The sequence below is a fragment of the Carcharodon carcharias genome, chromosome 12, assembly GCF_017639515.1.
Source record: "Carcharodon carcharias isolate sCarCar2 chromosome 12, sCarCar2.pri, whole genome shotgun sequence".
In the NCBI taxonomy this organism is placed as follows: domain Eukaryota; kingdom Metazoa; phylum Chordata; class Chondrichthyes; order Lamniformes; family Lamnidae; genus Carcharodon; species Carcharodon carcharias.
In genome coordinates, this window is record NC_054478.1 from 23,520,892 (window position 1) to 23,665,070 (window position 144,179).

The window sequence follows — 144,179 nt, forward strand, 5'->3', positions numbered from 1 at the left end:
CAGGACTTACTTTAGGGCAAGTACATCCTTCCTTATACCAAAACTGCACAAAATACTCCAGGTGTGGCCTCACCTGTATAATTGTTGTGAGATTCCTTTGCTCTTGTAACTCTTTTGAGTACAAACATGTTTCCATCTGTTCCTATTCAAATGAAGTTACATTGTTTCATAGTTTGCCGTTGTGAGATTTGAACTCTTGATCTTGGGGTTACAAGCCCAGTACCATAACCACTTGGCTATTTAGGCCAAGCTCCTTTGCTCTTCTACTCCAATCCCTCTGTAACAAAAGCTAACAAACCATTTGCCTTCCTGATTGCTTGCTGTATTTCCATGTAGGACTCTAATTGTCAGCAAGCTATTTGACAGGGAGGCAACACTAATCAATCATTATGAGTGTCAGTCATTTCCCCAGGGACGGAGAGAAGGTGGTCTCCTGTTCTCCCCTTGTAACTTCAGCATCTGGCACAGAATTTCCATCAACCTCTCAGTGGATTAACAGTGGAGACCCCTCCATCCACCAGACGACATTCTACCTAGTGATGTTTACATTGATATAATTGTCAGCAGCCAGATAATAATCTGAAGTGGGAACCTTAACCAATTTTCCTTTGCCCACTTCCCCCTTCCTGTTGTGATGTACATGTACCTTCAAGGGAGCATACCTTAAACTGCTGCCCATCATTATCCACCACAATACAGGACGTGATGTATAATCCCATGTCCACTGTAGACAGAACAGTGTAGCGGTTCTAGAGATTAGATGTGTCTACATAGCCTCCCAGTTACCTCTGTCTGTATATAACCCTACTGTCAAACAAAGAATCAGCCTTATTGTTTTAATCAATCTTTATTGTATAATTGTTAATTTGTGCTAAACAGAAGAACACAACAATTCTCTATTCTTGTCTCTGCTGAAGTCAATCTACACTAATGAGTGAGTCAAACACAAGAGGTCATCAATTATTGCAAAAATATCTAGAGGGGAGATGAGGAGAAATTTTTTGGTTACTGAGCAGTTGGGATCAAGAATGCTCTACCTGAAAAGATGTCGGGAGCTGGTTCCATGAATAATTTTAAAAGGAAGTTGGACAGGAACTTGAGGATGCAGCACTTATATGGTTATGGAGAAAAAGCAGGGGTGAAGGTCTAAGGATAGAGCCATAGAGCATTACGGCACAGAAGGAGGCCATTCAGCCCATGCTATCCCTCAGCAGAGCAATTCCCCCACTCAATCCCCATAACCCTGCAAGTTTATTTCTCTCAAGTGCCCATCCAATTTCATTTTGAAATCATCGATCGTCTCCACTTCCACCGCCCTCATAGGCAGCGAGCTGTAGGTCATTACCACTGGCCGCGTAAAACAGTTTCTCCTCACATTCCCTCCCACCCCTGAATCTCTTGCCCAAGATCTTAAATCTGTGAGCCCCTTGTCTTTGTACCATCAGCTAATGGGAACAGCTTTTCTTAGTCTTAACATCGGACTTAACATAGAGTTCAACAACTTCAGACCATGAGGTCTCTCTTCCATCCTCACACCTTTTTTTTAATCTCCTTTTTTCGATATTCATTTTTATTCTTTAAGTTATTTTTTACCCCCTTATTTTTATTTATTTTCATTTTTATTAATTGTTTTATCCCCACCTTTTATCCTATTTTTGATCTTTTTTTCCCATCATTTTGCCTCACCCCCCCCGCCCCCCACCCTCCTAGTGGGCCACCTGTCACTTGTTCATGTAGTTATTTTCAGAGTGCTTACCCTTGTCCTGCTATTATCACATTATGATTTCTTACTTTAATGCCACCATCAGCACCTCCTTTAGCCCTTACCACAACCATTAACACCTCTTTGTCCTTTTGTCCATGACATCTTTCTCCTTCGTCTCCACCTGTTGTTGACCTTCTACCCAGCTTCACCTGCTCCACCCCCCCTTAAACAATATAAATTTCATCACATTCTTACTCCTCTTTAGCTCTGAAGAAGAGTCATACGGACTCGAAACGTTAACCCTGCTTTTCTCTCCACAGGTGCTGTTTTTCCAGCATTTTCTGTTTTTGTTTTCTTAGTCTACCTTATCTAAACGCGATTGTTCTGGGAAAGATCCAGCACAAGCACGATGGGATGAATGGCCTCTGCCTGTGCAGTATGTTTCCATGGATTCTGTGCCACTCAACAGAGTTTGGAATGGAACTGCGGCCATTCTGGTTTAGATACGTCTGGCGCGAGATAGTGAACGCAGTACCCACCAAATGGAGGGACAATTGTTAGCTATTAATCCCTTATTGGAAGAGACGCTGTGAGCGTCCCTGTCAATAGTTCCCCAAAGGGTTAAACCCGCAAGTGCCCATCCAATTTCATTTTGAAAGTCGGCCTTGCCAGGGTGGCCCACCAGTGGAATAAATTCTTTGAATACCACCGCCCCCCACGCCACCCGCCACCACCCCCCCCCCACCCCCCCAACCCCCAAACTCCCCCACATTCTTGGTCACATTCAAAATAAGAAAAATAATTTACGCATCACTCTGAATCCACTCCTGATTAAAGACCCCAGGGAAAATCTATGTTGACGACGGGATACTTTCAATAACTAATACTGGAAGCAGGAATTTAAAGAAGCTAATCAGCAGGGGAACGATGCGCTACATCTTTGTCTGCTTGTTGACTGTGTTGAGGATGATATCTGTGTAGGGTGGAGGGATGTCCTCTTCTTTGTCCAAATCTTTTTTGACCAGTTCCTCTGAATCCACGTATTTGTAGAAGTAAGCCATGATGGAGAAAATGATGCAGACAGCAAACAGAAGGCAGGCAAACAGCACAAACTCGGCCCACTGTGAGGGTGAAACAGGAGACTTATTATAATTAGCATCATTGAAACAATGGGCACAGAATGTGGCCACTCGGCCCATTGTGCCTCTTCCGAATACTTCATCAACTGTCCAACTTACTGATGGTGTTTGGGGGGATGTTGGGTGGTATAGTGGTAATGTCCGGATTTAGTAATCCAGAGGCCCTGGTTTCAAATGGCAGCTGGTGTAATTTAAATTCAATTAATATACCTGGTATGTAAAACTAGTCTCAGCAATGGTGGCCATGATATTTGTCATAAAAACGCATCTGGTTCATTAATGTCCTTTACAGAAGGAAATCGGATGTCCTTACCTGCTCTGACTCCAGATCCACAGCAATGTGGTTGACTGTTAGCTGCCCTCTGCATTGGCACAGCAAGTCATTCAGTTCAAGAAGGTGGCTCACCATCACTTTCTCTAGGGTAGTTCGGGGTGGGCAGCAAATGGGCCTTACCAGTGAAAGGATAAAAATAAATCCTGCTCTTTCCACAGAGCCCTGCAAACTTTTCCTTATCAAATATTTACCCAATTCCTTTTTGAAAATCACGATGAAATCTGCTTCCACCTCCCTTTCAAGTAGCACATTGCTAAAACACAGACACGCCCAACAGACAGACTGTGCACAATCTCTGAATGAACGCACACACCCAACACGTAGACACACCATAAGACCATAAGACATAGGAGCAGAAATTAGGCCATTCGGCTCATCGAGTCTGCTCCACCATTCAATCATGGCTGATAAGTTTCTTAACCCCATTCTCCTGCCTTCTCCCCGTAACCTCTGATCCCCTTACCAATCAAGAACCTATCTATCTCGGTCTTAAATACACTCAATGACCTGGCCTCCACAGCCTTCTGTGGCAATGAATTCCATAGATTCACCACTCTCTGGCTAAAGAAGTTTCTCCTCATCTCTGTTCTGAAAGGTCTTCCCTTTACTCTGAGGCTGTGCCCTCGGGTCCTAGTCTCTCCTACCAATGGAAATATCTTCCCCACGTCCACTCTATCTAGGCCTTTCCGTATTCTGTAAGTTTCAATCAGATCCCCCCCCTCATCCTTCTAAACTCCATCGAGTATAGACCCAGAGTCCTCAAACGTTCCTCATATGTTAAGCCTTTCATTCCTGGGATCGTTCTCGTGAACCTCCTCTGGACCCTCTCCAGGGCCAGCACATCCTTTCTGAGATACGGGGCCCAAAATTGCTCACAATATTCTAAATGTGGTCTGACCAGAGCCTTATAAAGCCTCAGCAGCACATTCCTGCTTTTATATTCCAGTCCTCTCGAAATAAATGCCAACATTGCATTTGCCTTCCTAACTACTGACTCAACCTGCAAGTTAACCTTAAGAGAATCCTGGACTAGGACTCCCAAGTCCCTTTGCACTCCAGACTTCTGAATTCTCTCCCCATTTACAAAATAGTCTATGCCTCTATTCTTCCTACCAAAGTGTATGACCTCACACTTCCCCATGCTGTATTCCATCTACCACTTCTTTGGCCATTCTCCTAAGCTGTCCAAATCCTCCCCGCCTCCTCAATACTACCTGTCCCTCCACCTATCTTTGTACCATCTGCAAACTTAGCCAGAATGCCCTCAGTTCTTTCATTTAAATCATTAATGTATAAAGTGAAAAGTTGTGGTCCCAACACTGACCCCTGCGGAACTCCACTAGTCACCGGACGCCATGCTGAGAAGGACCCCCTTATCCCCCCTCTCTGCCTCCTGCCAGACAGCCAATCTTCTATCCATGCTAGTAACTTGCCTCTAACACCATGGGCTCTTATCTTACTGAGCAGCCTCCTGTGCGGCATCTTGTCAAAGGCCTTCTGGAAATCCAAGTAGATAACATCTATTGGCTCTCCTTTGTCTAACCTACTCGTTACCTCCTCAAAGAATTCTAGCAGATTTGTCAGGCATGACCTCCCCTTGATGAAACCATGCTGACTTTGACCGATTTTACCATGAACTTCCAAGTATTCTGAAATCTCATCCTTAATAATGGACTCTAAAATCTTATCAAAGACCGAGTTCAGGCTAATCGGCCTGTAATTTCCAGTCTTTTGCCTCACTCCCTTCTTAAACAGGGGGGTTACATTAGCGAGATTCTAGCCCTCTGGGACCCTCCCTGACTCTAGTGATTCCTGAAAGATAGCCACTAATGCCTCCACTATCTCTTCAGCTATCTCCTTCAGAACTCTGGGGTGCAAGTTTTGCTGTGTCTCCCAAATTACTCCCAGAAACTCCTGCCATTGCTGTTCCACTGTCTTTCCTGCTAGGCTCATCTCCCAGTCAATTCTGGCTAGCTCATCCCTCATGCCTCTGTAGTTTCCTTTATTCAACTGTAATACCGTTACATCTGATTCCAGCTTTTTCCTCTCAAATTGCAGGGTAAATTCTATCATATTATGGTCACATCCTCCTAAGGGTTCCTTCACCTTAAGCTCCCTTATCAAATCGGCCTCATTACACATCACTAAATCTAGAATTGCCTGTTCCCTAGTGGGCTCCACCACAAGCTGCTCCAAAAAGCCATCTCGTAGACATTCCACAAATTCCTTTTCTTGGGATCCACTACCAACCTGATTTTCTCAGTCTACCTGCATATTGAAATCCCCCATGATCACTGTACCCTTGCCTTTCTTACACACCTTTTCTATCTCCTGGTGTATCTTGTGCCCCACATCCTGACTACTGTTCAGAGGCCTGTACATAACTCCCATTATGGTTTTTTTACCTTTGCAGTTCCTCAACTCTACCCACACAGATTCTACATCATCTGACCCTACGTCGTTTCTTGCTATTGATTTAATTTCATTTCTTACTAACAAAGCAACCCCACCTCCTCTGCCAACCTGGCTATCTTTTCAATAGGATGTATATCCTTGGATATTTAGCTCCCAGTCCTGATCCCCTTGCAGCCATGTCTCCGTAATGCCCACCACATCATACCTGCTAATTTCAATCTGCACCACAAGCTCATTTACCTTATTTCGTATACTGCGTGCATTCAGATACAACACCTTCAGTCCTGTATTTCCCGTCCCCTTTCTCATTGTCATCCCTTTATCTGATGTGCTTGCAGTTAGATTCCTAGCCCTTTCCAAACACTCTGTCCTATTTTGTGTTCTGGAGACTTTAATAGCCTCTCCTGGGCTCTCCTTTCTTTTCACTTTTTTCATAATTTTCCATGAAGTTGAATCCACCACCACCACCCCCCCCCCCCCCACCCCCACACATACACGCTAACCTGCTGCTTTGTTTCCCATTAATCATATTTCTTGGAGTTTTACCCTTTCCTCCCCAACAACCCCCCCCCCACTCCCACTTTCTAGTTTAAAGTCCTGTTGACCACCCTATTTACCCTTTTCGCTAGAACATTGGTCCCAGATCGGTTCAGGTGGAGACCGTCCCAACGGTACAGATCCCTCCTGTTCCAATACTGATGCCAGTGCCCCACGAAATGGAACCCCTCTTTCCCACACCACTCCTTTAGCCACGTGTTTACTTCCCTTATTCTCGTGTTACTATGCCAATTTGCACGTGGCTCGGGTAGTAATCCGGAGATTATAACCCTTGAGGACCTGTTCTTTAATTTAGTTCCTAGTTCCTGATAATCCCCAAACAGATCCTCTTTCCTAGTCTTACCTATGTTATTTGTCCCGACGTGGACCACAACAACTGGATCGTCCCCCTCCCTCTCCAATATCCTTTCAAGCCGGTCAGAGATGTCCCTCACCCTGGCACCGGGCAGGCAACATACCATGCAGGACTCTCGATCCTGCTTACAAAGGAAGCTATCAATTCCCCTAATTATAGAATCCCCTACAACTACCACCTGTCTTTTTGCTTCCCCCTCTTGAATGGCCTCCTGTGCCACGGTGCCGTGGTCAGCTGGCTCATCCTCCCTACAGCCCTGTTCCTCATCCACACAGGGAGCAAGTACCTCGTACCTGTTGGACAAGGTCAAGAGCTGAGACTCCTCTGTTCCTGAACACAGGATCCCTCTACCTGCCTCACTTGCAGTCACACCCTGCTGACCCTAACCACTGACCGGACCTGAGGTACTTAGTCTACCGGGTGTGACCACCTCCTGATACAAAGCATCCAGGTAACACTCCTCCTCCCGGATGTGCCGCAGCATCCGGAGCTCAGACTCCAGCTCATCAATTCTGAGCCGGAGTTCCTCCAACAAGCAACACTTGATGCAGATGTGATCACTGTGACTCGCAATGGGATCTGCCAGCTCCCACATCATTCAGCTATAGCACATCACCTGCCGAGCCATCTCTACTTAGATAATTAATTTATTAATTAGCTTTGCAGCGTTTCTTTTTCAAATTTGGTGATTTCCTACCAACCAATCAGGTCACAGCATTCCTGTGACGTAATTTTTTCAGTTTTGGCTTCAGTTACTCTGTGCCCCAAGGTCACCGCTCCGGTGCTCCTCCCTCTGAGTTTGCTCCCTAGAGACAAGGCTACGAATTCCCAAGGTAAGCTATGTTTATACTCAACGTTCTGGTGCTCCTCCCTCTGAGTCTGCTCCCAGAATTTACTCACCAATCAGCAGCTTTTTCTTTAAAATCCAATTTCAGAAAAGTGTCCCTCGCAGGTCTGGTGCACACCTGAAGGCACTGCCTGTTCTGTTCTCTCTTTTTTTTTAGGTTTGAGGAGGAGGGAGGGATGGAAGCACTACAGCAATGTAATGTTTGGGGCTATTCCGTGCTTTGACACTGGGTCCTCCTTGATTCCCTCCTGAGTTGCGGTGTCTGCGATGACTGCTCCCAGAATGCTTTAGTCACTTCTCACCAGCGCCCTCTGTTGGATGCCCTTCCTCCTGTTGAGTGCAAGATTCCTTCTCCTCGATTCCCTCCTGAGTCGCGGTGGCTGCGATGACTTCTCCCAGAATGCTTCAGTCACTTCTCACCTGCACCCTCTGTTGGATGCCCTTCCTCCTGTTTAGTGCAAGAGTCCTTCTCCTCGATTCCCTCCTGAGTTGCGGTGGCTGCGATGACTTCTCCCAGAATGCTTCAGTCACTTCTCACCAGCGCCCTCCGTTGGATGCCCTTCCTCCTGTTGAGTGCAAGATTCCTTCTCCTCGATTCCCTCCTGAGTCGTGGTGGCTGTGGTGACTTCTCGCATAATGCTTCAGTCACTTCTCACCAGAGACCTCTGTTGGATGCCCTTCCTCCTGTTGAGTGCAAGATTCCTTCTCCTCGATTCCCTCCTGAGTCGCGGTGACTGCGATGACTTCTCCCAGAATGCTTCAGTCACTTCTCACCTGCGCCCTCTGTTGGATGCCCTTCCTCCTGTTGAGTGTAAGGAAGGAATCGAGGAAAAGGACTCTGAGTCGTGGTGGCTGTGATGACTGCTCCCAGAATGCTTCAGTCACTTCTCACCAGCGCCCTCTGTTGGATGCCCTTCCTCCTGTTGAGCGCAAGAGTCCTTCTCCTCGATTCCCTCCTGAGTCACGGTGGCTGCGATGACTTCTCCCAGAATGCTTCAGTCACTTCTCACCAGCGGCCTCTGTTGGATGCCCTTCCTCCTGTTGAACGCAAGCGTCCTCCTCCTCGATTCCCTCCTGAGTTGCGGTGTCTGCGATGACCTCTCCCAGAATGCTTCAGTCACTTCTCACCTGCGCCCTCTGTCGGATGCCCTTCCTCCTGTTTAGTGCAAGAGTCCTTCTCCTCGATTCCCTCCTGAGTCGTGGTGTCTGCGATGACTGCTCCCAGAATGCTTCAGTCACTTCTCACCAGCGCCCTCTGTTGGATGCCCTTCCTCCTGTTGAGTGCAAGAGTCCTTCTCCTCGATTCCCTCCTGAGTCGTGGTGTCTGCGATGACTGCTCCCAGAATGCTTCAGTCACTTCTCACCAGCGCCCTCTGTTGGATGCCCTTCCTCCTGTTGAGTGCAAGAGCCCTTCTCCTCGATTCCCTCCTGAGTTGCGGTGGCTGCGATGACTTCTCCCAGAATGCTTCAGTCACTTCTCACCTGCGCCCTCTGTTGGATGCCCTTCCTCCTGTTTAGCGCAAGAGTCCTTCTCCTCGATTCCCTCCTGAGTTGCGGTGGCTGCAATGACTTCTCCCAGAATGCTTCAGTCACTTCTCACCTGCGCCTTCTGTTGGATGCCTTTCCTCCTGTTGAGTGCAAGAGTCCTTCTCTTCGATTCCCTCCTGAGTCATGATGACTGCGATGACTTGTCCTAGAATGCTTCTGTTACTTCTCACTATCACCCTCTGTTAGTTGCCCTTCTTCCTGTTGAGTTTAGGAGTTCTTCTCCTCGATACCCTCCTGAGTCGTGGTGACTGCGATGACTTCTCCCAGAATGCTTCAGTCACTTCTCACCAGCGCCCTCTCACACCCAACACATAGACACACCCCTCATGTAGACACACCCAAAACACAGACATACCAACATGCAGACTCACCTAACACACAGACACATCCAACACGCAAACATACTGAACATGCAGACACACCCAACACACAGACACACCCAACACACAGACCTTCCCAACCTGCAAACACACCCCACACACACACACACTCAACACGCAGACACACCCTTCATGCAGACACACGTGAGACACAGATGTGCACAATGCAGGCACACATACACATGCACACACTTACACACATACAAAGGCACACAGGTGCATACACAGATACAAGAACAAAGACATGCATACATGAATGAAGACATGCATACACACGCTCACACACAGGCAGATACATGCACGCGCACACACTCACAAGCCACAGATTCACCTGTGTGTGATATTCCCTGTCATTGAAACCGTGCAATGAATGAGCTGCCGATTTGCTGTCAGCCCACTTTGGTGCTAGCGCCTCTGACAATTTGTATCCCATTCTGTCCAGGCCACAGACTCTACAGTTACAGTCAGAGGGTCACCACACGTAATGGCAGAATGAAAAGCTCTGTAAGAAGCTCATACCTGTTCCACGTAAGCAGCCTTGGCCACAATAAGTACCAGGACATTTCCAAAGGCAACTGTTAGGAGCCAGCCAGACTGAAGAACGGCCTTCATGTTCAAAGGAGCCTGAAATGACAAAGGCATTACAAAAACCTTTTTCTCAAATAAATTAAGAATTTTGAAAACTGCTTGAAGAATCATAGAGAACAGAAGGAGGCCATTCTGCCCATCATGCTTGTGCTGGCTTTTTGAAAGTGGTACCAGCTTCATCGCACTTCCCCTGCTCTCTCCCAGAGTGTACGTCTCTCAATTTCTTTTCAATGTTACTATTGAATCTGCATCCATCACCCTGTCTGGCAGTGCATAACAACTCACTGCGAAAAGGAAAGGAAATATCCTCCCGACCTCCTTCTTTGGTTATCTTGGCAATTTGATTCTCAGTTGCAACTAACCAGGCACAATAATCATTTTCCAGGAACTCAGGATTGCAGGGGGACATTTGTGACTGGGAGACAGGATGTAGAAGTGGATTCTATTTTGAGATACAGTTAATGAGTGAATTAAGACATGGCATGAGGCAGCTATGGGAGGAAAAAGATGAATTTGGACCTATGGTTTCCCAAAGCTCTCCAGCATTGGCGTTTCCCTCGCCTCATCCTGTTAATAGCTTGACTATCATTACGCACCCCCCCCACCCCCTGGCATGGTAAACCTATCCCCTCGAATATATTGCTAGCTTAGAATCTCAACAGAAAGTGATTTCTAAGTATTAAAGGATCATAGTCTTACACTGGGCCCTCAAATGAGAAGTCCTCTCTTCCAGGAGTCTACAAGTTAACAAAGGCCAGGATTTTGCAGCCTTGCTATGGTGCTCCTCTTCCCCCTGCCCAACCCCTGCAGATGTGCTGGACCGTAATGTCCCGCTGGGCTGTAAAATCCTGGCCGTAGTTCTGTTTGGATGGGGCATATGTTGCGGCATGTCTTAGTAGACTAAACCTCTTTGAAAGTTTACCAATACCAGCCCTTAGGAGTCCAACTCAGACCCCTAGGGTTGTGTGGATACGTGGGTCCTCGAGATAATAATTACTTGAGACTACAACCCCTACTATGCTTCATTAATACAGGCTTGTCATTGAAGACAATCATAGATTACAGCTTGTTATAGATAGTAACTAAAACTAATCATACCATCAATAATGTAAAAATACAATTTTTCCAATGCACTGTAGTCAGCAATTGTTACTGGGTAGCCAAACAAATAATAATTAAAGATAACTATACTCACAAATCCAATATGGTTATATTAGATTTTAACATGCCTCTGTCTCAAAACCCAGGGAGGGGGAATTCAACAAAGGAACTCGACCCCTTTGTGTCCAAAAATGTCTGACTGACTTGTCTCAGCTGATAGTGTGTATTTTAAAGCCAGTTTAGCTGAGATAAAAGAGAATGGCTGACTGGCTTCTTCTAACTATGCACCTATTTGAGAAAGTTCCGCAGAGTTAAAAACTGGCTGTGATTGGCTATTGTTTCGGTGAGAAACATCATCTTATCTGAGAGCGACCCGAATTGATAATGTTTCAATTCATTAAGTTTCAGACTCTGGACAGGTAGCTGGCTAATCGAACTGCCTCCCAACTTTCACAGTCTGAAGGGCATCTTGTTTACTCTGTACACATTGGAAACAATTTAAATTAGCAGCCATTTTTATGCCAATCTTTTTACGTCAAGCTTCTGAAGTTACAATGCTAATTTTGAATTAATACCTTAAAATTTTAAGTCCCCCCATCAGGTGTGTGAGTTCTTTAAGAGTCACTGGGTTTATTGCAGACTCATTGACAGAATATAACCCCATAGGAAATAACAGTAGGAGAAAGCTGAACTGCCCTTAGAGTCCGCTCCATTATTCAATCAGATCAATGCTGATCTTCTACATCATCAACTCCACCTTCCTACATGATCCCCGTGTGCCTTAGTGTCCAAAAATCCTCGTGACCTCTGTCTTGAATGTACTCCACGACTGAGCTCTCTGAGGTAGAAAATTCCAAAGATTCACAACCACCTAAATGAAGAAAACGCCTCCTGAACTCTGTTCAGACCCCTTAAACCTGAGACTCTGCCCCTAGTGGGGAAAACAGAAACGCAGAGCGTTTTTTGGATGGCGAGAGATCGGGGAAGAGCTGATGTCCAAAGGGACCTGGGTGTCCTCGTTCATAAGTCACTGAAAGCTAACATGCAGATGCAGCAAGCAATGAGGAAGGTAAGTGGTATGTTAACCTTTATTACAAGTTCAGGAGTTAAGATATCTTGTTGCAATTGTGTAGAGCCTTGGTGAGACTGCAGCTGGAGTATTGTGTACAGTTTTTGTCTCCTTACCTCAGGAAGGATATACTTGCCATAGATGGAGTGCAGCGAAGGTTCACCAGGCTGATTCCTGGGATAATGGGGTTGTCCAATGAGGACATATTGAGGAGACTGGGCCTGTGTTCTCTAGAGTTTAGAAGAGTGAGAGGTGATCTCATTGAAGCATACAAAATTCTTACAGGGCTCAACAGGGTAGGTGCAGGAAGGATGTTTCCCCTGGTTTGGGGGGTCTAGAACCAGGGGACACAGTCTCAGAGTAAGGGGCAGGCCATTTAGGACAGAGATGAGGAGAAGTTTCTTCACTCAGCGGGTGGTGAATCTTTGGAATCCTCTATCCCAGAGGGTATGGAGGCTCAGTCATTGAAAATGGGTTCAAGACAGAGATGGATAGGTTTCTAGATATTAAAGATATCATAGGGTATAGGGATAGTACAGCAGAATGACGTTGAGGTAGACGATCAGCCATGATATAGTTCAACGGCGGAGCAGACTCAAGGGGCCAAATGGCCTTCTCTTGCTCCTGTTTCCAATGTTCCTATGTCCTAGACTCTCCAGCGCGAGGAAACAGCTCTCACCATCTATGGTGTTGAGCCCTCTAAACATTTTGTATGTTTCGATGGGATCATGTCTCATTCTTCTAAACTCCAGAGAGTATAGATTACTCAATCCCTCTCCATAGGACAACCCTCTCATGCTAGGAATCAGTCAAGTGAACCTTCTTTGTATCCCGTCGCAGGCAAGTATATTTTGCTGAGAAAGCCACAGCTGTACACAGTATTCCAGGGGTGGTCTCACCAATGCCCTGTGTTAATGGTTTGTTGATTATGTTGTTAAAGATGGGCACGGTTTGATTAAGGACTGGAATCGCATATAAAAAGAGTTAGCCAGGACACTGGGTAGTAGCTAGGAGGCAGAGATCTGCAAGGCTGCATCCTGTGAATAAACCTAGTACCAAGAACAAGAGTTGTGCCTTGCTTTGTACTTCAGCATCTGGCTTGGATCTATTTAACACCCCGTGTAATGGTAGCAAGACTTATTGACTCTTATACTCCAATCCCTCTGCGATAAAGGCCAGCACACCATTTGCCTTCCTCATTGCTTGCTGTACCTACCTGCATGCTAACTTTCTGTGTTCTTTGTTTGAGGGCACCCAAGTCTCTCTGAACACCAAAATTTAAAAGTTTCTGACCATTTAAAAATATTCTGATTTTCTATTTTTACTATCAAAGTGAATAACCTCCCATTTCCCCACATTATATTCCATCTGCTGCCTTCTTGCCTAACCACTTAACCTGCCGATACCTCCTTGCGGCCTCTTTATGTCCTGCTCATCGCTTAAAACCCCACCTAGCTTTGTATCGTCAGCAAGCTTGCATACAATTGGCTCAGTCCCTCATCTAAGCCATCACTGTAAATTGTAAATAGCTGTGGTACAAGAAGTGACCCCTTGCAGAACTCCAAACGCTACAGCCAGCCATCTTGAAAATGTTCCATTTATCCCTGCTCTCTTCTTTCTGTCCGTTAACCAATCTTCTATCCATGCCAATATATCACCCCCAAATCTGTGCACCTTTGTAACAAACTCTTGTGTGGCATCTCATCAATTTAAAAAAAAATTCTTTCATGGAATGTGGGCGTTGCTGGTAAGGCCAGCATTTGCTGTTCATCCTGAATTTCCCTTGAACTGAGTGGCTTGCTAGACTCAGGGGGCAGTTAAGGGTCAACCACATCGCTGTGAGTCTGGAGTCACATGTAGGCCAGACCAGGTAAGGACAGCAGATTTCCTTCCCCAAAGGGCATTAGTGAACCCGATGGGTTTCTATCGACAATCGACAATGGTTGTCATGGTCACAATCACTGACAACAGCTTTATATTCCGGAATTCATTTTATTAATTGAATTTATGCATCTAGAGCACTAGCTGGGCTGCGGGATTACTAATTAGCCCAGTCACATTATCACTATGCCACCATCTTCCCATAAGGCTTTTTGAAAATCCAACTATACGCTGCCTTCACTGGTTTCCTTTTATCTACCTTTCTAGCTAAAAATTTATAAAAAAAACTAAGTTTCTCTTTCATAAATTCATGTTGACTCTGCTTAACCGTCTTGTGATTTTCTAAGTGCCCTGTTACCACATCCCCGATAATACAGTGAAGTCCAATCCGTCACTATCCTGCGGAATCTCGCAAAGGGCAAAATCGTGAACAGGGGACATGCTTTACAACGGGAGCCAATTCGACAGGTTCCAGCAATGCCCAGGGCAGTATGGGGTTTGTGCAGTTACTTTCCGTTGGCCACTCCCATTCTCATTTTTACTGCACTAGCCATTGGCCCATGATGTTTTTGGTGAAGTACCTGTCGGCTGGTGCACAGCAACGATCTACCCATGGACTCAGCACAGATTGGCTAGAATCACCTTTGCAAGTGCGGCACCTCACTCTCACCTGTGGGTAGGAGGGCGCAAATCCTTTGAACCTGCAGAGATTGGCCACTTTTGTAGCGTCTTGTCTTCACTAAGGAAGGGCAAAACTTAAAAAAAATCTCTGACCTTAGGAACAGCAGCGGTCTGTTGTCAGGCTAGCTCGCTAAGCGTTTAGAGTGTGCCTTTAATCCAAGCCGAATCAAAAATGGAGCAATGCTGACCCATTTAATAATGTGACATGTTGATTATAACTGAGCCCTACAGGTAAAGAATTTAGAGCAAGCAAGGGCAGTCTTCTTAGCTCCAGTGTAAATCAGGTCTTGCTTTTTTTTCAGCATTTTCTAAAGTTGACTCCTATTTTGTTCATGATTAAAACTGCGGATAAGTGAACAATTGGGCCCGCAATTTGGGCTATCTGTCACACAAAGGCTTTAGTGCGGGTCGCAAAAGGTGGGACTTTACTGTAGATTCCAGCATTTTTCATTACTACTGAGTAACTGGCCTAAGTCCCCTCTTTTCTCTCTCCCGCCTTTACCGTTGTAGCACGAGGCTATCGGGAAGTTAGAAGATGAACAAAAGATCTTAAATCTTTTCTCATCTCGTGATGCCTATCATTCCATGGATTTCTTTGCCTTGATATTTGGGCTCCATCCGATGGTGATCGGGGGAACTGCGACTCTTTACGGCAGCACTGTGGTAGGGGAAAGGCTGGGGAGGATATTCATGGGAGTTTTCCCACTCCACAGCCTGGACAGAAATCTGGCAGAATTCCTCTCCCCGCTCCCCCATCCCCCCTACACACACACACACACACACACACACACACAGGCTAGTTCAGCACAGAGTGAACTCAATGCCTTCCTGTGATTTGATTGGAGAGGAATGGATGTAGAAGAGATTTTTGAGAATGGTTCCAGGGATAACGATTTCAGATTGGAGAAGCTGGGGTCGTTCTCTCTATGGAGGAGAAGATCAAGTGGAGATTGGATTGAGGTGTTCAAAATCATGAGGGATCCGGACAGATTCACATCTTGAATACTGTGTGCAGTTTTAGTCTCCTCATTTAAGGCAGGGTGTAAATGCATTGGAGGCAATTCAGAGGAGGTTTATTGGATTGAAACCTGGAATGAGTGGGTTGTCTTATGAGGAAAGGTTAGACAGACTGGGCTTGTTTCCAATGGGGTTTAGAAGAGTGAGGGGTGACTTGATTGAAGTTTACAAGATCCTGAATGGCCTTGACCAGGTGGATGTGAAAAGGATGTTTCCTCTTGTGGGTGAGTCCAGAACTAGGGAGCACTGTTTTAAGATTAGCCTGTCCTCTGAACCACCTCCGATGCATTTACACCCTGCCTTAAATAAGGAGACCAAAACTGCACACAGTGTTCGACATGCAAATCTGTCCAGATCCCTCATGATTTTGAACACCTCAATCCAATCTCCACTTGATCTTCTCTTCCATAGACAGAACGACCCCAGCTTCTCCAATCTGAAATCGTTATCCCTGGAACCATTCTCAAAAATCTTTTCTGCACCCATTCCTCTCCAATCAAATCACAGGAAGGCATTGAGTTCACTCTGTGCTGAACTAGCCTGTGTGTGTGTGTGTGTGTGTGTGTGTGTGAGAGAGTGTGTGTGTGTATGTGTGCATGTGCGTGTGTGTGTGTGTGTGTGAGTGTGTGTGTGTGTGTGTATAGGGAGGGTGGGGGAGCTGGGAGAGGAATTCTGTCAGATTTCCATTTAGGAACAGAGATGAGGAGAATTTTTTTTCTTCTAGAGGGCTGTGCGACTTTGGAATTCTCTGCCTCAGATGGTGGTGGAGACAGGGTCATTGACTATTTTTAAGGCAGAGGTAGATAGATTCTTGTTTGACAAGGGATCAAAGGTTATTGGGGTTAGATGGAAATGTGGAAATCGAAATAGAAGATCAGCCATGATCTTATTGACTGGCGGAGCAGGCTTGAGGGGCCGAATGGCCTACTCCTGTTCCTATTTCTTATGATCTTAGTAGATAGGGAGAAACTATTCCCATTGATGGAAGGATCGAGAAACAGAGGACACAGATTCAAGGTGATTGGCTAAAGAGCCAAAGGCAACCTGAGAATACATTTTTTTAAGCAGCGAGTGAGAAGTTTGACACATTGGATTTATTCTTCCCTAAATAGAACTTTGCTGACCTTTCCCCATAGTTTAAGTTGCTGCTGAAAGAAATGTGTTCTGGAATGCACCGCCCAAAAGGGTGGTGGAGGCAGATTCAATCGTGGCTTCCAGAAGAGAATTGGATAAGTGCCCGAAGAGAAATAACTTTCCGGGTTACGGGGAAAAGGCAGGCAAGTAGGACGAGCTGAGTTGCTCTCGCAGAGAACTGGCATGGACTTGACAGGCCAAATGGCCTCTTCCTGTGCTGGAACCATTCTCTGATTCTATGATAATTACATGTGGCTCTCCAGATTCAGTGGGACCAACATCCTTCCCAATGGTTTCTGGAGAGATGCTAGTCTTCAGTGGCTGCAGGGAGGAAAAATCTTGGACTTTCCAAATTGGATAGTACCTGAGCCCTGTGGCAAAAAGTAGGCCTGAGTCAAGCTTTGCTAGAGAACTAAGGTGGGAAGGGGACATGAATTTTCACACGTATGCCAGTTGGGCCTCCGAATGCCGGGACGTTCCAAGGAGGTGGCAATGGAACTAGCACGAAGAACCCCTCCGCACCCACCCTCCCCTCATATTGGAGGATCTGGGGGAGGGGACCTTGGAGCAAATTGAAGAGAGCAACAGCAGCACATAGGGCAATGTTTACCCTTTTCCAATAGGACTTTCTGATCTTTGGATCTTTCTGAATACTCTACTCTCTAGAGACAGAGGTCTGGAGTAAGGGAAGCAATGTTGGCTCTAATATGTCGACAAGTCCTTTGTATTGGATAAAAAATAGGTTTGTTGGACTTAATGGCCTTTCCTGCTTTGTGATATAACCTGGGACTAATTTGAGACATGACGTGCTAAGTGTTATTCTGATTATCTGATGGTACAGGGATAGGGAAGACAGGTTTGAGATTATGGCAAGAGATCCAGGGGTGTGTGAGGAAGAACTTTTTACACAGAGAGGGGTAATGACCTGGAACTCACTGCCCACGAGGGTAATGGAAGTGGAGACGATCAACGATTTCATGAGCAAATTGGATAGGCGCTTGAGGGAAATAAACTTACAGGACTACAGGGATAGAGTGGGGGAGTGGGACTGACAGGACTGCTCTACGGCAATCCGGCATGGACTCGATGGGCGGAATGGCCTCCTGTGTCTCCATAACTCTATCGCTGCTTTGCAGGAACAGGTGTCATTAGACCTCTGATTCACAAAGCATTCCACCATTGGAGCTACCTCCCCTCACACAACGTCTGGGCTTTCTGCAGACTAATCGATAGAGATGGACCGCGATGGTTAGCCAACAACTCCATTATTGTCGTGTCAAGGACTACCATGACGTAGGAGGGCAAACTAGAGGCACCTTGGGTTTTTTTTAAATCATCTAGTAATTCGGATGTAAACATTTTAATGCTCTTATTGCAGATTAGATTTCCATCAGTGAAGACACAGCAATTATCAGACAGGCTCAGGAACAATGCAATACCTGTGTGTAAGAGAACTCCACTCCTGTTATAGAGAACATAACCTCTCCAGCAGACATCAAGACGTACTGTGGAATTTGCCACGCGACGTGCATGACATTTGCTTTGATGTCTTCGGTCTTCCAACTCTTAAAGCTGGCATTTCCGGGCTAAAGGGGAGCAAATCACAACAGAGCAAAGTCAATGCTTCCCAGCACATGAGCTATCAAGAGAAAGTGCAGGGCGACCCACTGGTGTTCAGATCAACAACAACTTATTTTTTACATAGCGTCTTTAATGTGAGGCAATAGGGCCATTAGAAAACAAAGCAACCAAGTCACATTAGGAGATATTAGGTCAGATGACCAAAAGCTCGGTCAAAGAGGTAGGTTTTAAGGAGGGTCGTGAAGGAGGAGTGAGAGGTCGAGGGGTGGAGAGGTGTAGCGAGGGTGTTCCAGAGCATGGGGCCCAGGCAACTGAAGGTATGGACACCAATAGTGGAGTGATTATAATTGGGAATAATTGAGTACAACTCCAGCAACTTCACCAACAGGAATTTGGAGGGAAGATCTGTAAAGAATCTTCTAGAAAGCAGTCACTAAAGTCTTCACCGAACTTTTTCTCAAAGTGTATTTTATCTTATCGAAGTTGAACTACCTACACTTTAATTAAAGGATCTGCAGATGCAATCAACTAATAAATAATAATAATTAAACAACTCACTGGAGGAGGAGGCTCCACAAATACTCCCAAAGACTCCCCATCCTCAATGATGGATGACCCCAGCACATCAGTACAAAAGATAAGGCTGAAGCATTGGCTACAATCTTCAGCCAGAAGTGCTGAGTGGATAATCTATTTTGGCCTCCTCTGGAGGTCCCCAGCATCACAGATGTCAGTCTTCAGCCAGTTCGATTCACTCCACGTGGTATCAAGAAACAGCTGAAGGCACTGAGTACTGCAAAGGCTATGGGCCCTGACAATATTCTGGCAATAGTGCTGAAGATTCGTCCTACAGAACTTGCTGTGTCCTTAGCCAAGCTGTTCCAGGACAGACAACATGGTATCTACCCAGCAATTTGGAAAATTGCCCAGGTATGTCCTAACCATGAAAAGCAGGACAAATCCAACCTGGCCAATTACCGACCCGTCAATCTACTCTCCATCATCAGCAAAATGATGTAAGGGGTCATCAACAATGCTATCAAGTGGCACCTACTCAGCAATAACCTGCTCACTGATACCCAGTTTGGGTTCCCCCAGGGCCACTCAGCTCCTGACCTCATTACAGCCTTGGTTCAAACATGGACAAAAGAGCTGAACTCAATAGGTGACTGCTCTTGACATCAAGGCAGCATTTGACTAAGTGTGGCATCAAGGAGCCGTATTTTAGGAACTAGAGAGAGATTTGAGTAAGTTATATGTGTATTTGTAAGTGTTAGGAATAAGCTATAGGTTAAGTTTAAGTTTAATTTATTTTTTATTTGTGTGTTAGAAAGGTAAAGCCTGGATTTTGGTTTCACTTTTGAGTGGGGCCAGCATGTCTGGAGATTTGTTGTATACTTGCATTTTAATGAGGTTTTAAGACCCTTGAAATGGCTTGGGGAGGTTAAAACAAAGTAGGAAAAACTGTGCTTTTGCCTAGCAAAGGGGGGCCCACAGAGACACAAGGAAAAACAGAAAGCAGTTTTAGCGTGGTTGGAAGTGGGTACCAGGAGAAGCTGGACACAGGAGAGGGAACTGCAGGAGGCAGGTTCCAAAGAGCGAAGAAGAAAGTCCCAAAACCAGGGAGTGGTACAGGAAAAGGTCCCAAGACGACAGTTAAGTCAAAGGACAAGAACAGGAATCTGGAACAGTTCCCTGTTCAGTGAAGTTGAAATAAAGAGCAGAGGGAAGGGCTCCAAATTAAAAAGACAAAGCTGCGGGGAGCAGAATTAAGGCAAATTGGCTTGCAAGAAGCCAAAAGATCTGAGAAGCCAGCCAAACGCGGGTGACCCTTTACTATGGGTCTGTGAAGCAGTAGCGTACTAGGGGCATGGCTGAGTATCTGAGAGAGTGTGCAGAAAGCGGAGCTTGACTACACATGGCGATCCAAGAGAGAGGAACATCTGAACGAGAAATCAAAGCCCCCGAAGTGGATCCTTGTTGAAGATATTCAAGTGAAAGACAGAGTTTCAATGAGACCAGTTGGTGCTGAGCATCTGGGAGCGGAGTTGATGAGAGATACATAGCACCCACTTTGGGTGGCATCTGTCACTTGGTTTCAGAGTGTGGTGTGTCTGACAGGTCACCTATTGGTTTACATGGACTGTATACTTACTGTGAACATTAGAGTATAAGATAGATTTTTTGTAACTTGTGTTATCCTTATGAATCTGTATATATCTGTAAAGGTTTAGTTGGGGTAAAGGAGTATTGTAATATAATTCATCTCTTGTTGTTTAATAAATGCTTTATTCTTTTGTTAAAAGTTCATCAGCAGATTCCTGCGACTCTGTTCAGTAGCTGCCCTCCATGTTTGTAAACAAAAAATAAAAGTTAGGATCTATCAAGCCAGTTTCCACCCCGGGATCTGAATTGTCCTGTAGTAACATCTGGTGCGATCATAACATCTCGCAAAAATGGGAATCAGGGGGAAAACTCTCCATTGGTTGGAGTCATACCTAGTGTAAAGGGAGATGGTTGTGGTTGTTGGACGTCAGTCATCTCAGCTCCAGGACATCACTGCAGGAGTTCCTCAGGGTAGTGTCCTTGGCCCAACCATCTTCAGCTGCTTCATCAATGACCTTCCTTTCATCATAAGGTCAAAAGTGGGGATGTTCGCTGATGATTGCACAATGTTCAGCACTATTCACGACTCCTCAGATACTGAAGCAGTCCATGTCCAAATATAGCAAGACCCGGTCAATATCTAGGCTTGGGCTGACAAGTGGCAAGTAACATTCGTGCCACACAAGTGTCAGGCAATGACCATCTCCAACAAAAGAGAATCCAACCATCGCCCTTTGACATTCAATGGCATTGCCTCCGCAGAATCCCCCACGATCAACATCCTGGGGGGGGTTACCATTAACCAGAAACTGAACCGGACCAGCCATATAAATACTGTGACTACAAGAGCAGGTCAGAGGCTAGGAATCCTGTGGTGAGTAACTCACCTCCTGACTCCCCAAAGCCTGTCCACTATCTATAAGGCTCAAGTCAGGAGTGTGATGGAATACTCTCCGCTTGTCTGGATGAGTGCAGCTCCAACAACATTCAAGAAGCTTGACACCATCCAGGACAAAGCAGCCCGCTTGTTTGGCACCCCATCCACAAACATTCACTCCCTCCACCACTGCTGAACAGTGGAAGCAGTGTGTACCATCTACAAGATGCACTGCAGGAATTCACCAAACCTACTTCGACAGCACCTTCCAAACCCATGACCTCTACCATCTAGAAGGACAAGGGCAGCAGACACATGGGAACCCCACCACCTGGAAGTTCCCCTCCAAGCCACTTACTATCCTGACTTGGAAATATATCGGCGTTCCTTCATTGTCACTGGGTCAAAATCCTGGGACTCCCTCCATAACAGCACTGTGGGTGTACCTACACCACATGGACAGCAGCGGTTCAAGAAGGCAGCTCACCATCACCTTCTCAACGGCAACAAGGGATGGGCAATAAAAATGTTGGCCTAGCCACCAATGATCATGTCCTATGTAAGAATTTTAAGAATTACTAAATCCGAAAACATATTAAATTGCAGCTCTTGCCTAAACAGACAACATTAAAATTTTTTCTAAAACTTGCATTAACGCAGTAAACAATCTTTTGGAAAATGCTTGCTTGAGTGTAGAATTTCATAGCACAGGAAGAGGCTATTCGGCCCATCATGCCTGTGCTGGCTTTTTGAAAGAACTATCCAATTAATCTCACCGCCTTGCGAAGTTTCAGGTCTTTATCCAATAAAATTGATCATATTGGCCATTTTTTTCACCTACCATTTTAGTCAGAATGATGGTGTACGCTGCTCCAAAGTCTATCAGTCCCACATCCAGGGCATATGTCTTTGTACCAGCTTTGACTATTGCTTTGTATCTGCATGAAAGACAGAAATAATCAGGAAAAAGAAGGCCAGATTTTTCATTCCTGTTCGCTCTCTGAAAACGGTCTCAGATGGGGCACGGGGAAGTCAACTCTGAGTCGTATCTGTCTAGTCCCCGCCGCATTCAAGGTCCTGACAGGGGCCAAGGCAGCCACTGGAAGCTCCTGCCCAATCAAAGCCAAGGGTGCATTCCAGATTAGGACCTTTAACAAAGGTCACAGACCACCTTGGTTAACAATTCAAAAGGGGGAACAGGGGATTGTGTGATGATTCAGTAGTCAAGGCCATGAACACCTTCGACTGTGAACTGCTGCACGGCACTTGGAAGGGGGGGTGGTGGTGTTGGTTGGGGGGGGGGGGGGGGCGGTCGCACAGGGCTTGGTGAGGTGTTCACCTTTAAAGTTTTTGCACCCTCCAGCTTCGGCGCAAAGCGGCGCCACATTTGGGGGAATTGGAAGACCAATCACACATCCTGAGTAGATTGCACGGTGGAGAATGCCAAGGTGTGGATCAAAATAACAGTAATCTGAACTTGAAAGGCAAGATCCTGCCTTTATATTGTGCCTATTGCAACCTCATGATATCCCAAAGCAGCGTACAGCCAATGGGAGAACTTTCTTGAAGTGTAAACATTGTTATAATAGAGCGAGACATGTCAGCCAATTTGTGCACAGCAAGCTCCCAGAAACACAATTGAGATACATGGCCAGAGAGCCTAATTTAATGATGTCAGTTGAGGCGTAAACATTGGGTGGGACACCGGTGAGAACACAGAGGTGACACCTCTGACACTGCAGCACTCTCTCGGTGCTGGACTGGGAATGCCAATTTGAATGACGTGCTCAAATCCCGGGAGTTGGGAATTTAAACCCCCAACCTCATGACTCAGGGACAATAGGGCTACCAACTGAGCCAAGGCCAATGTATAATTGTTGATGTCTGGGTGTTTGTTCATATGCCACATTTATTGCTTGTCAGTTGTTCTGAGAAGAGAGCATTGGGCAAACTTTTACAACCGAGTGGTTTGCTAGGACACCACAAGAGGGCAGTAAGGAGTTACATCGGGCTGGATTTTCAAAGTAGAGTTGGGAGCCGACTGCCTGGATAAATCTCTGGTCCTGCGCTAGCGCCTCAGCTATATCACTCACACAGCGCTAGTTTGAAATCAGTGCCATCGAACATCTCCAGGAGGTGGGAACTGAGCTGCCTGCATGGTGCCAGTGGCAATGACAGACGGCAGCCATGATGAAACCTGCTGCTGCCTTGTTGAAGAGAGCAGGCAGAACGTTGGCGGCTCAGCAGCAAAAAAGCTTGAGACGGTATCCAAACAGCCAAATGAGAGGTAATGCACATGACCTGGTGCAGGATCCCCCAGGGCCCGATACCTTTCAATGTGTTAAAAACTTTCCCTTCACCTCAGTCATGAGCCTAACAGCAGTGCATTAACTTCCATCGGACTGCTTGGGTTGGCTGAATTCTCTTCTGCAAATTGAAGTTCCGACTTCTCCCAGCCCCTTAATGAGTTTCTCTCGGAGCTTCTTGGGGCCGTTAATTTGGGGCTGAGAGAGTTTCCCCATTCCCTCCCCCTCTGTCCACACTTTGAAAATTGGAGACGGTCCCCCAGGCAAGGGGATCCAGCCATGCCCCTGGAACCAAGTATTTAACCCGGTTGTAGCCCCGTGGCATTTGCAAACCTGTCCCATCGAGTGCACAGGAGAGAATCAGGTCCAATGGTCTATGCTGGGCTTTACATGGTCCACCTCCCACCCTATCTCATCTCACCCAATCAATAAGCCCTTCTATTCCTTTCTAGTCATATACTGATCCAGCTTCCCCTTAAATGCTATGCTATTGCCACAACATCAGGAGAGAAGGTGGCACAGGAGTTATGTCACTAGACAAGTAATCCAGAGTCCCAGACTAATCCTCTGGGAATGCTGGTTCAAATCCCAACATAGCAGTTGGTGAAATTTAAATTCAGTTATTAAATCTAAAATTGAAAGCTAGTCTCAAGTAATAGTAAGCATGAAAACAAGCAACTCACCAAGGCTCCTTCAACAACATCTTCCAAACCCATGACCTCTCCCACCTAGAAGGACAGGGGCAGCAGATACATGGGAACCCCACCACCTGGAAGTTCCCCTCTAAGCCACTCACCACCCTGAATTGGAAATATTGCTGTTCCTTCACTGTTACTGGGTCAAAATCCTGGAACTCCCTCCCTAACAGCACTGTGGGTGTACCTACACTACATGGACTGCAGTGGTTCAAGAAGACACCACCTTCTCAAGGACAATTAGAGATGGGCAATAAATGCTGTCTTGGTCAGCAATGCTCACCTCATGTGAAAGAATAAAAATAATCAATTATTGTTTTAAAAACCCATCTGGTTCACTAATGTCCTTTAGGGAAGGAAATCTGTTGTCCTTACCTGGTCTGGCTTACATGTGACTCCAGACCCACAGCAATGTGGTTGATTCTTAACTGCCCTCTGAAATGGCCGAGCCAGCCACTGAGTTCAAGGGCAATTTGGGATGAGCAGTAAGTGCTGGGCTTGCCAGTGATGCCCACATCCCATGAGCAAATAACAAATTACTCCCTGTGGTAGTAAGTTCTACATTCTAACTGCTCTCTGGGCAAAGAAGTTTTCTGTTTCCTGAGTTTCCTATCGGATTTATTAGTGACTATATTACTTTTGGCTTTTAGTTTCAGGCTCCTACATAAGTGGAACATTTTCTCTATGTCTACCCAATCAAGCCCTTTCATTAACTTATCAGGTGACCCCTCAGTATTCTCTTTTCTAGAGGAATGTGCATCTTGTAGATGGTACACACACTGCCGACACTGTGAGTCAGTGGGGGAGGGAGTGAATGTTTGTGGATGGGGTGCCAATCAAGTGGGCTGCTTTGTCCTGGATGGTGTTGAGTTTCTTGAGTGTTGTGGGAGCTGCACTCATCCAGGCAAGTGGGAAGTATTCCATCACACTCCTGACCTGTGCCTTGTAGATGGTAAAAATCAGGGACACGTAAGAGACCAGAATTGAAGCAATGCGGAGTTCCCGGAGGGTTATAGGGCTGGAGGAGGATTTATTCATTTCAGTTTTCCGGCTCGCCACGAGTGGGACTCAAACATTATCACTGGGTTGCTCGCTTGCTACCACAACCAAAACACTAACATAACCACAGTATTTATGGAGGAGGGGCTCAGTGCTGTAATGATCTAATTTCAACATTCAGTGGAGATATATAAGCTCAGGTACACATCATGGCAAAGTATATCCGAGACAAACCTCCACTTACTGTCCTCTATCCATGATTGCGTACTGGGAGCTGCTCAAGCTCTTGTTGACTCTCCCAAAGTTCACGTCTCCAAGGGTAACGTTTATATCTTCAGTGAAAGCGTTTATGATTCTGTAGATAGAAGTCAGGCCATGAGCAGCAAACAGAAGAAACAATTTGCCGATGAGGAGGAAATTGAGGATTAAACAGGGCAATGTCCTACCTCACCGTGGCTCTTCCCTTCTGTGGTTTCAACGTTTCATCTTCCAGCTGAATGGAAAGATATCACAAATAGTGGGGAGTTTAGGAAGAAAGGAAGAAAGACTTGCATTTTTATGGCGCCGTTTGCGTGCCCAGCAACTCTTGAAGCACTTTTACATCCAGTGACATGCTTGTTGAAGTGTAGCGACTGTTGTGATGTAGGAAACATGACAGCAAATGTGCACACAGCATGATCCCACAAACAGCAGTGTGACCATGACCAGGTAATCTGTTTGCGTGGCATTAGGTTAAGGGATAACTATTGGCCGGGACACTGGGAGGATTCCCCTGCCCTTCTTTGGAACTTTAAAAAATTATTCATTCATGGGATGTGGGCTTTGCTGGCCGGGCCAGCATTTATTGCTCATCCCTAGTTGCCTTTAAGAAGGTGGTGGTGAGTCGCCTTCTTGAACCTCTGCAGTTCATGTGGTGCAGATACACCCATAGTGCTGTTAGGGAGGGAGTTCCACGATCTTGACCCAGTGACAGTGAAGGAACACGATGTATTTCCAAGTCAGGGTGGTGTGTGGCTTGGAGGGGAACTTCCAGGTAGTGGTGTTCTCATCTATCTGCTGCCCTTGTCCTTCTAGATGGTAGCGGTCGAGGGTTTGGAAGTTGCGGCCTAAGGAGCCATGGTGAATTCCTGCAGTGCATCTTGTAGATGGTACACACTGCTGCTACTATGTATCGGTGGTGGAGGGAGTGAATGTTTGTGGATATGATGCCAATCAAGCGGGCTGCTTTGTCCTGGACCATGTCTAGCTTTTTCAGTGTTGTAAGGGCTGCACTCATCCAGGCAAGTGGGGCATATTCCATCAGATACCTGACTTGTGCCTTGTAGATGGTAGACAGGCTTTGGGGAGTCAGGAGGTGGGTTACTTGTCACAGGATTCCTAGCCTCTGACCTGCTCTTGTAGCTACAGTATTTATATGGCTAGTCAAGCTCAGTTTCTGTTCAATGGTAACCCCCAGGATGTTGATAGTGGGGCATTCAGTGATGGTAATGCCATTGAATATCGAGGGGCCATGGTTGGATTCTTTCTTGTTGGAGATGGTCATTGCCTGACACTTGTGTGGCACGAATGTTGCTTGCCACTTGTCAGCTCAAGGCTGGATATTGTCCAGGTCTTGCTGCATTTGGACATGGCCTGCTTCAGTATCTGAGGAGTTGTGAATGGTGTTAAACATTGTGCAATCATCAGCGAACATCCCCCACTTCTGACCTTATGATGGAAGGAAGGTAATTGATGAAGCAGCTGAAGATGGTTGGGCCTAGAACACTACCCTAAGGAACACCTGCAGTGATGTCCTGGAGCTGAGATGACTGACCTCCAACAACTATCTTCCTTTGTGCTAGGTATGACTCCAACCAGCAGAGAGTTTCCCCCTGATTTTTGCTTGTTTTGCTTGGGCTCCTTGATGCCACACTCGGTCAAATACTGTCTTGATATCAAGGGCAGTCACTCTCACCTCACCTCGGGAGTTCAGCTCTTTTGTCCATGTTTGAACCAAGGCTGTAATGAGGTCAGGAGCTGAGTGGCCCTGGCAGAACCCAAACTGGGCATCAGTGAGCAAGTTATTGCTAAGCAAGTGCCGCTTGATAGTACTGTTGATGACCCCTTCCCTTACTTTACTGATGATGAAGACTAAACTGATGGGGCAGTAATTGGCTGGGTTGGATTTGTCCTGCTTTTTGTGTACACGACATACCTGGGCAATTTTCCACATAGCCGGGTAGATGCCAGTGTTGTAGCTGTACTGGAACAGCTTGGCTAGGGGTGTGGCAAGTTCTGGAGCACAAGTCTTCAGTCCTATTGCCAGATTGTTGTCAGGGACCATAGCCTTTGCAGTATCAATGCCTTCAGCCGTTCCTTGATATCATGTGGAGTGAATCGAATTGGCTGAAGATTGGCGTCTGTGATGCTGGGGACCTCCGGAGGAGGCCGAGATGGATCATACACTTGGCACTCCAGACTGATGATCGTTGCGAATGCTTCAGCCTTATTTTTTTACTGCTGTGCTGAGCTCCTCCATCATTGAGGATGGGGATATTTGTGGAGTCACCACCTCCAGTGAATTGTTTAATTGTCCACCACCATTCACAACTGGATGTGGCAGGACTGCAGAGCTTAGATTTGATCCATTGTTTGTGGGATTGCTTGGCCCTGTCTATCACTTGCTGCTTATGCTGTTTGGCACACAAGTAGTCCTGTGTTATAGCTTCACCAGGTTGACACCTTACTTTTAGGTATGCCTGGTGCTGCTCCTGGCATGCCTTCCTGCCATTATTCATTGAACCAGGGTTAATCCCCTGGCTTGGCTTGATGGTAATAGTAGAGTGTGGTGGGGTTGGGGGGGGATATGCCGGGCCTTTAGGTTACAGATTGCGTTTGAGTACAGTTCTGCTGCTGCTGACCCACAGCGCCTCATGGGTGCCCAGTCTTGAGTTGTTAGATCTGTTTGAAGTCTATCCCATTTAGCATGGTGGTAGTGCTACACCATATGATGGAGGGTATCCTCAATGTGAAGGCGGGACTTCATCTCCACAATGACTGTGCGGTGGTCACTCCCACTGATACTGTCATGTACAGATGCACTTGCAGCAGGCAGGTTGGTGAGGATGAGGTCAATCATGTTGTTCCCTCACCACCTGCCGCAGACCCAGTCTAGCAGCTATGTCATTTAGGACTCGGCCAGCTCGGTCAGTAGTGGTGCTACCGAGCCACTCTCAGTGATGGACATTGAAGTCCCCCACCTCGAGTACATTCTGTGCCCTTGCCACCCCCAGTGCTTGCTCCAAGTGATGTTCGACATGGAGGGCGACTGATTCATCAGCTGAGGGAGGGTGGTATGTGGTAATCAGCAGGAGGTTTCCTTGCCTGTGTTTGACCTGATGCCATGAGACTTCATGGGGTCCAGAGTTGATATTGAGGACTCCCAGGGCAACTCCCTCCTGACTGTATGCCACTGTGCTACCACCTCTGCTGGGTCTGTCCTGCTGGCAGGACAGGTCATACCCAGGGATGGTGATGGTGGAGCCTGGGTCATTATCTGTAAGGTATGATCCCATGAGGATGACCATATCAGGCTGTTGCTTGACTAGTCTGTGAGACAGTGCTCCCAATTTTGGCACTAACTCCCAGATGTTAATTAGGTGGACAAGGTCAACAGGGCTGAGATTGATGTTGTCAATGCTGGTGGTCTGTCCAATTTAATTCCTTCTTTGTGTCTTTGAAGTGGTTTGATGCAACTGAGTGGCTTGTTGGCCATTTCAGAGTCAACATGTAGGCCAGACCAGGTAAGGACAACAGATTTCCTTCTCTAAAGGGCACTGGTGAATCAGTTGGGTTTTTACAACAATCGACAATGGTTTCATGGTCATCATTGGACTTTTAATTGTAGATTTTTATTGAATTCAAATTCCACCATCTGCCTTGGTGGGATTCGAACCCAGGTCCCCAGGCACTAATCCAGTGACAATACCTCTACGCCATTGCCTCCCTCAAAATAGTGCCGGGGGATGGTTTACAGCCACCTGAGAGGGCATATTCTGAGGTTTGATGTTCCCCTTTCGAAAGACGGCACCTCTGACTCCCTCAGCACTGCACTGGAGTGTCAGCCTGGAGCGGGACTTGAACCTGCGAGCTGCTGACACAGAAATGCTGTGACATTATTGATTCGTAACACTATTTGCCCTTCTTGGGGGGGGGTCTGTAGATTCTTTTGGGGTGAGTTGTGCTGTGTGACATTATCATCCAAAATTCCTGTATTCCCTCCAGCCACTATTTCAGTGCAGTGGGGAGTAGTGCACAACACAATTCAGGAAAAACATCAAGGCCTTAGAGACGGTGAAGAGATTTACTGGATTAGTGCCAGAGATAAGGGGTTAATTATGTGGAGAGGTTGGGGTTTTTCTCCTTAGAGCACAGGGGAGATTTCATGGAGGTGTTCAAAACCACGATAGAACAAGTAAGGGGAAGCGAGGGGTACAGGGCATGGATGAGACCACACCTAATGTACTGGGTACAGTTTTGGTCTCCTTACTTAAGGATGGATATAAGAGCGTTAGCAGCAGTTCAGAGAAGGTTCACTCAGCTGATTCCTGGAAGGAAGGGCTTGCCTTACGACGAAAGGTTGTGCAGGTTGGGCCTATATTCATCAGAGTTTAGAAGAATGAGAGGCCTTATGGAAACATATAAGGTCATGAGGGGACTTGAAGGATAGAAGCTAACAGGGTGTGGAGGAACCTAGAACTAAGGGGCACAGTTTAAAATTAAGGGGGCTCCCATTTAAGAACAAGATGAAGAGGAATTTCTTCTCTCAGAGGGTCACTAGTCTTTGGAATTCTCTCCCCCAGACAGCATTGGAGGCTGGGTCATTGAACATGTTCAAGGTTTGAGTTAGACAAGGGAGTCAAGGGTTATGGGGGTGGGACCAGGCAGGAAAGTGGAGTTGAGGCCGCAATTAGAGCAGGCGCGATCTTGTTGAATGACAGAACAAGCTTGAGGGGCCTAGTCCTGCTCCTAATTCTTATGATCTAATGAAACAGGTTTCATTGGCAGGGAGATCAATAATGGGAGGGCACAGATTTAAGCCAAAAAACCAGGAAGCAGATGAAGAGAATTTTTTTTTTGCGCAATGAATTATTGTGATCTGGAATGCACGGCCTGAGAGGGCGGTGGAGCAGTAACTTTCAAACGTGGATTGAAGGGTTAAGAACTTTCCGGGCTAAAGGGGAGTAGGACTATTTGAATAGCTCCCCCAGTGGTGGGGCGGGTAATTGCCTTATTCCCAGTGTGACCCTCAGTCACAGAGACCAGAGGCCAGGCTTACATTGCCAGGATTGGTTCAGAATGGGGGCGGGTGACAAAGAACATGGCACCGATGTCAGGTGTAACAATCTCTGTTCCCAACCCTGCCTGTATACGGGTGCAGAGCAGGAGAAAGGCAGGAAGGTGAAGTCGCCTGCATCGTTAATTGGGCGCATTTAGGCAGTTCACTAAGAGCCCGCCTTCTAAGGTTTGGGAATTTTTGTGGGGACAGCGAGCTGTGTAAAGCTAACCATCTCCAGCCTGTTGGGAGCAGATTGGCAGCGCGAGAAACATTTTATTTGATTGACAGAAAATCTACTACCCCGCGGTGAAATTTTAATTACATACGAACATACAAGTTCGGGGCAGGGGTAGGCCACTCGGCCCCTCGAGCCTGCTCCGCCATTCAATAAGATCTGATCTGATGCTAATCTCGACCCCACACTCCTGCCCACCCACAATAACCTTTCACCCCTTGCTTGTCAAGAATCTATTTACCTCTGCCTTATAAATATCCAAAGACTCTGCTTCCACTGCCTTTTGAGGAAGAGAGTTCCAAAGACTCATGACCCTCTGAGAGTAATAAGTTTTGCAAATCTCTGTCTTAAATGGACAACGCCTTATTTTTAAACAGTGATTCCTAGTTCTAGATTCTCCCGCAAGGGGAAACATCCTCTCTACATTCGTCTTGTCAAGACCCCTCACGATCTTATCTGTTTCAAATAACATTAACATTTCTCTACCCTGCCCCACGTTCCAGCTCTCCACCGTTCTACCTGGCCAATTTAAAAATGCAGAGGCTTGCATTTATTAAATAATGTACAAGCGGCAACCACAGCAACGGCTGCCAAATTGGGCCCACTCCCCTGGTGCCCCGCTTCCATTCTCCTCACCCTCCCTCACCCCAGCCACATCTGGTGGTCAAAGACATAGACTTATTGAATGTCTTAAAGGAGGTAGAGAGGCAGAGATGTTTAGCGACAGGATTCCTGAGCTCAGAGCCCAGTCAGCTGAAGGCACGGCCTCCAATGGGTGGAGTGATGGAAATCAGAGGTGGGGGGGGGTGGTGGCTGTGTAAGGAAGCTGAATTGGAGCAGCACGGTGATCTCGGTGGGCTGCAGGGCTGGGGGAGGTCACAGAGATGGGGAGAGGGTGAGGCCGGGGTGGATTTTGTTAGCAAGGATGTGAATGTTAACATCGTTGCATAGCTGGACGGGGTGCTAATGTATGTCGGGGAGCAAAGGGGTTGATGAGCGAATGGGATTTGATACAAGTTAGGATATGGGCAGCAGAGATTGGATGAGCTGAAGGTTATGGGGGGTGGAAGGTGGACATCCGATCTTCTTAATAAACAGAAGAGTGACGACAAAATAAGTCGTCAACAACAAGGGAAACTTGTTCCGTTAAATACAAATAATACAGTAAACCAAGGTGTCCGAGATCAGATATCGTCCAATATAGGTGCATAAGGAAATACAGAGGGGAGATGAAGCAGGGGTTGTGAGGTGGGTTGCCTCACATCCTTTAAAAAGTACCTGGATGAGCACTCGGCACGTCATAACGTTCAAGGCTATGGACCAAGTGCTGGTAAATGGGATTAGGTAGGTAGCTCAGGTGTTTCTCACGTGTCGGTGCAGACTTGATGGGCCGAAGGGCCTCTTCTGCACTGTGTGATTCTGTGCAAGTTTACTTTGAGTCTATCTATCCTCAACAGATGTGCAATTTGCTGCATCATTAAATCATGCTTCAGACAATTTCATCATTATTCATTAACACCATGCCTCAACCAAAATTGGAAGCTTCCTCTGCTTTTTGTCGGGGGCGAGTTTGCGAACTGGAATCAAACCTGCCCCCGAATCCCGCCTCCTGAACCCCACCCCCACCCGAATCTCACTTCCAGGGTCCTGCCTCCAGGAACCTGCCTGCTCTGGCAAAAGCCAGACCCCAGAAAATGGTCATTGAGGTTGGAAAAGAGAGAAAGTGTGAAATCAGACAGCCAATAATTGAGGTGGTACGGTGCAGTTTCTACAGCATTCACCCTAGAGTTAATCTAACTCACTTATCTAAGTGTTAGAAGGCCTTGGTAATGATTTTTACTGACCAGCTTGCAATGCAGTGTTTTGCCCTCTTTGTACAGCAAAATGCTATACGCTTGCCTCTCACTGATGTTTAGCAGGCACGACGTGTTCACATTTTCATACTTAAGATCAAAACTGAATATTTGACTTGGAGAATTGAGCTGTAACTTGCTGTAATTGTCTGGATCCTATGAAAGGAAAGAGAAAATTTGGTTTACTTTTCCTTTGAAGTGCCATGTTATAACAACAACCTGTACTCATATAGTGCCCCTAACATCGTAAAGCATCCCAAAGTAATTCACAGGGGCGTAATCAAACAAGAATTTGACACCGAGGTAAAGAAAGAGACATTCGGTGGTCAGAGGTGTAGACTTATTGAATGCCTTAAAGGAGGTAGAGATGTGGAGAGGTTTAGTGAGGGGATTCCAGAGAAGGCATGGCCACCAATGGTAGAGTGATGGAATTTGGGGGGGGGTGGGGAGGAGGAGGGAGGGGCTGCGTAAGGAAGCTGAATTGGAACAGCACAGAGATCTCAGAGGACTGCAGGGCTGGGGGAGGTCACAGAGATGGGGAGATGGTGAGGCCGGGGTGGATTTTGTAAACAAGGATGTGAATATTAAAATCGTGGCATAGCTGGACGGGGTGCTAATGTATGTCGGGGAGCAGAGGGGTTGATGAGCGAATGGGATTTGATATGGATATGGGCAGCAGAGATTAGATGCACTGAAGGTGGAAGGTGGATGTCTGGTCATCTTAATAAACAGAAGAGTGATGCCAAAATAAGTCGTCAACAACAAGGGAAACATGTTCCATTAGATACGATAAGACTGTAAACCAAGATGTCCGAGGCTAGATACAGTCCAAGATAAGAACATAAGGAAATACAGAGGGGAGACAAAGCAGCCCTCTGTAAATGTACAATTTGCTTCATCATTAAATCGTGCTTCACCCAATTGATCAATCAACCCTAGGTAGTCCCTTCAAGGTAAATCCTTGAAGATTTTATCCACAGTTTAACAATCTAGGATGTATAGGATCAAAGTCCTTCCAGCTCCCAAGTAGCTCTTAAACCTCCAATGGGGAACTGGTCCCTTATTACAAAGCTTCAAAATTTGGTGCTGCCCAGTTTGATCCTTTGTGGAGGTAGTTGATGGTGGCCAGTAAAGATGTTATGATTAACCTTAGCATCTGTGGGTTATGGAGGTGAGAATTGTTTAAGGAACTTGTTTCCAATTTCTATCAAGTGGCTACTGTTGGAAAGTGTTTGTGTCTACCTGCCATTGTCTATGATGCTCTCGATGTGTTGAATAGCATTGCAGCGACTCACTGTCATCTTAATAAACTGAACAACAATGAAACATGTTCCGTTAGATACGATAAAACAGTAAACCAAGATGTCCGAGACTAGATACACTCCAAGGTAAGAACATAAGAAAATACAGAGGGAAAATAAAGCAATCCTCAATAAACATGCAATTTATTAACATGGATTAGGCATTGAAGAGTTCCTGGCATTCAGGATCGACCTGGATGTAGGACAGGCTCAATTGACTGGATGGCCTACTCATGTTCCTACCTTCCTATGAAACTGTATCTGAAAATATATCGCATTACACAACCTTTGACCATCCCAAAGAACTCTACAGCCAATAAAATACTTTTGAAGTATAGTCACTGCTGTAATATAGGAAACTTGGCAACCAATCTGTGCACAGCAAGCTCCCACAAGCAGCAATGTGATAATGACCAGATTTTTAAAAAAACTATGCTGGTTGTGGGGTAAATATTGGCCGGGATACCAGGGAAAACCCCTCTGCTTTTCTTCAAAATAGTATCATGGCGTCTTATATGTCCATCTGAGGGGGCAGACAGGGCATTATGGTTTGAGATCTAGTTTGAGATCTTATCTGAAAGACAACAGTGCAGCACTCACACAGTGTTGCACCGGGCATGTCAGCCTGGATTTTGTGCTCCATTCTCTGGATTGACCATGAGACCATAAGACATAGGAGCAGAAATTAGGCCATTCAGCCCATCGAGTCTGCTCCGCCATTCAATCATGGCTGGTAAGTTTCTCAACCCCATTCTCCACCTTCTCCCCGTAACCTTCGATCCCCTTACCAATCAAGAACCTATCTATCTCGGTCTTAAATACACTCAATGACCTGGCCTCCACAGCCTTCTGTGGCAATGAATTCTATAGATTCACCACTCTCTGGCTAAAGAAGTTTCTCTTCATCTCTGTTCTAAAAGGTCTTCCTTTACTCTGAGGCTGTGCCCTCGGGTCCTAGTCTCTCCTACTAATGGAAACACCTTCCCCATGTCCACTCTATCCAGGCCTTTCAGTATTCTGTAAGTTTCAATCAGATCACCCCTCATCCTTCTAAACTCCATCAAGTATAGACACAGAGTCCTCAAACGTTCCTCATATGTTAAGCATTTCATTCCTGGGATCATTCTCGTGAACCTCCTCTGGACCGTCTCCAGGGCCAGCACATCCTTCCTGAGATACGGGGCTCAAAATTGCTCACAATATTCTAAATGTGGTCTGACCGGAGCCTTATAAAGCTTCAGCAGCACATCTCTGTTTTTATAATCTAATCCTCTCGAAATAAATGCCAACATTGCATTTGCCTTCCTAACTACTGACTCAACCTGCAAGTTAACCTTAAGAGAATCTTGAACTAGGACTCCCAAGTCCCTTTGACTCCAGATTTCTGAATTCTCTCCCCATTTACAAAATAGTCGATGCCTCTATTCTTCCTACCAAAGTGCATGACCTCACACTTCCCCACGTTGTATTCCATCTGCCACTTCTTTGCCCATTCTCCTAACCTGTCCAAATCCTTCTGCAGCCGCCCCGCCTCCTCAATACTACCTGTCCCTCCACCTATCTTTGTATCATCTGCAAACTTAGCCAGGATGCCCTCAGTTCCTTCATCTAGATCATTAATGTATAAAGTGAAAAGTTGTGGTCCCAACACCCACCCCTGCGAAACTCCACCAGTCACCGGCCGCCATCCTGAGAAGGACCCCCTTACCCCCATTCTCTGCCTCCTTCCAGACAGCCAATCTTCTATCCATGCTAGCACCTTGCCTCTAACACCATGGCCTCTTATCTTACTGAGCAGCCTCCTGTGCGGCATCTTGTCAAAGGCCTTCTGGAAGTCCAAGTAGATAACATCCATTGGTTCTCCTTTACCTAACCTACTCATTACCTCCTCAAAGAATTCTAACAGAATTGTCAGGCATGACCTCCCCTTGATGAAACCATGCTGACTTTGCCCGATTTTACCATGCACTTCCAAGTATTCTGAAATCTCATCCTTAATGATGGACTCTAAAATCTTACCAACGACTGAGGTCAGGCTAATCGGCCTGTAATTTCCAGTCTTTTGCCTCACACCCTTCTTAAACAGGGGGGTTACATTAGCGATTTTCCAGTCCTCTGGGACCCTCCCTGACTCCAGTGATTCCTAAAAGATCACCACTAACGCCTCCACTATCTCTTCAGCTATCTCCTTCAGAACTCTGGGGTGTAATCCATCCGGTCCAGGTGATTTATCCACCTTCAGACCTTTCAGTTTTCCTAGCACCTTCTCCTTGGTAATGGCCACCATACTCACCTCTGCTCCCCGACTCTCTTGAACTTTGGGGATGTTACTCGTGAATTCCACTGTGAAGACTGATGCAAAGTACCTATTCAGTTCCTCCGCCATTTCTTTGTTCCCCACTACTACTTCTCCGGCGTCATTTTCCAGCATCCCAATGTCCACTTTTGCCTCTCTTTTATCCTTTATATATCTAAAAAAACTCTTGCAATCTTCTTTTATATTACTTGCTAGTTTAGCCTCATATTTAATCTTCTCCCTCATTTCTTTTTTAGTTGTCCTCTGTTGGTCTTTGTAGGCTTCCCAATACCCTGGCTTCCCACTGTTCTTTGCCGCATTGTATGCTTTCTCTTTAGCTTTTATGCTGTCCCTGACTTTCCTTGTTAGCCATGGTTGCCTCGTCCTCCCTTTAGTATGCTTCTTCTTCCTAGGGATGAATTTTTGCTGGGTCTCCCAAATTACTCCCAGAAACTCCTGCCATTGCTGTTCCACTGTCTTTCCTGCTAGGCTCATCTCCCAGTCAATTCCGGCCAGCTTCTCCCTCATGCCTCTGTAGTTACCTTTATTCAACTGTAATACCATTACATATGATTCCAGCTTTTTCCTCTCAAATTGCAGGGTAAATTCTATCATATTATGGTCACTTCCTCCTAAGGGTTCCTTCACCTTAAGCTCCCTTATCAAACCTGCCTCATTACACATCACTAAATCTAGAATTGCCTGTTCCCTAGTGGGCTCCACCACAAGCTGCACCAAAAAGCCATCTCGTAGACATTCCACAAATTCCTTTTCTTGGGATCTCCTACCAACCTGATTTTCCCAGTCTACCTGCATATTGAAATCCCCCATGATCACTGTAACCTTGCCTTTCTTACACACCTTTTCTATCTCCTTGTGTATCTTGTGCCCCACATCCTGACTACTGTTCGGAGGCCTGTACATAACTCCCATTATGGTTTTTTTTTACCTTTGTAGTTCCTCAACTCTACCCACACAGATTCTACATCATCTGACCCTACGTCATTTCTTGCTATCAATTTAATTTCATTTCTAACTAACCAACCTGCCTATCTTTTCAATAGGATGTATATCCTTGGATATTTAGTTCCCATTTCTGATCCCCTTGCAGCCATGTCTCCGTGATTCCCACCACATCATACCTGCCAATTTCAATCTGCACCACAAGCTCATTTACCTTATTTCGTATACTGCGTGCATTCAGATACAACACCTTCAGTCCTGTATTTCCCGTCCCCTTTCTCATTGTCGTCCCTTTATCTGATGTGCTTGAAGTTAGATTCCTAGCCCTTTCCAAACACTCTGTCCTATTACCCTTCCCTCCCCCCCCACTTTGTAGTTTAAAGTTCTGTTGACCACCCTATTTACCCTTTTCGCTAGAACATTGGACCCAGATCGGTTCAGGTGGAGACCGTCCCAACGGTACAGATCCCTCCTGTTCCAATACTGATGCCAGTGCCCCACTAAATGGAACCCCTCTTTCCCGCACCACTCCTTTAGCCACGTGTTTACTTCCCTTATTCTCATGTCCCTATGCCAATTTGCACGTGGCTCGGGTAGTAATCCGGAGATTATAATCCTTGAGGACCTGTTCTTTAATTTAGTTCCTAGTTCCTGATAATTCCCAAACAGGTCCTCTTTCCTAGTCTTACCTATGTTATTTGTCCTGACGTGGACTACAACAACTGGATCCTCCCCCTCCTTCTCCAATATCCTTTCAAGCCGGTCAGAGATGTCCCTCACCCTGGCACCGGGCAGGCAACATACCATGTGGGACTCTCGATCCTGCTTACAAAGGAAGCTATCAATTCCCCTAATTATAGATTGACACTCAAATACACGATGTTCTGTCTCAAGAAGTGAAAGCTGAGCCATGGCTAACCCTTGTTATGATCCCAGTTGAGGTTACCCCTGGACAAGCCTGACCCCAGGATGGAACCCAGCTTGATAGATCCTAACTTTTATTTGTTTGTTTAGATACATGGAGACTGGCTACTGAACAGAGTCACTGGAGTCAGCTAATGAGCTTTTAACAAAAGCATAAAACATTTATTAAACAAGAAAAGATGAATTATATTACAATGCTCCTTCACCCAAAACAATATCTTTACAGGTAAATACAGATTTGTAAGGATAACACAAGTTACAAAAGCTATCTTACTCTAATGTTCACAGTAAGGACACAGTCCATGTAAACCAATTGGCAACCTGTGGTCAGACACACCACACTCTGAAACCAAGTGCTATGGATCTCTCCTCAACTCCCTCCCCAGACGCTTGTCACACCGTGAACCAACTGGTCTTACTGAATTCTGTCTTTCATATGAGGATTTCCAATCTCCACTCTCCAAGGACTTGCTTTGGAATCTTCTCCCAAATTGACACTTTCTCTCAGATGCCTTCTGCAAGGGTTCACCTCCAGGGTTTCGAGTTCTCCTTCCGATGTTTCTCTTCCCTGCATCACATGCATTCAAGCTGTCTTCCACGCACTGACTCAGCCACCAACAGTATACCACTGATCCACATGCCCATAGCAACGAGTTACAAACTGTCAGCCATCTCTTTGGACCTTTTTGCCTCTTGCAAGCTGTTCTTGCTTTAAATCTGCTTTCTGCAACTTTTGTGTCTTTAAATCTGAAGCCTGGAGCCATTCTCTCTGCCCCTCACTCTTAACTTCACTTAACAGGACCTTTTCCAGGTTCCTGTCCTTCCTTTGACTAGACGGTCTGCTTGGGATTTTCTCCTGTTCCACTCCACTGGGTTTCTTTAGCCTGGGACTTGCTATCTGTCTTTTTTACTCCAGTCTCTCTCTGGCAGCTCCTTTCAACCAATTGTAGCTTGGGATTAGCTATCTGTCCTTTCGAGGTGCCTTATGTTTGGCACCTGTCTTCAAACTGAACTCAAAACTGCTGTTTCTTTAGTTTTTCTGCATGTAACTGTGGGAGGGACCTGCCTCTCTGGGCCCCTGTTGCTAAGCAACAGCCCAGTTTCTTTACTCTTGTTTGTTTAACTTAGCTGCCACAATCGTAAAACTCTCAATAGAAATGCAGATACCTTTTAAAGCGAAACTAAAACTCAATTTAACCTCTCTTAACACACAGATACAGAAATATAAATCAAATATAAACATTAAAGCTAAAACCCATTCCTAACACCCACAAATACAAATATAACATCCTGAAACTGTCTCTATCTCCTAACACCCTCCCAGCATTAGCCAGGTCTTGGAGGCAGGAAGGTGCAAGCTTTTTAGAAACAGGGCTGTTTCTAACACCCCCCACCGGTGGGATTTTCCAGTCCCGCCAAAGCGATTGGGAGTTTGAATGACCTGCCTCATTCCCTGTGGAGGGACCTGTCGCGCCGGGGGCAGAAAATCCCGGCCTGGATATCGGTTTCCTCTTTTCATCAGGGTTTTGCAGGAAGCTGGGAGAGTGTGAGTGTATGGTAGTGTCAACATTTACCTGAAAGGGGGCCATGGTGATTGGAAAGCCATCTTGTCCTTGGAGAGTAACGTTTATGTTTTTATCTGCTAGGTTCAGGAACTGAATGTAACTTTCATTAGTTACAGGCTCAGGCATCACTGTTCTCTGAAGAGTAAAAGGATGTCAACATGGTGTAAAACATTCAACACGGCAAAATATATCCAGTTCCTCTGGCCTGATGGACTTGCAAATCTGACTGGTTTAATTTTAATCTAAAATATGGGTACAGTGGTGTGACATAGTGAAGCTTGGACCTGTGTTCAACTCCCACCATGGCGCTTAGGAATTTGAACTCAATTACAAAATCTAGATTCTCGGACTATCATTAATAATCCAGCTGGTTCTTTTTTTTAATATTTGTTCAACAGATGCAGACATCGCTGGCTAGGCCAGCATTTATTGCCCATCCCTCTGGAATCACATAGAGGCCAGACCAGATGAGGATGGCACATTTCCTTTCCTAAAGGGAATGAAGTGAACCAGATAGGTTTTTACGACGATCGTTTTGTGTCTTTATCAGACTTTCAATGCCAGATTTTTATTGAATTCAAATTTCACCATCTGCCACAGTGGGATTCGACCCTGGGTCTACTGGAATACTAGCCCAGTGACATTACCACTATGCCACCCCCTCCCCATATTCACTCATCACCTTCAGGGAAGGGTACCCGGTCTGGCCTAAATATGTGACTCATGTCCCATCCAATGTGGTTGACCTGGTAAGTCTTATTAAAGCATTACTCAGAGGATCTATGGACGGCCACCTGCTGGCTTTGCCAGTGAGGTCCGCTTCCCAAGAATTAATGACAATTAAAAGAAAAACCTTAATGTTTGTTTTGTGCCATGTACTGCTCGGGGTTGTCACCTGAGGCCAGAGTAATGCTTGGCTGAAAACAAAATTACGATTGCATGTCCACCGCTACATCCCTCTCTCCTCATAACACATCTTGCCAATTGGGAAAGCTTTGAGAATTTAGGACCGGGCGTCATAGTCTCAGGATAAGGGGTTGGCCATTCAGCATTGAGATGAGGAGAAATTTCTTCACTCAAAGGGTTGTGAGTCTTTGGAATTCTCTACTTCAGTCATCGGGTATATTCACGACTGATTTCAATAGATTTTTTTGGGCATTAATGGAATCTAGGAAGAGGGTAAAAGGCCGAGAGAATGGCAGAGGAAGCAATGACCAAAGGGCTTGGTCAAAGGGATAGGTTTTAAGGAGCATCTCAAAAGGAGGAGAGCAAGGTAGAGAGCAGAGAAATTTAGGGAGGAAATTCTAGAGCTTCAGGCCCAGGCAACTGAAAGCATGGCTACCAATGGTGGAGCAATTAAAATCGGGGACGTACAGGCGGCCAGTATTAGACGGGCGCAGATATCTTGAAGGTTTGTGGGGTTGGAGGAAATTATGGGGATAGGAAGAAGCGAGGCCATGGAGGGAGTTGAAAACAAGGATGAGAATCTTAAAATCAAGATGTGGCTTGACCAGGAGCCATTGTGGAACAGAGAGCGGAGAGAGTGACAGGAGAATGGGAATGGTGCAGCAGAGTTTTGGATGACCTCAAGTTTACTGAAGGTGGACCAGCCAGAAGCACAATGTAATAGTCAAGCCTGGAAGGAACAGGGGTACGAATGAGGGTTTCAGCAGCAGATGAGCTGATACAGTGGTGAAGCTGGGCAATGCTACAGGGGTAAAAAAAAAGGCAGTATCAATCATTGCTGTAAGCTCATAGTGGGGTCAAATATAACACCATGGTTACAAACAGACTGCTTTAGTCCCAGTCTGTTGCCAGGTAATGAAGGCCAATTAGTTCGAGAAATTAGATTCAGACTTTAGAATCACACAGCCCAGAAGAAGGGAATTCAGCCCATCATGCCTGAATGAGGTATCCAATCAGTCCCTGTTCCCTGGCTCTTTCTCCATAGCCCTGTAGAGCTTTTCTTTTCAAGTATTCATCCAGTTCTCTTGGGACAGTTACTATTGAATCTGCTTCTACTGTCTTCCCTGGCAGCGCATTGCAGATTATAACGACTCGCTGCATAACTAAAGAGCCTCATCTCCCTGTCAATTCTCTTCAATTTGTGTTCTCTGGCTCGCGGCCCTCCTGCCTCCCTCTGCTGCTACTCTTCCTCCCCTGCCCAGTTTTACCAGCTCGAGGTGCGGCTTACAAAACGAGCCCCTAGTCGCACGTTTCCTCTAAGGTTCTCTGATCACCCGCACAGAGTGGGCACCACTCTATCCGCCGCTTGTACCTGGACTTCGACCTCCACAATGGCCGCTGCTACAAACGCCATTGACGCAAGGACCATTCCGACTGTCATCCGTCTGAGGGGCCTAGGGAGCAGTGAGGAAGCAAAAGAGGGTTTGCGGCTCAAAGGGGCTTAACATAAGAAATAGGAACAGGGGTAGACTACATGGGTCACTGAGCCTACCCCGCCATTCAATATGATCACAGCCGACGTTCTACCTTATCTCCACTTTCCCACCCGCTCCCTTTGATTCCTTGAGAGACCAAAGAATCTGCTTACCGTGGCTGAAAAAATATATTCAATGGTGGAGCATCCACAACCCTCTAGGGCAGAGAATTCCAAAGCTTCATACCCCACTTTGAGTCAAGAAATTTCTCCTCATCCCGGTCCTAAACGGTCAGTCCCTTATCCTGAGACTGTGTGCCCCCGTGTTTAGAATTCCCAGCCTCTTGTGGGGGGGTGAGCTCAACAGTCGGCTGTGGAATCAGTCATACCTCTGCATCGCCTCTTTTCAAGGAGGCTTGCTTGCATTAGGCACTTAACAGGCCAGCAGCGGGCCTTTCCCCGCGATCAAGGACCCCGGAGGGGCAGAAATCCTGCCTGCCAAGGGCTGCCAGCCAATCAAAGACCGGCAGCTCATCTGTACTGAGCAATGCCACTGGGGGGGGTGGGAGGGGGGGCACAATTGGCAATGGGGCCATCCACAGGCCTTTCCACCATGGACGTAACCGGGGTGAAGGTGCGTAAGTGTCTGGGTCCCTACCCACCACCCTCCTACCTGATTAATGCCCCCCTGCCATTGAACTTGCCAAGGGGAGTGCAGAAGATTCTGCCCTCGGTGTCTACCCTGTTAAGCTCCTTCCGAATCTTGCATAACTTAACGGCGTCGTAAAGCCCAGCAGTTTCTTTCGATGTAGGAGTGAGAAAATTCTCATGGACTGGTTGGAGCAAGGTGATGGGGGGGAGTCCTGTGGCATCTTGGGTCTCAGGCAGTAACCAGTCACACTTTGAACGGCTAAGCATGGAAAATTGAGAAAGAAATATGGATCTTGCATTTATTTTGCTCCTTTCACCACCTCAGGTTCTCCCCAGATCCCTTGACAGCCAATGGAGTTGAAGGTTGAGAGTTACAAATTTGAGGTGCTGGTGAACTGGGAGCGAGTGTAGTTCGACAAGCACGAGGGTCAGAGATGAAGGAGACTTGGTGTGGGTTAGGAGATCGGCAGCAGAGCGTTGAATAAGTTCAAGTTTACAGAATATGGAAGATCCACCAAGAACAGAAGATAGATTGCATGATTGGAAAAAAGTAATCTAATTGAGGAATTCAGATGGTTCACATATAGAATAATAGATACTTGGGAGTGAGTTACAGGCTGGAATCTAATTGAAGAATTCAGATGGTTCACACCTAGAGTAATGGATACTCGGGAGTAAGTTACAGGCTGGAATCTAATTGAAGAATTCAGATGGTTCACATACAGAGTAATGGATACTCGGGAGTGAGTTACAGGCTGGAATCTAATTGAAGAATTCAGATGGTTCACATATAGAATATGGATACTCGGGAGTGAGTTACAGGCTGGAATCTAATTGAGGAATTCAGATCGTTTATACATAGAATAATAAGTACCCGGGAGTGAGTTACAGGCTGCATTGTAGCTGAGGGATTTATGACCAACCCCTGAACGCATGAATTATATATTGCAGCGTTGAAGTTACTCTGCTGCCTATTACTTACTATATATAACAGCACACTTTTTACACAAGGTTTTCACTGGGATGCTTTTCAGCTTTGGTATTGTTTGTTCACATTCTTGCAGTGTGACACAATTTACTGGAAAAGCTTACAGTTGGGACTTCCAAACTACAGGTCTATGGGGAAGCAATATACAGTCTGCAAGCAGGAAACCTACTATCCCATCCAATTTCAAGTGGGCCCGTTGATTAACTGCGTTTCGTCAGAACATACAAAACAAAAGCAGGAGCAGGCTACATGGCCCTTTGAGCCTTTACTTGACCTTTGAGTATCCTCTCAATGTTCAATAGAAAATAAATAAATCACCAACATTTCTTGTTAAAAAGACTTACAGGTTTGGTGCCTGTTCCTAGTACAGGGAGTAACTGAGAATAATAAAATGTTCCTTTAATATAGCCATAGAGTTTCTGTGGAATTTATTTTTTGAACTCACTAATGTAAGGTGACCATGCAACACGTTAGTGTCAGGTAGCCATTTGAGTGTTTGGCGAGAGACGTGTATTGCAACCCAAATTCAATCAGTTGTCCCAAGATGGAAGGAAGAGGCCATATGGCCCACCTCCTAGTATGCTCCTTATTTATCCCCTTACATGGCTCAGTGTCAAATTTTGCTCGATAATGATCCCATGAGGTGCCTCGAGATGTTTCACTACATTAATGACACTATATTGACGCAAGTTGTTGTTGAAGCATGATGTTGATTACGCTTCAAAAGTACTCCATTGACAATGAGGTAAAGCACTCTGGGATGTCCAGAGGTTGAGAAAGGCGCTATATAAATACACATCTTTATCTTGAATATTGCTGAAAAGAGAGACATGTTGCCAAAGCTTTTTAATCTTGTACTCATCAGGACAAATGCAAGAATACCAAATTTCAAATGCTCATAACAATTTATACTACAGGAGAAAAGGGTGCTGATTGGATGGCAAGTTGACTTTGATTGACCGAGGTGTTGCCATGGAGAAAGCAATGGGGAACTATAGGCTCCCCAAGTTCCCGGATGTTTCAAAAAAGATGCAATGCTTGAACCTATTCCTTTTGTTTGCAGAGAACTGGTCCCTGTGTATGAATGCATGTTACTTTTAGCAAGCCTAAATGAGCCAAGCTACAAGCTCAACTGATTATCTTAAATTGGTTGTGAGTGTCACTATTAGCACACTCAATATTGTTCAGTAAGTGCTGCCCAATCGCGGAATCACATCTAACAGTAGATGTTTTGTTTTGGGTTTTGCAAGCTTGGGCTCACTGAGTCATTATCAAAATTCATCACTTTCTGGCAAAATCATCACACTGCAACGAGGAATGAGAACCTAGAGCCAGGGATGCTCAAGGCCAATTGTAATTCCTGCAGCAGCTGCCCAGGTGAGATCAGCTAACTCGACAGTGACAATGGATGGAAACTGGATCTTCTTCACCAGCGCTATGCAGTTTAAAGAAAACATTCTTAGGAATGTAGGAACAGGAGTATTCCATTCAGAACCCATGAACTTGTTCTGCCATTCAATTAGATCATGGTTGATTTAAAGTTCAATTCTATCTACCCACCTCAGTTCCATAACCCTTGATACCCTGACCAAAATCCATCAATCTCAGTTTTGAAATTTTCAATTGACTCCCAGCATCCAGGGCTTTTTGGGGTAGCGAGTTCCAGGATATTTTGGATGTGGGCACCGCTGGCAGGGCCAGCATTTGCTGTCCATCCCAAATTGTCCTTCTGAAGGTGGTGCTGAGCCACTTTCTTGAACTGCTGCAGTCCAGGTAGCGTTGGTACACCCACAGTGCTGTTAGGGTGCCAGCTCTAGGTTTTTGACCTGGCGACGATGAAGGAAAGTTGATATAGTTCCAAGTCAGGACGGTGTGTGGTTTCAAGGGAAGTTGGAGCTGGTTGTGCTCCCACGCACCTGCTGCCCTTGTTCACCCAGGTGGTGGGTTTAGGCAGTGGCAGCTTTGTGGGCTGTTCTGCTTAATTCAGTCTCAGAGTTACATGGCTTACTCCAGCAATTTACAGATGCATGCTAACACAATGTTATGCCACAGCTAGAGTACTGCGTCCAGTTCTGGGCACTGCATTACAGGAAGGGTATGGTTGCACTGGAGAGGGTACAGATTGAGGTTCACAAAGCTGATGACAGGCATGTGAAATTTTAACTACGAGGAAAGCTTGGGCTCTCTGGGGCTATTTGCTTTGGAACAGAGGAGGCTGATGGGAGATTTAATTGTGGGTTATAAAGTTATGAGGGGTGCATATAGAGTGGATAGCAAGGACCAATTTCCCTTTGCAGAGAAGTCAATAACCAGGGGCCTAGATTTAAAGTAACTGGCAGGAGGATTGGATGGAGCTGAGGAGAAAATCTTTCCCCAGAGGGTGGTGGGGGTCTGGAACTCGCAGACTGAAAATCTGGCAGAGGCAGAAACCCCCACGACGCTTAAAGTACACTTGGATATATACTTGAGGTGCTGTAACACACAGGGCTAGGGGCCAAGAAATGGAAAGTGGGATTAGACTGAATAGCTCTTTTTCAGCCAGCATGGACATGATGGGTAAATAGTTTCCTTCTGTGCTGTAAGTTCTCTATGTTCCCTCCTTCACCTTTTCCTCATTTAGTAACAGCAATTTATCGAGAAATGCAAGAGCAATTAAAAGCTTATTAACACTTACGTCAAGTTGATTTTACACTTCCCAATCAGAGGATAGATGCCCATATCAAACAGTGGAATAAAAGTAACAATCAAAAAGGCATTAAGAGTCTGTGGAAGAAAACAAAAGCCACAAGTAAAAGCGATTAGTAGGATTGATTAGTATAGAGACCAGTATTTATAGAGTCTCACCAAGCTCTCAGAAACCCTTCATGATAACATCGAGTTCAGTGGCTAAGACAAATGCCAATCACCATTTATCCAATACTTGAAGGAGAACAAACTGCAGGGCTAAGGGAAATGGTAGGGGGGGAGTGGGGCTCTCTGGATAGCTCTTTCAAAGAACCATCGAAGGGACAATGGGCCAAATGGCCTTCTTCTGTGCTGGCGCCCATACCTTTGACTGTCAGCAATTGGTCAAGGTAGATGCTATGATGTAGACAGTAAGTTAAGCAGTGATCTGATTGAAATTTTCAAGATAATAAGGGGAGCAGATATGGCAGGTAGAGAACAACTATCACTGCTGGTTGGGTGGTCTAGAGTAAGGAATGTAGCCTAAAAATTAGAGCTAAACCTCTCAAAAGGGAAATTAGGAAACACTTCTACCTAAACAGTATGGTAGAAGTTTGGAACTCTTTTCCATCGCAGTTGACGCTGGATCAATTGTTCATTTTAAATCTGAGATTGATAGATTTTTGTTATTAGGGACTATGGGGGCAAAGCTGGGTACATGGAGTCTAACCTGGCAGCCAAATGTGTGCACAGCAAGATTCCACAAACAGCAATGAAGTAAATGACTAGCTCACCTGTTTTGACGTGCTGGATGAAGGGTAAACACTGACCAGGATTGCAAGTGAGCTCACTTGTAACAGTGCCATGATAGTCACTGGTTTAATGCAAGAAATGCAGCAGCCAATTTGCACACAGCAAGCTACCATGAATAGCAATGTGATAATGACGAGATAATTGGTTTCAATGATGTTGATTGAGGGGTAAGTATTGGCCTGGGCACCAGGGATAACTCCCTTGCTCTCCTACAAAACAGTGCTCTGGGGGCCTTTTTCATCCACCTGAGAGAGTGGATAGTAGCCTCTGTTTAACTTCTCATTTGAAAGACGCAACCTCTGACAGTGCAGCACTCTATCAGTACTGCGTTCGGCTTATTAGCTTAATGTGCTCTTAAGTCTCTGAGTGGCTCTTGAACTCACAAGCTTCTGATTTGGAGGCACGAGTGCTGCCCACTCAATACCTATTGACAGGGGGGAGATGGTGGCATAGTGGTAATGTCACTCGACTAGTAATCCAGAGGCCCAGGCTAATGGGTTCAAATCCCACCGTGGCAGCTGGTGGAATTTAAATCACTTAATAAAATCTGGAATTGAAAGCTAGTCTCAGTAATGGTGACCATGAAGCTATCATCAATTGCTATAAAAACCCATCTGGTTCACTAATGCCCTTTAGGGAAGGAAATCTGCTATCCTTAACCTGGTCTGGCCTAAATGTGACTCCAAACCCACAGCAATGTGGTTGACTCTTAACTGGCCTCTGATATTAGCCACTCACTCCAAGGGCAATTAGGAATGGGCAACAAATGCTGGCCTTGCCAGTGATGCCCACATCCCAAAATAGAATAAATAAAAACACTCACTGCCTGGGTTTCACACATGGCAAGCAGCCTATAACAAGGTGAGCTATGGAAAGCAGCAAGGACCTTGAGGTCATGCTCCATTTTAAGTTAAAGACTTAGGCTGGGAGAAATTTGGAGAGAGGAAAACCAGCATAATTTTCAAAAAAAAATTACTTATTTAATATTTGTTTCATTGATATCCCTAGTCACTCCACCAAGCATCAGCAACGGAAACATTTCACTTTGCTTTCCACAAACAAACTTTAATTGTCAAGAGGTGAGAACATATTCCACTGTACCTGCATCTGGTCGGGTTGTATGATAAAACCGCCCTGAAACATGAGCATTGAAAAAGTGTTAATGACAGTGTCTAATGAGGAAGTTTTCATAAAGTCTATTCTAATTAGAATACTAGTGCCGGAAGAGACACAAGCTTGCATTTACTTACAAAGTTGGAATTCATCCTGGTCGCCTGCAGAGTCCATCGAGATCCCTGGGTACAAATTAAGATAACGTTATTGGTTGGCTCTGTAGGTTAAACTTTCATTCATGTAGTGGTTTTCATAAGCTCGGGGGCACCCGCACAGCCCTTTACCGCCAACGGAAATCAGAAAATGATCAATCGGTGATTGACGCAATGTGTTGGCAACATGGCGGGTTGCGCACATCAATCAGTAACCAGCTAAATGGTTTAAGAATATGCCTTTTTAGTTATGTTGGTTGAGGGATAAATATTGCCTGGGACACCAGGGAGAAATCCCCTGCCTTTTTCCACACAGCACCATGAGATCTTTTATGATCCCCTTGGAGGGCTGACAGCGGCTCACTTTAGCACTGCATCTGAAAAACAGCACCTCTGACAATGCAGCACTCCCTCAGTACAGCACTGGGAGCATCAGGCCAGAACTTGCATTCAAGTTACTGGAATGATGGACACAATCCGGAACAGAGCAGTTCACTTGGTCGGCACTCCACCTGCCATCATAAGCATTCACTCCCTCCCCCACTGCCGCACAGCAGCAGCAGTGTGTACGATCTGCACTGTGTGCACTGTAACGACTCATCGAGGCTCCTTCGATAGCAATCGCCAAACCTGCGACCTCTAACACTTAGAAGAACAAAGTCAGGAGATACATGACAGGAGAACATCACTACCTGCAAGTTCTTCTCCAAGCCACACACCGTCCTGACTTGCAACCGTATTGGCATTGCTTCAATCCTGGAACTCCCTTCCTAACAGCACTGTGGATCTACCTCCACCACATGGACTGCAGCCATTTGAGGAGCTGGCTCACCACCACTTTCTCAAGGGTAGTTAGGGGTGGGCAATAAATTCTGGCCTAGCCAGTGACACCTATATACCATGAGTAGATAAAAAAAAAACACTGTTCTGGTTGACCTGGGATAGACTTTCCTTGTGATCTCCTGCAAATCTCCCTCACCCTCCACCACAACATGTCTGGTCGTGGCAACCAGGCCCCCGGTAATATTTGGAAAATTCCGCTGGTCATCACTGCCCTCCCATTACTCAGAATCCCTGACCCTTTAGGCTGTGTAGACATGCGGCTGGGAGCAACCTGGAATGTACCACGCAGAGAACAAGCTGACTAATCGCCAGTCCGTTCCCATTAAGATACAGGCAAGCACAGCAATCTTTAAACTGCACAGTGCAACAAACAACCTGTGCACGGCAAAGAGAAATTACAGGGAATATAGCTTCTGACTTTGTCTATCCTCAATTATTGCTGGAAAGAGTTTTCTGTGGCTCGAGAGCTGAGTTGCTGTTTTCTGAATTTTACCAAGATGACTATGAGAACAATTGTACATTTATATAAATGACTTGGACGAAGTGATCTAAGGAATAGTGGCTAAATTTGCCATGAAGATAGGTAGGAAAGTAAATTGTGAAGAGGATGTAAGGAGGCTACAAAGTGACATAGAAAGGTTAAGTGAGTGGGCAAAGATCTGGCAAATGGAGTATAATGTGAACAAATGTGAAATTGTCCATTTTGGCAGGAAGAATGAAAAAGACGTTTATTATCTAAATGGTGAGAGATTGCAGAGCTCTGAGATTCAGAGGGATCTGGGTGTCCTAGTGCATGACTCACAACAGGTTAGTATGCAGGTCCAGCAGGTAATTAGGAAAGCTAATAGAATGTTATCATTTATTGTGAGGGGAATTGACTACAAAAGTAGGGAGGTTATGCTTCAGTTGTATAGGGCACTGGTGAGACCACATCTGGAGTATTATGTACAGTAATGGTCTCCTTATTTAAAGAAAGATGTAACTGTGTTAGATGCAGCCCCGAGAAGGTTCACTAAACTAATAGCAGGAATGGGTGGGTTGTCTTATGAGGAAAGGTTGGACAGGTTAGGCTTGTATCTGCTGGAGTTTAGAAGGGTAAGAGGTGACTTAATTGAAACCTTTAAGATCCTTAGGGTTCTTGACAGGGTGGATGTGGAGAGGATGTTTCCTCCTGTGGGAGAATCTAGAACCAGGGGTCACTGTTTAGAAATAAGGGGTCGCTCATTTAAGACAGAGATGGGGAGAAATTTTTTCTCTCGGAGGGTTGTGAGTCTTTGGAACTCTCTTCCTCAAAAGGCAGTGGAAGCAGGGTTTTTGAATATTTTTAAGGCAGATGTGGATGGATTCTTGATTAACAATCAAGATTAACAATCAAATGAACAGCGAGAGGTTATCGGGGAGAGGCAGGGATTGTGGGGTTGAGGTTACAATCAGATCAGCCATGATCTCATTGAATGGCGGAGCAGGCTCGAGGGGCTGAGTGGTCTGCTCCTGCCCCTAATTCGTATGTTCATATGTTCGTATGTCTCAAATTTTACATATTGGCAGAGACTAGCCAGAGCATGAATCAAGACCATATTATACCATTCTTTACACACAGCTAGAGCAGAATTTAATGCTTGCACCATTGGGCACATCCACTGGCTGGCAAGTGGGTGGCAGATCCAATGTGGGCATTTCTGGGGGCCCCGTCAGGATTAAATCCTAATCAGGCAGTCTGTTGGCTGCTGTTGGCATTCCTGGCTCCAGCAAAGGGTATTTCCCACCTCAGAGAGCTACCGGTAAATCAAAGATACTGCAGTTAGCCCAAGGCTGAGGATTGCCTATAGAGCCTTGGAACACCGGTAAGTTGAATCCTACCGGTGGCAAGATAAGACTTAAGTGGCTGCTCTCAGCCCTTCCCACGCCAGATTTAATGGGGGGAATCAGGAAGGCGATGGGATTTGCAGGTTATTCTCCTGCACAGGCTTGTGGTGTGCGTGTGTGTGTGTATGTATGTGTGTGTGTATGCATGTTTGTGTATGTATGTATGTGTGTGTGAATGCATGTTTGTATGTTTATGTATGTGTGAGTGTATGCATGTTTGTGTGTGTATATGTGTGTGTATGTATGCATGTTTGCGTGTGTATGTACGTGTGTGTGTATGCATGTTTGTGTGTGTGTGTATGTGTGTGTGTGCTTGTGTATGTATGTTTGTGCACGTGTGTATGCGAATGTGTGTGTATGTTTGCGTATGATTGTGTATGTGTGTGTTTTGTATGTGTGTGTGTGTGCTTATGTATGTTAGTGTTTGTGCATATGATTATGCATGATTGTGTATGTGTGTGGGTGCTGATTTATGTATGTGTGTGTGTGTGTGTCCATGCGTATGCGTTGGCAGTCCCTCCAAGTGAGAAGGATGCTTGCCGTGGGGTACAGCCTGTGACAAGAACATGTGCATTGAGTCTTTTGATGTGGAGAGGCTACTGCCCTGTAGCTATCACATGGTTCTGGCTGATCAAGAGACTCTTACTGCCTGCCATAGGCATATTGGAAGGATTTGCAGATTGATAATCAATCTGTTTGGCCACATATTGAATACACCTTTCATAGCCATAGAGTCCTGGAGAGGGACACAAACCTGGAGCTTCCAGCTCAGAGATAGGGACACTGGAGAGTGCATTTCATCTCAACAGAGCTAAATTCTTGTGAGGAAAATAAATAAGCAATGTAGAAGAAACATAAATATTGGCTATGAGTGTTATGGGAGGTAAAGGGTATTATTGCTGAAAAAAGAGACAGGTCGAAGCTTTTTGTCATGCACTCATCAGGACACTTTGCATGAATACCAATATAAGGGGAAAACAACAATTTATACTGCATGAGAAGAGAGCGCTGATTGGTTGGCAAGTGGACTCTAATTGGTAGAGGCGTGTGTGCATATGTATGTATGTGTGTGTGTGTGTGTCTATGTGTATGTACGTTTGTGTATGTGACTGACATTTAACTGCCAAGCATTTTGAAATTTAAGCCAGGCAGCTTGACCCTGATTGGTCAGCATTGCCCTGAGGAATGAGTCAACAAATGGCTGTCACTTATTTTGTTTAGCTGAAACAGGTGTAATGTGTGTAAATGTTCTTTCTGGCAGCTAGATATAATAAAACACAGGGTCCTGATCTCTGCAGACATGGCAATCAGGGTCAAGCTGCCTGGTTTAAATTTCAAGCACTGCTTGGCAGTTAACTGTCAGTCACCATCACTGGTGCATTCTCCATGGCAATGCCTCCACCAATCAGAGTCCATTTGCCAACCAGTCAGCACTCTCTTCTCAATAATTGTTATTTTCCCCTTATACTGGTATTCTTGCAAAGTGTCCTGATGAGTGCAAAATCAAAAACTTTGACATGTCTCTTTTTACAGCAATACTCAAGTCCTGCACTACCAAATGACTATTTGTATACCTGAGATAACAAAGACCAAATTTGGGATATCAACAACATAGTTCGACTGACAGGTAAGAGCAGGTAAGCTATCTATCGCATTTCTCCAAGTGTGTATTAAACCCAAGGTTGTGCCAGTTTTCATTTCTAAATGTATTGATAATGCTAAAGTGAGTCCCACAATCGAGCAAGCGTGAATGCGAGATGAGGTTGAACAGATTGGTAATAGGGTTACTAATTTACACTGTGTCCTACACTACACTTAGTTGGAGGTGCACGCATTTCTTTCATTATTTGATTTGATCCATTTATGCCACTATGTTGCTTCAACAGTTGACCGCCCCATAAACTGTATCTGTTTGAAACACGTCTATACCATAAATTCACTTAAGCAGAAGTGGTTTGGCAATGCAATTAACGACACCACTAAACATGTAACAAATCTCTCTGACCACATACTCTCAGAAAACGAGGAGTTTGTTCTTGCGCATGGTTTCAATTTTGGTGTGCCTTCATCCCAAATCAAACGGGAAGAGGTATTTGTTGAGTTTGAACTCCTCTACTCTCAACTATCCTGCCACAAACCAGCGTCCACTGAAGGCACAGAATACTTGAAAGTGTGCCTCGCTGATCTAGTACACGCATATTGCAGGACTCCGAATGACCTGGCTGACTTTCACATACAACGTGAATGTCTTACAGCGTGCGAGGCCTTAAGGCTAACCCGGACAGTAAACCTGACAAAGGGACGAGAATAGCCATCCTTAACAAGCGTGACTATATTACCAAAATGTATGCCATTCTTAATATGTCCATATTCATATCCATTGGACCTGCTGCTCAACATGACCAGACAGCCTTGCTTGAAAGTAAACTAAAAAACACGCTTGCTGCACTTGTGTAAGAGCGGTGAGCTACCACGTGATATATATGACAGGTTCGGGCTCTCACAGGGTTTGCTATGTCCACATATGTATGGGCTGTCCAAGACCCATGAAAGTGATGTCCCTTTATGCCCTATTTTATCTATGGCCGGTTCTGCATAACATGAATTGGCCAAATGGTTGGGCGAATTGTTACAACCAGTTCTGAGCAAGTTTTCCACATACATGGTGAAGGACTCCTTCACATTTGCGAAGACCATACAGGACTTGCATATCAATAGCGATGCTGTGTCTGTGTGCTCTTTTGACACTGCTAGCCTATTTACTAAGGTTCCACTTAAGGAAGCCATTGATATTTGCGCTGCAGCACTATATCATGGTGATCTAGACCTGCTGCCATTGCGTGAATCAGTATTCATTGAACTTATAAATTTGGCAACTTGCACAGCTGAGTTCAGTTTTAATGACACCATATATGTCCAAATGATAGTGTTGCCATGGGATCCCCTCCAGGCCCAGCTCTCACAAACACCTTTGTTGGGTTCTATGAGAAACGTGCCTGTGATGGGATGACATCTAATCTCCTACCCCTCGCATATTTCTGATACGTGGACGATGCGCTCACTATATTTAAATCCACAGCTGCATGTACCAATTTCCTTACATGTCTTAATGGGCTCCATCCTGTGCTCAAATTCACCTATGAAATGGAGCAGTCAAATGAACTCCCCTTCCTTGACATACTGGTTGAGAAATCTGCCAGAGTATTCTCTATCATGGTCTATTGCAAGCCTACCTTCACTGGTCAATACATGCATTGGGATTGCTACATTCCACACGCTATAAAATTGGTCTTGTAAATAGGGCCTGAGCCGGTTGCTTACCATGCAAGTTTGATGCTGAAATAGGGGCATCAAAGGCATCCTGCAGGATAATGGCTACCCTGATCAGACCATTACACGCTGTATATCACGCAAATTCATGAACAGGCCTAAGGCCGTCATTTTCAGCCCTGAAAAGTGCCCAGATTACCCTGGAAGGGTCAGGTATCTCAAATTTTTGAGCAACAAGTGAAGCCAGCTGTTTCAGGCTACTGCTATGCAGCAGCAACATGAGTGGCATTCACCACTAACAGGATACTGCCGTCAAGCCAAAAAGACATTCTGCCTATCACCCAAATGAGTAATGTGGTGTATGAATTTCAGTGGAGGTGTGATGCTAGGTATGTAGGCCGTAGGTACCAAAGACCAGAGGATCGTATCAAACAGCATGTCCTGGCCACTGTTCGCAATGGGCAGGGTACAGACCGTACCGAACCAGCCCGTGCTTGCAAAACTCAAAACACAGTGTCCAACATTAGGTATGATTCTGTGATCAGACAACATTTGCTAAGTAATGCTCAGTATGCTAAGAATAACGCTGACAGCCAACTTAACATTGTCAGTCAGGCTTGCAGTGCTTGCTGCACATATTAATACACAGGACCCTGTTCACTGCAGTCAGAAAGAACATGTGCACACATTACACCTGTTTCAGCTAAACAAAATAAGTGACAACCATTTGCTGACTCATTCCTCAGGGACCAATCAGTTCCTCAGGGGTCAATCATTGGCCTTGACCAATCAGGGTCAAGCTGCCTGGTTTAAATTTCAAACAAGGCTTGGCAGTTAGCTATTAGCCACCATCACTGATGCATTCTCCATGGCAATGCCTCTACCAACCAGAGTCTATTTGCCAACCAGTCAGTAGTCTCTCATACAGGATAAATTGTTGTTTCCCCCTTATATTGGTATTCATGCAAAGAAAAGCTTCAATATGTCTCTTTTCTCAGCAATATTCAAGTTCTGTACTACCAAAAGGCTAAAGAGCATTATATCTGTTTAAAGGGTCGTTGCCTGTTTAAAGACTCAATGTTCTGGACGAATAACTTCAGCATGATTCAAAAGACTTCAGGGCCTTGGACTCCTTTCAGTTCAGGTCAGTCACTGGAAACCAGCACTACAGTCTAACATTTTAAAGTTACACCTTCATTGCCTGTTCTTCTCGTCACAAAGCAAAATACAGCTGCAAAGTAGCACTGACAACCTGCAGGACACCTTAGGAAATAATATCACTTTGTTCCTGTCAGACTTTCTATGGGATAAGACCTGACATTGCACCACAGGGGGATGGCACACAGGACGGCAGCCTATTTTACATGGCTCCTGATCAACATCAACAGAAATGAGAATCAGGAAAGATGTAAAACGGGCAGCTGATTCACTATTATCCGTATTACTCTGTTGTTCAAAGTCAAGATCTACTCGGTGAGCATCAATCTTCCTTGTACAACTTAATTGGTGCGTGGCACCTTTAAACTCTTGGTGCAATAGCTCACAAACAGAACAGAACAAGGCCTGGGTGGTATAAGACCATAAGACAGAGGAGCAGAAATTAGGCCAATCGGCCCATCGAGTCTACTCAAGACTGATAAGTTTCTCAACCCCATTCTCACGCCTTCTCCCTGTAACCTTCGATTCCCTTACCAATCAAGAACCTGTCTATCTCAGTCTTAAATACACTCAATGACCTGGCCTCCACAGCCTTCTGTGGCAATGAATTCCATAGATTCACCACTCTCTGGCTAAAGAAGTTTCTCCTCATCTCTGTTCTAAAAGGTCTTCCCTTTACTCTGAGGCTATGCCCTCAGGTCTTAGTTTCTCCTACTAATGGAAACATCTCCCCCATGTCCACTCTATCCAGGATTTTCAGTATTCTGTAAGTTTCAATCAGATCCCTCCCTCATCCTTCTAAACTCCATCGAGTATAGACCCAGAGTCCTCAAACATTCCTCATATGTTAAGCCTTTCATTCCTGGGATCATTTTCATGAACCTCTTCTGAACCCTCTCCAGGGCCAGCACATCCTGCCTGAGATATGGGGCCCAAAATTGCTCACAGTATTCTAAATATGGTCTGACCAGAGCCTTATGAAGCCTCAGCAGCACATCCCTACTTTTATATTCTAGTCCTCTAGAAATAAATGCCAACATTGCATTTGCCTTCCTAACTACTGACTCAACCTGCAAGTTAACCTTAAGAGAATCCTGGAGTAGGACTCCCAAGTCACTTTGCACTCCAGATTTCTGAATTCTCTCCCCATTTAGAAAATAGTCTATGCCTCTATTCTTCCTACCAAAGTGCATGACCTCACACTTCCCCACATTGTATTCCATCTGCCACTTCTTTGCCTATTCTCCTAACCTGTCCAAATCCTTCTGCAGCCTCCCCGACTCCTCAATACTACCTGCCCCTCCACCCATCTTTGTATCATCTGCCAACTGAGCCAACTCAGTTCCTTCATCTAGATCATTAATGTATAAAGTGAAAAGTTGTGGTCCCAACACTGACCCCTGCGGAACTCCACTAGTCACCGGCCACCATCCTGAGAAGGACCCCCTTATCCCCACTCTCTGCCCCCTGCCAGACAGCCAATCTTCTATCCATGCTGGTACCTTGTCTCTAACACCATGGGCTCTTATCTTACTGAGCAGCCTCCTGTGCGGCACCTTGTCAAAGGCCTTCTGGAAGTCCAAGTAGATAACATCAATTGGCTCTCCTTTGTCTAACCTACTTGTTACCTCCTCAAAGAATTCTAACAGATTTGTCAGGCATGACCTCCCCTTGATGAAACTATGCTGACTTTGCCCGATTTTACCATGCATTTCCAAGTATTCTGAAATCTCATCCTTAATAATGGAGCCTAAAATCTTACCAACGACTGAGGTCAGGCTAATCGGCTGTAATTTCCCAACTTTTGTCTCACACCCTTCTTAAGCAAGGGGGTTACATTAGTGATTTTCCAGTCATCTGGGACCCTCCCTGACTCCAGTGATTCCTGAAAAATCACCACTAACGCCTCCACTATCTCTTCAGCTATCTCCTTCCGAACTTTGGGGTGTAATCCATCTGATCCAGGTGATTTATCCATCTTCAAACCTTTCGGTTTTCCTAGCACCTTCTCCTTGGTAATGGCCACTATACTCACCTCTGCCCCCCGACTCTCTTGAACTTTGGGGCTGTCACTCGTGTCTTCCACCGTGAAGACTGACGCAAAGTACCTATTCAGTTCCTCCGCCGTTTCTTTGTTCCCCACTACTACTTCTCCAGCGTCATTTTCCAGTGGCCCAATGTCCACTTTTGCCTCTCTCTTATCCTTTATATATCAAAAAAAATTCTTGCAATCTTCTTTTATATTACTTGCTAGTTTACCCTCATATTTAATCTTCTCCCTCCTTATTTCTTTTTTAGTTGTCCTCTGTTGGTCTTTGTAGGCTTCCCAATCCCCTGGTTTCCCACTGCTCTTTGCCGCGTTGTATGCTTTCTCTTTAGCTTTTATGCTGTCCCTGACTTCCCTTGTCAGCCATGGTTGCCTCGTCCTCCCTTTAGTATGCTTCTTCTTCCTAGGGATGAATTTTTGCCATGTCTCCCAAATTACTCCCAGAAACTCCTGCCATTGCTGTTCCACTGTCTTTCCTGCTAGGCTCATCTCCCAGTCAATTCTGGCCAGCTCCTCCCTCATGCCTCTGTCGTTGCCTTTATTCAACTGTAATACCGTTACATATGATTCCAGCTTTTTCCTCTCAAATTGCAGGGTAAATTCTATCATATTATGGTCACTTCCTCCTAAGGGTTCCTTCACCTTAAGCTCCTTTATCAAATCTGCCTCATTACACATCACTAAATCTAGAATTGCCTGTTCCCTAGTGGGCTCCACCACAAGCTGCTCCAAAAAGCCATCTCGTAGACATTCCACAAATTCCTTTTCTTGGGATCCACTACCAACCTGATTTTCCCAGTCTACCTGCATATTGAAATCCCCCATGATCACTGTAACCCTGCCTTTCTTACACACCTTTTCTATCTCCTTGTGTATCTTGTGCCCCACATCCTGACTACTGTTCAGAGGCCTGTACATAACTCCCATTATGGTTTTTTTACCTTTGCGGTTCCTCAACTCTACCCACACAGATTCTACATCATCTGACCCTACATCATTTCTTCCTATTGATTTAATTTCATTTCTTACTAACAAAGCAATCCCACCCCCTCTGCCAACCTGCCTGTCTTTTCGATAGGACGTATATCCTTGGATATTTAGCTCCCAGTCCTGATCCCCTTGCAGCCATGTCTCTGTGATGCCCACCACATCATACCTGCCGATTTCAATCTGCGCCACAAGCTCATTTACCTTATTTCGTATACTGCGTGCATTCAGATACAACACCTTCAGTCCTGTATTTCCCGTCCCCTTTCTCATTGTCGTCCCTTTATCTGATGTGCTTGCAGTTAGATTCCTAGCCCTTTCCAAACACTCTGTCCTATTTTGTGTTCTGGAGACTTTAATAGCCTCTCCTGGGCTCTCTTTTCTTTTCTGTTTTTTCATAATTTTCCATGAAGTTGAATCCACCCCCCCACACGCTAACCTACTGCTTTGTTTCCCATTAGTCATGCTTCTTGGAGTTTTACCCTTCCCTCCCCCCCACCACTTTCTAGTTTAAAGTCCTGTTGACCACCCTATTTACCCTTTTCGCTAGAACATTGGTCCCAGATCGGTTCAGGTGGAGACCGTCCCAACGGTACAGATCCCTCCTGTTCCAATACTGATGCCAGTGCCTCACGAAATGGAACCCCTCTTTCCCACACCACTCCTTTAGCCACGTGTTTACTTCCCTTAGTCTCATGTCCCTATGCCAATTTGCACGTGGCTCGGGTAGTAATGTGGAGATTATAACCCTTGAGGACCTGTTCGTTAATTTAGTTCCTAGTTCCTGATAATCTCCAAACAGATCCTCTTTCCTAGTCTTACCTATGTTATTTGTCCCAACGTGGACCACAACAACTGGATCCACCACCTCCCTCTCCAATATCCTTTCAAGCCAGTCAGAGATGTCTCTCACCCTGGCACCAGGCAGGCAACATACCATGCGGGACTCTCGATCCTGCTTACAAAGGAAGCTATCAATTCCCCTAATTATAGAATTCCCTACAACTACCACTTATCTTTTTGCTCCCCCCTCTTGAATGGCCTCCTGTACCACGGTGCTGTGGTCAGCTGGCTCATCCTCCCTACAGCCCTCTTCCTCATCCATACAGGGAACAAGTACCTCGTACCTGTTAGGCAAGGTCAAGAGCTGAGGCTCCTCTATTCCTGAACACAGGATCCCTCTACCTGCCTCACTTGCAGTCACACCCTGCTGACCTTGACCATTGTCTGGACTTGAGGTGTGACCACCTCCTGATACAAAGCATCCAGGTAACTCTCCCCCTCCCGGATGTGCCGCAGAGTCCGGAGCTCGGACTCCAGCTCATCAATTCTGAGCCGGAGTTCCTCCAGCAACCAACACTTGCTGCAGATGTGGTCACTGCGGCTCGCAATAGGATCTGCCAGCTCCCACATCATACAACTACAGCACATCACCCGCCCAGCCATCTCTACTTAGATAATTAATATATTAATTAGCTTTGCATTGTTTTTTTTCAAATTTGTTGCAGATTTCCTACCAACCAATCAGGTCACAGCTTTCATGTGACATCACTTTTTCAGTTTTGGCTTCAGTTACTCTGTGCCCCGAGGTCAGCGCTCCGGTTCTTCTCCCTCCAAGTCTACTCCCTAGAGACAAGGCCATGAATCCCCGAGGTAAGCTAGATTTATACTCACCGCTCCGGTGCTCCTCCCCCGAGTCTGCTCCCTGGAGACAAGGCCACAAATCCCCAAGGTAAGCTGGATTTATACTCACCACTCCAGTGCTCCTCCCTGGAGACAAGGTCACGAATCCCCGAGGTAAGCTAGATTTATACTCACTGCTCCAGTGCTCTTCCCTCCGAGTCTGCTCCCAGGATTACTCACCAATCAGCTGCTTTTTCTTTAAAAGCCACTTTCAGAAGAGTGTCCTTCACAGGTCTGGTGCACTCCTGAAGGCACTGCCTCTTCCTCTCTCCTTTTTTTTTAGGTTTGAGGAGGAGGGAGGGATGGAAACACTACAGCAATGTAATGCTTGGGGCTAATCTGTTCTTTGACAGTGGGTCCTCCTCGATTCCCTCCTGAGTCACGGTGGCTGTGATTACTTCTCCCAGAATGCTTCAGTCACTTCTCACCAGCGCCCTCTGTTGGATGCCCTTCCTCCTGTTGTGTGCAAGAGTCCTTTTCCTTGGTTCCCTCCTGAGTCGCGGTGGCTGCGATGACTTCTCCCAGAATGCTTCAGTCACTTGCTAGCAGCGCCCTCTGTTGTATATTCCAGGCTGCTGCGCAACCATGCACATGCTCAGTTTAGCGAAAATGTTGATAGCTGTTTCCAAAGGGTCATTGAACTAGACCCCCATTGACGTGAATTACATAGAATCAGTTGCATAGAAACGGGCATTTGACCTAACTGGTCTATGCTGACATTTATGTTCCACTCAAGGCTCCTCCTACTTTACTTCATCTCAACCTATTGACGTATCCTTCTATTCTTTTCTTCCTCATGTACTTATTCAGATTCTTCTTAAATGCAGGTTGTCGATTTAATAACTTTAACAATGCAGAGCTGGATTCGAGGCTGAAGGGGTGAAAATTTCACCAGATGAATAAGGCCTATCAGCTCATCTTAATTCAGCTTTCAAAAAGAACGACCTACAATCCTCTTATTGAGCCACCCAACAATGATTCAAAGCCCCTCACCTCTACTACTCTTCTGGGAACTCTAATCAATGTGATGATTGACCAAAGATCAAGGGAGTAGATGATGTCAAGAAAACAAGAAATTTTAATACTTTTCTTCTTGTAATAACCCTGGCACATTTTCTTATGTACTGGAAATTCAGGCTGTAATTGGATTAAGAGCTAGAGTGACAGCAAGAGTCTGAAGTCAACAGTAAGAAGTCATTTTGCCACGTTAATGAACCAAGAAGAACTTCAATCAGAGTTTTCCACAAAGCAATACAGGAATAATTTGAATCGAGATGCTTTAGTTCAAAGGGGGCTATATGCAGGTTGTAAAGAGGCATAAGGAACTGAGGTAAAGATAGGGTAAGTTTGTTTTTGCAAGCCTAAGCGTTAAAGTACAGCACGATTCAATCAATTCTGGGAAGAAGGCATTTCTGAAGAGGCCGGCTGAAATAATAGAGAGATCAAAGGGGTCTCTAAATGCATTAAGGGAAATACTGAAACCTAGCTGCTTAGATCTCCCAGAAGACAGCAAGGTAGCTGGTTAGAACTCCCAAAGACAGTGTGAACAAGGCCAGGCTGAAAGAAGCTGTTGCTATCAGCCTCAGAAGACTGTCCAAGGAAAAAGCACTGTGTGGTAAAATTACTGGACTTCTTTAGATTTTCAATCTATAAGGATAGTTGCTGAACAGAAAAGGGAAGGCTAACTCGGAGGATAGTTAAGTTTAGATTTCTGGGACTGTTTTAAAGTACTGTTTACTTTGTGAAACATTCTTGTGTTTAAGTGCAATTATGTTTTTTTCCTTTATTCTTTTAAGAAATGTTTACTATAAAATCATCACAAGTATTCGTGGAAATCATTTCCTGATTTCAGAACCACTCCGCATACTATATATAAATTGCAAAAAACATTTTGATGGCTGTTTCAAGTTTCCCTCTGGGATTTGAGTAGCTCGGCATTTACCATCCACCATGCCCATAACACTGAGGAGAACTTTTCTTCACTCAAAGAGTTGGCGGCTTCTCAAAGGTTTTACCTGAAAAGACGGTGGAAGCCGACTCCATAACTAAATTTGAATGGGAGTGGGACAGCTTGCTGAGGATGGGGAACTTACAGGACTACGGATAAAAAGCGGAGCTGTGGGAATAAGCATGATTGACTGCTCTTTCAAAGCACTGGCACACAGGCATGATGAGTCAAATAGCCTCCTTCCCTACTGTAAATTTCTATGATTCTAATGATCACTCATGTGAAACGGCTGGAGTTTAGAAGAGGCAGACGCAACATGATTGAAACATCTAAGATCCTGAGGGATCTTGACAGGGTGGATATGGAGAGGATGTTTCCTCTTATGGGAGAATCTAGAACTGGCATCGCTCTTCTAGTGGTCGTCCATTTAAGACACAGAGGAGGAGAATTTTTTTCTCTCAGGGTCGTACGTCTTTGGAATCCTCTTTCTCAAAGGGTGGTGGAAGCAGATTTTTTGAATATTTTTAAGGCAGAGCTAGATAGTTTCTTGATAAGCAAGGGGGTGAAAGGCTATCGGGGATAGTTGGGAATGTGGGGTTGAGATTACAATCAGATGAGCCACGATCTTATTGAAAGGTGGACCAGGCTCAAGGGGCCGAGTGGCCTATGCCTGCTCTTAATTCGTATGTTCGTATGAAGCTAATTTTCCAGACATCTGTCCTCCATTTGTACTTCCCTCTTGGAAAAATGGTGCCTCCTTCTTGCACAGCCTTGGTTTACCATGAAGTCACGTTCTAGGTTTATCATGCTTGTACTGTCCATTACCATATACATTTTTATAAGTTGTCTCCTCAGTGGTCTTCCAATCAAGCAAAAGAGCCCAAGTTTCTCAAATCTACGCTCACAGTTCAGGCTTGTGGAACACAGATTCCTTTAAGATATTGAACTGTAGCTTCAACTCCTCTTAAAGGGCCAGAGCAGCTGACTTCATGTTGACACCCAGCGTGAACCCCAGATGAGAAAGTTCTTTACCTGTTGGTCAAACAACGCCCAGAACATTGGAAGAGGAAGGTAAAGGAACAGGACTCGGGTAACCATCTTAATTTCTTCGATAAGCTCTTTCTGTTAGAAATAAATATTTACAAATTGAGTAAGGGAACCCTCTATTTTTGTAAATAGGATTATTTCAAAAATACATACACTAAAGTATTCAAAGAATTCAACAAAAGAGTTTCACATAACTGGATACTTCTCTCTTGCCCAGTCAAGCCAATGTTCCCTCTTTGGATATTTTTTGCCACGATGTCTCCAACGATTGACTAATGAAAACTGTAAGAAAAGACAATTCTTTTTAAAATATAGCCCTGGAGTGAACTTTTAGTCAGGAAATAACCCAAGGATTCATGACAATATACCCATCAAGTTAGGCTGCTCACAAACCTGGGAATTGTCAGGTTCCCTGAATATACCTTTTTTTTAAAGAATAATTTTCTGACACATAAAACACACACACACACACAGACACACACAGACACACACACATACACACACACACAGACAGACAGACACAGACACACACACATACACACACACATAGACAGACACAGACACACACACAGAAAGACAGACACAGACACACAGACACACACACAGACAGACAGACAGACACAGACACACACAGACAGACAGACACACACACACACAAGACACAGACACACACACAGACACAGACACACAGATAGACACACACGGACAGACACACAGACCCCCTCCCCCACCCCACTCACACCCCCACCTACCCTCACCACCCCTACCCTCACCACCAACCCCCACCCCACCCACCCCCGCCCCACCACCCTGGTGCTGAATCCAGGAACATCACAGAGAAATAGTTATTCATGTGTCAGGGTTTTTCGAGCACAAATAGTCATAAATTTGCAGAATGATACAGCACAGAGTGAGGTCATTTGGCCAGTCTTGTCTGTGCTGGCTCTTTGAATGAGCTATCCAATATAATCCCACACCCTAGCTGGGGTTGATCTTCTCAAGGGCAATTAGGGATGGGCAGTAGATGCTGGCCTGGCAAGCAACGCCCCCATCCCATAAATGAGTTTTAAAAAAAGATTTAATAGTGTTCAAAATTATGAGAGTTTTTTGTAGAGTAAATAGGGAGACACAGATTTAAGATAATAAGCAAAATAAACAAAGGGAGGACTTTGTTTTACATAGTTTGTTACTCTGATCTGGAATGCGTGCCTGAAAGGGTGGTGGAAGCACATTTAATAGGAGCTTTCAAATGAGAATTGGATATATACCTGAAGGGCTATGGGGAAAGAGCACGGTGCATGGGTTAATTGGATATCCTGTACAGGCACAATGGGCTGAATGGCCTCCTTCAGTGCTGTATCATTATGATTCTATACTCTTCTGACCAATCAGATTGGCCTGTGTCACTGGCCATAGCCGATGACCAGTCACTCAGTTGAAAGATGACACTTTGATGGGGAAGAAGAAAAGTGGGGGTATGGGGTGGGGGGTGGTGGGGAGGGGAGGGGGGGCTTCGGAGAGGGAAGAGGAAGGTGTCCAGAAATTTGTTTCAAAGGGAAAAGTTTAAACATGTGATAACATTTTCCAGGTAGCATCTTGGAAAATTGGGTTCTGCATGTGACACAGAATCAGGATCTGAAATCTACAGAGCAAACAAAACTACCGAGAGGTAAACCCAGACTCTTTGTGGCATTTACAGAGACATCTGTCTCACTACAGCCCACAACATATCCCAATGAATATTGGAATTCTTGGGAATGAAGTAATGCTCTAAAAGCTTGATTCCTCCCCTAAATCATCTCAATTGCATTGATCCTTCAAAACCTCTTCCACCCCTCCTTCACGAGAAACTCATCTAAATGCCTCTAGTGTCCACTCAAAAACAGTCACTTCAATTCTTTGTCCTTTTAAAGTAGCAAAGTTACATCTTGGAGCAAAACTACAGGCAGCTCTGATTCAGTCGGTGGCACCCTTACTTCCGAGTCACTCTCAGGCATTCTCAGTGCAACCCAGCGCTGATCTCAACGAAGTGTGAGGGTTTGGCGAGCTGAGGGAATCTTAAATCTCATTCTAAAAATCTAATATTGTTTGTACTTAACATTTAACTGCAAGTGCTATTTAAATTCTGAGCCTCGTCCAGGGGCCTAAGCAGGGAGATAGAAGCTATCCACTGGCAGCAGCTGAAATAGTTAATTAAGGAGCTAGCTAGAACTGTTTTTTTTATCTATACCTGGGCTCAGTCTCTTTGTTCAGAGCATATAAATTCAGACATTCCCAGAGTGGCCAGCACTGGAGTGTGAGAGTTTGGTGAGCTGAGGGAGTTCGGTGAGCTTTTTTCACCTCTGGAGTGAAGAGCGAGATTGCAGACAGCTCTGTTGCCTGCCCGACACTAGGTTTTGGGACATTTGCTCGGGGCTGGAGAGGCACGTTCATTGGGATGGGGATGATCCAGTGGCCATGGTCCATGTAGGTACCAATGACATAGGCAGGATGAGGTTGGAGGTTCGGCATAGGCAGCATGAGGAGCTAAACTCCAAATTAAGAAGCAGGGCCTCAAAGGTAATAATCTCTGGATTTTCTGACACGGAAAGTGTTGTGCGGTGACGTCAGCCCGTGCGTCATTCTGATCTTTTGCTCGGCGGGCACACCAGGATCGGCTGTGCCCCTGCCGAGCTGCCAAAGGCCTGTTAAGACCATTTAACAACCAATTGACCTTATTGAGAATGCTGCCCCATCCAAACATAAGGTTGGCGGGCAGGCGAAGAGCCCAGGCAGCCTTCACATTAATCATGAAAGCGGGGTGAGGTTTCATGAAGGTTTGATAAATTAAAGAAAAGTTATGAAAATTCATAAACATGTCCCTGCTCATGTGACCCACCCACCCCCCCACCCCCCCACTTGCACAGGTAGCGCTGAGAGCTACTGGGCGCGCGTCACACTTGGCGGGCCTTAATTGACATGCCCACATAAAATGGCAGCGTGCAGCCGATCGCCCGCTCTTGACCGGCTCGACCGACGGGGAGAAAATTCTCCCCTGTAGATATTCAAATAAGAAAAGTGTTAATAAAAAAAGTGTGTTGATCCTATAGAAAGTGAGTCTGGAGGATTGATAATAGAAAATAAGGAGAGGGCAGATGAATTGAACAGGCGTTTTGCATCAGTCGGTCTTCACCACGCAGGATATAAGTAACGTCCCAGAAATAGCTGTAAATCAGGAAGTGGAAGGGGGTGAGAAACTCAGGAAAATTACAATCACCAGGGAAGTGGTGTTGAGCACATTGTTGGGGCTGAGGGCTGACAAATCCCCAGGTCCTGATGGACTTCATCCTAGGGTCTTGAAAGAAGTGGCTAGTGAGATAGTTGATGCGTTGGTTTTAATTTTCCAAAACTCCCTGGATTCAGTGAAGGTTCCATCAGATTGGACAATAGCAAATGTAACTCCTTTGTTCAAAAAGGGAGGGAGACAGAAAGCAGGAAACTGTAGGCAGGTTGGCCTAACACCTGTCATAGGGAAAATGTTAGAAGCTATTAATAAAGATGTTATAGCAGGGCACTTAGAAAAATTCAAGGAAATTAGGCCTGGCCGACATGGTTTTGTAAAAGGGAAATTATGTTTAACCAATTCATTGGAGTTCTTTGAAGGAGTCACATGTACTGTGGTTAAAGAGGAACCTGTGGATGTACTGTACTTAGATTTCCAGAAGGCATTTGATAAGGTGCATCAAAGGTTATCGCGAAAAATAAAAGTTCATGGTGCGGGGGTAACACATTGGCATGGGTAGAAGATTGGCTGGCTAAGAGGAAACAGAGAGTAGCCATAAATAGGTCTTTTTCTGCTTGGTGGGATGTGACGAGTGGTGTGTCACAGGGGTCAGTGCTCAGGCCTCAACTTTTTACAATTTATATAAATGACTTGGATGAAGGGACTGAATGTATGGGTCCTAAATTTGCTGATGACACAAAGATAGGTATGAAAGTAAGTTGTGAAGAGGATGTAAGGAGGTTACAAAGTGGCATCGATAGATTAATTGAGTGGGCAAGGATCTGGCACATGGAATGTAATATGGGCAAATGTGAAATTGTCCATTTTGGCAGGAAGAATAAAAAGAAGTTTATTATCTAAATGGTGAGAGATTGCAGAGCTCTGAGATTCAGCGGGATCTGGGTGTCCTAGTGCATCAATCACAAGAGGCTAGTATGCAAGTACAGCAACTAATTAGGAAAGTTAATAAAATGTTTATTGTGAGGGCAATTGATTACAAAAGTAGGGAGGCTATGCTTCAGTTATACAGGACACTGGTGAGACCACATCTGGAGTATTGTGTAAAGTACTGGTCTTCTTATTTAACCATAGAACCATAGAAATGTTACGGTGCAGAAAGAGGCCATTCAGCCCATCGTGTCTGCACCAGCCAAAAAAGAGCAAAAATAAATTAGCCACTCATTTTAATCCCACTTTCCAGCACCTGGTCCGTAGCCTTGTAGCTTACAGCACTTCAGGTGCAGCTCCAGGTGCTTTTTAAATAAATTGAGCTTATTAAAAAGGCACTAATTAAACTTAAGTTTAATTCACCTTAAATGAATGTCCCCTGGTAACTGACCCCTCAACTAGGGGAAACAAGTCTTTCCTGTTGAGCCTAACTAGGCCCCTCATAGTTTTGTACACCTCAATTAGGTCACCTGTTAGCTTCCCCTGTTCTAAGGAAAAGAACTCTAGCCTATCCAATCTTTCCACATAGCTGAAATTTTCAAGCTCTGGCAACATTCTTGTAAATCTCCTCTGCGCTCTCTCCACAGCAATTATGTCCTCCCTGTAATGTAGTGACCAGGACTGTATACCAAATTCCAGCTGTGGCCTATCCAGTGTTTTATACAGTTCCATCATTACATCCCCGCTTTTGTATTCAATACCTCGCCCAGTAAAGGAAAGCATTCTATATGCTTTCTTGACCACCTTGTCCAGCTGTCCTCACCTCCAAGGACCTGTGGATGTGCACTCCTTAACCCCTCTCAATAACTTCGGGTTTATTGAGTATTCCTTTGCTTTGTTTGCCCTCCCCAGATGCATGACCTTACATTTTTCTGGATTGAATTCCATTTGCCACTTTTCCGCCCACTCAACCAAACCATTGATATCATTCTGTCCTCTATCCTCAAGGAAAATCCTAAGATGTTTAGCCAGTACATTAAGAGTGAGAGGATAACTAAGGGAAAGGTAGGGCCTATCAGAGATGTACATGGTACCTTGTGCGATGTTGCAGAAGATGTGGCCAGCTATCCTCTTCACTATCAACTACACGGCCAATTTTTGTGTCATCTCCAAATTTCCCAATCATGCCTCCCACATTTAAGTCTAAATCATTAATATATGCAACAAACAGCAAAGGCCCCAACACTGAGCCCTGTGGAACACCACTGGAAACTGTTCTCCATTCGCAAAAACATCCATCGACCATTACCCTTTGTTTCCTGTCACTGAGCCAATTTTGGATCCAATTTGCCACCTTCCCCTGTTTCCCATGAGATCTCACTTTCCTGACTAGTCTGCCATGTGGGACCTTGTCAAATGCCTAATTGAAATCCATATAGACAACATCCACTGCACTACCCTCATCACTCCTCCTTGTTACTTCCTCAACAAATTCTATTAAGTTAGTAAGACATGATCTTCCCCTAACAAAACCATGCTGACTGTACCTGATCAACCCGTGCCTTTCTAAGTGAAAGTTTATCCTATCTCCCAGAATTGTTTCCAATAATTTGCCCACTGCTGAATTCAGACTGATCAGCCTATAATGTTCTGGCCTATTTCTCAAACCATTTTTAAATAATGGCACAATGTTTGCAGGCCTCCAATCCTCTGGTACCTCGCCTGTATCTAGTGAAGATTGGAAAATGATCCTCAGAGCATCTACTATTTCCTCCCTGGCTTCCTTTAGCGGCCTGGGATACAACCCTCTGGCTCTGGTGATTTATTCACCTTCAAGGATGCCAGTCCCCTCAGTACATCCTCTCTCACTATGCTTATTTTATCTATATTCCACACTCCTCCCCTTTGACTAAAATGCCTGCATCATCTCTCTCCTTAGTGAAGACAGAGACAAAGTACTCATCGAGAACCCTGCCCACATCTTCTGCATTAACCCACAAGTTACCATGTACATCTCTGATAGGCTCTTCCTTTTCCTTAGTTATTCTCTTGCTCTTAATGCACTGGCAAAACATCTTAGGATTTTCTTTGATTTTACCTGCCAATATTTTTTCATATCTTTTCTTTGTTTTCCTAATTTCCATTTTTACTTCACCCCTGTACTTTCTATACTCCTCTAGGCTTTCTATAATTTTAAGTCTTTTGTGACTGTCATAAGGTTTATTTCTCTTCTTTATCTTGGACTATATGCTTCTGAATTCCCAGGGGGCTCGAGATTTGGCAGTACCACCCTTTTTCTTTGTGGGGACATGTCTACACTGTGCCCAAAGAATTTCGCCTTTGAATGCCTCCCACTGATTTGAGACAGTTTTTCTTTCTAATAGTGGTATCCAGTCTCCTCTCGCCAGCTAAACCCTCAGCTTTGTAAGATTTGTCTTCACCAATTTAGAAATTTTACTCCTGTTCTATCTTTGTCCTTTTCCATAATGATGCTAAATCTAATTGTATTGTGGTCACTGTCTCCAAAATGGTCCCCCACTGCTACTTCATCCACTTGCCCAGCTTCATTTCCTCAGATTCAATCTAGAATTGTGCCCCCTCTCGTTGGGCTTGTTACGTGCTGGCTAAAAAAGTTCTCTTGAATGCAGTTCAAGAATTTTGCGCCCTCCATGCCCTTCACACTGTTCGTATCCCAATTGATATTAGGATAGTTGAAGTCCCCAATGATTACTTCCCTATTACTTTTGCACTCAGAAATTTGCCGACATATCTGCTCTTCTAACTCCCCTTCCACTAGCAGTTCAGAGAAGGTTTACTAGACTAATACCAGGTATGGGTGGGTTGTCTTATGAGGAAAGGTTGGATACATTAGGTTTGTATCCACTGGAGTTTAGAAGAGTAAGAGGCGACTTGATTGAAACATATAAGATTCTGAGGGGACTTGACAGGGTGGACGTGGAGAGAATGTTTCCTCTTGTGGGAGAATCTAGAGCTAGAGCGTGGTTTATAAATAAGGGGTCGCCCATTTAAGACAGAGGTGAGGAGAATTTTTTTCTCTCAGACAGTCATGAGTCTTTGGAACTCTCTTCCTCAAAAGGCAGTGGAAGCAGAGTCTTTGATAGTTTTTAAGGCAGAGCTAGACAGATTCTTGATAAACGGGGGTGAAAGGTTGTTGGGGGTAGATGGGAATATTGGGTTAAGGTTACATTCAGATCAGTCATGATCTTATTAAATGGTGAAGCAGGCTCGATGGGCAGAGTGGTCTACTCCTGCTCCTAGTTCGTATGTTTGTATGTAACATTATGGGCTCAAGGCTTGTTCCAGGAATTGAGCATAAAAATTTAGACTAATACTCCTAGTGCAATACTGACTCCTAGTACCATGGGAGTGCTGCATTGTTGGTGTGTGGAATGTGCTAGGTCTGCCCTCTAACAAGGAGGAACTGTAGGCATATCAGGGTATTTACTTAAAAAAGTTAGTTTACACTATTTACAGTATGTACATAATGGGTTACAGAGAAGGCACATGTCCTCTCAGAGCTGCCCGTCTGCTGTCTGGAGTGTCTAACACATGACTGCCTGCTGCCAGTGTGATATAATCATGTACCTCATAGATGCGCATAGCTGTTCTGTTAATCCTTTATAGTGCAGCTGGAGACGCTGTCTTTCTGATGAGATGTTAAACTAAGGACCTGTCTTCACTCTCAGGTGGATGCAAAAGACCCACATCACTATTTTGAAAAAGAGCAGGGGCATTCACCCTGGGGCCCTGTCCAATAGTTATCCCTCAAGCAACATATAAAAATAAACTGGTCTGGTCAATTTTGAATTGCTGTTTGTGGGAGCTTGCTGTGCACAAGTTGACTGCCGTGTTTCCTGCCTAGGCTTCAAAAGTGCCTCATAGGCTGTAAAATGCTTTGGGATGTCCTGAGGTCATGAAAGGTTCTATATAAATGCAATTGATTTTGAGCATGGAGGATAATCAAGGCTGGCTTGGTAATTGGGTATAGTTCCTAGGCATATTTGTCTCTCCAGCAGTGATACCAAAACTTACAGGTAAGGTCAATAACAATGGGTAATCAATTCTCCAATCTGGGATTGTTAGAACTCTGCTCAGACTGGTACCTAGACAAGTTGATAACTGTTTATTTCGGGTCTCATTAGAATGGGGATCGATGTTGCCCAGCACAGTGGCACCAGCCTGTACCTGCTGCTCAGCATGCTGGTCACACATTGGCCAAGGGCCTACACATTTGCACCATAAAACAGCAGCCCACAATGTATTGGCACCACCCATCACCATGACAACTGCCGACTGAAACCCAATTCTGTGAAGAAATCTGCCATTGGAAACTCACTCAGGGACTTGAGCAGAAGAGGAGACAGAGGATTAATTCATCTCATTTGGCAAAGGGAAGAGGGAAGAGCCAGAGGGTGGGAGTAGCTGGATCGCTTTTTGAAAGAGTCAGTGCAGGCTTGATAGGCCAAATGTCCTCCATCTGTGTTGTACCATTCTTTAATACTAGGGCCTAAATTTTCGGTTTGGCGGGCGGGTGGAGCGGGAGTGGATGTGGGCGGGCGTGGACCCGATCGGCGTCCGCAATCGGGGCCGCGCCGCCATTTTGCGCGGGCCGGCCATTTAAGGCTGGCCACCCAGCGCATTTCCGACTCCCGTGGATAGCGGGAGTGTGCGGGCTGCGGCGGGTGTGTACAGACCACCGGGAACAATAGCGACCCGGCAGACTGTTTAAAAGAAGGCCTGGCAGCCTCCTGTAGGCTGCTCACAATGGCCACTTCCAGGCCACACTGCAGAGGGTCGGGTCAGCAGGGCACACTGGAGGGAAGGGCAGAGGAGTAGGCCAGGCTGCAGGGTAGGCCAGCGGCGGGGGTGGGGGGGAGTCAATACACCCCTTGCATTTCTGATGATAGCCTTGCTGTCCTCCTCGAGGAGGGGGCAGCACAACGGGAGGTGTTGGTCCCCCAGGATGGGAGGAGGAGGCACCTCCACAAGACCAAATGTACCTGGGAGGCGGTGGAGGAGGTGGTGAGCTCCTGCGATGTGGTGCGGCGCAACTGGATCCAGTGCCGTAAGCACTTCATAGATTTTTTGCGCTCTGGAAGGGTGAGGACCATGTTGGTGTTGGGCATTTAACCCAGCAGGTAGCCTTAGCCTTTGAGGGCTCCCCCAACCAAGTCTTACTGTCGTGACTGCATTGAATCATGTTGGGCATTTCTCGTACGCTGGGTGAGTAAGCAGATAGTGCCCATGCTTACATCAGCCCGAGTGGTTCATGGGGAGGTGAGTTCTCCCCCCCGCACCACGTGTTGCTCCTAGTTGCACATAACTAGTCTGGGGGCAACCTGAAGGAGATGCAGCCAGGCACATACTCAGAACTCCAACACATCTCCTATTCACGGTGATGAGATTGTGGAAGGGGATCCTCAGGGTCTCGTGGCCAAGAGCCATCTGTTGCCCTTGATGCCACACCAATTTGCGCCTCCCTGCTATGGGAGCTAAGACCATGAGTTTCCTAAAGTGATGGACACAGAATGTGTCCAAGATGGCTGTTGGCGGAGGGTTTGGGAGCAGGCATAATATCTTTGTGTGACTGATCAGCAGTAGCGGGGAGAGGAGGCACTGGAGGCCTGAGATGGGCCATTGTGGTTGGGGTGCGGTGTGTTCGTGCAGAGTCCATGTGCGATTATCCGCAATGAATGATCTTCTCTGTTTGTCACTGGAAGGAGCCAGGCCCAGTTGCTGATTTTGAGCCGTTTTGAGCAGGAGGCCCTGGAGCTTGAGAGGCACCTTGCACCCAGGACCACAGGTGTCAGTGAGGCTGGGGTGGAGCGGCCAGGTATTTGAGGTCCACAGTGACATCCGCTCTGTCTTCCCACCATCCAAAGCACTGATGATTGTTTGAATCGTTAATGTGGCAACACTGCTCATTCACAGACTGATAGAGTCAGAGGTGTGGGTCATAGACAAAGGTCCCTCGGACCTTCAAGGATGCGCGTGTCAAGCACCTTCCAAATCCCATTTCTGACCACTATCCCCATGGCCTTGTTACATGTTAGGAGGGTTTCTGCATCCACCACCCTTTCAGGCAGTGCGTCCCACATTACTTGGTGCAAAAGTTCCTCATCACCTCACCTGTCAACCTCATGCCCCTTACCTTAAATCAGTGCCACCTGGTTACTCATCCCTTTGCCAAGGGGAAAAGTTCCTTTCTGCTGATCCTATCTATGCCCCTCATAATGTTATAAAGCTCAATAAAGTCCCCCCTCAATCTCCTCTGCTCCAGGGGAAATATCCCCAGTCTATGCCTTGTCTCCTCATAACTCAAACTCTCCAGCCCAGCCAGCATCCTGGTCAACGACCTCTGCACTCTCTCCACTCCAATCACATCCCTCCCATAAAGCGCTTTTCATAACTGCACGCAGAACTATAGCTGTGGCCTTGGCAGCGTTTTCTGCACTTGGAACATGACCTCCTTGTTCCTATTTTCTATTCCTCGGATAATAAAGGTACGTATGGCATTTAGCTTCTTAAGCACCTTATGTACCTGTCCCGCAACCTTAACAGGCCTGTCAACATGCACTTAGGGCTGAGTGTGGAAGCGCCAGGCAAGACTGGTCCTGCTGATCCATTTGTGTTGAACTAGCTGAAGGTTCATTGGATTAAAGCCTCCTGGGTGATCCTGCCTCCTTGGTGTAGTCCCGGGTCAGTGCTTAGCCCCTCATCATTCCCCTGTTCTTCTTCATCCTCGGAATCAGTGCTGGACTCATCGTGTGCAGCCGCATCCACGGCATCAACATCTTCATCGTCCACTGCGTTCACCCCTTTCCAGCGCAAGATTGCGGAGAGTGCAGCATGAAGCCACTATCAGCAATACATGATCTGGGGGGTACTGGAGTGCACCCCCTGAGTGGTCCAGGCATCGGAAGCACATCTTGAGAAGACCGATGGTTCTCTCCACCACAGCCCTTGTGGTGCCGTGGCTCCTATTGTACCGCTGCTCAGCTTCTGTTCTTGGATGGTGGAGAGGGGTCATGAGCCACCTTCTGAGGGGATAGCCCTTGTCACCCAGCAGCCATCCATCCAGCCGGGCTGGAGCACTGAAGAGCCCCAGCACCTGGGAGTATCTGAGGATGTAGGCGTCATGGGAGCTGCCTGGGTACCTTGCACAGACTTGTAGAATCAGCATCCTGTGATCACACACTATCTGCACGTTCATGGAGTGGAAGCCCTTCCTGTTGACGAAGGCACCGGGCTCACCTGCTGGCGCCTTGATGGTCACATGTGTACAGTCTATAGCACCCTGGACACGGGGGAAGCCAGCAATGGCCGCGAAGCCTCTGGCTCACTGTGTCTGACTTGCCTGGTCCCAGCGGAAGTAGATAAAGGTCAATGCACGCCTGAACAGAGCGTCTGTAACCTGCTTGACACAAGTGTGGACAGCTGATTGGGAGACACCACAAAGATCACCCACCGAGCCCTGGAAGGAGCCAGAGGAACAGAAGTTGAGGGCAAGTGTGACCTTCAGAGCCGCTGGCATGGGGTGTCCGCCCACACAGTTAGGAGAGATCTCAGGGCCAATCACCTGACAGATATAGTTGACTGTTTCCCTTGACAGTCGGAGCCTCCTTCAGCACCGCACCTCAGACATATTGAGGTAGCTGCTTCACCATCTGTATACCCTGGCAGCAGGATAGTTGTGTCTTCTGCCACCCCTTCCACCTTGGACTACCTCTTGGCCCTGCAGCCCTTGTGCCTGCGCCTGGCCTCCCAAAGGTGGCTCCCCTGGAGGCTGATTTTCCATTCCTGGCTTCCTCCTTATTCTAGCCTTTCCTTCCCCCTCAGAGGAGCTGCCTCCAGTGGACATGTCAGGACCCGCACCCAGGCTAAGGAGAGGCCTCTGGAAAGCTGCAGGCCTGATAAAGATTCCTGACTGCAGAGTGCTGACCTGAAGGTTCAAAGTGCACAGGAAGCTGCTGGGATTCATTCTGAACTGCTGCAGATCACACAGGCAAGTTTAAAATACTTTCTCCAATAAATTCTACACTGACCAGATTGACAACCCCACTGAGCCCTCTTATCCCGCCCGTGGATGAGTTTTATTAAAAAGTCTCTGACCCGCCTGCCCATTGCGCCTGTGCGCTGAGCCGAAGATCATACGGGTGCTTGAAAATCGGCGTCGATTGATGAATTCAGGGCCTTAACTAGCCCGTTAATTAATGGCAGGCGTGCGTCGAACTTCATCGCGCACCCACCCAACAAAATATCGCGATGGCACCCGGTGACATCAGGACATTCGCCCGACCTCACTGCGCATCATTTTACACGCTGGCATATGTGGGGGAGGGGGGGGGTGGGGGGGCGTGCGGTGGGGTCAGACCCCCGCATGTCAAGCAGAAAATTCTGCCCTAAGAGTTGGTACATCTATATTCATATATCAATGTTTAACACAGTTATTATAAGTAAAATAAATAATGAAGTAATATTTGAGAATGTCTATTAAACATAAGGAAGGATGATCACTAAATCATTCCCTGAACACTCACCCCAACACAACTACAGACTTCACCCCATATATTTCCCCGTGGTGGAAGTTTTTTGTAGAGTCCACTTCCGGATATGAACACAACTAAATCAAAGGAAAAAAACAATCAAGTTAATATTCACATTTCCAAAGCACTTCCTTTCCTTGTTCTTTACCATTGCATCCCCTGCTCACCATTTCTTCCTCTTCTTAATGGGAATGGAGGGTAACTAGAGCACTGAACTCAGCGACAACCTGCCAAACCCATGATCACCAGCACCTAGGAGGTCAAGGATGAATGGGAACGCCACCACATCCAAGTTCCCTCCAAGTCACATAACAACCTGACTTGGAACTGTATCGCTGCTCCTTCATCGTTGTTGGGTCAAATTGCTGGAACTCTGCCTGCTTGTGGGATCACATCACCAGGCGGTCTACGGGGACAACATCACCAAATGGACCGCAGCGGTTCAAAGAGGTAGGCTATTGCCTTCCCAAGGGAAACTGAAGAATGGGTGATAAATGCGGCCTTGCCAGTACCCGACAATGAACAGAAATAGTTCTGAGTCCATGGAACAAAATTATTCTAAATTGGCATGAATTGTAAATCATGGAAGCCATTGTGTGCAGAAGCTGAAATTGTCATGCCATTCCACTTCTGAGGTTGGGCGAGGGCATGTTCCCTGTGCAGGCCAAGGAAACTTCTCTCTGCATTTACCCTGTTCTTCAACTAATGCTGAAGTGCTTCACATTGTGTCCAATAAAAAAGGAAAATGCTGGATTGTCCCAGCGGCAACAAGCACATGATTCAACCAGAGTGAATACATAAAACCATAAGACATAGGAGCAGAAATTAGGCCATTCGGCCCATCGTGTCTGCTCCGCTATTCAATCATGGCTGATAAGTTTCTCCCGCCTTCTCCCCGTAACCTTTGATCCCCTTACCAGTCAAGAACCTATCTATCTCGGTCTTAAATACACTCAATGACCTGACCTCCACAGCCTTTTGTGGCAATACAACCTGAGGGTGGAATTGTAGCTTACCTAATGCAAGCACCATGAGTGCAGCAGGAACACCAAAGGCAAGAGCATAACAGTCTCCACCAAAGCACTGAACATCAGCTGGAAAACAGAACAAGGCAAAGTCAATGAGGATGGATACACTGCATTCCCCTTACAGCGCCTGAACACAAATACTACTTGACCAGCAAACCCATGAATGAGATCCTCAAACAGAGAACAGAAGGCTCAGCTCTATTTTCACATCACATCAAAGCTAAGTGGATTAACAGTTAATGTACTCATGGTCAATGTAATCTCATGGTTTGGTTTCAGTTACCTGAGGGGTTCGGACAGAAACTTTTCCATTTCTTTCTTTCCTTATTGGCCTTTGGGTTACTCAGGAAAGTTTTTGCTTCCCCCAGGAGATTGGGCACCTCTGATGGGGCTGGTAAGTGACTATGACATGATGCTCCAAACATTATGAGTTTGGCAGGCTTGATGGTCAACTGGCCTATTCCTTATTATCATTTTCCGCATGGTCATATGTTAACCAGCATGTTCCACTCTGCATAATCAAGGCTAATACCTCCAGCCTACCATTGAGGGGGTGCTGCACTGTCAGAGGTGCAGCCCACTGGATCAGACTATAAATCAAGCTCATATCCCATGATCTGGGTTGATGTTAAAGATTGCAGGGCATTATTTGAAGAAAAATAGAGTCCTCCAAGTCCTGATTAATCATTATCCTTAACTAACCCCACCAGAGAAACATTAACTGGTCCCCTATTGGTCTGATTTGGGACCTTGCTGTGGACAGTCATGTTTGCTAACATAAGAGAGTGATCCATTGTGTATGAAGGATAATGGCGCATCTCTGAGAAATCTTCATTCAATGGCCAAAAACCTAAAGAGAGTTTCTACTGTTTACAAAAATGTGAATTTGAATATGGTATTTGGAAGCCAAGTTTTTTCTCAGCTGAGTTGGCAGTCGGGGGTGGCAGGGTTGGGTGTTTAGGTGGGTTACAGTTCTCCTCTGGACTCAGTTGGCCAAGCCAAACTTCAACAATACAAAAGCAAAATACTGCGGATGCTGGAAATCTGAAATAAAACCAGAAAATGCTGGAAACACTCGTCATCTGTGGAGAGAGAAAAACAGAGTTAAGGGGCAGGATTTTGCCAGAACCATCGCTGTCCCAACATCAGCCCGTGGGTGGGTGTCAGCAACTTGGATGGGCAGTCAGCGGGACTTAACCTCCTGATACTATGGGTGGCAGCTGATTAAGTAGCTGCCGCTGGGGTTACCATCCACTTCGGGACAGTCTCCCACCTGGGAGAGCTGCTAGCCCTAATCAGAGGTCCAACCCTCTCAGCTTCAGCAGTGTCACCAGGACTGGTGATGCTGTTGACACAGGGCAGGGCCCCGCAGCCTAAAGCAGGCAGGCCAAAGAAAGCTTGAAAAAAGCATAACATTGCTATAGTTGCAGGGGAGACACATCCGATGAAATTGTTAGGGCTGTGAGGCTGCCAGTCCTGTCCGCGACCTTTCTTTGCTCAAAGAAAAGTTCTGCTTGGCTCCCTCCTGCCCCCACCGACTGTTGCTGGGGGACTACCTACATTTAGCTGGCGTCTCTCCATGTGGGGATGGAGGCCGGGGTACAGAGTGTTGGTCTACCATCAGCAAATGGCCCTTTATAGGGCCTTTGTCTATCCAGATTGGCTGCCTGCTGCCCTGGAGTGGGCAGTTTGTCCAATCCTATTCCCCCGCCAATGGTAAAATCCTGGGGCCAGGTTGGGCAGACTGTCAAAAAACTATTAACGTATATAATATTTCGGAAAATATTTTTCTTTTAAAGTAGAGGTTTAGTTTGCAGGTATGTCTTAAAAGCCAGCTACTCTGGGTGCTTTGATGGGTATTAGTTTTGATATGGAAGAGAGATAGCATGCATTTACATTTTTTTGAATAGAGCATTCAAGAAGTGGGGTGAAAACTTGACTCCTATCTAGCAGATACCAAGCCATATGTTTACATTATTAATAAAATTGGTATTATGAAAGGGGTTTCATTGTTAAAAGGTGAAGTTCAAAGAGATTGTTGATACAATGAGAATTAACATTCAATGGGGCTGGTAGGTATAACTTCAGTAGTTTTGGGTGTGCAGAGCAGAGGCAATGTAAGATCAAAAGGCAGCTGCAAGACTCCAACTGGCTCCACAGTGGAAAGAACCTCATGTTGAATTTGTAAGGTGAAAATGCTTTGCCTGGTGTTTGGTTAAGTCTATGGATTGTTGCTGCCTGAATGGAGGTTAGTTTGGGAATTTGTTAAAAGTTATGATAGTAGTAATTTGTAGCCATGTGTATATACATTTTAACCTGTGCAAATTAATAAAATGTTTCATTTAGTTTAATTTAAAACCTCGAGAACTGGTGGTCTGAATTTAGAGTTGTATCTCAAACATCACACTTAAAGTTATAGGTTATGACAGTTGTTTAAAGTTTCTCTCTGGGACTTTTTAAATAACTCAGCTTTACCAACCGCATCGGTCACAACATAACCATTCCACAAAGGCTTCCCGCGATTTTACTCTATCCCTCCCCTTCCCCCCAACCTTGTTTCCTTTCTCCCCCAGGGCCGGTGAAATTCTGCCCAACATTCGAGACTTTCCTCAAAAATGGAAAATGTTAGACGTGTTGCAGGCTTAAAGCAAATACAGGGAAAAGGGGTAAAGGTGGGGGCAGGGGGGTGCGCAGTGCTGAAGGGAAGGTCTGTGATAGAGTGGGAGACAGGAGTGATTAAATAACAAAAGAAATGATGGTGCGCGGCAAAGGGGGAGTAATGGGACAAGTAAAGAAACAACAGATGTGTCCAGAGCAGGTGTTAATGGCAAGATGCCATTCGCAACACTAGTCATCCAGAAACAAACATCGGAAGCAGGGGTCATGATCAGAGGTTATTGAATTCAAAGTTAAGGCTAGAAGGCTGTAAAGTGCCTAATGGAAAGATGAGGTACTATTCCTTGAGTTTATGTTTGAGCTTCATTGGAACAGTGCAGGAGGATGAGGACGGGGAAGTCAGATTGGGAGCAAAGCGGAGAATTAAAATGTCAGGAAGTTCAGGGTCACCCTTGTGGACTGAATGGAATCCATTAAGTGATCACCCAATCTGTCTTTAGTCCCAACACTGGGTTGAGGCCAGGGTTGGTATCAACCATAAAACAAAAGCAAAATACTGTGGACGCTGTAAATCTGAAATAAAAACATAAATAAAAACATAAAAAACACAAACACAAAAACAGATAATACAGTAGGTCTGGCAGCATCCACGCAGTGAGAAACAGAATTAACGTTTCAAGTCCGTGCGAGTCATACGGACTCGAAACGTTAATTCTCTTTCTCTCTCCACAGATACTGCCAGACTTGCTGAGCTTTTCCAACATTTTCTATTTACCTTGATATCAACCATGATGCTCTCCATGATAATTATGGCCTTGCAGTGCTCACTCATTGAAAATGGCTACTTGGCTCAATCTTTCAAAACGCCAATTAAAATGCCGATTATCAAAAACATGTTGACAAGCGTTCTCATTTTTGGCAAACAATAAACTGCAGAATGAAAGTAAATTAAAGGAAACTTAACCAATTAATTCCAAATGCGGCTCCCAGTGTTGATGACTCAATTCAGTCTCTGCGGTGCCCGTCGGCTGCAGTGGGCCTCAGTCATGCCAGCGGGCACTGCACCTTCCCTCTCCAGGGACATCCTAGCGTGGACATAACCGTGGAGCAGAGTCAGGCCAAATGGCCCTCTCGACTGTGCACTGCCTGGGTCTGTGTATGGCCACGTTAGGGGAGGCAGGCCCGGCTCCTGTCAGCAGCCCCCTGCCCCCCCGGACTGACAATCCCATCTTTGCTGGCACTCTCTCCTGAGGAGGGTGCGTCAAGCCGGGAAACTTGCCGACTCCCGCTTCCATCTTCGCCTCGAAGATGAAAATCCAGCCCAGGGGCACAGCCAGGCTGCAGGGAGAGCTTGCTGGCTAATTTCTTGGAGAGCTACTGACAACCACCATGTCCATGAAAGCCTCCAAATGTTAGTCAACCCGATTAAGTAGGAAGTGGAAGATACGTTGAAAGTAGGATGTGGTTAAGGAGTGACACCCTCAACTCTTTAAAAGGGTAACAAGTTACATCTAACAAATCACTGGACAATCAAGAGAAAACACATCAAAATTTAAATTCTATTCTTAATGAAAAGAGAGAATTGCAAATCTGCACTGACCTCTCAACATGGGAGTGATGATGGTTGAGAGTAAACTTCCTGCATTTATGGACAGATAGAAGAAAGAGAAGAAGTTTCGTCGTTCAGAAGCCTAGAATATAGCATCAGAAATTTGGAAATAATGAGTTAGTGCAGTGCTGGTCAGTGCAATATATACCAGACTCAGTTAATGTAAAGGCCCAGTCAATGCAAATATCTATCTATCTATCTATATATATATATATATAATTATATATATATATATATAGTACACCAGATCCAATCAATGAGTGTAAAGCTAAGCCAATGAATGCAAAGTGTGCCCAGTCAATGAGTGCAAAACTGTCCAGTTTATTAGGGAGGGTAGTGTCAAACTGAGTCACTGAAGCCTGTTCTCGATGCTCAGGCTGAGACACAGGACATATTTAATCCAAAATGTGCTTTGTGCAGAATCTTTCCACATAGCTGAAGCCCCTCATTCCTGTATCATCCTGGTAAATCCATGAACTGATCGCCCAATCTGTGTTTAGTCTCCTTGACACTGGGTGAGACCAGGATTGATAACAACAATAAAATAAAAGCAACATACTGTGGACGCTGGAAATCTTCAATAAAAACAGAAAATGCTGGAAAAGCTCAGTAGGTCTGGCAGCATCTGTGGAGAGAGAAATGGAGTTAGTGTTTCGAGTCTGTATGACTCTTCTTTGGAGTTAACTCTGTTCCTCTCTCCACAGATGCTGCCAGGCATACTGGGTTTTTTCCCAGCATTTTCTGTTTTGATTGCAGAGTCCGCAGTATGTTGCTTTTATTTTATGGTTGTTACCAGCCCTGACCTCAGCCAGTGTCAAGGAGACTAAACACAGATTGGGTGATCACTTTATGGGTTTAACAGGCTGATACCAACTTTACAGCCTTCCAGCCTTAACATTGAAGTCAACAATCTCTGATCATAACCTCTGCACTTTCTCAGATACTTTGACATCTTTCCTAAAGTGTGGTGCCCAGAATTGAACACAATGATTTATAAAAGTTTAGTTTAACTCTCTTGCTTTTGTTCCCCATTGTTCCTTGATCAACAAGGCAATCAAGAGTTATGGAGGTTATGGAGGAGTGGGGGAGTGGTGAGGGGAAGACAGCAACATGGAGTTGAGGCCACAATCAGATCATCCATGGTCTTATTGAATGGTGGATCAGGGCTCGAGGGGCTGAATAACCTACACCTGCTCCTAATTTTTGTGTTCTTATGTGGCTCTACTTTTGAAGTCTAGGATTTTGCCTGCTTGCAATTCTCGTGACAGTATAAATATGAATAATTCCATCTCAAACACCTGACACTCTTGTGGTGTGTTTGGCTTTTGGAAATGCAATACTGTACTGACTAACTGGCTTGCCATAGAGATAAAAGTAAAGAACTGCCGATGCTGGAAATCCAAAACAAAAACAGAAACAGAAATACCTGGAAAAACTCAGCAGGTCTGGCAGCATTGGTGGAGAAGAGCACAGTTGACGTGTCAAATGTGTTCTTCTCCACCGATGCTGCCAGACCTGCTGAGTTTTTCCAGGTTCCAGGGACTGTGCCATGAGGCACTCTGCCTCCGGGGGGCAGACATCTGAGGTAAGCTCAATAGAGGCTCTCACTGAATGCACATTGAAGAGGGACAGCTGTCTTTATACATGAAATATGGTGCACTTACATGTTCCTCTTCAAACTGGTCACCACCAAAAGCTGCAACACAAGGCTTAATGCCACCAGTGCCTAGGGCTATTAGAAAGAGGCCAAACATTGATAAGATCCTGGAAATAAAAGAGGTCTTTTTAAGTATTAAACAGACTGGTATAAGCGCATCACCCGAGAAGATTAAAAATAAGCCAATGCAATGGGTGTTGTGGGTGTTGTTGATTGTATAATTGCACACAACTGTCATTAGGGTTGTGGGTTCAAGTCCCACTACAGAGACTTGAGCACACAATGCAAACAGACACTGCAGTTCATTACTGAAGGAGTGCTGTACTATTGGAGGTGCCTCTCTTCAGGTGAGACGCTAAGCCTCCAAGCTGGTGCTCTCGGTTCTCCCCAGTATCCTGGCTAACATTTATCTCTCTACCAACATGACTAACACCGAATATGGTCATTGGGCAGAATTGTCCAATCCAGTTGGCGGTGGGTGTCATGGTAGGCAGTGGGGGGGTGTGGGGGGGGCGGAGGGTAGGGGGTGTGGGGGATTGGGGGTGTGGGGGGGGAGTGGAATAATTAGGCATGAGGGGCAGAACTCTGCTTGATGTTGGCATGAAATCACAGCGGGATCATCAGATGGTGTCTGCCATGGCAGAACGTGAACCCTGCTGAAGGCCGACATGAACACGATTTGCATCCTCCTAATGGGAGGCAAAGTAAGGCCCGACCAGAATCGCTCCCCTCCCCCTCCCCCCTCTGCCATACCCGATTTACCGTTACGCCGGTGTTAAAGCATGCTGGTCCCGAACACGTCCGGACAAGCAGAAGTTGGGGCGTAACTTTAGGGCCTTGCTCAGACTGCAGATGTCCGAGCAGCAGGAGATGCTGGAGCCCTACAGCTACCGGACCCTGGAGGAACGCGGGTACCGCATGCTAGATGGATCCTCGTGGACTTGGCTCTGCTGTGAAGCAGCTCTCGGAAGGTGGTGAGGACTACGGTGGTATCTCGGGTCTACTTCAGAACATCACGGTCTTGGCCATGGGCTGCTACGGGTGACTGGCAAGGGGAGGGGAAAGGAAGGTCTAGGCACGAGTGGGAGAAGTGTAGCAGGGGGGTTGAGGTCGGGAGCGGGGAACGAAGGTGTTGAGGGGGTGAGTTGGTGGGGTCAAAGGTGTCAGGGTGAGTAGGGTGTAATGAGGGAGAATGCTGCAAATGGGGAGGTAGGTGTAAGGGGGAAGGTAGGTATAAGTGGGGAGGAGGGTGTCAGGGAGGGATTTCAGAAGGGGGAAGGTGTCTGGAAGAAGGAGGGAGTTCGGACAGGGGAACGTGTCTGTGGAGAGGAGTAAGGGTGGAGGACTGAGTAAGGGAGGGTGATGTCCAGGTGAATGTGCAAGGGAGGGGCCTGTGGAGTTAATGCCTATCGCCAGGGGAGTGAACTGAGGGTGGGTGTGATAGGAGGGAATGGTGAGTGTGAGAGGGGCGGAGGTAGCCAGTAGGATGAGAGAGTGAGGCGCGTCAGTGACAGTAGAGGGGGCAGCGAGGGTGGTGGGTGGGGTCACGGAGGGAGACATGGACCCCCGGGGGGTGAGAAGGAGGAGCAATGTGGGCACGGGTGGGATTCTTCGGGAGGTAGGGAGTGTGCACATTCATCTGGACATCCTGGAATGACAAGGGTTTGGGTTGGTAGGTGACAGTGGGGAGGGGGGAAGGTGATGCCGGAGGGCGGACTGTGATGAGGGAAAGGACATGGGCGACCCGGGGAGGGAAAAGGATTGGGGAGCTAATCAAGAACTTTACCATGACGATGGTTTTCAAATCGAAAGTGAGCGGAGCCCCGTGTTGGACAGGCCCAGGGGGCTGCATGGGAGTGTGGTCAGTGGGTGGGCGGAGATTCACGTCAGCTCCGATGGACAACTGAAAGAGAACCCCAGCAGGCAGCATTGAGATGAGTGCGATGGAGGAAGGCTCCGGGTGCGTGGGAGAGTGCTTGCACAAGGCCCTGCCACACACACAATTCTCCCTCCAGGATCACTCGTGGTCTGGCTGCGTGTAGCTGAACTGCTCGTTGGGGGTGGGGGTGTGTGTGGGGATGCAAGTGGAAGACTCGTGAAGCCTGCCAGTGAAACTGAGAGCAACACTACACATTATTCAGTAGAAGTGAATATATTTTCAGATTATAAAGTAACAAAATGTGTTCGCCTGAGCAACCGCTTGTGACCAGAATTTCTGAACTTTTCTAGGCCTCCCACTTCTTCTAGGTGCTGCCCTGACATCCGCAGCAGGGGTGGAGGCAGCTTTTGCAATGGTTGGCCCTGTTGCCTCTGATGACTTTGGCATACGTCCTCTGGAGAGCAAAGGCCTTGAGGGCCCGGGCTTGCTTTGGCTGTCCTGTGGGCCAGCTGCTCCCTCTGGGGTGACAAGAGATGAGGTTGAGGGGGTTACAGGCAAAGGGGACTCAGAGGGAGCAGACAGCCTCTGAGATTCCTGAGCGGATGACCCAGGGGTGTCCAGTTGCCACTCCTCTTCCCTTTGGGTGCTCGAAGGCCCCGGCCTGACTCCTTGAGGGGAAGGAGCACCTGGAGGGAGGTCGAGGTGCCCTGTTTCCCTCTCGCTTTGCCACTGCAGGAACTCACCCATGGCTCTCGCGATGGAGCGCAGGTCTGCGTGCATCTCCACGTTCTGCTGGACCAGGGTCCGCCATCCTCCACATGGAGACCTCCATACGGGCACAGGTGGGCACCACTTCATCAGAGAGCAGGTGGACTCACTCCTCCGACTCACGTGCCACTCTGTTGAGGGCTCCCAACAGCTCTGTGTGATGTTCCCCCGCCTTCTGCTGGCTCTCCAGGACGAGCTGGAAGGACAAATCCAGAGGCTCATCATCTGACTCGGGCCTCATAGATGCCTCTTCCCCAGCAGTCTTCCGCGTGCTGGGGAGCCTGACTGAACCTGCCTCCTCCTGCTGCGGACACGTGTCTGTGTGATGACCACCAGATTGTGAACCTGAGCCTGCTCTAGATCTGGTTCCCACTGAGATGTGTCTCTACGCTGGTGGAGGGTGTGGGTAAGCGCTGTGATGGGTCTTCCAGGCTGCTTATTTCCAGCTCTTCAATGGAGGAGGCGTCCTCTTGTCTGGAGGTGAGGACCTGGATGGAGCTGAGGGACTGGCTGGCTTCACTTGGAAGAGCTCCCTATGAACCAAAGTAGAGATAATTAGTGCATGGCAACAGAGTCAAATACAGGAGAGAGCGTACTCACAGTTTTATCGAGAGAAGGATGACGTGGTGCAGGATCCTCATATAGCTGTTTGCCGCTGACCTCACTGTTGCCACAGGCAGGGTCCACGACCTCACCAGTCAGCGCGATGGCGCACTCCTCAAAGTGAGTGAGGGGTCTAATGTGGGCCACTCCACCCCCACCCCCGGTCTGGGACCTCTCCCTGCTGTGAGTGTGAGCAGGACACATGGCCCTGCGTGGAATGTTTGTGTGGTGAGAGGAGCCATGGACAGGATGAGGACGCGAGCTCCAGAGGGTATGAGCCTGATGGAGATGTGAGGGTGCGTGTGTGAGAGTTAGCGGTGTTGTCCCTTGTGGTGTGAGACCCCTGTGGATGTGTGATGGGTCTGTGAGTGTGTGAGTCGTGAGTGACGAGGTGGCTGACTTACCCTGGCGGAACGGGTGAGATTATTCACCCTCTTCCTCCACTGAATGGCTGACGTCTCCTGTGTTCCGGTGGCTCTGACCGCCGCTGCCACTGGCCTCCCAGGCTGGATCGGTGGGTCTGATGGTCCTCCTGCGGCCAGAGAAGGGATGCAGGACATGGCGGTGGCCTTCCACTGTGTCCAGCAGGCGCCCCAGAGAGGGCGTCACTAAATCTGAGGGCTGCCATCTCCTGGATTTCGGGGCCCGGAGAAGCCCTGGTCTGTAGACATGATGTAGGCTGCGTTCTGGTATGCTTTAAATATGGCACCCGGAGCAAGGAAGAGCTGAGATCAAGGCGTGGTGGGCAAATCCAAGCCCGCCCGCCCACAATCCAGCCTGTTTCCTGTGTTTCATTATTAATGTGGCAGTTCGGGCAGGGAAGGGGACGATACGACACGAAAACTTCCAACAGAGGGCGCTGGTGAGAAGTGACTGAAGCATTCTGGGAGAAGTCATCGCAGCCACCGTGACTCAGGAGGGAATCGAGGAGGACCCAATGTCAAAGAACGGAATAGTCCCAAACATTACATTGCTGTAGTGTTTCCATCCCTCCCTCCACCTCAAACCTAAACAAAAAGGGAGAGGAAGAGGCAGTGCCCTCAGGGGTGCACCAGACCTGCGTTCTGAAAGTGGATTTTAAAGAAAAAGCAGCTGATTGGCGAGTAAATCCTGGGAGCAGACTCGGAGGGAGGAGCACCGGAGCGGTGAATATAAATCTAGCTTACCTCAGGGATTTGCAGCCTTGTCTCCGGGAGCAGACTCGGAGGGAGGAGCACCAGAGCGGTGAGTATATATTTAGCTTACCTTGGGGATTCACGGCCTTGTCTCCAGGGAGCAGACTCGGAGAGAGGAGCAGCGGGGCGGTGACCTCGGGGCACAGAGTAACTGAAGCCAAAACTGAAAAAGTGACGTCACAGGAAAGCTGTGACCTGATTGGTTGGTAGGAAATCTGCAGCAAATTTGAAAAAAAAAACCAATGCAAAGCTATTTAATTAATTAAGTAAGTCGAGATGGCTGGGCAGGTGATGTGCTGTAGTTGTATGATGTGGGAGCTGGCAGATCCCATTACGAGCCGCAGTGACCACATCTGCAGCAAGTGTTGGTTGCTGGAGGAACTCCTGCTCAGAATTGATGAGCTGGAGTCTGAGCTCCAGACGCTGCGGCACATCCGGGAGGGGGAGAGTTACCTGAACGCTTTGTATCAGGAGGCGGTCACACCCGGTAGACTAAGTACCTCAAGTCCGGACAATGGTCAAGGTCAGCAGGGTGTGACTGCAAGTGAGGCAGGTAGAGGGATCCTGTGTTCAGGAATAGAGGAGCCTCAGCTCTTGACCTTGTCCAACAGGTATGAGGTACTTGCTCCCTGTGTGGATGAGGAAGAGGGCTGTAGGGAGGATGAGCCAGCTGACCACAGCACCGTGGCACAGGAGGCCATTCAAGAGGGGGGAGCAAAAAGACAAGTGGTAGTTGTAGGGGATTTTATAATTAGGGGAATTGATAGCTTCCTTTGTAAGCAGGATCGAGAGTCCCACATGGAATGTTGCCTGCCTGGTGCCAGGGTGAGAGACATCTCTGACTGGCTTGAAAGGATATTGGAGAGGGAGGTGGTGGATCCAGTTGTTGTGGTCCACATCGGGACAAATAACATAGGTAAGACTAGGAAAGAGGACCTGTTTGGGGATTATCAGGAACTAGGAACTAAATTAAAGAACAGGTCCTCAAGGGTTATAATCTCCGGATTACTACCCGAGCCACGTGCAAATTGGCATAGGAACACGAGAATAAGGGAAGTAAACACGTGGCTAAAGGAGTGGTGCGGGAAAGAGGGGTTCCATTTCGTGGGGCACTGGCATCAGTATTGGAACAGGAGGGATCTGTACCGTTGGGACGGTCTCCACCTGAACCGATCTGGGACCAATGTTCTAGCGAAAAGGGTAAATAGGGTGGTCAACAGGACTTCAAACTAGAAAGTTTGGGGGGGGAGGGGTGGCGGGGAAGGGTAACTCCAAGAAGTATGACAAATGGGAAACAAAGCAGCAGGTTAGCATGTGGGGGGGTGGATTCAACATCATGGAAAATTATGAAAAAACTGAAAAGAAAGGAGAGCCCAGGAGAGGCTATTAAAGTCTCCAGGACACAAAATAGGACAGACTGTTTGGAAAGGGCTAGGAATCTAACTTCAAGCACATCAGATAAAGGGACGACAATGAGAAAGGAGATGGGAAATACTCGTGTTTCCGCTAGTGTGATGTAAGGGAAGCATAATTATTTTAAACAAAAACAAAATAACTGGGAAAAACTCAGGTATGGCAGCATCTACGGATAGGAGCACAGTTAACGTTTCGAGCCTGAAATGACCCTTCAACAGAGCTAAGTAAAAATAGAAGAGAGGTGAAATATAAGCCCCTTAAACCAGCTTATATTTCACCTCTCTTCTATTTTTACTTAGTTCTGTTGAAGGGTCATTTCGGGCTCGAAACGTTAACTGTATTCCTCTCTGCAGATGCTGTCAGACCTGCTGAGTTTCTCCAGGTTATTTTGTGTTTGTTTTGGATTTCCAGCATCCGCAGTTTTTTGCTTATAACTATTTTAAGTTTTCTGGACATTTACCTACACTGTGTGTACAGGGTGGGGATAGTTGGAGGCGGGGTGGGGTGGGTGTCTTCAATTAGCTCAGTTGGCTGGCTGTGCTTCAGAATAAGACCAAGAGTGGGATCTGATTCATGTACTGGCTCGGGTAGACTGGGCACTTGCCTCACTCACTGCCCGCTTCCTGCGAGTGGAAGGTAATGGCAAACCAAAACTGATCAACCTGCAAGAAGTTAGCTCAGGATGAAGCATCAGCAGACAATGAGCCAAGTGCCTGCCTTTGGACATGTGACTGAATGAGAATTTTTGTGTGCATATTCATGTGTACACTCCCATACAAATGTATTTAATGGTATGTGTGTGATGGGCATTAATCCTCAAGGATCTTGACACCTTCCAGGACAAAGCAGCCCACTTGATTGGCAGCCCAACCACAAACATTCAAACAGTGCGTGTGCATGTCCCTGCTTGCACATGTGTATCTGTGGGGGTTGGTGTGAGAGCGTGTGGACGTGAGCGTGTGTGTCTATGTTTGTGTGTTGCTTAACCTGCAAGGCTACGGACCAAGTGCTGGAAAGTGGGATTAAAATGAGTGGCCAGCTTTTTATTTCTCTTTTGGGCTGGCACAGGCACGATGGGCTGAATGGCCTCTTTCTGCACCGTAACATTTCTCCGGTGTGACTGTGGCTCTGAGTGTGTATGTTTCTGAACGGCTGTGAACTCAAGTGTCTTGATGTGTGGGTGTGAGTCTGTGTAGTGTAGACAGACAACTATGGACTGCGCCTACACCAGATTCTGGCTTTTGTGTTTACAGCAGGTTAGGTCATCACCAAAATCCCTCAAAAAAACATCCTCACACCACCCACCCTCTCCAACTGGCTGACCACCTTGCCCTCCCTAAGATCTTCCAGCATGCTGTCCCCCTTTTGATTCTGTGCTCACCTATCTTAAAAGTTCAAATTCCTCCAGTTTGTATTCCAGCCTTCTCCATTCTTTCCCCCTAATGCCTCTGCACATTTTTCTACATTAAAGGTGTTCCAACCCAGAAAACCAGTTTGTGAAAGATAAAACCAAAGCCAATATTCACACTCTTTTTTATTTATTTACTCATTGCAAGTATAGACCTCCTAACCCAACAAGCACAGTTTTTGTCTCTGTCTATTTTGTAATGAATCCCAATTTTTTAAAAATTCATTTATGGGGTGCAGGCATCACTGACTGGGCCAGCATTTATTGCCCAAGCCTTATTGCCTTTGAGATGGTGGTGGTGAGCTGCTTTCTTGAACCACTGCAGTCCATGTGGTGTAGGTACACCCACAGTGCTGTTAGGGAGGGAATTCCAGGAAATGACCCAGTGACAGTGAAGGAACAGAGACATATTTCTAAATCAGGATGGTGAGTGGCTTGGAGGGGAACTTGCAGGTGGTGGTGATCCCAGTGTCTGCTGCCCTTGTCCTTTTAGTGGTCGTGGGTTTGGAAAGAGCTGCCTAGGGAGCCATGGTGAGTTCCCGCAGTGCCTCTTATAGATAATACACACTGCTGCCAATGTGCAGGGTGGAGGGAGTGAATGTTTGTTGCTGGGCTGCCAATCAAGCTTTGTCCTGGATGGTGTCAAGATTCTTGAATGTTAATGCCCATCATATGCCTGCAACTAAATACAATTTGTATATGATTAACAAAAGGCATAAATTCTCAGGGTAATATGATCACTCTGGCAAAAGTCAACGTCTGTGGCAGTGATCATAGTGCATTATCCCCCATTTCATCACCTTGTTTTGTGATGTTAATCTCAGCTGCGTATATTAAGATTGCAACAATAAAATGATCCCTTATTGAAATATTCATCAAATTATTGAATACATTATCTTTGCAATTTTCTCTATTCTATGTCTTATAGCTTGGCCTTTTACTTTTTCACCCTTAACTAATATTTTACTTATTCAATTAATAAAAGCAAAAACTGTGGCTGTTGGAGATCTGAAATATAAACAAGAAGTTCTGGTAAAGCTCAGCAGGTCTGGTAGCATCTGTGGAGAGAGGAACAGAGTTAGGTTTTCGGTGAAGAAGAGTCATATTGGACTCAAAATATCAACTCAGGTTCTCTCTCTACAGCTGCTGTCAGACCCCCTGAGATTTTTTTCCAGCAATTTGTTTCTAATTTACTTATTTAAACATGTCTACAGTTTACGAAAACTGTAGTAATTTACTTACACAAGACATTTGTGAAATAATTTGTGTGCTATTTTATTGTTTCTACTTGAGGGGAGAGGTTGATACCATCAATTTCAGATAATGGGCAAAAGAAGCAAAGGGAGATAAGGATCATTTATTTTGCATAGTGAGTTTTTATGATCAGGAATGCACTGTGTGAAAGGCTGGTGGAAGCAGATTCAATAGTATCTTTTGATGGAAATTAGATATATAATGAAAATAGACTTACATTTTATCTAGCGCTGCCTGGGAGAGCGGTGGAGGCGGGTTGCCTCACATCCTTGAAAAAGTACCTGGATGAGCACTTGGCATGTCATAACATTCAAGGTTATGGGCCAAGTGCTGGCAAATGGGATTAGGTTAAGTAGGTCAGGTGTTTCTCACGTGTCGGTGCAGAGTCGATGGGCTGAAAAGCCTCTTCTGCACTGTGTGAATCTGTGACTTTCACAATCTCAGGACATCCCAAATCATATCAAATGGTGGAGCAGGCTCGAGGGGCCAGATGGTCTACTCCAGCTCCTAATTCTTGTGCTGTTGTGTTCCTGCGCTCAGATCACTTTGCAGCCAAGTGAACTGTTTTGGTATGTGGTATATGTGAAAGGGAGAAATTTGCAGGGCTTTAGGGAAAGAGCTGTAATTCGATAGCTCATTCAAAGAGCCAGTACCAATACGATTGGTCAAATGGCCTCGTTCTGTGCCATAGAGATTCTATGATAAATCAGCCCACAATTTTCCATCCACAAACATGAAAAAAATCAATCTGTCTTACATTTAATCTAGACCTTGATCAATTTACGGAGGGAAAAGCTAACAGGAGGAGGCCCCAAACCATGTTCAGAGAGTGAGGAAAGGTGGCCAAAAGCTTGGTCTAAGGGATGGGTCTTGAGAACACTTTGAAGAGGCAGGGGAGAGAACAGAGGGGTAACCAGACTTAGACTGTTTGTTCCAGAGAGTGCAGCTGGGGTTGAGACTAAAGATAAAAGGATAAGCTGAGGCCTCATCTCCCATCATAGTGAGGGAGGAGCTGGCCAGGATTGACTGGGAGATGAGCCTAGCAGGAAAGACAGTGGAACAGCAATGGCAGGAGTTTCTGGGAGTAATTTGGGAGACACAGCAAACATTCATCCCTAGGAAGAAGAAACATACTAAAGGGAGGACGAGGCAACCATGGCTGACAAGGGAAATCAGGGACAGCATAAAAGCTAAAGAGAAAGCATACAATGTGGCGAAGAGCAGTGGGAAACAAGGGATTGGGAAGCCTACAAAGACCAACAGAGGACAACTAAAAAAGAAATAAGGAGGGAGAAGATTAAATATGAGGATAAACTAGCCAGTAATATAAAAGAAGATTGCAAGAGTTTTTTTTAGATATATAAAGGGTAAGAGAAGGGCAAATGTGGACATTGGGCTGCTGGAAAATTATTCTGGAGAAGTAGTAGTGGGGAACAAAGAAATGGCGGAGGAACTGAATAGGTACTTTGTGTCAGTCTTCACAGTGGAAGACACGAATAACATCCCCAAAGTTCAAGAGAGTCAGGGGGCAGAGGTGAGTATGGTGGCCATTACCAAGGAGAAGGTGCTAGGAAAACTGAAAGGTCTGAAGGTGAATAATCCACCTAGACCAGTCCCCAGAGTCCTGAAAGAGATAGCTGAAGAGATAGTGGAGGCGTTAGTGGTGATCTTTCAGGAATCACTGGAGTCAGGGAGGGTCCCAGACGAATGGAAAATCGCTAATGAAATCCCCCTGTTTAAGAAGGGAGTGAGGCAAAAGATGGGAAATTACAGGCCGATTAGCCTGACCTCGGTTGTTGGTAAGATTTTAGAGTCCATTATTAAGGATGAGATTTCAGAATACTTGGAAGTGCATGGTAAAATCAGGCAAAGTCAGCATGGTTTCATCAAGGGGAGGTCATTAGTAGGTTAGACAAAGGATAGCCAATGGATGTTATCTACTTGGACTTCCAGAAGACCTTTGACAAGGTGCCGCACAGGAGGCTGCTCAGTAAGATAAGAGCCCATGGTGTTAGAGGCAAGGTATTAGCATGGATAGAAGATTGGCTGTCTGGCAGGAGGCAGAGAGTGGGGATAAGGGGGTCCTTCTCAGGATGGCGGCCGGTGACTAGTGGAGTTCCACAGGGGTCAGTGTTGGGACCACAACTTTTCACTTTATACATTAATGATCTAGATGAAGGAACTGAGGGCATCCTGGGTAAGTTTGCAGATGATACAAAGATAGGTGGAGTGACAGATAGTATTGAGGAGGCTGGGAGGCTGCTGAAGGATTTGGACAGGTTACAAGAATGGGCAAAGAAATGGCAGATGGAATACAACGTGGGGAAGTGTGAGGTCATGCACTTTGGTAGGAAGAATAGAGGCATAGACTATTTTCTAAATGGGGAAAGAACTCAGAAATCTGGAATGCAAAGGGACTTGGGAGTCCTAGTCCAGGATTCTCTTAAGGTTAACTTGCAGGTTGAGTCGGTAGTTAGGAAGGCAAATGCAATGTTGGCATTTATTTCTAGAGGACTGGAATATAAAAGTAGGGATGTGCTGCTGAGGCTTTATAAGGCTCTGGTCAGACCACATTTAGAATATTGTGAGCAATTTTGGGCCCCATATCTCAGGAAGGATGTGCTGACCCTGGAGAGGGTCCAGAGGAGATTCATGAGAACAATCCCAGGAATGAAAGGCTTAACATATGAGGAATGTTTGAGGACTCTGTGTCCATACTTGATGGAGTTTAGAAGGATGAGGGGGGATCTGATTGAAACTTACAGAATACTGAAAGGCCTGGATAGAGTGGACGTGGGGAAGATGTTTCCATTAGTAGGAGAGACCAGGACCCGAGGGCACAGCCTCAGAGTAATGGGAAGACCTTTTAGAACAGAGATGAGGAGAAACTTCTTTAGCCAGAGAGTGGTGAATCTATGGAACTCATTGCCACAGAAGGCTGTGGAGGCCAGGTCATTGAGTGTATTTAAGACCGAGATAGATAGGTTCTTGATTGATAAGGGGATCAAAGGTTACGGGGAGATGGCGGGAGAATGGGGTTGTGGAACTTATCACCAATGATTGAACGGTGGAGCAGACTCGATGGGCCGGATGGCCTAATTTCTGATTCTCTGTCTTATGGTCTTAAAACTTGCCATTGCAGCCGGCGGGTAAAATGTCTTTCTTCATTCCTGCCACCGCGCTGAGTCCAAATCTGGGATGGTGCCACCCATTACCTCTTTGCTGCTTGTGGGAGCTTGCTGTGTACCAATTGGCTGCTGCATTCCATAGATTACAATAGCGACAACTCTTCAAAAAGCCGTAAAGTCACTGAGACATCCTGAGGTAACTGTTGTAATTGCCATTACAATCAATTGATGTTTTCACTGCTTGGCTTTATTTGGCCCCCTTCTCAACATCTTTGTTTCCCTTCTTGTTGAATGGTGAAATGAAATGACAATTCCATTAACACTCATCAGCTTCCAGCACCTGCAGTGCCTGGTCGTTGGATTTTTGAGGCAGGTGTATACCAACTCAACATCGCTTTTTTCACACTGTCAACCAAAGTCAAAAGGCAGGGTTGCCAAATCTCTCAGATTGTACACTGTGCCAGGTTCATGGAGCAGCTTCCAGAATATTCTATTTGAGATTATATAGATTGACCACCTTCAATTTATCAGCTGCCTTTGGGGTGGTGGGGGAAGAAATCAGACAGCGCACCTCCTGGGGTAAGGGGTAGAGAACCATAAAAATAAAACTTGCATTTATATAGCACCTTTCACAGCCACAGGACATCCCAAAGCACCATGGGATTGCATACATCCTGTTGAGAGGGTAGGTGGAGCCTCGGCTTAACATCAGCTGTCCTGTGCGACAGTAGTGGTGTTATCACCAGACTAGTAATCCAGAGACCAAAGGTAATGTTCTGGGAACCTGGGTTCAATTCGCACCATGGTAGATAGTACAATTTGAACTCAATAAAAAAATCTGGAATTAAAAGGTCTAATGATGGCCACGAAACTATTGTTGATTGCCATAGAAACTCATCTGGTTCACTGACGTCCTTTATGGAAAGAAATCTGGTCACAGCATCGTGTAGCTGACTGGTCTGACATGGTTGAGCAAGCCACTCAGTTCTCATGGGCAATGAGGGGTGCTCGGCCAGCATTCGTTGCCCATGAACGAATTAAAGACTGCACCAGAGTGTTAGAGCACCACAGGAACATCATGATTTTTTTTACTCACACATGCAGTTTCTGGTCACCCACGGTTGGAATTGCACCAATGGACTTCACAATATGACCGATAACATACACAATGGAGAGGATGATGATGGTTCTGTTTGGGAGCAGAAGAATTAAAATCAAAATTTATCATTAAAATAAATATAAATATTCCAGGTAACACATTTCAATGCATAAATGGTTAAGTGTGGTATAAGGGTATCTGGCATAACAAGGGTTAATGTGGGACCGGTAAACGGCACCGCCCACAGGGTGATGTAAAGAGACACATGACCTGAGACTAAAGGGAGTTGTGGACTGGACAGAGACCTTTGTAAAAGTAAAGCATGGAGTTAGCTCATAGCCTGTGTATGTGTACATAGCTATGTATTGTCAATGAACACTTAATGTTTAACTGTAAGAGACTCAAAACCTCTTCATGAAAGACCTCCCAAATATACAGCATACAACAGTACAGTGAGCTGCTTGGGATATCAATGTTTGTCTATAGGTTTGACCAAATGTTAGATTCAAGTCACAAAACAACATGGGGCTGGATTTTACGGAGGGGGGTGGGTTGGCGGGGGCTGGGGGGTGGGGGGGGGGTTGTGCGGCGTATTGATCGCATTGTCCCAAACTGCCCGATGTGAAACAAGGCTGCCCCACCCTGCAGCTTTAACACATTCCGGGCGGCCTTAAGGAGATGGGGAGCTGCCAACTTAATCTGATTGGCCGGCAGCTTTAGCACTCTCAGGCTGCTGGGACTGCAAGTAGGCCCCAGGATGAAGACAACGTGGATCCTGGAGAGTGAAAATTCGGGGGTATTGGACAGGGAGGGATCAGGGAGTTGGGGTGGTGGTTGGAGGTGGTGGCAAGGTGGGAAGTGACAAAAGCTGGGTAACATCTGGCAGGGGTGCCCTTTCAGACCATTAAATGGCAAGGCTTATCATTTTAATAGGTGATATGGGTTCCAGGAAATGTCCAGCTCCAGAACATTCTCTTCTCTTCCCTACTCCATCGTGGATAGTCAGCAGCAATAACAGCAGCAGTACCCACAAAACAGAGAGATACAGCTTGTTGGAAAGGAAAGAGTTAAAGAGGTGAAAGGGGCAGACCAAATGAGAGGGGGGAAAGACAGAGAGAGAGAGACAGACAGAGAGAGAGAGAGAGAAAGACAAAAGAACGTGAGAAAGAGAAACCTCAAGAGGAAAGAAATGAGCAAGGGAAGAAATTAGGACGAAGGGGATAGATTTATCCACTGGAATTTAGAAGAGTAAGAGGCAACTTGATTGGAACCTTTAAGATCCTGAGGGGTCCTGACAGGGTGGATGTGGAGAGGATGTTTCCTCTTGTGGAAGAATCTAGAACTAGGGGTCACTTTTTAAAAATAAGGGGTCGCTCATTTAAGACAGAGATGAGGAGAATTTTTTACTCTCAGAGAGTTGAGAGCCTTTGAAACTCTCTTCCTGAAAAGGCGGTGGAAGCAGAGTCTTTGAATGTTTTTAAGGCAGAGCTGGATAGATTCTTGATAAGCAAGGGGGTGAAAGCTTATCGGGGGTGGGGTAGGCAGGAATGTGGGGTTCAGGTTAAAGTCGGATCAGCCATGATCTTACTGAATGGCAGAGCAGGCTTGAGGGGCTGAGTGGCCTAATCCTGCACCTAATTCGTACGTCCGTATGTGTTTGTGGGATTTAATTTTTTAAAGAGAGGATTGTTAGGACATGGAATACAACAGTGGAAGCACGATCCTTAATTACTGTAAAAGAGAGCCAAAAAAAAATAATGAGGCAATATTTAAAAAGCTATGAAGAAAGTGGAGAGCGATTTCAGAGATCGGGATTGGCTCAACGGTGTGAAATTCTCTGAAAGGTAAAACAATAGCTCAGCATCTTCTTTCGAATTGGCGTTTCGGGGCCTGGAGGAGGCGCAGATGCCATCCTGCCTCGAGGAATACAACTTAAAGGCTCGGACAATAAATCTCTAGCGGGAGGGCATCCACCTTACCCCTCTGAAAGAGCACTCTCTGTGAAGAACCGTTAAACCAAGATTAAAAAGAAATAATGACACAATTGAACGGGAAACCATCACGTTAAAAGAAAAAACAAGAGTTTGGGTTGCAGGAGGTTTTCGGATTTGATCTGCTGGCTGAGAAAATACGAAACCAAATTTACTTAAAGGGAGGGAAAAAAAAAAGCAGGTCTGATGGGCCGTGTGGCACACAGTGGGCGGGATTTTAGGCTGGCAGGATTTTACGGTCCCACCGAAATCAATGGACTTTTGAACGGCTTGCCGCATTTTACACCGTGACTGGCTGTAAAATTCCACCCCATACTCCCTGTTCCTATTCTCCAGCCTGAGTGACGAACAGCGAAACCCATTTACTGAGAGTAGCCAAGTTAAAGAGAGCCTTAGAAATGAAACTACACTGTCCAAATAAAACGTCTACTGAAACAAATGGACTAACTATTGTGCTGTTTGTTTATTTATGGCAAATTGAAGAGATAATAAATTATGCAATATTAATTTATAACCATGTCCCGTCATGGCAGAATTTAAATCCAATTAATAAATCTCGAATGTAAAGCTAGTCTCAGTAATGGTGACCATTAAATTATCATCAATTGGCATATATTAAAAAAAATCTGGTTCACTAATGTCCTTTCAGGAAGGAAATCTGCCGTTCTTACCTGGTCTGGCCTACATGTGACTCCAGACCCACAGCGATGTGGTTGACTCCTAACTGCCCTCTGAAATGGCCTAGCAAGCCACTCAGTTCAGTAATAATAACGATTAAAAAAAGGCTGGTATTTCTAAAGCTCCTTTCATGACCCCAGGTTGTCACAAAGCGCTTTATAACCAATAAAGTACTTTTGGAGCATAGGTACTGTTTTATTGTACGCAGCACAGCAACCAATTTGCCCTCAGTAAGGTCCCGTGAACAGCAATGTGTTAATGACCAGTTAACCTGATTTTGTGATGTTGATGAAGGGATAAATATTGGCCTGGACACCAGGGAGAACTCCCCTGCTCTTCTGTGAATAGTGCCATGGGATCTTTTATTTTAGACTCATGGACGTTTACAGCACAGAAGGAGGCCATATGGCTCATCCTGTTTGAGCAGGTCAACCAAGATCTGACTACACTAAGACCATTTTCCAGCGCTTGGCCCATGGCCCTTGAGGCTATGGCAACGCAAGTGAATATTTAATTTTGCCCACCTGGAGGGCAGGTGGAAACTCAACATCTCATCCAAAAGACAGCACCCCTAAGGGCGCGGCACTCCCTCAGCACTGCACGAGAGCATCAGCCTGGATTTTTGCATTCAAGCCCTGGAGTGGGACTTGAACCCTGAAACTTAGTGGCAAGTGTGCTCTCAGCTGGGCATTGCTGACACAATTTAGGTTGAGTGTTTTTGCTATTCATCTAAATTTCTGGCAGGGCTGGCACTTATTGCCCCCAGAGGGTGACGTTCAGCATCCTTCTTGGGCCACAGCAATCCATGTTGCAATGGCTCACAGGGTATGAAGCAATCACCTGGAGTCGCGGTTAGACCTTTAAAGGTTTACACCTTTAAAGACCACTTAACACAGGCACATTGAACGTGATTTGTCACGATGGTCTACGTAACGGGTTAACATTCTTATGGCACTCCATTATATAACAAGGATGTTCCACAAGGATGTTCCTTCTGTGTCGGGATCTTATCCTCATGGTTTTCATCTCCGCTCTGAGCCACAGCTTTAATTGAACTGCTTAATTGAACTGCTGTCATTGCTCAGTACAACCTGTAATCCTAAACCATTTAGAGCAGATTAGGGGCGCTCAGGTACACAGTAGGCAATCAAACATTAAAGAAATGATATTCACTTGTAATTGTTCTTGTATTTAACAGTTAGGAAGCACAACCGTCTCTGCCCTAAATAAGCAGTGCACTTATGATAAGAGGCTATAACCGATAATTTGGACCAGGCTTTAATGCAAATGTTTCAAGCGCTGGTGACTACACTTGTCGCAGGACTTTGCACCACTAATGATTTTTTTTTCTCTGAGGTGTGGGCATATTTGAGAATGGTCACAGGGAAATGCTTTTCCTTGATTTTAGCTTTGTTTCTTTGGCCAGGTTCCAAGCCGCACAGACTGAAGAAAAGCACCGCAACGGTCATTAGTTGGTTGCTCTTGGGCACTGCCTCGCGGTCAACCAAACATTAGCAAGAAGCTGAGAGTGGTTTGACCGACTCTCCTCTTGGGCCACGCTTGGTGTGGTAGAATCAGGAGCAAAAGGTGTGCATTAGGAGTGAGTAACCAACAATGAAAAAAATTGCAGTGTTGGCGGGCGGGTTCATGTCATCACAAAATGAAGAGAAAAAGAAAAAGATATTCCATAAAAAGATGCCATCTCACTTAAACTTTCCCAACCAGGAATCAGCAATGAGAGCTCCCATAACCGGTGTGAAATAGGCCAGTCCAGTAAAGGCGTGGAAGATGGCAGTGGACAGGTCATCATCCCAATGAAGGAAGTTCGTTAAGTAGAGGGTGAGAACAGCTGAAATGCAATAGACATATGAACATAAGAAAGCAAGGAATGAAAATGGGACACCTAGTTGATCAACCCTGCATCTTCCAGAAGGTACAAACCCTGCTCAGTGGAGTTAGTGTTAAAGGGCACTGCAATTAGCTTCAAGGTCCCTGGATAGGTATCAGATGTGATTTGGGTGGTAACGCTTGTGCCTCTGTGTCAGAAGGTTGTGGGGTCAAATCTCTCTCCAGAGTCTTGATGCCATGTACAATCTAAGCTGAACACTTGAAAGCAGCAATGAGAGGGCACCTCACTGTTGGAGGTACCTCTCCCATATCATTAAAACTGATCAGCTAGTCATTTTCTCACTGCTGTTTTAGGGAGCTCACTGTGTTTCCAACATGTCAACTTCAAAAGCACTTCATTGGCTGTCAAGCGTATTGGGATGCACAGAGACTGTGAAAGGCACTACATAAAATCAAACTCCTTCTTTCTTTCAGACCCCACAGTTTGAGAATTCAGGTTTAGATATCTGAGTATCCATGAAGCTGTCTGATTGTCGTTAAAAACCCAACCGGTTCATTAAGCTTCTTCAGAGGAAACCTGCTGTCCTTACCCAGTCTGGCCTAGATATGACTCCAATCCCAGGCTAATGTGATTGCCCCTTAACTGCCCTCTGAATTGGCCTAGTGAGCAACTCAGCTGTATCAAACAAGTCTTTCAAACTAAGACAGAAGCAGTACAAGAGGTCCCTCCGCCATCTTCATGGAACGACCAAGTGTGGGCCATAAATGCCGGCCTCCCCTGCATCCCAAAATAAGGAGATTTATTTATTTTTTTTAAAATCTGTAAAGATCAAAAAACATACCTTTCATGCCATAGAGGGAGAAGCGCTCACAGAATTCATTCACCACCACGAAGAGAATGCTCAGCGGGTAATTGCTTCCACATAGCCTCTGTGGGAGGCAAAAGAAGAAAGTTCCCAAGACAATTGCATTACATTAAGCAAATATATCGGTAAGTCAGAGCATGTGCAACATTGCTGGGCTTCAGCTGTGGCCCAGCTATTAGCACTTCTGCCTCTAAGTCAGAACGTTCAAGACCCACGCCAGAGACTTGAGCACAAAACCCAGGGTGTCACCCTCAGTGCAGTGCAGTGCTGAGAGAGCGCTGCACTGTCATGGGCGCTGTCATCCAGATGAGGCGTTAAGTCGAAGCCCCACCTACCCTCTCAGGTGGGTGTAAAAGATTCAATGGCATGGTTCTGCAGGAGAGTGCGGGCGTTTTCCCCGGTGTCCTGGCTGATATTTAGCCCTCAACCCACAGAGGAACTGGTCACAGAAACATAGAAAATGGGAGCAGGAGTAGGACATTCGGCCCTTCGAGCCTGCTCCGCCATTCAGTATGATCCTGGCTGATCCTCTATCTCAACGCCATACTCCTGCTCTCTCCTCAGATCCCTTGACGCCTTTAGAGTCTAGAAATCTATACCCATCTTAAATATATTCAGTGACTTGGCCTCCACAGCCCTCTATGGTAGAGAATTCCACAGGTTCACCACCCTCTAAGTGAAGAAGTTTCTCCTCATCTTAGTCCCTGTACCCTGAGACTGTGACCCCTTGTTCTAGACACCACCCCCCCCTCCAAACCAGAGGAAACATCATCCCTGTATCCAGTCTGTCCAGCCCTGTCAGTATTTTATATGTTTCAATAAGATCCCCTCTCATTCTTCTAAACTCCAGTGAATATGGGCAGAGTTGGCCCAATCTCTCCTCATACAACAATTCTGCCATCCCAGGAATCAGTTTGATGAACCTTCGCTGCACTTCCTTTATGACAAGTATATCCTTTATAAGGTAAGGAGACCGAAATTGCACACAGTACTACGGGTGTACAGCTACAGTACAGCTACAGTAAGACATCCTTGCCTGTACTCAAGTCCTCTCACAATGAAGGCCAACGTACCATTTGCCTAAGATAATGGAAAAATACTGTGGATGCTGTAAAGCTGAAACAAAAGCAGAAAATGCTGGAAAAACTCAGCAGGTCTGACAGCATCTGTGGAGAGAAAGAGAGAGCTAACGTTTCGAAGCTGTGTGGCTCTGAAGAGTCATATGGACTCAAAACATTAACTCTGTCTTTCTCTCCACAGATTCTGTCATCTGCTGAGTTTTACCAGCATGCTTTTTGATACCATTTGCCTTCTTAACTGCTTGCTGGACCTACATGCTTGCTTTCAGTGATTGGTGTACAAGAATACCCAGATCCCTTTGTACATCAACATTATGACATTGCTGTCTGTGGAACTTGCTGTGCATAAATTGCTGTGTTTTCCAGATTACAGCAAGGATACACTTCCAAAGTACTTCATTGGCTGAAAATTGCTTTAGGACATTCTGAGGTTGTGAAAGGCGCTATATAAATGCAAGTTCTTCCTTCCCTTATTCAACCCTAATGATAGGAGGTGTAATTTCTTTGGGGCTGAATTGTCTCGGTCCTGTGGAGATGGGTTTGGAGACGGCGATGGACGGTGGAGGGGGGGCGTGCGTTGGTGGTGGGTGCAGGCAGGAAAATAGGGGGGAAGCCATGTTGGGACGGCTCCCTGTTATCTTCCAGGCACCAAGGAATTTCCCGGGGCAGGATCCACAGCCCACTCCGCGGAGGCAGGCAACTAATTAGGACAATCAAGGCCCCACTTTCAAAGGCAATGGCACTTTCACACTGCGGGGAGTGCCCCCTTCACCCCACCCCTGCTGAGCGTGGAGCTTGGCGGCTCCTTGGAGGCAGCTTCCTGCAGTAGGCCGAGGACGCACTGGAGCTAGAGGAAGGAACCACCAGGATGGAAGGCTGCAGCTGCGGCCAAAACCAATCCCATGGAGCGGTTGCCCCTCGGCACTGATGGTTCCACCAGCCGTCGGCCTCTTCGTTCTCCAATTTGCAAAAGGCAAATATCTCCGTGCTGTGGCACCCTCGCGGTCAGCCTTCTGCCTCAGAAATGCCCACCTCTCTCAGTGGGGCTGCCATGCTAGCCCCCTGATTGGGCTTCCGGCCTTGGGAAACCTGCGCCCCCCCCACCCTTAAATCGGATGTGGAATATGGGAGCCAATTCGAAGGCTGCCTCCCCGGAAGGGTGTGTGCGGCGGGCACCCTGACAACATGCATAGGCTCAGAGTTCCCCCATGTTCCCAATGTCAGGACCCTCGCGGCTGGTGGAAAATTCAGCTCTTGGTTGCTTGTGCAGCACCATTAAGACTGTGCCACGGTAACGCAGTGTGATCCTGATGTCCCCTATCGAACATGGATTGGGGAATTAACACCCCAGCTCTATAGCTCAGCGTCGGCTCTGCGTACCCCACTCGACTTGAGAATTCCTACCCCATGGAAATGTGAGAGGGCTGGCTGCACAATGCAATACCTGGATCCTGTATCCTGCCCCCTTCGTTTCCTCAGCTCCCTTCCGAATGGAATGCAAATTGTAGGCGGGTGTTAGGTAGGGAGCTCCGGCACATAAATCTTTTTATAGAACTCACGAGCCTGGTGTTTAGCAATAAAATATTCAGCCATTGTAGGTCAGCATGTGTCAGTATCAGTTGACGAATCGGAGATCAGAACATTAGGCGTGGAGTGGAGTTATCTGGAGCACGCCATCTGCAGTTTGCAGTGCACAATGACAGCCTTTTAGAAGTTTGTTTTCAATCTAAGCGGTTGGGGTTTTTATTTTAAACAATGTAAAACAAACACTGCCCGGCTCTGCATTGCTTTCTAGAACATCGGGTTATAAAGTACAGTGATTATGATACAGGACAAGCAAGCGTTGCTGAGTTCACGTCCCATCCTTTTCAATGAAAATTAAAGAGCTTGCATTTATCTAGCTAGCAGTTTTCTGGACCTCTCAGGAAGCCACAAAATGCTTTGCGACTAACGAGGTACTTTTGAAGTGTAGTCACAGCAAGATTTGACAAGCAGCAATAAGATAATGAACAGACAATCTGTCTTTGCAATGATGGGTTGTGGGATAAATATTGGCCATGCAGTACATGGAGGAGAACTCTCCCTGCTCTGCTTTGAGATAGGGCCATGGGATCGTCTATATTCACCTATGGTGGGAGATGAGGCCTCAGCTTATCCTTTTATCTTTAGTCTCAACCCCAGCTGCACTCTCTGGAACACACAGTCTAAGTCTCGTTACCTCTCTGTTCTCTCCCCTGCCTCTTCAAAGTGTTCTCAAGACCCAACCCTTAGACCAAGCTTTCGGCCACCGTTCCTCATGCTCTAAACATGGTTTGGGGCCTCCTCCTGTTAGATTTTCCCTCCGTAAATTGATCAAGGTCTAGATTAAATGTAAGACAGATTGATTTTTTTCATGTTTGTGGATGGAAAATTGTGGGCTGATTTGTCATAGAATCTTCATGGCACAGAACGAGGCCATTTGACCAATCGTATTGGTACTGGCTCTTTGAATGAGCTATCGAATTACAGCTCTTTCCCTAAAGCCCTGCAAATTTCTCCCTTTCACATATACCACATACCAAAACAGTTCACTTGGCTGCAAAGTGATCTGAGCGCAGGAACACAACAGCACAAGAATTAGGAGCTGGAGTAGACCGTCTGGCCCCTTGAGCCTGCTCCACCATTTGATATGATTTGGGATGTCCTGAGATTGTGAAGGTCACAGATTCACACAGTGCAGAAGAGGCTTTTCAGCCCATCGACTCTGCACCGACACATGATAAACACCTGACCTACTTGACCTAATCCCATTTACCAGCACTTGGCCCATAGCCTTGAATGTTATGACATGCCAAGTGCTCATCCAGGTACTTTTTCAAGGATGTGAGGCAACCCGTCTCCACCACCCTCCCAGGCACCGCTAGATAAAATGTAAGTCTATTTTCGTTATATATCTAATTTCCATCAAAAGATACTATTGAATCTGCTTCCACCAGCCTTTCACACAGTGCATTCCAGATCATAAAAACTCACTATGCAAAATAAATGATCCTTATCTCCCTCTGCTTCTTTTGCCCATTATCTGAAATTGATGGTATCAACCTCTCCCCTCAAGTAGAAACAATAAAATAGCACACGAATTATTTCACAAATGTCTTGTGTAAGTAAATTACCACAGTATTCGTAAAGTGTAGACATGTTTAAATAATTAAATTAGAAACAAATTGCTGGAAAAAAATCTCAGGGGGTCTGACAGCAGCTGTAGAGAGAGAAACTGAGTTGACATTTTGAGTCCAATATGACTCTTCTTCTCCGAAACGTTAACTCTGTTCCTCTCTCCACAGATGCTACCAGACCTGCTGAGCTTTTCCAGAACTTCCTGTTTATATTTCAGATCTCCAACAGCCGCAGTTTTTGCTTTTATTAATTGAATAAGTAAAATATTAGTTAAGGGTGAAAAAGTAAAAGGCCAAGCTATAAGGCATAGAATAGAGAAAATTGCAAAAATAAAGTATTCAATAATTTGATGAATATTTCAATAAGGGATCATTTTATTGTTGCAATCTTAATATACGCAGCTGAGATTAACATCACAAAACAAGGTGATGAAATGGGGGATAATGCACTATGATCACTGCCACAGACGTTGACTTTTGCCAGAGTGATCATATTACCATGAGAATTTATGCCTTTTGTTAATCATATACAAATTGTATTTAGTTGCAGGCGTGTGATGGGCATTAACACTCAAGAATCTTGACACCATCCAAGACAAAGCTTGATTGGCAGCCCAACAACAAACATTCACTCCCTCCACCCTGCACAGTGGCAGCAGTGTGTATTATCTATAAGAGGCACTGCGGGAACTCACCAAGGCTCCCTAGCTAGCTCTTTCCAAACCCACAACCACTACCATGTAGAAGGACAAGGGCAGCAGACACATGGGAACACCACCACCTGCAAGTTCCCCTCCAAGCCACTCACCATCCTGACTTAGAAATATATCTCCGTTCCTTCACTGTCACTGGGTCATTTCCTGGAATTCCCTCCCTAACAGCACTGTGGGTGTACCTACACCACATGGACTGCAGCGGTTCGAGAAAGCAGCTCACCACCACCTTCTCAAGGGCAATAAGGCTTGGACAATAAATGCTGGCGCAGTCAGTGATGCCTGCACCCCATAAATGAATAAAAAAAAATTGTGATTCATTATAAAATAGACACAAACAAAAATCGTGCTTGTTGGGTTAGGTGGTCTATACTTGCAATGAGTAAATAAATATAAAAGAGTGTGAATATTGGCTTTGGTTTTATCTTTCACCAACTGGTTTTCTGGGTTGGAACACCTTTAATGTAGAAAAATTTGCAGAGGCATTGGGGAGAAAGAATGGAGAAGGCTAGAATACAGACAGGAGGAATTTGAACAGGGAACTTTAAGATAGGTGAGCACAGAATCAAAAGGGGGACAGCATGCTGGAAGATCTTAGGGAGGGCAAGGTGGTCAGCCAGTTGGAGAGGGTGGGTGGTGTGAGGATGTTTTTTTTGAGGGATTTTGGTGATGACCTAACCTACTGCAAATACAAAATCCGGAATCTGGTGTAGGCGCAGTCCATAGTTTTCTGCCTACACTACACACTCATGCTCACGCCCAAACAGACTCACACCCACACATCAAGACACTTGAGTTCACAGCCATTCAGAAACATACACACTCAGAGCCACAGTCACACCGGAGAAATGTTACGGTGCAGAAAGAGGCCATTCAGCCCATTGTGCCTGTGCCGGCCAAAAAGAGAAATAAAAAACTGGCCGCTCATTTTAATCCCACTTTCCAGCACCTGGTCCATAGCCTTGCAGGTTAAACAACACACAAACATAGACACACACGCTCACGTCCACACACTCTCACACCAACCCCCACAGATACACATGTGCAAGCAGGCACATGCACACACACTGTTTGAATGTTTGTGGTTGGGCTGCCAATCAAGTGGGCTGCTTTGTCCTGGAAGGTGTCAAGATCCTTGAGGGTTAATGCCCATCACACACACATACAATTAAATACATTTGTATGGGAGTGTACACATGAATATGCACACAAAAATGCTCATTCAGTCACATGTCCAAAGGCAGGCACTTGGCTCATTGTCTGCTGATGCTTCATCCTGAGCTAACTTCTTGCAGGTTGATCAGTTTTGTTTTGCCATTACCTTCCATTCGCAGGAAGCGGGCGGTGAGTGAGGCAAGTCTACCCGAGCCAGTACATGAATCAGATCCCACTCTTGGTCTTATTTTGAAGCACAGCCAGCCAACTGAGCTAATTGAAGACACCCACCCCACCCCGCCTCCAACTATCCCCACCCTATACACACAGTGTAGGTAAATGTCCAGAAAACTTAAAATCGTTACAAGCAAAAAGCAAAAAAAAAAACTGCGGACGCTGGAAATCCAAAACAAACACAAAATAACCTGGAAAAACTCAGCAGGTCTGACAGCATCTGCAGAGAGGAACACAGTTAACGTTTCGGGTCCGTATGACCCTTCAGCAGAACTAAGTAAAAATAGAAGAGAGGTGAAATATAAGCCGGTTTAAGGGGCTTATATTTCACCTCTCTTCTATTTTTACTTAGTTCTGTTGAAGGTTCATTCGGGCTTGAAAAGTTAACTGTGCTCCTATCCGTAGATGTTGCCAGACCTGCTGAGTTTTTTTCCCGGTTATTTTGTGTTTGCTTAAAATAGTTATGCTTCCCTTACATCGCACTAGCAGAATCACAAATGCAAAAAGAGTAAGCTCCAGAAAGTTATAAAATGCCTTTAAAAAGCCCGGCGGATTCTGAATAAGTCCCCTGAAAGCTGCAACTAAAGTTCAAGAACAGCTGTTCGTTGCTAACACCGACAGCGCTCTCGCCGCTTCAATTCAATCTCAAATCATTTTTTTTTAATAAAAACCAGCCTTTTGAACTCAATCACTTTGATGGAACTACTGACCGGTGTTGGCTTCTTGGGAGGGGGGAGATCTTTTGGTACCTCGCCATCTGCGGAAGAAGAAACTGGTGGGGGGAGAGAGAGAGATAGAAAAAGAGGCAAAATTAACAGTTACATAAACCTGAGCTATAAGTGCGCCTTTGAAAACAAGTACATGCTTGAAAGAGACGCCTCTCGGAACATATTAATTGGCACATTGCAGAGGTCCACACTAAAACTCTAAAATGAACAGGATTCCCACTGACAAGTCAAATAGGAGCAAGAAACTCATCTGGTGAAAATATTGAACCGGTGTCACATACCTATCCTGTCCTTTACCATTTTGGAACAGAAATTGGGAAAGTTTACAATGACTTGTTGCAGCCTTTCTCTCTCTCTCTCTCTCTCTCAGCAGTCACGCCGATTGTCAACTCTGCGCCTCTTGCCGTTGTAGCTGCTTTCTGTTAATGCTTCACTTCTGGTCTAGTGATCGACAGGATCTAGGAGGCACTGACCAATGGATTTTGTGGCACTGTCTGACAAGTCCCGAAACCGAGCCGAGGATTGTCCACGGGGACCTTTGAGCACACACACACACACACACACCCCTTCCAAAAATGGAAGTAAAGGGGGGACGGAATACCTCTGCCTTATTTCTCTGCGATGTTTGAACTCAGTCCAGTCAGGTTCGGCTGGCCTTTGGCGAGCCAACGATACTCGTATCCCTCCTGGAACACTGCCCCTATTTAGGAAGTTGCCATCTTTTAAATCAAATCCACACAAAAGAACATTTTTTTCCCCTCTGGACCTTTACAAGGAGTGGGGAATTGGTCAGTTTAGAACAGTCCCAAGCTGCTGAATCCTGATTGAAAGGGTCCAAATGTTTTGCATTGGTATACGAGAAATGTCTTTTGTGAGGGTTTAATTAATAAAAAAAAGCAAACTGCAACTTCAGAAACAGGGGAAACTCGGTTACGTTTTTTTTGGACACTTATTTTTACCCAAGGAGATAAATTTCTTCCTGAGAATCCCACACTCAGCAGATTCCGGTTTCAGATTGAACTGCCCTATAGTTATGGGCACAGGATTAAAAACTTTGGAGTCGAAAGTACACAATTACTTTTGTAAGTGCAGTTCGCTGACTTCATCTAGTGAAAGCAGCAGGCATTTTACACACAGCAAGATCCCGGAAACATCAATGAGCAGGAGTGGGTGCTCTTGGAGAGGAGGGTTGAGGGAGGGCCAAGTTACTCTGCCTTCGGTAATGGTGCCACCATATCATTCGTGTACACCTGCACCATCAGCCAGGCTGGACCACCTGATCTGACAGACCCTCAGAGAATGCAGCAGTCTGTCAGAAGACAGTGCCTGTGTGACAGGAAAAAAAATGGACATTTTCATCTGCCACGGTTTCACCTCTCACACCCCTCCTCCTAATCTGTGCCTCCTCCAACGCTACCACTCTCCGAGAACTCTTCCTCCAATTCTGGCTCCTTACACATCCCTGATCTTAATCGCTCCATCGTTGTCATCCATAACCTACAGCTGCCTAGGCCCTAAGATCTGGAATTCCCCTCACTGAACCTTTCTGTCTCTCTACCCTGCCCTCCTCCTTCAAAACTCTGATTAAAATCTGCCTCTTTCCCCAAGCAGTCACCTTAAAGCCTTCTTATGTGGCTCTGTGCCTGATGTTGTTTTTGACTCATTGCACACATGTGAAGCACCTTGGGATCTTTTAATATCTTAAAGGCACCATCTAAATGCAGTTTATTGTACTTTTAGCTGTCACTTGATATCCAGCCATAGTACATAGTAATATAGACAAGAGTAAAATTTCAAAAGTTGCTGAGGATACCAAAGATGGAGGAGTGATAGTGAAGATGATAGCAATTGACAGCAATAGGGTATGGCTAGGCTAGCAGAATGGGCAGATAAGTGCCAGACCCAATTTAATACAGAAAAGTATAAGGTAATGCATTTTAGCAGAAGAGATAGGGAGAGACAATATAGACTTAACAGCACGCTTCCAAAGTGTGCACAGGAACAGAGGAGCCTGGGGGTTCTTGTGCGTCGATCTTTGAAAGTGGGAGGGCATATTGAGAGAGTGATTAGCAGCTCATAACATTTTAGGCTTCATAAGTAGAGGTATTGAGTACAAAAGCAGGGAGGTTATGCTGAACCTTTATCAAGCTCTGGTAAAGCTCCAACCATCTTCAGCTGCTTCATCAATGACTTTCTTTCCATCATAAGGTCAGAAGTATGGATGTTCACTGGTGACTGCACAATGTTCAGCACCATTCGCAACTCCTCAGATACTGAAGCAGTCCATGTCCAAATGCAACAAGACCTGGACAATATCCAGGCTTGGGCTGACAAGTGGCAAGCAACATTTGCGCCACACAAGTGTCAGGCAATGACCATCTCCAACAAGAGGGAATCTAACTATTGACCCTTAATGTTCAATGGAATTACCATCACTGAATCCCCTATTATCAACATCCTGGGGTTTACCATTGACCAGAAACTGAACTAGGCTAGCCATATAAATACTGTGGCTACAAGAGCAGGTCAGAGGCTAGGAGTCTTGTGACGAGTAACTCACCTCCTGACTCCCCAAAGCCTGTCCACCATCTGTAGGGCACAGGTTAGGAGTGTGATGGAATACTCCCCACTTACCTGGATGAGTGCAGCTCCAACCACACTACAGAAGTTTGACACCAACCAGGGCAAAGCAGCCCTCTTGACTGGCACCACATCCACAAACATTCACTCCCTCCACCACTGATGAACAAGTGGCAGTAGTGTGTACCATCTACAAGTAGCGCTGCAGTAATTCAGCACCTTCCAAGCTCACGACCACTACCATCTAGAAGGACAAGGGCAGCAAATACATGAGAGCATCACTGCCTGGAAGTTCCCCTCCAAGCCACACACTATCCTGACTCGGAAATATATCACTGTATCTTCACTGTTGTTGGGTCAAAATCCTGGAACTCCCTTCCTCACAGCACTGTGGGTGTACCTACACCACATGGACTGCAGCAGTTCAAGAAGGCAGCTCACCATCACCTACTCAAGGGCAATTAGGGATGGGCAATAAATGCCGGTCTAGCCAGTGAAGCCCACATCCCATAAATTCATTAAAAAAATCAAAGCTTGTAAGAAATAGGAACAGGAGGAGGCCTTTCAGCCCATTGAGTCTACTCTGACATTCAATAACAGTGTGGCTGATCTGATTGTGGCTTTAAATCCACTTTCCTCCCTGTCCTGCATAACCTTTGACTCTCTTTGAAAAATTTGTCTATATGAACACTACCTCCATGGCGCAAAAGTCCAGAAGTGGGCATTGAACCCAGGGCCTTCTGGAGCACTAAGGCTAGAGCCAATTCTGGTCACCACACTTTCAGAAGCAAGTGAGGGCCCTTGAGAGGCTGCTGAGGAGATTTACCAGAATAGTTCCAGGGATGAGGGATTTTAGCTACAAGGTTAGTTTGGAGAAGCTGGGGTTGTTCTCCTTGGAGCAAAGCAAATTGAGGGAAAGTTTAATGGAGGTGGACACGATTTTGGCAGGTTTAGAAAAGGTACACAGAAAAAATCCATTCCCATTGGCTGTTGAAAGAAAGTCTAGGAGATGCAGATTTAAGATTTTTGGCAAGAGGTGTCGTGTCGGTGGGGGGGGTGTTGTGGTGGAGGGGATGGGTGGGGTGATGGGGGGGGGGCCCTTTTTTAATGCAATGACCAGTAATGACCTGGGACCCTCTGCCTATGAAAATTTGGTGGAAGTAGAGACGATCAATGATTTCAAAAGGATATGGGATGAACGCTTGAGGAGAATAAACTCACGGGACCACAGGAACACAGCTGAGCAACAGGGCCAACTGAATTGTTCGACAGAGAGCCATCATGGTCTTGATGGGCTGAATGACCCATTTTCGGTGTTGTAATGACTCTATGGTGAAGAAGGGTCATCACGAACTGAAACGTTCACTCTGTTTCTCTCTTCCGGCCTCTCCTGTCAGTGGGCTCTCCCACTCCCGCCGATGTCAATGGACTTTAGGCTGGCTCACTGCTTCCACTGCGGTAGGGCTGGAAAATCACGGCCATGCTGTCTAACCTGCTGAGTATTTCCAGCATGTTCTGTTTCTATTTCAGATTTCCAGAGTCTGCAGTATCTTGCTCTTGTGTTGTTGCAGGGGCAACTGGAGACTCGGCTTAGCACCTCATCCAAAAGACACAACCTCCGACAATGCAGGGGTCCCTCACTGGATCACATTGTGATTGAGTCTCCAGCATGGGGATTTGAACCCACAACCTCCTGTGTCAAGGGAGAGAGCATCATCCACTGAGTCACAGTTGACAACATTGCCACCTTGAGTGCACGATTTCATAGTTTATGTTCGAGCATCATTTATTAATGCATGAGCTTTGCACAGTTCTTGGGAAGGGGACTGACATTGTAGCAAACTCAGTTCTACCCTCACACATTGTCCTCGTGTAAACACATTTACAGCAAAGGTGTTTGATAGATTTTTTATTATTCTTCCATGGGATGTGGGCAAGGGGTGGCACGGTGGTGCGATGGTTAGCATCACTGCCTCACAGGTCCAGCGACCCGGGTTCCATCTTGACCTCGGGTGTCTGCCTCTGTGGAGTTTGCACATTCACCACCCCCCCCCACCCCCCCGCCCCCCATCTCTGAGTGGGTTTCCGCTGGGTTCTCCAGTTTCCTCGCACCGTCCAAAGACGTGCTGGTTCGGTGGATTGGCTACGGTAAATTGTCCCCACTGTGTGCCCCGTTGGCAGACTGACACCCTGTCCTGGGTGTGCCCCGCCTAGCACCCATCGCCTGCCGGGAGAGGCTCCAACATCTCTGCGGCCCTGAATTGGATGGAGCGGTTCTGAAAAAGTGAGTGAGTGAGGATGCAAGGCCAGCATTTACTTCCCATACAAAAACAGAATTACCTGGAAAAGCTCAGCAGGTCTGGCAGCATCGGCGGAGAAGAAAAGAGTTGACGTTTCGAGTCCTCATGACCCAGGTCATGAGGACTCGAAACGTCAACTCTTTTCTTCTCCGCCGATGCTGCCAGACCTGCTGAGTTTTTCCAGGTAATTCTGTTTTTGTTTTGGATTTCCAGCATCCGCAGTTTTTTGTTTTTACTTCCCATCCCTGATTACCCCTTGAACTGTGGGCCGTTCAGATCAGAGTCAATCACATTGCTGTGGGTCTGGACTCACACATAGACCAGACCAGGTAAGGACAACAGATTTCCTTCCCTACAGGGCATTAGTGAACCAGTGTGGTCAACATTACTGTGACTAGCTTTCAGCTCCAGGTTTACTAATTGAACCCCACCAGCTGTCATGTTCTCTCTCTCTCTCTCTACCCACTTCCCCTGACCCCCAAGAGAGCGAGTTAGGAGGGAAACACTTGGATTAGTACCTCCTCCCTAATCATGAACACCTTGACTCAGCAAAGAAAAGCTAATTCTGCACTGAGTAGGGTCCAAACCATTCCAAGCTCACTGGATAAGACTCTCACTGTGCCTTATTTTCTGCCTTTGCCAAGACATTTGAGTTAAATGCCAAACGTGCAGCGGGTTTAGTACCTTTACTTCTGTCACTGCGATTCTGACTGACAGCAATTTATTTCATAGGTAATTTGTTAGTAATCATCAGGGCAAGGTGACCACTACAGATGGTGCCCAGCACTGCTGATGGTTTCTCATGGGTTAAATGCTCAGTACTCTTCTTCCTTTGGGGGATAGCGAGAGAACAATGGTTGGACAATTGGTAGAGGAGATGGATTGAAGTGTCTTCTTAATGCCATGGGGATAGCAGGACTCTTCTTTAGAACTGTGTTGTGGGACCTTTTACATCCACCTGAGAGGGCCGATGGGTCCCTAGTTTATTGTCTCATCAGAAAGATGGCACCTCCAACTGGTGCTGCAGCCCCTCAGCACTGCACTAAAGTTTGTGCTCAAGTCCCTGGAGTGGGACTTGAACTCACAACCTTCTGACTCCAAGGCAAATGGTGCACCACTGAGATGCAGCTGACACCTCAAGCACCCTCAATGCTCTCTCTGTCATTGGCCGGAATTTTCCGGCGCCTTCCGCCAGCGGGAGCTTCTGGGCCCACGGAAGTCAACGGAGATTTGAATGGCTTGTTGCATCCACCATGGGGAACCCGCTGCAGTGAGGCCGCAAAATCCTGCCCCTTGTCATAACCATCCTACCTTGTACAATGATTGAAAGACTTGCATTTATATAGCATCCTTCATGTCGCTTTACAGCCTATGAAGTCCTTATGAAGTGTAGTCAATGTTGTAATGTAGGAAACGTGGTAGCTAATTTGTACACAGCAAGATCCCACAAACACCTTCTGCTTTGGTGATGTTCGAGGGATAAATGGGACTGGATACGGGACTAATGCAAAGTAACAGAAGTCTCACTGAAAACAATCAGACTCTCCACAAAAATTGCAGAATGTCTCATTGCATAGTCTATCATAGTATTGCTTTAGACTTTTGATTCTTATAGCAGTCAACAGGGCAGTGTGGTAATTAAAGACATATCAGTCTTAATTATAGTACTATTTCCTGTGGAAGACAAGATGAGTTATTAGAAATAGATATCTGCGTTAACCTGATCCCCTGCCTGGTTGTACTGAATGGGAAGTGTATAATACTGTAGGAACCACAATAGCAACCTTCAGTTTGTTGAGGGAGCAAGCGTTGTGTTTGATTCATGGCATATCCATTGCTACAGTCATGTTAAAACTGCTGCAGTGCATGTTAGGAGCAGGAGATGCAAGTTCAGTTTACCTTACAATGGGGTGTTTTAATTCATGCTGTTAATATTTATTGGTTGCAAAGAGATTGGGCGGGATTTTCTGGTCTCGCCAACAGTGGGCATTGTGGTGGGCGAGACAGGAAAATTCATAAATTTTGTCTTTGGTTTTGCAGTTCCTTAATTTAGGGGCTGTGTTTACTTAATCCCTAATTTTGTTAATTTAGTTTAATTGGTTGACTCCGAAAGAGTTAAAACATGCGTGCCCCTGGCGAACTGTACTTTATTCGCGACCTTGAGGTTTGTGTGTGCTGAGCTCCCTACCTTTCACTGCGTTGCGTTCACGTCTGCTCCGACTCCATGCCAAGGCTGCTCAGGCAAGACCAGTGGGAAGGAGGGGTGGGCTGGAAGGCAATGGGTGGACTTGGGGGGGGTTGGGTGGGGACTTGAATGGAGCCTGGGGGGGAAGGGGAGGACACATGACTGGGGGTGATGGCTGGGGAAGGGGTGGACAGGAACACGTGACTGGGGGAGCATAATGACTGCAGAAAGAGTGGACAGAATCACAAGACTGGGGCAGTATAGTTGCAGGTCATCGGGGCACAAAGCAGAGACAGTCCTGGGCAATTGTGCACCATGTTACAAGGCTGTGCTTGGCACAGACACCCTGGTCCCAGTTCAGGGAGGGGGAGGACCTGCCCGTCCTGTGTCAGCCGTGCTCAGCATGCTTTACAGTGCTTGCTCAACGCCCGCACGTGCTCCAGACCTTGGGATTAGTGGCTTGTTACTGGGCTGCAGATGGCACAGCCACAGTCAGGGCAGGCATCTGCAGCCTATGGATGGGGAACAGGGAATAAAGCTGGGGCACTCTATAGTCTCATGGGGTGGTCTCGGTGCATGACTGTATATTGGGCCTCGAGGTGGGGAGGGGTCAGGTTGGCATGGGGTGTCGGGACCTCAGCAGAAACTGGTTCAGGGAGGAGGGCAGGAATATCAACAACAATCACGGTGGGCTCCAGGATTTGAGGGGGAGGAAGGAGAGTGATCGGTGGGAGGGAAACCTGCACATGATGCTCCTCCAGGCGATAGGAGAGACTTGGATGGTCACGGGGTGCGGGGGTGTGTTGGAAGCTGGTTTCATAATAGAAGCAGAGCAGCAGCCTTTTGACAGCCGATGGAATGACACCGTTGAAATATAACCTAGGAAAAAGTCACCATGGGTGGGTTCGGAGGGCAGACGGGAGGAGTCGATGCTGCACTTTTGGACCGATTGAATGGTCACCCTCATAGTTTGCACTTCAGGACATGGAGAGCAAGGCTCAGCTGAGGCACAAATGCCAATTGAAGGATTTTGGCACCTCAACTGATGGCGTGCATTCTTGTGAGTATCCATTACAGCTTGAGGCCAATTCTTGGTTGGAGTTTGAATGACCATTTGTGCCTCTCGTAGGAATGTGCAAAGGCCACAATAATCCAACTGTAAGACGGCAACAGCTAAAGTGCATTTGCAAAATGCTCCAAAGACCTCTACACATCGCAGCTGACAGGTTCAGGCTTTACACGCCTCAACGATTACAGTCATTACATTAGTGCAAGGTTGGGCTCTAGTCTAATCCAAAGAAGTCAGCTAGACTGAGGCTGCTGGCTCCTGACTTCACTCATCCAGATCCTACCCCCTTTGTGAAAGCGCTGTCATGCCTGAGACATGGGTGGTGGGGGCACGGTTGCGGGGGGGGGAACAGAAAGGCGATGCTCTGTAATGAGATAACATGAGACACATAGGCCTGACGCACATGATGGGAGAAATGTGAGGGGCGGGGCGGAGAGGGACTCTGGTTACACTTGTAACAGATATAGAGCCATTCACTCGATGAGAATTTCAGTTAAACAAAATATATTTACAGATGTGCAAAGTATATACAGTGAGTGACACCCTTTTTACTCTCAAAAGTGATTTATTTTCCTTACCCTACTGCTCTGTCTAGGTGCTTCCCTGACATCCGCAGAGGAGGGGAAGGCAGCCTGCTGATTGCTACACCCTGTTGTCTGATAACCTTGGTGGGGGTCCTCTGGAGGGTCAAGGCCTGGAGGGTCCCAGCCTGCTATGGGTCTCCAGCTGTGCAGCAGGTGAACCCTCCTCGGCCTGAGGAGCTGGAGTTGCTGGGGGTCACAGGCAGGGGGAATCGAAGCAGCTGGGCAGCCCAGGAGAGCCCTGGATGGATTGGCTCGGGGTGTCTGGCTGACACTCTTCCTCCCTGTGGGCGTCCCCTGGAGAGCGTTGGTGCTGTTTACCTTGGCGACCTCCTCCCAAGCCTTGGTCACGAGGTTGGTGGACCTCCGGCTCCCATCCCAGGGGAAATGTATCTCCCGCCGGTCCTCGACTGCCTGGGGGAGTGCTGCCAGTGCTTTGTCACCAGGCTTTGGGGCACAGCGCTTGTGTCTCCTTGGGGCCATTCCAGTGCTTGCCACGACAAGTCCTGGGCTGCAGAGAGAGTGACTGTGTGTGTGGGAGCTGTTTAAATATGGCGCCTGGAAATATAAGCTGATGGGGTAACAGCAGGGCAGATGAATCCCAGCCTGCCCCGCCATAAGATGTGACGTGCTACACGTTTATGCATGTATAATAAGCTAAAAAGCGGGTGATATCTTGCGGCAATGTGTGCCACGCTGGCCAGGGCAGGGGGTGGGGGGGTTGGGGGGGAGCCATGCTGCCTTTCCCATCTGCCATTGCACTTAGCTTCTGGAGGGGAAACTTCCACCCATCATCTTTGTCAACAGCAACAACTTGCACTTGTATATCTGTTATTCTCTAGAAAGCCTGGTGGTGGAGGATAGAACTGGAGCCAATCTTTACACACTTCTACAGAAATATACATTACAGACACGTGCCTCCTCACCGAACACCTTTTTACAGGGGCATAAGTGAATCCCCAATTAAAGTCCACCATCTGCACACAATTAAAAACAACTAACATACAATTTACATACGGCATCTTTACTACATTAAAACAGAATTGTAATCTGCCAAAAATAAACTCTGAGTCACTTCAGGAGATATTAATGGTGGGTGACAAAAAGCTTGGCCAAAGAGGTAAAGAAAGAAAAACTTGCATTTTTGTAACACCTTTCTTGACCACCAGACATGACAAAGCAGCCAATGAAGTTTTTTTTAAAGTTGTAGCTACTCTTATAATATTAAAAATGCAGCAGCCAATTAGAATATGCACACATAGTGCACTTGAATCGGTTCCTAAGGAAGCTTGCTTTGCAAACGTATGGGGCTGTTTAATTTATGTCTCTGTCTCCAATAGCATTCCAGTTGTTTGAAAGAAAATACATCATGTGATATAACCTTTGAAAAAAAACCATGGTAACAAAGCACTGAACTGATGGCCAATTGTCTGATTTTTAAATATGGCTCACTTACCTAGAGCTGGTCAATTTAAAATGGGCTAATATTTTGGTTGTAACTATAATGGTTGACTCTCAACTGCCCTCTGAAATGGCCTAGCAATCCATTCAGTCATACTCAAGAAGTTGCTCAACACTGTAATATAAGGGTCTGGCATTGAAAGAGTTAACGTGGTACTGGGTAGTCCTGCCCACAGTGTGATGAAAAGGAACACATGACCCGAGTCTGCAGGGCAGTCTTGTACTGGACAGAGACGTGTGTAGAGGCAAGCACAGAGACAACACCTAGCTTAGAGCTTATACATTATATATGTATATGGTTACAGTTAGCTAACAAACACTTACCTTTAAACTTTACAAGGTCTCTTCTTGAGACCTACTGAACTGCACACAACTTCTTACAACAACCACCATATTCCCAGTATAATTTAGGGTGGCCAGTAAACACTGCCACCGCCAACTATGCGCACTTTCCATGAATGTATTAAAATAGAAAGTGACTTTTCAGCATTTACTTGTAATGCCTTCTCTCTTTTCAAGGAGAACACTGAGAAATTAACCCACTTTTATTTTAACACTTTAAATCAAAGAGTTAAAAAATAGCACCACACATATTGAGTTGTACCTCGCCAATCCAACTCTTCTCCAGCTTTAAGCTGGCCTTTAGTGGTAACACTGACTTCTAAGTCAGAAGATTGTGGATTCACTCTAGGAGCTGACCTTAAAAATCAAGGCAGACTCTCCAGAGCAGTACTGAGGGAGTGCAGCACTGTCGGAGGTGCTGACTCTCAGATGATATGTTAAACCAAGGCCCTGCCTGGCTTCTTAGATGGAATTAAAAGATCCTCTGAACTGCGAAGGAGAGCAAGGCAGTTATCCAAAGTGCCCTGGCCAATATTTGTCCCTCATTCAACATCACAAAAACAGATTACCTGGTCATTATCCCATTGCTGCTGGCCGGAGCTCGCTTTCAAAAGACAGGAATGCTTCTGGAGACAGAGACGGAGGGCAGAATTTTGAGGTTGGTGGGTGGGCGCAGTGCGCAAGACTGGGAACGGTCAGAAAATGGCCTGCTGCCTGTGATCGGCCCCTGACCGCGATTTCACACTGATAGGCCAATTAAGGCCCGCCCAGCGTGAAACGCGGCCCTTCACTATTTGGGAAGGGCCGAGCAGGGCCAGAGACCTGTCGCCTGCCAGGTCCAATGGCGAGCTTTAAATTGCTGCTTTAAAAATGGCCCAGGCAGGCCCAGAGAGGCTGCCAAGGAAGGCCATCTGTTCTGGATTGTCTCGATGGAGTCGAGTGCGGCTGGAGACTCCAGGCGGGAGGGCAGGTTGGGTGGGCACTTGGCCACCCCGCTGTTTGGATGAGTGTCTCACCGTCCTCCTGGAGGAGGTGGCTGCCAGGAGGGACACCTGTGTCCCCAGAGATGAGAGGAGGAGGCCAATGCACCTCACAAAGAGGGCGTGGGAGGAGGTGGGGGCACTGGTGAGCTGCCATGATGTGGTGCGACGCACATGGGTGCAGTGCTGGAAGTGGTTCAATGACCTGCTGCACTCAGGAAGGGTGATACCGTGTTGGCATTGGTTAGCGTACAGACGTGTTAAGGTGTGACCATCCCGCTGTGGACCTCAGGCGTGCCAGCTGTCAATGACGCCCGAGCTGGTCAAGGGGGTGAGCCCTGGCTGCTTGGGCTGAGTGCCTTGTGGCTCGTGGGCCAGGAATCGGATGTGCCCTGCGAGGTGTTCCTCAGCTGGGGTTGGCCAGGCTGCAATGGCATTGCAGGTAGAGAGTGGACTAAGCAATGCTTTCTCACCCAGAGGGTGGTGGGAGTCTGGAACTCACTGCCAGAAACTCTCATAACATTTAAGAAGTATTTAGATATTACCTTGTATTGCCATAGCCTCCAGGGCTATGGGTCAAGCGCTGGAAAATGTGATTAGTGTCGTCAGATCTTTGTTGACCGGCATGGACACGATGGGCCGAGTGGCCTCCTTATGTGCTGTAAGCATCAATAAGTCTATGAGTCTATGCTCCTCTGTCCTTTTAGGAGAAGACGAGCCATAATCAAGCAGACAGGACATGTACAGGTGGAGGCCCACCCAACCTGCTGCTGCTTAGCAGGTTCGAGCAGGAAGCCCTTGAGCTGGAGAGGCGGCACGCCCCCCATGGAACCAGACGCGGAGAGGCGGGGGTGCCAGACGAAGGTAAGAGTGCAGTGCAGAGAGTTGAGAATTTCGGATTGTGCAACTACTCTAGTGTAGTCTCTTCATTGATGGGAGCTTCGAACCCGGAGTCCCCATTGATCATTGAAAGACGAGGGCACCGTGATGCAGATCTCCATTGTCTCACCAGCGTACCTGGCATGCACAGTAACAGTGTAATGACTTTAACTAATGACATGTCCTTGTTCTCCATTTTAGTTTCACCAGCATGCACTTGCTCTCTGGACCCCGACACTGGAGGACCACCGGGATTCACTTGCACCTGCGTCACACTCGCTCTCTGAACCAGGCACCAGCACAGATACCAACACCGTAGTGGGCATTAGATCAGCAACTAGAATGTCGGTGCACATTAGTGAGGGCACTGCACACTTGCTTGAGGTGCAGGCAGAGGCAGAGAGTGTTCAGGGCGCCAGCAGTTGGAGGACTGCTGGGGACCAGGACAATGCTGAGTCAAAGGTAGACGATAAGCCACTGGAGTCTTCCATTATGCGGCAGATGCTGTACGTCCAGTGGGATGTGTGTGAGGATCTGGCAGAGATCCATGAGGGTATGTGTGCCATGGTCTCCATTGTGGAGGAGTCCATGCAGAGCGTGAGCACTGCGTTGACCCTCATGGCCGAGCTCACTGCCTCCTCCATTGAGAGAGTGGCGACTCTCATGGAGGAGGCAGCTCCAGGGACAGAATCAGGGGTTCCTGGAGTTGTGCTCAGATCTGCAAGCCCTCACACAGGCAATGACCTCAGCTGAGCGGTATCCATGCGGGAGATGGATGAGGCACCCAGTATCCCAGCTAGGTGCCTGTCCACCAATGGTGAGCAGGGAGGTCCAGAGTGAGCTCATGTTGGCACACGAGCTGCTTGTCATCTCTGTGGGGGCGCTCTGGATGTTGGCAGCATCTCCTCCGCCCCTCCAGCTGTGGTATCTGATGAGGCTGTGATGACTGGGGAGATGCCAGCCATGACACAGGCCACTCCCTCCCAGGCGGGGCCAGCACAGGCTCCACTGGCTGGAGGACGACCACCAAGGTCATCAAGGCCAACAAGATACGATAATCAGCAGGCTGCCTCCAATACCGGTGCCAGCGAGAGGGTTGGGGCAGGGGGCACCAAGATGTAGCACTTGCAAATGTGAGTTTAAGGCAACTTGAGCACAAGAGGGATAGTTCACCAGGTGATTTTCTGTGCATTTATGTTTGGGTTATATGTCTGCTGGTGTGGACATCAAGACCAGTAATTCTAATGTCATAATGATTTCAATCTGACGATGACATTAAATTTGCTTTAGTTCTGATGGTCTAAGTATGCTTCACATTTTTTCTTTCTGGTACAGGGTACGCCAGTATGTAATGCTGAACATGAGTGGCTGGATACTTTATTGCACAGGCACTGAATGGACATTAGGCACAAATGATAGGGTCATTTCAGACATGTGGTATGGAGGTAGCAGCCCCAGTGTGAGGCTGAAGGTGACCTTTGGTAGCCTAGCTGATTGGACCAATGCATCCCTGGTGCCTCTGCCTCCCTGGAGGTTACCGAGGTCTGCCTCCATACCCTCAGCGTTCCATTCACCGTGCTTTTCTTCTGACTCACTACTTGAGGTAAAATGAGATACACTGTCCCTTTAAGAGAATGCAAGTGCACTGATCATGTGACAGCGCTGACGAATCACTGTACTGCGTGGGCAACTGGGAACTGTAAGTCTAGTTCTGGAGGTTTCTGAGTGAGCACATATGATCATGTGCTCTGCCCTATGTCTTAATAAACCATCACTGTTAATTCTTACATCAGTCTCTCTCCGTAATTGATTGCAAGCAGCAATTGATGAGAACATAGGAAGATGTGCAGTTACAGTTCGGTTGGCCAACAAACTCATTTACCCAAGACATACAACTACTGGACTCATCATCTGTGGCCTATGCAGCTGCATCAAGACCCTCTTCCTCCAGTTGCCCCCCCCCCCCCCCCTTGCCAGTGCCAGATTATGGAGAACGCAACATGAAACCACTATCAGTGACACCCACTCTGGAGGTATTGTAGTACAGTCGATTGTACCCTGGGCATGGGGGAACCCAGAAATTGCTGCAAAGCCTCTGGCTCGCTCAGCCTGGCTGGCCTCATCTGTATGATAAAGGATAAAGGTCAGTACCCGCCTGAACAGAGCTTCTGTCACCAGTTTGACACAACTGTGGACAGCTGATTGGGACACTTCACACAGATCCCCCACTGAACCCTGGAAAGAGCCTGAGTCATAGAAGTTGGGGGCCACTGTGACCTTCAGAGCCACTGGCATGGGGTGTCCACCCACATAGTCAGAGCTGATCTCATGCCCAATCATCTGGCAAATGGAGGTCATGGTCTCCCTTGAGAGGCAGAGCATTGCACCTCTGACATATTGAGGTAGCTGCATCGCCGCCTGTAAACTCTGGCAGCAGGATAGTGGCGTCTTCTGCAGCCCGTTCTGCCTTCGACTACATGTTGGGCCCTCTGCCCCTTGTACCTGCGCCTCTCCTCCCACAGGTCCCTCCCCTGGAAGCTGCCTTGGGACACCTGGCCTCCTCTCCCTTCTGCCCCTCGCTCCCTCTTCAGGGGAGGTGCCACCAGCGGAGACCACAATCCCCATTACCAGGAAGGCTGTCTGATACCTGGAAGGGTCCACATGGTCTGAATCCCCCGGGGGCCTTGGAGAAATCAAGGAGACCTGAAATGAAGCCTGGAAATGCTAACAATGAAGTCCCGAACAGAGATGAAGCTGCCAAGTACCAATAACTCACCAGCAGGAAACTATGTACCAAACCCCCCCAATACTGACACTGGCAATGCTGCTGACCCCTTTTATCCTGCCCGTGGGTGAGGTTTTCGAAATTGTCGGCTGTCCGTTTGGCCCGTGTGGCAAGCACAAAATCGCGTGGGCAATGAAAAATCGGCATCAGTTGGCTTTTTAATGGCCTTAAGTGGCCTATTAATTAATGGCGGGCATGGCTCCGGGACTTGTGTGTGCCCACCAAGAGAAATATCGCGCAAGTCGCGCACTATTTTACGTTCGAGCATGTCGGGTACGCGGCTGCACGCAGATCGAAAAATTCTGCCCATAAATTAAACAGCCCTATATGTTTTCAAAGCAAGCTTCCCGAGGAACAGCTTCAAGTGCACGATGTACAATAAGTGTTCGCTAACAGCATGTCGTTGGAAGTGCTTCTATTCACATTAACCTACTTCAGGTGAGCAGGTCTTTTAAATTCATTCTTGAGGCTGTAAGCTTATCATGGATTGATTTCCTTACAAATAACCAGTTTGCTTATTTAACTAGCATTTGTCTTGTTACTTATGCTGATACGATGACCTCCATGGTTTCAGGAGTGTTACCGCTTGCTGGACGTTCTTAGAATATAAACCTCATTTGGATCAAAACATCAAAAATTCATTGTCTCATCACATGTTGATGATTTTAGAAAAGTGCTGGGAATCCATGATAGATTTAAACTTTTGAACTGTATAAGCAGCCAACTTTGGTTATGATGAATTGCTGAGTTTCTTGTATTCATTCATGGGATGTGGGCATCGCTGGCAAGTCCAGCATTTATTGTCCATCCCTAATTACCCTTGAGGAGGTGGTGGTGAGCTGTCTCCTAGAAATGCTGCAGTCCATGTGGTGTAGGCACACCCACAGTGCTGTTAGGGAGGGAGTTCCAGGATTTTGACCCAGTGCCAGTGAAGGAACGGCAATATATTTCTAAGTCAGGATGGTGAGAGACTTGGACAGGAATTTGCAGGTGGTGATGTTCCCATGTGTCTGCTGCCCTTGTCCTTCTAGATGGCAGAGGTCACGGGTTATGACGTGCTGTTGAAGGAGGCTTGAACATTGTGCAATCATCAGTGAACACCCACTTTTCAGATCTTATGGTGCAGGGAAAGTCATGGATGAAGCAGTTGAGGATGGTTGAGTGTGGGACATTACCCTGAGGAGATCCTGCAGCGATGTCCTGAGACTGAGATGATTGGACTTCAACAACAACAACCATCTTCCTTTGTGCTAGGTACGAGTCCATTCAGCGGAGAGCTCTCTCCTGATTCCCATTGACTCCAGTTTTTTAAGGGCTCTTTGATGTGTCACTTGTTTAAGTTCTGGGTATAATGAAGGGTGAATTTCTAACCAAAAGTGCGGAGATAGAAATTACGGAAAATGAGTTCCAGAGCCTGACAAATGCTGGCTGAAGTCTGACACTTGCAATTGCTGTTGAAACAGGACAAAGGATAGAAGGGAAGTGAAAGACAGAAGACAAAGTGCCATCCCACCTTTGGCTACTGTAAATCACTGCCTAAACATTGTAACTCTGCTGAGATTTGCTGTGTGAGAATTGGTACAACCTTTGGCTATCAGGTCTCAACCCCTTGCACAAAATTGATTTTTTAGGATGAGGGTGATGTTGGTAAGATGGTAGTTATTTCCTAGGCTCAATGAGCATCAAGAGCCTACCACATGGTGTGGGACTGGAGTGACATATTAGGTCAGGCGAGGTACATGTCAGGTTCCATTAGTGAGACAATTGTTTTTTAAATGACAATATAGCAAATTTCATTACCAATTTTTCCTTGTGCCCAGCATACAAATAACCAGGTTTCTTAAATTCAGTTTCAGAACTTGCTCTGGTTGGATTTGAAGTCATGACCTCCAGGTTGCTAGTCCAATCATCATAATCTCTAGGCTGCCATAACCTTCCTTGTGTAAGTGTGAGAGGAAGATGGAAGGTCCCCATTTTGGAGATTCAAGACCAACAATGAGCATTATATCAGAACAATTGCAGAGCTAAACATCCTCAGGTTTGCCCTGTTATTGCTTATTGGCCATAATCTCAACTGTAGATTCCTTCTACTGCACCAGTAGGAGTAAGTCTGCTTTTTACAATGGGCTGAGCGAGACTGCCAACACAGGCTTGAAAGGCTGTGCTGGCACAAGTCAGGTTTTGGTGCTGCACTTGACGATAAGAACTGCCCAAGCACAGAAGTCCACTACTTGTCCCGCATACCTATGCCCAGTGGACTAGAATAATTAAGCATGGTTGCTTGTGTGTATTTGCCCTTGTGCTCAGTAGTCAAAGTGCCCAACCCCCATCCAAACCTTTGACTCTGCCTAGCCCACAAGTGAGATATGAGCAACAGACAGCTGACAATTGCCCTGCCCTGTCATCTGTCATTGCAGTAGTTGGATAAAATGCAGCAATGTTTGGGACATATCTGTTAGTCTTCCTCTGAGTACATTATAGAGCAGCTTTTACTTTACTTCTGGTTTTTCAGGAGTGTGGCACTTAACTTCCTTCTGTTTCTTCTCCGCCTGGCACTTCTTTTGTTCCTTCAAGAGGGAGCTGGACCTGTTCTTGACTTGGCACAGATCACAACATAGAGAAGGTATAGACAACATTTGGACCATGTGATCTCCTGGATTAGTTAAAATCACTTGAGGGGCGTCAGAGAGGGATTTTTTAGAATATATTTTTCCCTTATTGGCCTTATTTCTTTTTCCTTGTCTATCCCGAGAGACTGCTGGGTGTAGGGGTGATGGGGAGAAGTGTAGAGAACAAAGAGGCATTTAGTCATGATGGTCATGTTGGTCCAGCCATCACGCTCTGAGGCTGAATTGATGGACCAGCTCATCTGTTCCTGTCCATCAAGTATGGATATCTAATTAAATATTGGGAAGACTGACCATTGTCTTTGGTCCCCACTCCAAACTCTGTTCCCTAGCTACTGACTCCATGCCTCTCCCTGGCAACGGCATGAGTCTAAAACAGTCTTTTCACAACCTGGGATATTTGAGCCCAAAAAGACCTGCCAACTTCATATTTGTACCATCGTTAAGACTGCCTATTTCCATCTCCATAGCATCACCTGACTTTGCCCTGTCTCAGCTCATCTGCCGCTGAAACAAACTCCTGCTGGTCTCCTCTGCTCTAACCTCAGTAAACTTGAGGTTGTCCAAAGTCCTGCTGCCCATGTCCTAACTTGCAGCAAATCCTGTTCACCTATCACCCCTGTGCTTGCTGACCTACACTGGCTCCTGGTCAAATAATATCTTGCCTCTAAAATTCTCATCCTTGTTCTCAAATCTCTCCATGGCCTCGCCCCTCACTATCTCTGAAATCTCTGCCAGCTCCACAACCCTCTGAGATATCTGTGCTCATCTATGTTGCAATATGGGTTCTTTAGGTGTCTTGATGATGAGATCTTGAGACTTGGGGCAGAATTTTACAGCCCTGTTATGGCAGGGGCAGGGCCTTAAAATGCAACAAGCCATTCAAAAGCCCACTGACTTTGGTGGCACCTTGAATTCTTGCCAATGTAAAATTCAATCCATATATATTTAAACATGAAACGTTTATCATTAACCTTTAGCTAGCTACAGATCTCAGGTTACTGTCATGCATAGTGCTGTTATCTTCATGCAAGCTGATTCCAGAGTGTTTTCTCTGAACTGTTTTCTCAGACTATTACCATCTGACTCTATACATCAAACAGTGGGTGGTGCTATTTTCTAGCCCCACATTAACCCTTGGTTTGCTGAGCACCTTTACATTACAATGGCATGCAGGCATATCATACAACAAGCCAATTCTGGCTTTTTGCTCATTCCCAATTATAATTGCTCCACCAATGATGACCACGTCTTCAGTTGCCTAGGCCCCAAACCCTGAAGTTTGGCCCTGAGCATAATAGGAAAGCAATGACCTTGAAAACCCAAGTTATTCTAGTTAATCAAGCGTTAGGTTTATTTCACAATTTAATGACCAGTTCTGCCATACAACGCCTTCTTTGGAGAATATACTATAGAATTGCAATACAATGCTCAACAGATGCCCCACAAAGGTAACAACTTGAAATCACCCGCAAAAGTAACTAGGCGTTGATTATACTCTAGGTGGTTGACTAACATACTTCGGCTGCAGAAATGGGTTCCAGAGATCACCATCCTTTTAAACGCCTTTGACCAGACATGAGTCAGTGCAGGGTGTTGTATATTTGCTTTATACAAAGAACAAAAAAAAGTACAGCACAGGAACAGGCCCTTCGGCCCTCCAAGACTGCACCGATCATATTGCCTGTCAAACTAAAGCATTTTGCATTTCCGGGGTCCGTATCCCTCTATTCCCATCCTATTCATGTATTTGTCAAGCTGCCTCTTAAACGCCACTATCATACCTGCTTCCACCACCTCCTCTGGCAGCGAATTCCAGACACTCACTATCCTCTGCATAAAAAACTTGCCCCGCACATCACCTTTATAGTTTTCTCCTCTCACCTTAAATCTATGTCCCCTAGTAATTGACTCTTCCACCCTGGGAAAAAGCTTCTGACTATCTACTCTGTCTATGCTGCTCATAATTTTGTAAATTTCTAACAAGTCGCCCCTCAATCTCCGTCGCTCTAGTGAGAACAATCCGAGTTTCTCCAACCTCTCCTCATAGCTAATAACCTCCAGACCAGGCAGCATCCTGGTAAACCTCCTCTGCACCCTCTCCAATGCCTCCATATCCTTCTGGTAATGTGGTGACCAGAATTGCATGCAATATTCCAAGTGTGGCTTAACCAAGGTTCTATACAGCTGCAGCATGACTTCCCAGCTTTTATACTCAATAGTCCTGCCGATGAAGGAAAGCATGCCATATGCCTTCCTGATTACCTTATCCACCTGCGTTGCCACTTTCAGTGACCTGTGGACCTGTACACCCAGATCCCTCTGCCATCGATGCACTTATTGGTTCTGCCATTTACTGTATAATTCCTGCCTGTATTAGACCTTCCAAAATGCATTACCTCGCATTTGTCCGGATTAAACTCCATCTGCCATTTCTCCGCCCAAGTCTCCAACCGATCTATATCCCGTTGTATCCTTTGACAATCCTCTTCACTATCTGCAACTCCTCCAACCTTAGTGTCATCTGCAAACTTACTAATTAGCCCAGTTACATTTTCCTCCAAATCGTTTATGTATACTGCAAACAGCAAAGGTCCCAGCACTGATCCCTGCGGAACTCCACTAGTCACAGCTCTCCATTCAGAAAAGCACCCTTCCACTGCTACCCTCTGTCTTCTATGACCAAGCCAATTCTGTATCCATCTTGCCAGCTCACCTCTGAGCCCATGCGACTTTACTTTCTGTACCAGTCTGCCATAAGGGACCTTGTCAAAGGCCTTACTGAAATCCATGTAGATAACATCCACTGCCCTTCCATCATTGATCATCTTTGTCACTTCCTCAAAAAACTTGATCAAGTTAGTGAGACATGACCTCCCCTTCACAAAACCATGCTGCCTCTCACTAATACGCCCATTTGCTTCTAAATGGTAGTAAATATGTCATGAAGAATCTTCTCCAATAATTTCCCTACCACTGATGTAAGGCTCACCAGCTTGTAATTTCCTGGATTATCCCTGATATCCTTCTTAAACAATGGAACAACATTGGCCGTTCTCCAGTCCTCTGGGATCTCACCCGTAGCCAGTGAGGATACAAAGATTCCTTTATAGTTAGTCAGTTTCAGCGAAAACCACCAGCTTTCCCTTAGCTGTCTCAGCTGTGATATTGTGGTTTCACTCCAACTGATTAGTCTTGGTCTTAATCCTCCATGTCAACAGAAGGCCATTGTTACACCCTGCAGTTAGTCAATCAGTATGTTTGTAAGGTGTTGCGCTGGAGCTGTTTTGAAGTTCAGCTCTTTTGCCTCTTTGGAAGTTCAGTCTGACAAAGTTGGTCTTTATTGTTATCCTTTTGTGGTATGTGGGTGTGGCTGGCAAGGTCAGGATTTCTTGCCAATCCCTAATTGCTCTTGAACTGAGTGGCTTGCTCAACCATTTCAGAGGGCAGTTAAGAGTCAACTACATTGCTGTGGGGTTCTGGAGTCACATGTAGGCCAGACCAGGTAAGAATGGCAGATTTCCTTCCCTAAAGGTGCGTTAGTGACCCAAGTGGGTTTTTACAGTGATGGTTTTAATGGTCACCATTACTGAGGCTAGTTTTCAATTCCAGATTTTATTAATTGAGTTTAAATTCCACTAGGTGTTGTGGCGGGATTTGAAGCCATGTCCCCAGAACATTAGCCTGGACCTCTGGATTACTAGTCCAGTGATATTATCCACTATGCCACCTTCTCCCAAAGGATAGCAGGTGGGGTGGTCAACTTTAGATGTTCTGTTTGAGTTCATTCTTCTCTACAGAGTCCTCCCTGAAACAGCTGCCTGGCCAGCTGATGACAGATACTAATGATACTCCTTATCGTAGAATTGAGGTTAGTCAATTTGGTGGGGAAAAGCACGAAATATCCCAAGGGTCAATATTAGTGCAAGGATTTTCATTGTACAAAATTAAACACATACATAAGTATCATGCAATGTCTTCCATAACTTGACCACTTCTTGTCCCTAGCAGCACTGGTTATCAAGGCAAGTCATTACTGACAGGTGACAACACACCTGCTCCAATTCTTACAGGCCAAATTGGGGATAAAAGCAAAATTTTCCCGCTGCGATAGGACAGTTCTGATTATTATACTGGCACTGCCGATGTAGAGCGGTGACACAATATTCACCCCTTCCCCTCTATGCACATCTTATGGGGGAATGCCACCCATAGTCACCTTTGTGGTCCAGTTCCATTTAACACAATTCCAGTTAAACCCACAGCTGCATGCTCGGACTTGAGTGTACCCTGAAAGGTGTGTAACCACCAATCTATCCAGCCCATATACCTGGGTGTTCAGCATATTCCACAAAATGGCTTCCCTTCTGTACCCCCATGTTTTTCACACAGAACTCCTGTACAAGAAAGGGTAGTATCACACCAGCCCTAGCTGCCTTGATGTGAAGGACAATCACTTTCACATCACCTCTGGAATTCAGCACCTTTCTCCATGTTTGGACCACTGTTCTAATCAGATCTGGAGGTATGTGGCTCTGGTGGAAGCCAAACTGGGCACCTGTGAGCAGCTAGTTGCTCAGTAACATCTACAAGATGCAATGCAGCAACTCACCAAGGTTCCTTCAACAGCACCTTCCAAACCCAGGACCTCTAATATCTAAAAGGACAAGGGCAGCAGACACATGGGAGCACAACCACCTGCAAGTTCCCCTCCAAGCTGCACCTGATTCTGACTTGGAACTATATCGCTGTTCTTTCACTGTCGCTGGGTCAAAATCCTGGAACTCCCTCCCTAACAGCATTGTGGGTGTACCTACATCACATGGACTGCAGCGGTTCAACAAACAGGCTCACCACCACCTTCTACAAAAGAAAACGATTGCAGATGCTGGAAATCTAAAATAAAAACAAAAAATGCTGGAAATGCTCACTAGACCAGGAAGCATCTTGGAGAGAAACAGAGTTAAAGTTTCAGGTCGAGATAACCTTTCATAAGAACATAAGAACATAAGAACTAGGAGCAGGAGTAGGCAATTCAGCCCCTCGAGCCTGCCCCACCATTCAATACAATCATGGTTGATCTCATTTCGGCCTCAACTCCAATTTCCCGCCCTCTCCCCATAACTTTTCAACTCCTTACTAATTATAAATCTGTCTATTTCCTCCTTAAATTTATTCAGCGTCCCGGCATCCACTGCACTCTGAGATAGTGAATTCCACAGATTCACGACCCTTTGAGAAAAGTAATTCCTCCTCATCTCTGATTTAAAACCACCACCCCTTAGCCTAAAACTATGACCTCACATTCTAGAATGCCCCACAAGGGGAAACATCCGCTCCACGTCTACTTTGCCTGTCCCCTTTAGCATCTTTTATATCTCAATTAGATCTCCTTTCATCCTTCTAAACTCTAGCAAGTATAGGCCTAAACTGCTCAATCTCTCCTCATAAGACAAGCCCCGCATCTCTGGAATCAATCTAGTGAACCTCCTCTGAACCGCCTCCAATGCAACTATATCCTTCCTCGAGTAAGGGGACCAAAACTGTGCACAGTACTCCACCTTGTACAGTTGCAACAACACTTCCCTATTTTTGTACTCTACTCCTTTAGCAAAAAATGCCAAAATTCCATTTGCCTTCCTTATTACCTGCTGTACCTGCATACCAGCTTTCAGCGATTCATGCACAAGGACACTCAGATCCCTCTGCACTGAAGTATTCTGAAGTTTCTCTCCATTTAAATAATAAATCAGAGCTGTTCTGATGAAAGGTCATCTTGACCTGTAACATTAACTCTGATTCTCTTCATAGATGCTGCCTGACCTGCTGAGTGTTTCCGCATTTTCGTTTTTATTTCTCAAGGGCAGTTAGGAATGGACAACAAGTGCTGCCCTTGCCAGTGATGCTCACATCCCATGGAAGACTACTAAAAAAAGAGGGGGCTGCTGGATAGGTCTGCCGATGACACCTTCCATCGCTTTGCAGATGAGCGAGACTAGACTGATGGGGAGGAAGTTGCTGGATTAGATTTGTCCTGCTTCTTGTGAATACACCTGGGCAATTTTCTGCATGTTAATGTAAGCACTGGCAGGTCTTGTGGCACAGCGTGTTGCATCCCTACCCGAAGCTCCAGGTTCAAGTCCCACTTTGGCACTTGATGGCCACAGAAGCTAAGTTCATAATATGACCAAGTAGGTTTATTATCAGCCTGTAAATCCTTCTAATACCCCTGCTGGCAGGTGGGTGAGTTTCTTGGTCAGTCCTACTGCAGAAGGCAATGGGAAACCACTGCAGTACCTTGCCAAATGTAGTCATGGACCAACCCAATAGAAGTCCATTGGCACCAACACTCTGTTTGGGCATGGTAGCTGGAGAAGTAGGAAGGTAGGCACCAGTGCTGTGCGTGTACTGGAAACAGCCAAGTTTTATTATCTTAATGGTGCTATATAAATATATGTTGTTGTTATTGATGTTTGGTTGCCAATTGGGCTGTTGCCAGGTTATTCCTTGCAACATCAAGCTTCAAGGCCATGTCTTTGTAAATAGCAACATTGAATAAAAAGCAAGGAATTTACGCTAAACCTTTTCAAAACACTGCTTTGGCCTCAACTGGAGCATTCAGTATAATTCTGTGGACCAGGCTTTAGGGAGGATTTCAAGGCCTTGGAGCAGGTGGGGAGTAGGTTCATCAGGATGATACCAGGGATGAGAGGCTTCAGTTATGAGAAGAAAATGGAGAAGGTTAATTGGAAACCCAGTAGAGGTATTCGGAATTCTGAGGGCTTTTGATAGCGGAAGTGGGGGGGGGATTGTTTCATCTGCCAAATGGGTCAGTAACTAGAATTACAAGTTTAAAATTGAAAACCACTTAAAAGAGTGTATTCCTGTTGCCTTCAGGTAGAGCTAACCAGGAAACTCTCCTGCTCTTCCATCCTGCCTTCAGGGGTATTGGAAGGATTTACAGGCTGATAATCAACCTGCTTGGCCACATTATAAACTCACCTTCCGTGACCATCAAGTGCTGAATCAGGACTTGAACCTAGAGTTTCTAGCCCAGAGGTAGGGACTCAACCCACTGTGCCACAAGACCTGCTGGTACCTATATTACCATGCAGAAAATTGTCCAGGTATATTCAAAAGAAGCAGGACAAATCTAATCCAGCAACTTCCTCCCCATCAGTCTAGTCTCGCTCACCTGCAAAATGATGGAAGGTGTCATCGACAGACCTATCCAGCAGCCCCTTTTTTTTTAATAGCATCAGTGGCAAGGGCAGCATTTGTTGCCCATTCCTCAATGGCAAACAAATTAGAGGGGAAATGAGGAGAAAGTTGTTCACGCAGAGAGTTGTAAAGATCTAGAATACACGATCTGAAAGGAATCAGATCCCATTGGAACTTTCAAAATGCAGAGGGACATGTCATAGAGTCATAGAGGCATTACAGTACCGAAGGAGGCCATGTGGCCCATTGAGTCCATGCTGGCTCTCTGTAGAGCAATCCAATCAGTCCCATTACCCTGTTCTATCCCCTTAACCCTGCAAGTTTATTTCCCTCAATTGCCCATCCATTTTCCCACTGAACTCATTTATCGACTCTGCTTCCACCATCCTTGTACACAGCAAATTCCAGGCCATTAACACGCGCTGTGTAAAAATGTTCTTCCTCACTTCTCTCTTGCATCTCTTGCCCAAAATACCAAATCTGTGTTCCCTAGTCCTTGTACCAATGGCCAATGGGAACAGTTTTCCTTAGTCTACCTGATCTAAACTGTAATAATTTTGTACACTTCTATTCCTCACTTTACCATTACCACCAACCCTGGTTCAATGAAGAGTGCAGGAGGGCCTGCCAGGAGTAGCATCAGGCACACCTAAAAATGAGGTGTCAACCTGGTGAGCTACAAGAAAGGACTATTTCCGTGCCAAACAGCACAAGCAGAATGTGATAGATAGAGCTACGCGATGCGACACCAACAGATCAGATCTAAGCTCTGCAGTCCTGCCACATCCAGTCATGAATGGTGGTGGATAATTAAACAACTCAGTGGAGGAGGACACTCCACAAATATCCTTTTCCTCAATGACGGAGGAGCCCAGCACATCAGTGCAAAAGATAAGGCTGAAGCATTCACAGCAACCTTCAGCCAGAAGTGTCAAGTGGATGATCCATCTTGGCCTCCTCTTGAGGTCCCCAGCATTGCAGATGCCAGTCTTCAGCCAATACAATTAACTCCATGTGATATCAAAAAATAGCTTGAATGCTGCAAAGGCTATGGACCCTGACAATATTCCAACAATAACATGGAAGGCTTGTAGTCCAGACTTGCTGCGTCCTTAGCCAAGCTGTTCCAGTACAACTACAACATTGGCATCTATGTGGCAATGTGGAAAGTTGCCCAGGTGGGTCCAGGACAAATCCCTACTGGCCAATTACCTATCCATCAGTCTACTTTTGATCATCAGTAAAGTGATGGAATGAGCCATCAGCAGTGCTATCAAGCAACACTTGCTTAGCAATAACCTGCTCCATGACACTCAGTTTGAGTTTCACCAGGGCCACTCAGATCTTGTCCTCATTACAGACATGGTTCAAGCATGGATAGAAGAGCTGAACTCATGAGGTGAGGTGAGAGTGATTGCCCGTGACATCAAGGCAGCATTTGGGTAAGAGTGGTGTCAAGGAGCCCTAGCAAAAGTAGAGTCAATGGGAATCAAGGGGGAAACTGGTTGGAGTCATACCTAGCACAAAGGAAGTTGGTTGTGGTTGTTGGAGGTCAGTCATCTCAGCTCCAGGAGCTCACTGTAGGAGTTATTCAGGGTAGTGTCCTTGGCCCAACCATCTTCAGGTGCTTCATCAATGACCTTCCTTCCATCATAAGGTCAGAAGTGGGGATGTTCGCTGATGATTGCACAATGTTCAGCACTATTCGTAACTCCCAAGATACTGAAGCAGTCTATGTCCAAATGCAGCAAGACTTGGACGATATCCAGGCTTGGGCTGACAAGTGGCAAATAACATTCACACGACACAAGTGTCAGGCAATGACCATCTCCAATCAGAGTAAATTTCACTGTCGCCCCTTGACATTCAATGGCATTACCATTACTGAGTCCCCCACCATCAACATCCTGGGAGTTACCATTCACCAGAAACTGAACTGGATTAGCCATTTAAATATTGTGGATACAAGAGCAGGTCAGAGGCTAGGAATCCTGCAGCGTGTAACTCACCTCTTGACTCCCCAAAGCCTATCTACCATCTACAAGGCACAAGTCAGGAATGTGATGGAATACTCCTCACCTGCCTGGATGAGTGCAGCTCCAACAACACTCAAGAAGCTTGATACCATTTAGGACAAAGCAGCCCTCTTGATTGGCACCCCATCCACAAACATTCACTCCCTCCACCACTGACGCACAGTAGCAGCAGTGTGTATCATCTATAAGATGCACTGCAGGAACTCACCAAGGCTCCTTCGACAGCACCTTCCAAACCTACGACTGCTACCACCTAGAAGGGCAAGGGCAACAGCTGCATGGGAACACCACCACCTAGAAGATCCCCTCCAAGTCACTCACCATCCTTACTTGGAAATATATCACCGTTCCTTCAATGTCTCTGGGTCAAAATCCTGGAACTCCCTCCCTAGCAACACTGCGGGTATACATACAACAAAGGAGATGCAGTGGTTCAAGAAGGCAGTTCGCCACCATCTTCTCAAGGGCAATTATGGATGGGCAATAAATGCTGGGTTAGCCAGCCACACCCAGATCCCATGAATTAATAAAAAACAGTACTAAAAATGAATGTAAAGGAATAAAAGGTAATGAGAAATGTTAATGGAACGTTGGCCTTGTTCTCAAGGGATTGGAATACAAAGGGATGGAAGTGATGCTTTATTTAAGACCATAAGACCATAAGACATAGGAGCAGAAATTAGGCCATTCGGCCCATCGAGTCTGCGCCACCATTCAATCGTAGCTGATAAGTTTCTCAACCCCATTCTCCCGCCTTCTCCCCGCAACCTTTGATCCCCTTACCAATCAAGAACCTGTCTATCTTGGTCTTAAATACACTCAATGACCTGGCCTCCACAGCCTTCTGTGGCAATGAATTCCATAGATTCACCACTCTCTGGCTAAAGAAGTTTCTCCTCATCTCTGTTCTAAAAAGGTCTTCACTTTACTCTGAGGCTGTGCCCTCGGGTCCTAGTCTCTCCTACTAATGGAAACATCTTCCCCACGTCCAATCTATCCAGGCCTTTCAGTATTCTGTAAGTTTCAATCAGATCCCCCCTCATCCTTCTAAACTCCATTGAGTATAGACCCAGAGTCCTCAAACGTTCCTCATATGTTAAGCCTTTCATTCCTGGGATTGTTCTCATGAATCTCCTCTGGACCCTCTCCAGGGTCAGCACATCCTTCCTGAGATTTGGGGCCCAAAATTGCTCACAATATTCTAAATGTGGTCTGACCAGAGCCTTATAAAGCCTCAGCAGCACATCCCTACTTTTATATTCCAGTCCTCTAGAAATAAATGCCAACATTGCATTTGCCTTCCTAACTACCGACTCAACCTGCAAGTTAACCTTAAGAGAATCCTGGAGTAGGACGCCGAAGTCCCTTTGCACTCCAGACAACTGAATTCTCTCCCCATTTAGAAAATAGTCTATGCTTCTACTCTTCTGACCAAAGTGCATGACCTCACACTTCCCCACATTGTATTCCATCTTTACCTATTCTCCTAACCTGTCCATATCTTTCTGCAGCCTCCCCGCCTCCTCAATACTACTTGTCCCTCCACCTATCTTTGTATCATCTGCAAACTTAGCCAGAACGCCCTCAGTTCCTTCATCTAGATCATTAATGTATAAAGTGAAAAGTTGTGGTTCCCAACACTGACCCCTGCGGAACTCCACTAGTCACCGGCCACCATCCTGAGAAGGACCCCCTTATCCCCACTCTCTGCCTCCTGCCAGACAGCCAATCTTCTATCCATGCTAGTACATTGCCTCTAACACCATGGGCTCTTATCTTACTGAGCAGCCTCCTGTGCGGCACCTTGTCAAAGGCCTTCTGGAAGTCCAAGTAGATAACGTCCATTGGCTCTCCTTTGTCTAACCTACTTGTTACCTCCTCAAAGAATTCTAACAGATTTGTCAGGCATGACCTCCCCTCGATGAAACCATGCTGACTTTGCCCGATTTTACTATGCACTTCCAAGTATTCTGAAATCTCATCCTTAATAATGGATTCTAAAATCTTACCAACGACCAAGGTCAGGCTAATTGGCCTGTAATTTCCCGTCTTTTGCCTCACTCCCTTCTTAAACAGGGGGGTTACATTAGTGATTTTCCATTCGTCTGGAACCCTCCCTGACTCCAGTGATTCCTGAAAGATCACCACTAATGCCTCCACTATCTCTTTAGCTATCTCCTTCAGAACTCTGGGGTCTGGTCCAGGTGGATTATCCACCTTCAGACCTTTCAATTTTCCTAGCACTTTCTCCTTGGTAATGGCCACCATACTCACCTCTGCCCCCCAACTCACTTGAACTTTGGGGATGTTACTCGTGTCTTCCACTGTGAAGACTGACGCAAAGTACCTATTCAGTTCCTTCGCCATTTCTTTGTTCCCCACTACTACTTCTCCAGTATCATTTTCCAGCAGCCCAATGTCCACTTTTGCCTCTCTCTTACCCTTTATATATCTAAAAATACTCTTGCAATCTTGCTTTATATTACTGGCTAGTTTACCCTCATACTTAAACTTCTCCCTCCTTATTTCTTTTTTAGTTGTCCTCTGTTGGTCTTGTAGACTTCCCAATCTCCTGGTTTCCCACTGCTCTTCCCTCGCTGCATTGTATGCTTTCTCTTTAGCTTTTATGCTGTCCCTGACTTCCCTTGTCAGCCATGGTTGCCTCGTCTTCCCTTTAGTATGCTTCTTCTTCCTAGGGATGAATTTTTGCTGTGTCTCCCAAATTACTCCCAGAAACTCCTGCCATTGCTGTTCCACTGTCTTTCCTGCTAGGCTCATCTCCCAGTCAATTCTGACCAGCTCCTCCCTCATGCCTCTGTAGTTGCCTTTATTCAGCTGATTCCAGCTTTTTCCTCTCAAATTGCAGGGTAAATTCTATCATATTATGGTCACATCCTCCTAAGGGTTCCTTCACCTTAAGCTCCCTTATCAAATCGGCCTCATTACACATCACTAAATCTAGAATTGCCTGTTCCCTAGTGGGCTCCACCACAAGCTGCTCCAAAAAGCCATCTCGTAGACATTCCACAAATTCCTTTTCTTGGGATCCACTACCAACCTGATTTTCCCAGTCTACCTCCATATTGAAATCCCCCATGATCACTGTAAACCTTGCCTTTCTTACATGCCTTTTCTAGCAGAGATAAAAGCAAATAACAGTGGATGCTAGAAATCCAAAACAAAAATACCTGGGAAAACTCAGCAGGTCTGGCTGCATCGGTGGAGAAGAGCACAGTTGACATTTCAAGTCCTCATGACCCTTCAACAGAACTAAGTAAAAATAGAAAAGGAGTGAAATATAAGCTGGTTTAAGGTGGGGTGGGGGGGTGTTGGGACAAGAAGAGCTAGGTAAAGGGCCAGTGATAGTTGGAGATAACCAAAAGATGTCACAGACAAAAGGACAAAAAGATGTTGAAGTGGTGATATTATCTAAGGAATGTGCAATTAAGTGTAGAAAGCAGGACAAACAAGGTACAGATAGCCCTAGTGGGGTGGGATGGGGTGAAGGAATCTAAAAAGGCTAAAAGGTAGAGATTAAACAATGGATGGAAATACATTTAAAAATAATGGATATAGGTTGGAAAAGAAAAATGTATATAAATTATTGGAAAAAGTAAAAAGGAGGGGGAAAAATGGTAAGGGGGTGGGAATGGAGGAGAGAGTTCATGATCTAAAATTGTTGAATGCAATAATCAGTCCGGAAGGCTGTAAAGTGCCTAGCTGCTAGATGAGGTGCTGTTCCTCCAGTTTGTGTTGAGTTTCACTGGAACAATGCAGCAGGCCAAGGACGGACATGTGGGCAAGAGAGCAGGGTGGAGTGTTGAAGTGGCAAGCGACAGGGAGGTCTGGGTAATGCTTGCGGACAGACCGAAGGTGTTCTGCAAAGTGGTCACCCAGTCTGCGTTTGGTCTCTCCAATGTAGAGGAAACCGCATTGGGAGCAACGAATGCAGTAGACTAAGTTGAGGGAAGTGCAAGTGAAATGCTGCTTCACTTGAAAAGAGTGTTTGGGCCCTTGGACGGTGAGGAGAGGGGAGGTGAAGGGGCAGGTGTTGCATCTTCTGCGGTTGCATGGGAAGGTGCCGTGGGAGGGGTTTGAGGAGTAGGGGGTGATGGAGGAGTGGATCCCTACGGAATGCCGATAGGGGGGGTGAAGGGAAGATGTGTTTGGTGGTGGCATCATGCTGGAGTTGGTGGAAATGGCGGAGGATGATCCTTTGAATGCAGAGGCTGGTGGGGTGATAAGTGAGGACAAGGGGGACCCTATCATGTTTCTGGGAGGGAGGAGAAGGTGTGAGGGCGGATGTGCGGGAGATGGGCCGGACACAGTTGAGGGCCCTGCCAACCACCGTGGGTGGAAAACCTCGGTTAAGGAAGAAGGAGGACGTGTCAGAGGAACTGTTTTTGAAGGTAGCATCATCGGACCAGATGCAACAGAGGCGAAGGAACTGACAGAATGGGATTGGAGTCCTTATAGGAAGCAGGGTGTGAGGAGCTGTAGTCGAGGTAGCTGTGGGAGTCGGTAGGCTTGTAATGGATATTGGTGGAAAGTCTATCACCAGAAATTGAGACAGAGAGGTCAAGGAAGGGAAGGGAAGTGTCAGAGATGGACCATGTGAAAATGATGGAGGGGTGGAAATTGGAAGCAAAATTAATAAATTTTTCCAGGTCCCGACGAGAGTATGAAGCAGCACCGAAGTAATCATCAATGTACCGGAAAAAGAGTTGTGGAAGGGGGCCAGAGTAGGACTAGAACAAGGAATGTTCCACATACCCCATAAAGAGACAGGCATAGCTGGGGCCCATGCGGGTACCCATAGCCACACCTTTTATTTGGAGGAAGTGAGAGGAGTTAAAAGAGAGATTGTTCAGTGTGAGAACAAGTTCAGACAGACGGAGGAGAGTAGTGGTGGATGGGGATTGTTCGGGCCTCTGTTCGAGGAAGAGGTGGAGAGCCCTCAGACCATCCCAGTGGGGGATGGAGGTGCAGAGGGACTGGACGTCCATGGTGAAGAGGAGGCAGTTGGGGCCAGGGAACTGGAAATTGTTGATGTGATGTAGGGTGTCAGAGGAATCATGGATGTAGGTGGGAAGGGACTGGACAAGGGGAGAGAGAAGGGAGTCAAGATAACAAGAAATGAGTTCCGTGGGGCAGGAACAGGCTGACACGATCGGTCTGCCGGGACAGTTCTGTTTGTGGATTTTGGGTAGGAGGTAGAAGCGGGCCTTCTGAGGTTGGGCGACTATCAGGTTGGAAGCTGTGGAAGGAAGATCCCCAGAGGAGATGAGGTCAGTGACAGTGCTGGAAACAATGGCTTGATGTTCAGTGGTGGGGTCATGGTCCATGGGGAGGTAGGAGGAAGTGTCTGCGAGTTGACGCTCAGCCTCTGTGAGGTAGAGGTCAGTGCGCCAGACAACAACAGCACCACCCTTGTCAGCGGGTTTGATGTTTGATGACAATGTCAGGGTTGGACCTGAGAGAACAGAGTGCAGCAAGTTCAACAATTTTAGATCATGAACTCTCTCCTCCATCCCCAACCCCTTTCTGTTATTTTTAAATGTATTTCCATCCATTGTTTTATGTCTACCTTTTAGCCTTTTTAGATTCCTTCACCCAACCCCACCCCCACTAGGGCTATCTGTACCTTGCTTGTCCTGCTTTCTATCCTTAATTAGCACAATTCTTTAGATAATATCACCACCTTCAACACCTCTTTGTCCTTTTGTCTGTGACATCTTTTGATTATTTCCACCTATCACTGGCTCTTTACCTCACTCTTCTTGTCCCAACACCCCAATCCCCTTAAACCAGCTTATATTTCACTCCTTTCCTATTTTTACTTAGTTTTGTTGAAGGGTCATGAGGACTCGAAAAGTCAACTGTGCTCTTCTCCACTGATGCTGCCAGACCTGCTGAGCTTTTCCAGGTATTTTTGTTTTTGTTTTTGTTACACCTTTTCTATCTCCTGGTATATCTTGTGCCCCACATCCTGACTACTGTTCGGAGGCCTGTACATAACTCCCATTATGGTCTTTTTACCTTTGCGATTCCTCAACTCTACCCACACAGATTCTATATCATCTGACCCTACGTCATTTCTTGCTTTCGATTTAATCTCATTTCTTACTTACAAAGCAACCCACCTCCTCTGCCAACCTGCCTATCTTTTCGATAGGATGTATATCTTTGGATGTTTAGCTCCCAGTCCTGATCCCCTTGCAGCCATGTCTCCGTGATGCCCACCACATCATACCTGCCAATTTCAATCTGCGCCACAAGCTCATTTACCGTATTTCGTATACTGCGTGCATTCAGATACAACACCTTCAGTCCTATATTTACCGTATTTTCTATACTGCCTCAGCGTCTTGGTTGGACTATATTTGGAGAGCTGTATTGACTTTTTGCCACTGAGCCTCCAGCAATATATATTGGCCTTGAAGAGACACTGGACAGAATGACAACTGGTCTTAAAGGGTCAAATTCTGAGAACTGGTTTTTGGAGGGTTTAGGAATGATCAAACAGATATTGATGCAGAGACATTATTTCCACTGGTGGAGAAACCCAACCATTCCTGAAACTCCACCTCACCTGAAATTGGAAAAATTTAATTTTGTTTTTAGGTACACTTCATGCAGTGCGTTCAAGCTCCTTGACTTATTTTTAGCTTCCTTCGTATCGCTGGTAGTTTATCATCCTCCTCTACTGTAAAGCCAGACACAAAGCACTCATTTCACAAGTTTTTCTTTCTCATATAAGTCTTACCTGCATCTGCCTTTAATAGGCCCACACTCCCTTTTACCACTATCTTTCTCTCAGTATTTTTATAAAAATGTCTGCTGATAGTTTTCTTATTCCTTTCAAGTTTTTTTTTCTCATATTCCCTCTGATTAATTTCTGTGTATTCTTTTCTTGGTTTAGTTTATAACTTGACTCACACTTTTCCTTACATTTGCATGAGGCTTTTCTGTTAGTTTGATGCTGTCTCTTATTGACTTGCTCACCATGACTGCTTAACTACATAAGTAGTGCCATTGCCTTTTAACTGTCCTGAATTGTGTCTTATATTAATTCAGGTGGGGATTCATTCCAGTGACCCTACGAACATACATGCGACCATACGAGTTCAGAGCAGGAATAGGCCGTTCAGCCCCTCAAGCCCGCTTCACCATTTGATAAGATCATGGCTGATCTGATTGTGGCTTCAACTCTACTTTCCTGTCTACCCTATACCCTTTGACTCCCTTGTCAATTAAGAATCTATCTATCTAAGTGTTAAAAATATTCAATGGTCCAGCCTCCACCTCTCTCTGGGGAGGAGAATTCCACAGACTAGCAACCCTCTGAGAGAAAAAAAAACTCCTCCTCACCATCTTAAATAGGAAACTTCTTATTTTATTAACTGGGTCCCCTTGTTTTAGACTCTCCCATAAGAGGAAACACCCTCTCAGCAACCACCCTGTCAAGTCCCCTCAGGACCTTACATGGTTCAATAAGATCATCCCTCGTTCTTCTAAACTCCAATGGATGCAGGCCCAACCTGTCTTCCTTCATCCGAGGAATCAGTTGAGTGAACTTTTTCTGAGCTGCTTATAATGCAGTTATATCCTTTCTTAATCTGTTTCTGCGTCCAATTTTAACTGAGAAACAGGAGAATACTTTTGCTGGTTGTGCACTTTTAAAAGTTGATAAAGTTTAGAGTTCAGATTGAGCAATCTGACTTAACTGGATCATTCCATGTTTATTGAGATGTATAATGCAAAAAAAAACAGTCATCCTAACTTTTATGAGCGAGAAATGAGAAAGCTTCAACAGATTTAACTTATATTGGCTGTAAATGGTGGCCTTACAGCTTTAAAATTTAACTAAGCCCTTTCCTTAAATGACTTGAAGCACACAGTGCAGCATTTAATGGCCATATAAAATGCAAAGTTTCCTTTTTTGTTATTGGATCTTATTGTACTTTACACCACACTGAATTCACTGCGGGTAATGTACCTAATTCCATGAGCCAGGTTGACTTTTATAAAAGTACATTATGATACTCGTGCAAACATCTAGATGAAGATTACATTTTACAAAATGTGCCCAGAACACAAAAGCACATCAGATATTGAGTACAAATGATTCAACTCAGCCCAGCATTATGGAAAACCTCAAGCGTGAGAGTATTCCAAAGCAAAATATCAGAGTATTTCAGTGGAAGTATTTTTTTCCTTTGTACCTTCGCCCACATCTCTTCCTCTTCTATAAAAACAAAAAAACTGCGGATGCTAGAAATCCAAAACAAAAACAGAATTACCTGGAAAAACTTAGCAGGTCTGGTAGCATCGGCGGAGAAGAAAAGAGTTGACGTTTCGAGTCCTCATGACCCTTCGACAGAAGGGTCGAAGGGTCATGAGGACTTGAAATGTCAACTCTTTTCCTCTCCGCCGATGCTGCCAGACCTGCTGACTTTTTCCAGGTAATTCTGTTTTTGTCTTCCTCTTCTATGCTCACTTCAGCCATTTCTCTTCAGTAGAACCAATGGTGTGGGTATCTTGACTTAGCGCGAGAGTGTAAAACGGATCTGTTTTACATCTCTCTCATTTTTATTTCCATTTAAGTTCATATAATTTCAGACCTTGGCAACTGCTCACCTTTTCTCAGGTAGCAGGTGCTGGTAATGTTCTGCTTTTGCCATTTACAATTCCTTGACCCAGCTTCTCTCATTTACATCTCCTCTAGACTCATCCTTTGCCATTTGCACCACCTCTAGACCATCTTTTGCCATTTACACCTCCTCTAGACCCATCTTTTGCCATTTATACCTCCTCTAGACCCATCTTTTGCCATTCACAACTCCTCTAGACCCATCTTTTGTTTCATTACTTGTCCCATTACCACCCTCCTGGTTTAGCATTGCACCATCATATCTTCTGATCATTTAGTCACTTCAGCCCTGCGCT

General features: G+C 46.1%; 1 protein-coding gene across 1 annotated transcript; it reads right to left on the reverse strand.

Moving 5' to 3' along the window:
- Positions 1 to 2,637: 2,637 nt before the first annotated feature.
- On the reverse strand, positions 2,638 to 109,665 carry slc15a2 (solute carrier family 15 member 2). Its single transcript, XM_041201225.1, has 23 exons — positions 109,602 to 109,665; positions 108,167 to 108,228; positions 101,097 to 101,184; positions 100,114 to 100,255; positions 95,735 to 95,827; positions 83,015 to 83,114; positions 81,342 to 81,432; positions 77,114 to 77,191; positions 76,092 to 76,174; positions 63,576 to 63,662; positions 63,366 to 63,455; positions 48,517 to 48,561; positions 48,368 to 48,400; positions 46,464 to 46,552; positions 42,049 to 42,130; positions 39,780 to 39,905; positions 32,713 to 32,877; positions 25,763 to 25,809; positions 25,561 to 25,671; positions 22,158 to 22,254; positions 18,192 to 18,338; positions 9,801 to 9,905; positions 2,638 to 2,826 (listed from the first exon to the last, which is right to left on the reverse strand). Exons 1-23 carry the CDS (start codon positions 109,663 to 109,665, stop codon positions 2,638 to 2,640), a joined length of 2,214 nt encoding a protein of 737 aa, XP_041057159.1.
- Between the last annotated feature and the right edge of the window lie 34,514 nt (positions 109,666 to 144,179).

Coding starts and splice junctions, on each gene's coding strand:
- slc15a2 (XM_041201225.1), bottom strand. CDS start 109,665: ATGGAGCGATTAAGATCAGGGATGTGTAAGGAGCCAGAATTGGAGGAA. Junction 101,185..108,166: donor CTCCCAAGAAGCCAACACCG/GTCAGTAGTTCC, acceptor TGCCTCCCACAG/AGGCTATGTGGAAGCAATTA. Junction 48,562..63,365: donor GGGCGTTGTTTGACCAACAG/GTAAAGAACTTT, acceptor ATTTGTACCCAG/GGATCTCGATGGACTCTGCA.